At 48.1% G+C, this 120972-nt stretch overlaps 11 protein-coding genes across 19 annotated transcripts; 9 read left to right on the forward strand and 2 right to left on the reverse strand.

Moving 5' to 3' along the window:
* Positions 1–7112: 7112 nt before the first annotated feature.
* On the forward strand, positions 7113–9316 carry RAMP2 (receptor activity modifying protein 2). Of its 2 annotated transcripts, none has more exons than XM_081161721.1 (4): positions 7113–7754; positions 8202–8267; positions 8631–8748; positions 8882–9316. In XM_081161721.1, the coding sequence occupies exons 1-4, from the start codon at positions 7655–7657 to the stop codon at positions 9141–9143; spliced, it is 546 nt and encodes a 181-aa protein (XP_081017847.1). In that variant the 5' UTR covers positions 7113–7654; the 3' UTR covers positions 9144–9316. The 2 variants fall into 2 exon arrangements, with proteins under 2 accessions (XP_081017847.1, XP_081017848.1); XM_081161722.1 differs by having other exon boundaries at positions 7550–7754; positions 8640–8748.
* A 5164-nt stretch (positions 9317–14480) lies between these two features.
* Positions 14481–19140, forward strand: VPS25 (vacuolar protein sorting 25 homolog). The gene is made up of 6 exons (XM_081162859.1): positions 14481–14587; positions 14802–14947; positions 15597–15650; positions 16011–16099; positions 16868–16943; positions 18500–19140. The coding sequence occupies exons 1-6, from the start codon at positions 14535–14537 to the stop codon at positions 18610–18612; spliced, it is 531 nt and encodes a 176-aa protein (XP_081018985.1). The 5' UTR covers positions 14481–14534; the 3' UTR covers positions 18613–19140.
* A 1044-nt stretch (positions 19141–20184) lies between these two features.
* WNK4 (WNK lysine deficient protein kinase 4) lies at positions 20185–35466 on the forward strand. 7 transcript variants are annotated; one of them, XM_081115761.1, is made up of 19 exons: positions 20185–20885; positions 22223–22395; positions 23368–23588; positions 23876–24033; positions 24520–24608; positions 24694–24910; positions 26683–26947; positions 27162–27283; positions 27511–27569; positions 27671–27788; positions 28064–28180; positions 32355–32492; positions 33027–33081; positions 33184–33788; positions 33868–33928; positions 34030–34438; positions 34518–34717; positions 34882–34979; positions 35088–35466. In XM_081115761.1, exons 1-19 carry the CDS (start codon positions 20271–20273, stop codon positions 35088–35090), a joined length of 3723 nt encoding a protein of 1240 aa, XP_080971887.1. In that variant the 5' UTR covers positions 20185–20270; the 3' UTR covers positions 35091–35466. The 7 variants fall into 7 exon arrangements, with proteins under 7 accessions (XP_080971887.1, XP_080971888.1, XP_080971889.1 ...); XM_081115762.1 differs by having other exon boundaries at positions 33187–33788; XM_081115763.1 differs by having other exon boundaries at positions 33187–33788; positions 34882–34937.
* A 701-nt stretch (positions 35467–36167) lies between these two features.
* COA3 (cytochrome c oxidase assembly factor 3) lies at positions 36168–37102 on the reverse strand. Its single transcript, XM_081115767.1, has 2 exons — positions 36864–37102; positions 36168–36538 (listed from the first exon to the last, which is right to left on the reverse strand). The coding sequence occupies exons 1-2, from the start codon at positions 37075–37077 to the stop codon at positions 36432–36434; spliced, it is 321 nt and encodes a 106-aa protein (XP_080971893.1). The 5' UTR covers positions 37078–37102; the 3' UTR covers positions 36168–36431.
* A 349-nt stretch (positions 37103–37451) lies between these two features.
* CNTD1 (cyclin N-terminal domain containing 1) lies at positions 37452–44693 on the forward strand (the record flags this gene model as incomplete). The annotated part of the gene is made up of 7 exons (XM_081161596.1): positions 37452–37632; positions 40796–40871; positions 41127–41295; positions 42274–42436; positions 43121–43265; positions 43892–43988; positions 44523–44693. Exons 1-7 carry the CDS (start codon positions 37464–37466, stop codon positions 44691–44693), a joined length of 990 nt encoding a protein of 329 aa, XP_081017722.1. The 5' UTR covers positions 37452–37463.
* Positions 44694–45292: 599 nt separating this feature from the next.
* BECN1 (beclin 1) lies at positions 45293–55370 on the reverse strand. Its single transcript, XM_081161595.1, has 12 exons — positions 55212–55370; positions 54818–54946; positions 53402–53469; positions 52445–52503; positions 51687–51777; positions 51443–51579; positions 51092–51286; positions 49814–49960; positions 48426–48575; positions 47871–47931; positions 46814–46956; positions 45293–46079 (listed from the first exon to the last, which is right to left on the reverse strand). Exons 2-12 carry the CDS (start codon positions 54942–54944, stop codon positions 45911–45913), a joined length of 1347 nt encoding a protein of 448 aa, XP_081017721.1. The 5' UTR covers positions 54945–54946; positions 55212–55370; the 3' UTR covers positions 45293–45910.
* An 8224-nt stretch (positions 55371–63594) lies between these two features.
* PSME3 (proteasome activator subunit 3) lies at positions 63595–70307 on the forward strand. Its single transcript, XM_081161598.1, has 11 exons — positions 63595–63894; positions 64541–64573; positions 64689–64751; positions 64943–65047; positions 66190–66238; positions 66770–66882; positions 67118–67186; positions 67324–67391; positions 67490–67544; positions 67672–67758; positions 68620–70307. Exons 1-11 carry the CDS (start codon positions 63853–63855, stop codon positions 68698–68700), a joined length of 765 nt encoding a protein of 254 aa, XP_081017724.1. The 5' UTR covers positions 63595–63852; the 3' UTR covers positions 68701–70307.
* A 1038-nt stretch (positions 70308–71345) lies between these two features.
* Positions 71346–77337, forward strand: AOC2 (amine oxidase copper containing 2). 2 transcript variants are annotated; one of them, XM_081162521.1, is made up of 4 exons: positions 71346–73460; positions 75705–75990; positions 76228–76357; positions 76702–77337. In XM_081162521.1, exons 1-4 carry the CDS (start codon positions 71873–71875, stop codon positions 76966–76968), a joined length of 2271 nt encoding a protein of 756 aa, XP_081018647.1. In that variant the 5' UTR covers positions 71346–71872; the 3' UTR covers positions 76969–77337. The 2 variants fall into 2 exon arrangements, with proteins under 2 accessions (XP_081018647.1, XP_081018648.1); XM_081162522.1 differs by lacking the exons at positions 76228–76357; positions 76702–77337 and adding an exon at positions 76110–76196.
* A 471-nt stretch (positions 77338–77808) lies between these two features.
* On the forward strand, positions 77809–84528 carry AOC3 (amine oxidase copper containing 3). The gene is made up of 4 exons (XM_081161357.1): positions 77809–79590; positions 81067–81352; positions 81749–81878; positions 82615–84528. The coding sequence occupies exons 1-4, from the start codon at positions 77991–77993 to the stop codon at positions 82888–82890; spliced, it is 2292 nt and encodes a 763-aa protein (XP_081017483.1). The 5' UTR covers positions 77809–77990; the 3' UTR covers positions 82891–84528.
* A 5007-nt stretch (positions 84529–89535) lies between these two features.
* On the forward strand, positions 89536–100388 carry LOC308568549 (amine oxidase [copper-containing] 3-like). Its single transcript, XM_081161597.1, has 4 exons — positions 89536–91365; positions 97445–97730; positions 98735–98864; positions 99072–100388. The coding sequence occupies exons 1-4, from the start codon at positions 89769–89771 to the stop codon at positions 99345–99347; spliced, it is 2289 nt and encodes a 762-aa protein (XP_081017723.1). The 5' UTR covers positions 89536–89768; the 3' UTR covers positions 99348–100388.
* An 11603-nt stretch (positions 100389–111991) lies between these two features.
* G6PC1 (glucose-6-phosphatase catalytic subunit 1) lies at positions 111992–120119 on the forward strand. Its single transcript, XM_081115768.1, has 5 exons — positions 111992–112946; positions 115040–115149; positions 117075–117180; positions 117727–117842; positions 119217–120119. The coding sequence occupies exons 1-5, from the start codon at positions 112729–112731 to the stop codon at positions 119726–119728; spliced, it is 1062 nt and encodes a 353-aa protein (XP_080971894.1). The 5' UTR covers positions 111992–112728; the 3' UTR covers positions 119729–120119.
* Positions 120120–120972: the final 853 nt, after the last annotated feature.

Genomic DNA, 120972 nt, shown 5'->3' on the forward strand with positions numbered 1-120972 from the left:
CAGCATTAGGGTCAGTTTGAGCCTGTAGAGCCATTTGCACTAAATAAAGTTTCCTCCTTCCCTGCATCCCAATTGGAGAGTCCTGCTGGTGTAGAATTGGTGCCAGCCACCTGGTTGATAACAGTTAACTGCCATGTATCACATGCTTACTAGTGCCAGGCATTGGACCAAACACTTTACACACATTATTGCCACTGCGCAGTGAGATGCACACTAGTAGCCCCATTTTTGCAGATAAGAAAACAAGCTCAGAGGAGTTAAGTAATTGCACAAGGTCACATATTGATAAATCAGTGATGGTGCTGGGATTCAAACTCAAGTCGGCTTGACTCCAAAATGTATGCTTTTAACCACTAAGGCAAAAGAAATAATACTGTATACCTTGATTATGGGCTTATATACTTATGATTACTCTAAGTGCTTTGAATATTATCATTTATAGATATTATTACCCTCATTTTAGAGATGAGGAAAATATTGCCTTTTATAATACTTTTTAAGCTCACACTGCAAACACTACACGTTAAAACACTCATACACTATTAGAATCATATTTGCTTAACATATATTGGATCTTTGTTGTGATCCAGAAAAATGATTTATTTCATAACGTCAAGAGCTTTTTTTATTGTCCATCTAATGCAGTGATTTTCAACCTTTTTCATCCCATGGCACACATAAACTAATCACTAAAATTCTGTGGTACACCAAAAAATATATTTTTTGCCAATCTGACAAAGGTATAATTTTGATTGATTTACCAAAAAAAAGAAAAAGAAAAAAAGAAAAAGTAATTACCTACCCTTTTTGCTCCAAAGTGATTTTTTTTTAAAAAGTCTGGTTCCCATACTTTTTTTTTTAAATCCTCACCCAAGGATATTTTTCCATTGCCTTTTTTTTTTTTTTTTTGCCTGAAAGAGTGGGAGAGAGAGAGAGAGGGAGGGAGGGAGAGAGAAACATTAATTGGTTGCATTCCACACATGCCCCAACCAGGGCAGGGGATTGAGCTTGCAAGGTACATGCCTTCAGCCAGAATCAAACCTGGGACCCTTCAGTCCATGAGCCAATGCTCTAACCACTGAGCAAAAACAGCTAGGGCAAGCTTCTGCATTTAAAAAAAATTCTTATGGCACATTGGTTGAAAATTGCTGATCTAATACCTTAAGGTCTGGGGGGAAGGATGTGAAAAACTGCTATTTGTAGGTGAAGCAAGTATAGTTAGGAGTGGAATTGTACTGAGTGGAGAAAGCCCTCTGTGCCATGAGGAGCCCTGTCTGGCTGCCCTTCTGGCCACTGTTCCTCATCCCTGCCTATTTGGCTCTGTCTAGCAAGTTGGCTAGCAGGTAAACTTCCATCAGGTATTGTGGAGCAGAGGTAAAGTGCCAGGCTTCAGCATCAAGAAGACCTGTGTATCAATATTAGTTGCATCGCCTTAGACAAGTAGCTTAACTTTTCTGAGCCTCAGTTTCCTCATCTGTAAAGTGGGTTGCTATTTAACGGAGTTGTGAGTTTAAATGAAACATTTTGCATGAAGCATTGAGCATACTGCCTGGCATCCTCGGAGCACCCCCATGTTATACAACAGCCAGCCTCCTGGAGTGCTGGTAAACCGGACACAGTGGGTCCAGGCTGCCTGTCTCTACTTCAGCCAATTAAGCAGAGATAAGTTTGAATTATATTTTAGCTTTTATTCCATTACTGCCAACAAAATGGGAGAGCAGTGGGATTTGTCCACATAAAATCTGCCCTGCCTTTTCCTTATTACCTGGCTGGTTATATAGGGCTGCATGCAAGGGGTGAGGGGTGGTGGTGGAAGGATGGCTGCAGGGCCTGTGGTCATGTGTTTCCTTCCAGGATCTTGAAATCCATAACAAAGTAGTTAATTTTCAATGGTGTTAAAACCCAGTTCCTCCAGCCGTTCCTTGGACCTGAGAATGGTCAGCATTCCTGAGGCAAACTCCTGGAGGGCAGTCAGGCTCCAGGGACAACACCCAAATCAAAGCGCATACTGTCCTTAGTCTGTTCTCAAAATGCATTTTCTTTTCTAAGCAATGGACTCATCCAGGCCCCAAGGTGTCTCATCTTTTTACAGCTCTGTTTTTCTTTTTGCAGCACATCCTCCAGCTTCCTAAGGTCTGTAGGAAAACTTCTTATCTATAGTCAGTAAGACAAAAAATCATTAAACAACTATGGTCCTATTCCTATTAGGTGCTCTCCCTCCTTTTACAATCATGGTCAACAGAGCATGATCACCATCTCTGCCCCCAACACTGAGAAGATATAGAAACATTCCTGGGGATGGTTTCATTGGACAGTCTAGGAATGGAGAAAGGGCAAAAGCAATCTTGGCATCTGACATTTGGTCCTGACAACAACCATGAGTCAGCCTGAAGTGCTGAGGGACCAGCAGTGTTCTCAGCACTGCTGGGCGTGTGCTGTGGTCACTTGGCCATGGTCCTCTTCAGTCACACTGTCTGAATGTTGTTCTTGTAAATCTGGCTTGGGTTCTTTTCAGAAAACAACCTCCACAATGTGATGTCATTGTCCAGCCTAGATCAGGGAAAGAGAGGGAGTAAGTTGTGTGCAGGATCTTATTTCTAGAGGGGTCAATCTGGTCTCAGAAGAAACTCTATCCTTCCCCCCTCCTTTTAAGACCCAATAAGGAATTAATACTATGATTTTGAATGAGACGGAAGTAATAAATCATAATTAAGACATGAAGTTTGCATCAAGCAGTTCTGGTTTCAATAAATGGTAGCCACTGTTAAGTCCTCAGCAGTTGATAACTTGACCATTTTCTATGCTTTTTACAAATCCAAGAACCAAAGTTTTTTCCCATAACCATTCTTCCCCCTGAGAGGTGGTCACACTTCTTATACTGAGTGTGCCATCATCCGGGAGATGAAGAAGCTGGGGAGAGATGGAGTAACTGTGTTCCAATTCCCTTGTTTTCCCCTCCTCAGCCAGCTGGCTCCCTGGCTGCAGCCCTCCTGGCTCTCCTTGACCCCTCCTTGACCTCTGAAGATGCCTAGCTCCTCTCTCCAGCTTGGAAAGATCAGCACCACCCAGCCAAAACTTCTGGCTTCCTTGATCCTGACTCTTTGTCACATCCTCTCCTGTTCTCTTTATTTTGCAGACTGCTGGGGAAAAGGCCAGCGAATGTCTCTACACCATAGAGACGCTAATTCCAGGATGCTCCGCATAATTTCATTGTGCAGAAGGCCCCCAGTACTTTTTCCTTCCCATGATGTGGTTCTGGATGTGTGTGTGTGTGTGTGCGTGCGTGCGTGCGTGCGTGTGTGTGTGTGTGTGTAGGGGGAAGGCTGAGAATTAGAAATGGCACTTCTTCTAAGGACTGAGTCATCTCTCCCCCCGTTCCAGGCAGGATGGTCTGCAGCCTGTAACAAGAAGGGAAACACACATGACAGTAGGATTCCTACCCAGGAGAAATCAATCTAGGTTGGGGCCAGAAATCTCAGGTCAATGTTCACTTGGACCAGAGCCACATTCCTCTCTTCCCAAGCACTAGGGGTAGAAATGGGGTAGGGACAGAGGAATACGGGAGTGTATAGGGACCTTAAAGACCTGGCTCCGCTGGATATAAGAAAAAAAGAAAAAGACTGAAAACGATACTATGCAACAGTTAAAAGGAGAGGAGAGTGGCACATCTATATATGGCATCATGGAAAGATATCCAAGACATGTTATTAAGTAAAAAAAGAAATCATTGAACAACATGGATACTAAATCCTATTTATGCTTTTTCTTAAGGGCAAAATATGTGGGGAGGTGAGTGAAAAAGGAATGGGGGCTTGGCCGGGCGTGGCTCAGTGGTTGAGCATCAACCTAGGATCCAGGCGATCAGGGTTCGATTCCGGGTCAGGGCACATGCCCGGGTTGCGGGCTGCAGCCGATCAATGACTCATCATTGATGTTTCTATCTCTCTCTCTCCCTCCCTCTCCTTTCTTCTCTCTGAAATCAATAAAGATATATTTTTAAAAAAAAAAGGAATGGGATTATGAAGTTTTCTGTGTTTAAATATTTTGCAACAAAGATTAAGCTGCTGATAGAATAGGAAATGCTGACTTCAGTGTGGTCTTGTTTTTCCAGTATTACCTGAACAACAGGGAGACTGGGTCTATACCCTGAAGGAAGTGTGACCCTAAAGGGCAACAGACCTGCTCAGCCCATCCTGCTCCGTTCTCCCCAGAGGACAAATACTCTCGACACTGAATCACACTGAGTCACGTCAAAAATAACACTAAATCACGTCAAGAAACATTTTAAGGTGTTGATGGCTCAGAAACCCTGTCCTGTCCTTGGAGGGTCCCTTAAATTTCATATCTCTCCTGTCTCCTGCTGCCCCTCTGAGACTTTCCAAAACCAAGCTCTTCAAAATGTGAGCCTCGAAGCCTTCTTAACCACCCATGCTCTTTGGAATCTGGTGTCATCATTGCCTTTGATTATGCTTGTGCAAGGCAATTATGGCAGCATTCCCCTTAAAGGGAGCAAGTTTGAATCTTCTTTTCATATTTTGACTCACTGCCAGGCTATTGAAATAATTTGAAAGGAAAAATACATTTTGCAACAGGTATATACTTATGTATTACTTGCAACTAAAAAGTATATTTTTATAGCAAAAATTATACATTTTAAGGCAGAAATGTGCTTAGAAAAGAAAGGTAAGGGCTCCTAAGGGTGGAAAATAGGACTTCCCATGAAAGAACCTGTCCCTAATGAAACCCTTCTCTGTCCTTTTGCTGCAGAACATGGGACCATCTCCTATGGTAACTTGGAAGAGGGTGAGGTCTCCAGTCTCTGTTCAGCCCCAAAGGACCCTTATAGCGACCCCAAGTTACCAGGATGCTCCCAGGGGTCAATGAAAACATCCAACCATCTAACTTGTAAGAAAAAGTGGGAAGAGGAAATTCAGGAGGAGAGAAAATTCCCAGACTCTGCAACGGAAGTGTTTGGACTTCCACATTCAGGAATGGCTACAACAAGCTCTCCTTTGGAGGTCTTCAATCCTGATGCAAGCTTAATCCCAACTCTAGGCTAAAAATCACACTTTCTACCAAGTCACTTGTGCATTCCTTTTTGACTCTAAGGTCATTTTGTATATGAAAATGTCGAGCCCCAAAGACATGAAATGGCCTGCCCAAGGTTACACAGCAAGACAGAGGCAGAACCTGCCTTCAGAATCCTAATCAAAGTCTGTTTTTATCCACTATACCGTGCTGCCCTATTTAAAACCCAACATTTACTTTTGTCAACTTTAATCTTTTTTAAAAAATACATCTCTATTGATTCAGAGAGAGGAAGGGAGAGTGAGCGAGAGAGAAACATCAATGATGAGAGAGTCATTGATCGGCTGCCTCCTGCACTCTCCTGACTGGGGATCGAGCCCACAACCTGGGCATGTGCCCTAACCAGGAATCGAACCACGATCTCCTGGACCCTAGGCTGATGCTCAACCGCTGAGCCACACCCAGCTGGGCTGTCAACTTTAATCTTGACCCCAACCCCAGTTCTAACCACAGTGGGCTCAGGTGCTTCTGACCCCAGTGCAGTGGAAAGGGCTGGTTTTGCTTTCTTCCCCCTCTTTGCTCCCTCCTTCCATCTTATCACCCAGAATTTCCCTCTTGATCATGTTTTATTTTTTTAAAAAGGGCAAGCACGGGTGACAGGGAAAGAATGGATTTTGTCCCTGGCCTGAAGTGGGTCTGAGGTGCCTGGCTCTTTTCTGTACATTGCAGAAGATGACTCTCTGCAGGAGGGCTTTGGGTTTTATGACAAGTAGGCCACCTCCCTTCTCCCTCTGAATGTCTTTCTAAAGCAACTCTTGACCCCAACTATGGAGGAGGGCCACAGGTTATCAGTGGCCATGACTCAAGAGTCTAAGACGCTGAGATGAAGATTTTTGAAGAGAGGTCATGAAAGATAATTCGTGGTAGGCAGGGATCAGTAAACTTGGACAACAGCAGCAGCTGAGTCCAAGGGTCAGTGTCTGGTAGTAATTTAGGAAAGTTGGGTGCTGACAGCTGTGTCTGGAGTTGCACGTCATGGCCGAGCCAGCTCCTGGGCTCCTCCACTGCTTCAGGCAAATGAAGCTCTGGCTCAGGACACAGAGACAGATGCAGTGTGGAAGAAATCAGGGCCCCTGGGAGCCCCAAGATCACTATGCTGCTTGCCAGCAGTGTGACCTTAGACAAGTCCTTAGGAAAGGAGGAAAGGAAACTAGTATCTACTGAGTACACGCAATGCCTTTTCACATATGTCATCCTCACTGCAGTTTAGCGAAGAGGGCAATGTCCTTATTTTACGTGGGATGACACTAAGAGTTTGTGAAGGTAACTGACGTCATTCCAGGGGAGTGGAAAGATGGAATCAGGACTCAGGGCTTCTGAACTCCAAGTTCTGGGCTCTTGCCCCTCAGCTTTAGCTTATTTCACTGTAAAACAGGGATAGCCCTAGCCGGTTGCTCAGTGGTTAGAACGTCGGCTTTCAAACTGAAGTGTCCCGGGTTTGATTCCGGCCAGGGACATGTGCCTCCGTTGCAGGCTCCCTTCCCGCCCCAGTCTGGGAGCGTGTGGGAGGCAACCAATGGATGTGACATATGGATGTTTCTCTCTCTCTCCCCCTTCTACTCTCTCTGAAAAGCAATGGAAAAAATATCCTCTGGTGAGGATTACACACACACACACACACACACACACACCCCAGGGACAATAATGTACCCATCTCATGAATGAAATCACACATGGTAGGTTCTAAACCCCTCCGTTCTCACAACCTTGGTCCTGAAGAGCTGTGGCCACCTTCTATCTGGGGATACAGTCATCTTACTTTTGCCCGTCTCCCCAATCCTATTTGTGGGTCTAGGCCCCAGGACATACCTCGAAGGGAGGGTATTGGGACTTTGGTTTTCCCTCTACCCCTATTCCCAGGCCCTCTACCCACTCTGGAGGGCTGGCTTTCTTCTCCTGCCAGGTTTTGGCAGGCGGGCTGACATCGGCGGGTATTCCCAGGGAAACTGGGAACTCCCCCGCAGGCCGGGACAGCGCACGCGCGCGCGCACACACCACACACACACACACACACACACGCACACACACACGCACACGCACACACACACGCACACGCACACACCCCTAGATGCTGCGGCGGCGTCGAGAGGCCCTGGGAGCTCCCAGACGCCTCCCTCTTCTCCAAGTCCGGGAGGGCAGCTCGCTCCCCACCCCGCCCGTCCCCCGGCTCGGCCCCCGCCCCGCCAAGAGCTGGGACCACTGGAGTCCGGGCAGCGGATGATGGAAGACCCTGGCAAGTCCCGGGCGCCACGCAGCCGAGACCAGGAAATGGATCCCGGGTCTGGGGCTCCGAGGGGAGCTGTCCAGCCCCGCGGGGTGAGCTGGAAGAAAGGATGGGCCATCGCCAGCGAGGCGGAGGGAGCGGCGGACGCCAGCGCCGGCTGGAGCTGCGACTTCCCCTCCAGCCCGCCGGCCCCCGGCGTCGCCCCCGCCCCCCACGTGGCCGCCGCTGTCCCAGCCCCTGCGAGGAAGCGGCGCGGCTTCCTGCGCCAGGGGCCGGGGATATAGGCGCCCTCGCCCGGGCCCGGCGCAGCGCCGCCGCCCCTCCTCGCCTGCCGGCCACGCGATGGCTCCGCTCCGGGCAGAGAGTGCGGCCGGCGGCCCGCGGATCCCGGCGACTCGCGCGGGGCGACCCGCAGCGCTCCGCCTCCTCCTCCTGCTGGGCGGTGAGCGCGGCTTCCCAGGGCCCGGGTGGGAAGCGCCGGAGGCCCTGGAGGGGCGGGGTGGGGGGCTGGACGGCCGAGGCCAGAACGGGCCCCGGGCTGTGGGTGCGGACAGCGCAGTCCTTCGCACCGTCCGTGGCCCCACCTCGGTAAGGGCGTCGCTCCAGCTGCTTCCCACTTGGGGAAAACTGGGGCGGGGGCCCGGCGGAGAGATCTTGGGAGGTCTGGGGTGGCGAGAAGGGAGAGGGTTTGGGATCTGAACGCGAGCTGGAAGGAGCTGGTACTAGCCCCTCTCATCTGGGCACTGAGGCACCCCGTGGATGGATTATTCCTCCCCTTCTGAGAGTAGCTCTGACTTCCGAGGGTCTTAGCCTCCAACTCACACCCACCCTCCAGGCTCCACTGCCCAGATCCCCGCTATCCCACCTCCTCTCCCATATCTGCCCACAGCTATCCTGAAGCCCCAGGAGTCCGTGGCTCAGCTTCTCACCACCGAAGGCAGCTTGAAGTCAGAAGGTGAGTAGTCAGCAGCTGTAGGAAGGTGTCCTGGGGCAAGAGGAGAGGCAAGTCAGTGGGGAGGGTCCCTTCCCCACAAGGCAGGCCTCTAAACTGGCTCACCTTATAGGTGGGTTAGAAGACCCCAGAAAAGGTGTATGTGGAAACTCTTGCCAGTCTGGGAATGGCTGTGCACATGGAAGGCATTAACATTTTCCTGAGCTGGGACTTTCTCCTTAGCCAGAAATGTCTTGTTTGGGAAACTTTCTGAGGCTCTCCTGGCAGTTCGTATGTTTAAAGACGGGGACAGTGACTCTTGGATGGAAATACCTGGACCAGAGGGCTTGGAGGGAGGGGGGTGGTGTGGTCAATGTGCAGTATTAGTGCCCACAGGGAAAACGGAGGAGGAGTACTATCAGAACCTTTTACATTGCTGGGACGACTATAAGGGTCATATGGACTCTATCAAAGACGACTGGTGCAACTGGGCGGTGATTAGCAGGTAGGGGCAGTGCTGGAGGGTGGTTTGGGCCAGGGGTGGGGCCTGCTCCTTGTGGGTGGGCCTTGAGTAAATGTGGGGCACTCCTCTCTGTAAGCCCAATCCCTCACTCACTCTAGTCCTCTCCTGCCCCCAGTCCTTATAGCAAACTCCAGAATTGCTTGGAAGATAATGCAGAACAGTTTGGCCTGGGCTTTCCCAATCCCTTGGCGGAAGAAGTCATCTTTGAGACTCACCTGATCCACTTTGCCAACTGCTCCCTGCAGCCCACCTTCTCAGACCCCCCAGAGGATGTGCTCCTGGCCATGATCATAGCCCCCATCTGCCTCATCCCGTTCCTGGTCACCCTTGTGGTGTGGAAGAGTAAAGACAGCGAAGCCCAGACTAAGGCGGCATGAGTTTCTCAGCTACCTTACTCCTTTCCCCTGCTACCACCAGGTCTCTCTCTCTGTCTCTCTACCTTCTTCTCTCACTTTCACCCCACACAGAGCCTCAGATTGGTGGAGATGGAGCTGGATGGGCTCATGGCACAAGTTCTGTAATTTTCAAAATAAAAGTTTTTTCTTTTGTACACTGTCATTCTCCCCATCCCAGTGGGGCCTGTGTCCTTCTCAGAGTCTGTCATTTCCTCAGACCCTCAGCTCTGGGAAGCAAAGCTGGAAAAATCTGGATTGCCCCACTGTTTTGTTCACTTACCTGCTCACCACAGTCTTCTGCTAGCACTCCCCCCACCCCCACCTGAAGGCCACACTCCTACATTTCTTCCTCCCAAGGCGGGGCCTTTCCTGCCCCTATCCAAACCCCGCTCCGGGAAACGTGCAGGAAGAGACTCCCTTCCTGTCTGGACAGCTGTTGGGGAGGTGGGGGGGGGAGGGGCGAGGGAGGACTCTGGGCTGTGACCCCTGCAAGAAGCAAGGGAGGCCACCCAGGAGCCCTGAGTTGTCCCCTTTCATGTCTCAGGTCACCCCTAGAGGCTGGGAATGGAAACCCTGATCTGACCAACTGGAGTCCACTACTGAGGGCAAAGGCAGTGGAGGTTCCCTCTGCTAGGCTCACCAAAGGGCTCCCCCCTCCAGGTCCCTGGCCCTCGTCCTACATTGTCCTGGACCCCGGGGGTGTGGCCTACAGACTGGCTGCATACTGCCCCCTGGTGTCCACTAAACCACAAAGCAGAAGATGGATGTGTGGTGGAAGCAGCTCAAAACAGGAGATGGGACCCTGAGGTCAGAGACCTGTCATCTCCATAGCAAACACTAGTTCTCAACGGGACCCTTCTATCAGCTTCCTGAGTCAGACTACGCTCCCTTAAGACACTTTCCCGCTGTCCACATAAGAACTGTCCAAACCTGCAGAGAATTTTTAAAAGCGTTTATTTGAGGGGGGTGGGCCCGGGTGGAGGTGTGCAAAAGGGAGAAAATGGGGGACATCTGTAATAGTGTCAATAATATAAAGTTTAAAAAAAGTTTATTTGAGCCAAAACTGATGGGATATGCCAGCAGCAAGCTCTCAAATGCTCTGAAGAATGACAGTTTTGCAGTTTCTCTTACACATTTGAAATTAGGGAGCTTAAGGAAGATTATGTGAAGGTGGCAGAAAGCAAGGTGAGGGTGTTATGTCTTAGAAGGAGGGGTTTGGAAAGAGGCATTTTCAAAGGTGTGCCAACCTGGATACACAGAAACAATGGACCTGGCTTGCTCAAGGCTAGAAATTCATACACCTGGCCTGTGACTACCCACCATGACCTGCCCAGGTAGGAATTTAGGACTTATTACAGCACCCCTTTTTCATCCACACCACTTTCTGGGGACATACCTAGTCTCTGACTCACCATTTGTGGCATATGTACTCTCCTGTAGGCCCCCTGGACAGTGAGGCTCAGTTCCCAGCAGGGAACCTTCACCTCCAATTCTCCTTGGGACAATCCTGCCAGGTCATCAAAAATACCTAGAGAATAACTTTGTTCTCCATAAAGACACTTGTTTATTCCCTGTGGCACCTAACGCCCCTTCAGGAACTTTCCTAGTTGAAATATCTGCCTCCCTGGGTATATGCATGTCCATTTCCTAGACATGCCTGTCTATTCCATAGATATATACTTGTATGTTTCCTAGAATGTATCTATTCATTCCTTGAGACACACTCTTCCTCTCAGGACTTACTTGTCTCTCCAGAGACACTTGTTCCCTGGGACATTTTGAGTTTCACCTGAGGTAAGTCTTCGCTGTGTCCATGAATGCGTATGTCTTCTTCAAGGATATAGCTATGTTTTTCTTGGCCCATATTTGCCTTCATGCATTTTACTAACGTACATCAAAGTCATGCTGGTTATAAAACACTGTCTATGGTATATTGTTTTGGAAAAAGAAGTTAGATGAGACTTGGTTTCTGCCCTCAATGGCTTTTATCTAGTAAGGGAGCTGACATGTCCAAATTAGCAAAAACAATGGAGTGTGTGATGAGAATCATGCAAGGAATACAAACCACATGTTTGCATGAGTGCAAAGGAAGGAAGGGTCACATCTAGCAGACGTGTGATCACAGGAGGTCAGATCACAGAAGGGTGTTTGTGGAGCTGCTACATAAATTGACCTTAGATGGAGTCCATTCCCCTGGGGAGAGAGTAGAAAGGGAGATGAATTAGGAAGCTACTGTAACAATCCAGGCTTGAGAAAAGGAGGACATGGGCTGAAAGTGTGGTGAATGGGGAAATGAAAAATAATTTTAAAATAGTAGAGTTTTAAAATATATATATATCTTTATTGATTTCAGAGAGAGAAAAGGAGAGGGAGAGAAAGATAGAAACAACATCAATGATGAGAGAGTCATCATTGATCAGCTGCCTCCTGCAGGCCCCTGACTGGGGATCGAGCCCGCAGCACAGGCATGTGCCCTGACTGGGAATTGAAAACTCGACCTCCTGGATCCTAGGTTGATGCTCAACCTCTGAGCCACGCCCGGCTGGGCAGTAGCAGAGATTATTAAAAACAGGGGAAGGAGTCAACAGAATTTGGATGTGAAACAGGTAACAGAGGAGAGACTAGAGCTGACTCAGGCTTTGAACCTGAGTTACTTGGACAATGATGGAAGTAATTATAGAAAAGGGCCATTAACAGGACGAGGTAGCCTGAAGAAAAGAATATGCAATATGAGGTAATGGAATAAGCTGTTACATCTCTCAGTGAGTCAGAAATGGGAGTGGCAGCTGTGGTGGAAAGAGGGTGGAGCTGGAAACATAAGTTTAGGAGTATTCTGCACAGAAATGCCATGTAAAGCCATGATGCGAGGTCTAAGAGAGAAGGTGTATTGGAAAGAGGAAGACAGGTTAGGTTCTTAGGAAACACCCACATATGAAAAATGAGGGGGGGGGGAATGAGGCAAAGGGAAAGATCAGAGAGACAGCAGAACAAGAATAAAGCAGTGCCAGGGAAGCCAAGGAGATGATGTCCTTTGAAAGAACATTATCGATGGAATGGTTGGTTCGTTCATTCATTCAACAAGTATTTGTTGGGCACTTCTGTGAATCAGGAACTGCACAGTGAAGGATGAATTTTGGTGGGGAAGATGTTAGAGATCAGACGGGAAATTGAGAGGGTGTCAAAGTCAAGGACACTACATATTTTTCAATTGAACTTATTGGGGTGACATTGGTTCACCAAACCATGCAAGTTTCAAGTGTACATCTCAATAAAATATCATCTGCACACTGCATCGTGCACCCATTGCCCCAAGCAAAATTTCATTCCGTCCCCCTTTCCCCTCTTTGCCCACCTCCACCTACCTCCTATCCCTTCCCTCCAGCTATCACCACAGTGTTGTCTGTGTCTATGCGTTATGCAGATAGATATTTTTGTTAATCACTGCTCCTTTTTTCATCCAGTCCCCCCTTCTCCCTCCCCTCTGAGAGCTATCAGTCTGTGCCATGTATCCACACCTCTGTTTCTATTTTGTTGTTCAGTTTATTTTGTTCATTAGATTCCATATATAAGTGAGATCATATAGCATTTTCCTTTCTCCAGCTGGCTTATTTCACTTAACGTAATAATCTCTAGGTCCATCCATGCTGTTGCAAAAGGCAAGATTTCCTTTTTTTTTTTTTTTTAATGGCAGAGTAGTATTCCGTTGCGTAAATGTACCACAGCTTTTTTTAATCCACTCATCTACTATGGGCACTAGGGCTGTTTCCAGATCTTGGCTATTGTAAGTAACACTGCAGTGAACATAGGGATGCATATATTCTTTTGGATTAGAAGGACACTACATATTTTCAAATAGGGATGACCTCAGCATATTTGTAGACTAGGGGAGAGGAGGCAGGGGGAAGGGAATGAGGGGAGATGATGCAGAGAAGTACTGGAGGAAGTTGGAAAGGAGAGGCAAGAAAGAAGATATGCCAAAGGGTTGGTCTTGTAAAGGAAGAGTGACACTTATTCCTTTGATTCCAAAAGGAAGGAGTAAAAATGGAGAGGAATTGAGAGGTGAATCAAGTGTGATGAAAGATGGAGAGGGAAAGATTAATAGGTTCACATGTGTGGCTTCAATCTCATAAAATAGAAGGCAAGAGCATTATGCAGAGAGGGGGGGAAGGGGGACAGATGAAATAGCTTGAACAGTGTGGAAAGGTTTGAAGAGTTACCTTGAGGGATGTGAAAGGGAGTCAACAAAAGACAAAGGGTTGGGAGCATTTGAGATCTTGCTTCCCAATATATGTTGTCAGTTCGATTCAAATAAACTCTTATTTTAAACACACACACACACACACACACACACACACACACAAACAGCCTTGGCCAGTATGGCTCAGTTGGTTGGAGTGTCAGCCCATACATGGAAAGGTGGTGGGTTGGATTCTTGGTCAGGGCACATACCCAGGTTGCATGCACAAAGCAACTGAAGGAGGTTTCTCTCTCACATCGATGTTTCTTGTTCTCCCTCTTCCTTCCTCTCTTTAAAATCAATAAAAAAAAAAAAAGACAAAGGGTTACTGGACTGCACTCAGAGCCCAGCAGCAGGGTTAGTCAAGGAATCTGGGTCTCAGCATGCTCTGGTGATTTTTTTTCTAGTAATATTCCCCTACCAAGGAATGACAAAAAAAGAGGGATGTGGGTGAGCAGGGAGCAACAATCCTGGTTTGAAAACTGACCAGCAGGTAGGTAGCGCAGGGGACAGAATTGAGTAGTCTAGTCTGGGTAAGGAATCAGATAGACCAAAAGGGGTCTGAGACTTGAGACTAGGAAGTGAGGACGTGAGACAGGTAAGAGATAGATGGCTGTGGTCAAAGATGACAGCTCTGAATCGTGGAAGCAGAGCTGTTTCCAGCTATAAAAGCTACAAATGTGTTCCCACGGGTGCTGCAGGAGACTGAGGAATGGAGTCAAAGGACATAGGAATTGAGGAGATTGGTGAATTGCGAGGCGTTTAATTTAAATGTCAATTGAAACAAATGTTAACATTGAAAGAAGCCTGGCATGGTGGACATAAGCCTAGGCTGGGGTCTGGAGAACTGGGGTTCTACTTGCAGTTCTATGAATAAACTATGCTGCGGTGAGAAAGGCACTGCCCTTTTCTGGGGTTGAATCAGACTTCTCTGGGACCTTTCTGCTCTAAATGGTAAGAATTTTTAGGGTAATGGCAAGAGACTGGCTGAAGGTGAATGAATATCTCTTCCTTTAGACTGCCCCCGTCTCCCAAGGAGGGTCCGGAACCTTTCTGCTGTGCTTTCTGCCCGGACGTGCAGAAGCGGAGACCGGAAGTCCTTTGCCGGGAGGTTCCGGGTTTCCAGGACTACTACGATGGCGATGAGTTTCGAGTGGCCGTGGCAGTATCGCTTCCCGCCCTTCTTTACGTGAGGCTCAGACCCCGAGAAGCCCCGCTGTGCCTCCCTTCCCTCCCCCGGCCCCCGGGCTCAGCTCTGATCCTTCACTTGGGGAGGGGGAGAAAGGACACGGTCGCCACCACTCTCAGCTCCTCACTTTCTCCTCGAAACGCGCCTCCGGCAAGTGCTGCCTCTCTCCTTCTCACTCCCTGTAATTCTGCAACCCATCCCCTTCGCCCGGCAGGTTACAGCCGAACGTGGACACTCGGCAGAAGCAGCTGGCCGCCTGGTGCTCGCTGGTCCTGTCCTTCTGCCGCCTGCACAAACAGTCCAGCATGACGGTGATGGAAGCTCAGGAGAGCCCGCTCTTCAACAACGTGAAGCTACAGCGTATCCTCCCTCAGACTCGTCCACAGCCCACACACATGCACTTCCACACTTTGCCACATGCCCAGACCACACACACACACTTCACCCACAGTAGTCAGGTTCCCATCCAAACTGGCCTTGAGGAAGAGCAAGTATATGGAGCTGGCATCCATTTTATCCCCAAACCCAAATGCAGCACCAAACCCTCTAGTCCTAGGCAGTGATGGGTACCCAGGTGCCATTCAGGTCTTTCAACTTGAGCCCTTTTGGCTCTGAATTTCCTGTCCTGGTCATTGTGAGGCTCAAACTCATGTACTAACTTTAGTAATGTGTTCCACCTACTCTCCTCCTCCCAGGAAGTAAGGGTCATTTGTTTTTGCTGCCTGATTCATGCCTAAAATATCTGTGCAGGAGGGAGAGCAGACAGAGGATAAGAAAATATAGTACTTTTCATTTTGTAAAGCTCTTCCTTTTAATTGGAATAGTTTGTTTTTATCTTCTTTCCCCCAATATCCAAGAAGTGCCAGTTTATATCCCGTTGGGGAATTGCACATATATGTATGTGGGAGGGAGAGGTAGGGGGCAGGTGGTTCTCAGCATGAGGCTGGCTCTGCCAATTTTTATCTCACTCAGTTATTCCATTAATGCCATTTCTTTAACCTTAAACCAGGGAAGCTCCCTGTGGAATCAATCCAGGTTGTATTAGAGGAACTGAGGAAGAAAGGTGGGTTCAATTCCCCAGATTTCTTATTTTTCCTCCTAGTTGGGTTTTCCTGAGGGTAGATTAACACGTCTTTTAATAACTTTTTTCTCTCTTCTTGCTTGAAGCTCAGAGTTCTCTGTACAGTAGACAGCCCAATTCCCCAGGTCCTTTCCCCCGTTGGTACACAAAGTTAAATCTTTTCATCTGTGCCCTAATACCTGAAGAGATGAGGAAGGAGAATGAGCGCCTTGTAGACAGCAATAGTAAAACAAATTTTGAATTTCTCTTTCTGAAAGCTGAGTCTCTTCTCTTTTCCACCTTGGTTTTTACCTCTTTGTCCCTTCTTAGAGCATGATGCTTTCATAAGTATCTGATTTGCAGGGAACCTCGAGTGGCTGGATAAGAACAAATCTAGCTTCCTGATCATGTGGCGGAGGCCAGAAGAATGGGGGAAACTCATCTATCAGTGGGTGAGACTGTTCTGCTGCAATGACAAATACATGGCAAAGGAGAATTGTATCTGTGCTCAGCAGATACCTGGTGTTCCCAGAGCCAGACTGAGCAAAGTGGGAAGGGGCAGAATGAGGAAGTGTAGGTGTTCCAGGGAAGATTCTTTCAGTGACTCAATTTCCAAGGCTTCACAGAAGTTCCCTTTCATTGCCTGTTGGAGGCTAGAGGCTATGTGAGGCCATGTTTGGAGAATGCAGTACTGGGAACCACGAGTACTATTGTTGGCTGGAGCCTCTGGCCACAGGAGATAAATGGGGAAAGGAAGGGGGAAAAAAAATCCATGGGGCCCCTCCCCCACTGCACCCTTACGGGGCTGTCCACAATATGAAGGCGACATTCTGAACCAATGTGGGTGTGGGGACACACTCTGTCTCCCACATTCCTAGCCACCGTTAGCTCTAAACGTTCCCAGGAGAGAAAGGAGGGGAGGAAACATCAACAACCCAAATATAACAAATACATACCACCCATTCCTGAACAGGAAAACAACCAGAATGAGAGGTCACAACTCAGACACGTGAAGGCCTGTGGTTTAGTGGTTCCAAATGTGTGTGTACACATATAAATATAGCACCTGTGTGGTTTGTGGGTTTTAGCCATTTCTCTGCAGAAGTGACAACCCTGGTTTGAGACTGGGTACCATTCCTGGGTCAAGAGGTGGAGCTGGCCAGTTTACCTTCTCCCAGGAGATTCCTGGTCCTTATTCAATCCCGGTTTTCTGTGTCCAGGTTTCCAGAAGTGGCCAGAACAACTCCGTGTTCACCCTGTATGAACTGACCAATGGGGAAGACACAGAGGATGAGGGTAATGCCTTTCTCTTCCCCCAGTTTTGTCATCTGAATCCTCCAGTCCTTGTTTAAGTGACATTCAGACTTCCCATTTCTCTGCCTCTGAATTCCAAATACTACATAATACAAGGGTTCTTAACCCATATCCATTATTTTCATAAACTACCTGAATTCATATACAAAAAGCCCTAAGTTTTGTTTGTAGGGGTATATGTGTTTTATCTAGGGATAGAGTCAGTATTATCAGATTTTCAAGGGCATCTGTGAACCATGAAGTTAAGAATTAGGGGTGTAGACGCCAAATGAGGAGCCAGGGCAGGAGATTAAGCTTGAAACCTCATTCCTTGCTGACTCAGGCTTTCTTTCACCCTTTATTCTTATAGAGGGCTCAAGTTTTGTGGACAATAGCTAAAGGGATTGGGCCAACACCCTCAGCCCTGTTAAGTACTTTGTTTTCTGGCCAGGCAATGATTTGCATAGTGATTGATTTTTACATAGCTCTTTTATTTCTGCCTTCAGATTCTGATCCCCAGGATCACCAAAAGTTTATATCTTAGCTGGGGAAAAGGGGGTGCCTCCCCTTTCTGCCAGGTCCTGACTGCCCTAACAGATTTTATAGCTCTTGGCTCTTTCCCCCTGATCTGCAGGCCTCTGCTTGCTACTCCCACCATCACCTATGACTTCAGTGCTGCAGCCTTGCCCAGCCCACTACTCAGGCTGGGCAAAGCTGGAGGCTTCCTCAGAAAGCAAATTTTCTGACTCAAGTGCTGAGCCCCCGCAGGGGATGAGGTGAGCAAGCTTGTTAGGGCTTGCCTCCTGCCTCTCACATCTCCCTAAAGTATAATGCCATATCTCCTGGCCCTCAGACACTCAGCTGGCCCTTGGTTCCCAGCTTGTTTCTTTTAACTAGGAAAGGGCATATATCTGTGCTGGACCTTAACAGTCTCCTGGCCAGATTATACTTCTTTGTGTTAGGACAGGTCCTCATGATGGGTACAAATGTGCAGATAGAGTCAGTCCCCATGACAAGGGCCTTGACCTCCCTAGGGTTGATTGCCAAGGCTCCCTCTGGCTCACAAGCAAATGGTGTCACTCTTGTGCATCAGGCACTGTTTGGGGTGCACATAGGAGTTGAGTCTGACAGAAGAATCAAGAAGGGAAAAATAAGTATGAATACTCATTTTATGCTGACTAAAGCTTTCTTCCTTCCCTTTAAAATTTTTTTTTTTTAATTTATTGATTTTAGAGGAAGGGGGAGTGAGAGAGAAACATTGATTTATTGTTCTACTTATTTATACATTCATTGGTTGCTTTTTGTATGTATCCTTACCGGAGATCGAACCCACAACTTGGTGTATCAGGATGATGCTCTAACTGAGCTACTGGGCCAGGGCATTCCACTCCTTACTGTTAAGGTATACCCAGGAAGGGTGGGTGGCAGCTGCAGCAGTGTAGATGGCACATATATATCCTGGCCTTGTAAGCTCTCAGCTTCCAGCTAGACTGCTCTCCCCAAAGGCCTTGAGCCCCAAGGAGCTGAGTGTCCCTGACTACCTCTCTCTCCCTGTCCAGAGTTCCATGGGTTGGATGAGGCAACCCTACTGCGCGCTCTGCAGGCCCTCCAGCAGGAGCACAAAGCGGAGATCATCACCATCAGCGATGGCCGAGGCGTCAAGTTCTTCTAGCAAGACCCGTCTCCCTTTACGCCTTACCTCCCACCCTTCCAGGGCTTTCAAAAGGAGACAGACCCAGTGTCCCCACAGACTGGATCTGTGACTCCACCAGACTCAAAAGGGCTTCAGTCCAGGGATGGGTTTCCACTAACCCCATGTGTTTGTCCCTGGGATAGGGCAAGGCTGAGGTGCCATAGAGAAGAGATGTTCCTCTCCTTGCCCCTTCTCCTCTTCTGTCCTAGATTGTCCCTGAGCCCAGGGTCTGTAAACCCAGCACTTTACATGTGTTCACATATGTAACTACACACACACACACACACATACACACACACACCTCTACAAGCTTCTCTCCCCCCTCCCACCCCTGTAGCTGCTGTTGCCTCCCCTCTCAGGCTGGTGCTGGATCCTTCCTATGGGATAGTGGAAGCCCTGGCTGCAGGCAGCCTTCCAGGCAATATGAAGAAAGGAGGCCCAAGAAGGGGCCTGCCAGTGAGAGGAGGGGCTGGACAGTGATCTGTGATATTAAAAAGCTCAACCCCACTGCCTGCCTCTGGTATTACTACTGAATGGACATGGGGAGGGCTGTGAAGTGTTACCCCCTGAGAAAATCCCAGCTTAGAAGAGGGAAGAGAAAGCCTATGGCCTTTGTAAATGACAAGGTCCTCCAGTTATGGCGGGCTCCCTGGTGAGCCTGTGGTTTTACATCTGCTGGGTGGGCTGTGTGGGGGAGTGCTGATGGAACACAGCTTGGAGACACTGCTTTCTGTGTCTGAACTGGATGGAGTAACTTAATGGCTTCCCCTTCCTTCACCTCCCCCATGAAAGTCCTGAACTACACTGAAGCCCCTCCCTCCATCCATCTGGTCTGGGTGAGGTAGTTGAGGCCAAGGAGAGTTGAGGGGGAGTAAACCGGACATGGACTTTGGTTTATTGGAAACTTTGGCAAACAGAAGGGGGAGGAAGGAGAGCCCACATAGCAAAAACAGCCACTCTTAATCAGGGCCAAGCTGCGGTCAAGGTAGGGAGGTGGAAGGGATGGGTGACCGGGGCCTTGGTTTGGGGGTGGGGCTTGTCCTGGGGTGCACACACCCATCCCTGTGCAGCCCGGAGGGATGGCGGCGTGTCGGAGAAAACCAGACCTTCCCATTGACCTCTGTATTGTCAGCCTGGTGCTACTCTGGACAGCTAGGAGGGGTGGTGCTACCTTATCTGGGGCGTGCAGGCGTGTGGTAGCCTCCCCTAGCCACCCCCCTTTTCTAGGGCCTGGGAGCCGAGGTCACGTTTCCTCTCCCTGTCCAGCGTCATGCCCCCCACCAAACAGGTTTGCGCACTCTTAGTGCGAGAGGACACCCCGTGGCCTCGCACCCGGCACTTAGGAATGAGACTGAAGGCGGGGAAGCGGGGAGGCGGGGGAGGAGAGGGGTATTGGCCGGGGGCGGGGCGAGGGGTGAGGTGAAGGGCTGTGCACCAGAATCCGCACCGCTGGCTGCTTGGAGGGGGCGGCCCTGGGGGGTGGGGGCGGGGCTGGGGGCGGGGCTCTGGTGCGGGCGAGCCGGGGGCTAGGGCCCCAGTAGCTCTGCCTGAGTGCTGCGCACCCGACCAGTCCGCCTGTCCGGCTGCCTCCTCTCCAGTCGCCCGGCTTACCGCCCTGCGGAGCCCGGCCCTTCTTCATGCTGGCACCCCCAGCCCCAGACACCGCGGGCCCCATGTCCCAGGCGGAGGCCGACCTGGCCTTGCGGCCTGCGCCCCCTCTCGCTGCCACGGGGCCGCCCCGCCTCGGGCCCCTTCCTCGCCGGGCGCGCCGCTTCTCCGGGAAAGCTGAGCCCCGGCCGCGTTCTTCCCGTCTCAGCCGCCGAAGCTCAGTCGACTTGGGGCTGCTGAGCTCTTGGTGCCAGGCAACCTCACCGGTTCCGGAGCCCCCCAATCCTCCGGACTGTGCTGGTCCCGACGCCGCAAGGAGCCCACTGCCTAGCTCCGAAGAGCCCGCCGAGGGCACGTGGACTGGGGGGGCCCAGGTGAAGGCTGCGGACTCTGCGCGTCCGGAGCTCGCGTGCTCCGCAGGAAGCCTGGGATCCCGGGAACCGCCAAGGGTCCCCGAAGCTGCGGCCCAGGAGCGGCGGCGGGAGCAGGAGGAAAAGGAGGACTCGGAGACCCAGGCTGTGGCAACGTCCCCGGACGGCCGCTACCTCAAGTTTGACATTGAGATTGGACGTGGCTCGTTCAAGACGGTGTATCGAGGGCTAGACACCGACACCACGGTGGAGGTGGCCTGGTGTGAGCTGCAGGTGCGGCTGGGTGGCACCTCGGGATGGGACCTTCTGGAGGTCTTGGGATGGGAGACCCAGGGGACAGCAACAAAGGAGGGATGTATTTTTCCAGTCAAACGTCCAGACACTCCTGCCGCCACTTGTTCTGATGACCCATGGATCTGGCTGATCCTGGGCTGCAGAGAGAGAAACTGAGGCAGGTGGTATAGGGTTTGGACATTGTCCGCTTTAAAGTCCCCGTACTCAACCCGGAGAGGTGGAAAGTGGGATGGTAAACTGGATAATGGGCCATTTCAGGTTTGAGAAGGTGGCTGGCTGGCTATCCTGCAATGGTCCGCCCCTTCCCCTAAGTCTCCAGACGCAGCGAGACCCTGGTCTTCCTGTTCCCTAAACCTAGATCTTCACTGGAGGTTGGGATGATGGAGGCCAGGGGGTGGGGCAGGGTCCTCTCCACTTCCAGAAGATTTCAGCTCTTGTGGCAGGATGGGGCCCTCGCAGGCCCCTTCTGGAGCAGTCAGACTTCTGGACTTCTCCACAGTTGGGGGAGGGAGAGACAAGGAGTTCTGGCGCTGGCCCAAATCCAGCCCTACTCATCCCACTGCCTGCCTGGGCTCTCCCTTCCCAGACCCAAAGGTGCTGAGCCCCGTGGGCTTTAAGTTTTTGCCAGCAGCCGCAGATTCAGACTGGGGGACAGAGCCTGAGGGAAGGGTCCTTTCCGGAGCCCTGGCACTGGGCTTGCCCCTTGCTCTGCCACTGCCGCGCCCCAGGCTCCAGGCCAGGCTGTAGAGGCGGCCAAACTGGGGTGGGGTGGGGTGGGGTGGGGTGGGGGTGAGGGAGGGAGATGAGACCGGAGCGGGACAGCCAGGGGGTGGTCTCCTGGAACCTGGTCCTTGATCCTTGCTTTTGCTGCACTCCTTCTGTCTGGTTTTAGCAGTTCTCCATTTCTGGAGCTAACCCCCTTGGCGGCCCCAGGTTTCTACCCGCCGTCTGCCCGCCCGCTGCCGTCCCCCGGGCGCCCCCTCCCGCCCCACGGCCTGCCCGGGCGGCCACAAAGGCGCTATTGAGCTCAGGGCTCCTGGACCCGACTGCATAAAGTCGCTGTGTCCAGCAGGGGGTCCAGGGGGCGGTCCCAGGCCCAGGATGGGCGTGTCCTTGGAGCAGCTTGAGGGGGCGGACCTGGAATTAGGGGTCTATAGCCGGTTAGGCCAACGATCCTACCGACCGACCCAGCCCCATCCCACGGCTTCAACCTTCACCTTTCGCCCCCCAGCCCCGCCCCCTGTGCCCCACCTTAACCCCTCACCATGGGGGTCCTGGGACAGATTTGACCTTGACCCCCATCCCCCACCCCACAGACTCGGAAACTGTCTCGAGCAGAGCGGCAGCGATTCTCCGAGGAAGTGGAGATGCTCAAGGGGCTGCAGCACCCCAACATCGTCCGCTTCTATGACTCGTGGAAGTCAGTGCTGAGGGGCCAGGTTTGCATCGTGCTGGTCACTGAACTCATGACCTCGGGCACACTCAAGACGTGAGCTCCTTCGCCTGGTGGTGGTGGTGGTGGTTGGTGGGAGGTCCCGTTGCTTCTGGAACTTCTCCCAGGCTCCTCAGACTCTACATCCAGGTCCAGCACCAGGCTCACTCTCTCTCACCCACCCCTCCTATGTCCCTGCCTTGGTGAATTGCAAGGTCCACCCAGCACTACAGCCAAAACTTCAGTGTCTCCCCAGATGCCTCCTCTCCGTCTACTCTGTGCATCTCCTTCCCCCTTCAGTCTGTCTTCAGGTCCTTCCTCCTATCTCCCCACTTGGTTTTCACTGCCCCATCTACACCCCCACCTCACTGCCACCTACCTTACTGGTCTGGAGACCGGCAGTCCTCTCTAAGGGCCTTCCCCCACTCTGTCCCTCTCCTGTCCAAGCTATCCTTTCTTCCTGCATTCTGGGGTTATGTCTCCGTTGCAAGTTTGACCTTCTCACTCCCATTCTTAAAAACCCTTCAAGGTCTCCCATGCCCTCAGGATAAAGTCCACACTTCCTAAACAGCTTGCAGTCCTTGGGATCCAGCCTCATCTTCACCCTAAATTTCAGATAAACCAAATTCCCAGCACCTCTTCCCACCCTGCTTGGTGGCTTGCTGTCTCTGTGCCTTTGAGCACAATGTCCCCTCTGCCTGGAAAGTCTCCATCCCTTCCCCGTTTCACCCTTGAACGCCTACTCATCCTTCAGGATGCAGCACAGTTATTTCCTCTGTGAGGCCTCCCCGGCGCCAGGGCAGTCAGGCATCCCTTCCGGTGCTTCCACGCACCTTGGCCTACTTCCTATAATCTCACGTCTGCCTCCCACACCTCCTGACTCAGTTTCTCCCTGGATCCCCTCGCAGACCTAGGCTAAGAGAATGCTGGTAGAAGATGCATAGGTGGTGGTGTAGATAGGGCTTAGGGGGAGCTTCCCAGTGAGGGCTTCGTCCCTCGACCACAACCCTGGCTGTGCGCTCTCCCCAGATACCTGAGGCGGTTCCGTGAGATGAAGCCCCGAGTCCTTCAGCGTTGGAGCCGTCAGATCCTTCGGGGGCTTCATTTCCTACACTCCCGAGTACCCCCTATCCTGCACCGAGATCTCAAGTGCGACAACGTCTTTATCACCGGCCCTACGGGCTCCGTCAAGATCGGGGACCTGGGCCTGGCCACGCTCAAGCGCGCCTCCTTTGCCAAGAGTGTCATTGGTGAGTCCCTCCAGGAGGGTCCTTGCCATTTTTATTTTACCTTTGCCGTATCAGAAGAGAGCCTGGGGTCCCCCTTCCCCCCAGCAGAGTCCTTTTGAGTTCTACAGAGTTAGAAAACCATGGGGAAAACGGAGAGACCTGTGGCATCTCCTCCCCACCACCGTGGTGGAGAAGGGTTGGCTGCTTGCACTCCGGAACTGGAGGGCTGCCTGGCCTACTACACCCAAGGGGAGGGGTGAGGCCAGAAAGGAGGCTCTGCAACCTGACGCTTGCTGTGAATCCTCCAGGGACCCCGGAGTTCATGGCTCCAGAAATGTACGAGGAAAAGTACGATGAGGCCGTGGACGTGTACGCGTTTGGCATGTGCATGCTGGAGATGGCTACCTCCGAGTACCCTTACTCCGAGTGCCAGAATGCCGCGCAAATCTACCGCAAGGTCACCTCGGTGAGGGGGGGGGGAGGTTGGGAATTCCAGGTTCCCTCCCATTTTCCTGTTTCAGCCAGCCCGTGGTCAGTGCCCTTTCCCTTAATGAAAACAGGCTAGACACAGACACCCTGGTTCCCACTGCAGTAGCGTGGATGCACACACGCCCCCAGGCAGTACGAGCTGTTTAGAATAATGATGTGTGTGTATCGCTCCTTAGAGTTTACAAACGATTCCACTTTCAGCCTCTCATCGGATCCTTCCAGCTGCCCCACGGGGTGAGCAGGGCAAATATTCTGCCCACTGTTTTCCAAATGAAAAAAAACTGGCTTAAGGCAGACTTGTTTAAGGTCACATTATCGATACACGGAGGGACTGGGATTCAAAATCAGATCCCCCGGTAGCAGTCACGGTGCTTTCGCGACTGCGAGCGTTGCGCCTCAGGCGCGTGTCTAGCCTAGAACCGGGGGCGCAGAGAGCCCGAGGCTAAAGAAACCCCGTCCCCAGGGCACGAAACCGAACAGCTTCTACAAGGTGAAGATGCCCGAGGTGAAGGAGATCATCGAAGGCTGCATCCGCACGGATAAGAACGAGAGGTGGGTGGAGGGGGCCGGGCCGGGGCGGGCCGCGAGGGCGGGCGGCCGCGGGGACGCGGCTCAGGGCTGCCGCGCCGCCCCCCAGGTTCACCATCCAGGACCTTCTGGCCCACGCCTTCTTCCGCGAGGAGCGCGGCGTGCACGTGGAGCTGGCGGAGGAGGACGACGGCGAGAAGCCCGACCTCAAGCTCTGGCTGCGCATGGAGGACGCGCGGCGCGGAGGGCGCCCCCGGGACAACCAGGCCATCGAGTTCCTGTTCCAGCTGGGCCGGGATGCCGCCGAGGAGGTGGCGCAGGAGATGGTGAGCCGAGGGCCCACTGCCCTGCAGTTGGGCCTGCGAGGGACGCCGGGTGGTGGCAAAGGGGCACAACCCACTCTTCTTCGCATCTCCTGCACCTTCCTTTTTTTAAAATCTTTATTGAGTTCAGAGAGACGAAGGGAGAGGGAGTTGAAACAGCGATGATGAGAGTCATTGATCGGTTGCCTCCTGCACGCCCCCCACTGGGGATCGAGCCCACCCCCCATCCCCCCCCATCCCCCCCCATCCCCCCCCCGCCATCCCTCCCCCCACCCCACCCTGCAAGTGCCCTGACCGGGAAATGAACCTCAAGCTCCTGGATCCTAGGCTGATGCTCAATCTCTGAGCCACGCCCGCCGGGGGGCGTGCACCTTCCTTCTGAACACACCCGCACGAACATCTTGTGTTCAATAAGTTGGAGATTTTCGTTTCCAGAACAGACCCTGGGTCCTCCAGCCTCTCTGCTTTACTTCCTGCTGACCCGATATTTCTGGAATGCCTTTCTCTCCAATTTGTCTACCTATTTATTTCTTATTTTTTTGTCATTCCCCCCTCTCCCCCAATCTCTTGGTTTTGTTTTTTTTCTTGTCTTTCTTCCTCCGTGCACAGAACCGTCAATTTCAGGAAGCCTATGTCTCTATAGAGTCAAAATTAAATGCTGGTTCTCATTTCAGCAGCTCCTCAGTTACAGGACCCACCACCGTCCATCCGTCTTGTTTTCCACCAGGATACATTTCTGTCTTTCTCCTCTACTAGACTATAAACTCCTTGAGGGCAGAGATTGTGTTTTATTGATTTTTCTATCCCAGACAGTGCTTGACACGTGGTAGGAGCTCATTAATAGCCCACATGTGTATATGTCTTAGAGCATTTTCACGTGCATTTGATCAGTTACCACCTCGACATAGAATGATTTTATCCTGATTTATTGATGAGGAAATGAAAACTCAGAGACATTGAATTTCTTGTCCAACGTGCCAAGCAAGTAAGTGGCAGAGCCGGATCTAAACTTAGGTTGTTCAGCCTTTAAGTCAGATCACCCTGCCCTACCTCCTTTACATGCCCAGCAAAGCCCGTTGCTGAAATGAATAAAGGAAACTGAAGGACTAGGAGAGGTATACATGGGAGGTAGAAGATGTAGGGGAAGATGATTGGGGAGCTGGTTTAGGAAGGCCTGAGGGGGAGGAGAGAGTATATGATTCTCAAGAGAAAAATGGAAGTTGAAAGGATGAGGGTTGTCCATATGGGTGGGTCTGGGCCAAGAACCTGAGAAAGTGTTTTGAAATGTGGCATAAGAACAGGTCTCCCTAGCACTGACTGAGAGCAAATCCTGACCCATTACTTACAGGAGTTCTTGACCTTGACATTACTGGCTTTGTTTTGGGGACTGTCCTGTGCATTGTAGGATGTTGCGATTCCCTGGCTTCTACTTACTAGATGCCAGTAGCATCTACTCCGCACCCCCCCACCCTTATGACAACTAAAAAGTTTCCAAACATTGCCAAATGTTTCATCTTCCCCCTGCAAAATGAGAGGAACTGACTCATTGTATAACCATGAACTGGTCACTTATTTCTAAAATGGGGTTGATGAGATGACCTCAGGAGGTTATTGGGCAGACTTAACGGCAATCATGTAAGCAGTTTCCAGTTAATAGGTATAGTAGATAACCAATAAATGCTGGCTCCCTTCCATATCCTGGAGGTCCCAAGAAAGTGTTCTGATGGGTCTTTGAGGGGGATCCCGAGCTGTGTTCCTCACCCTCCCTACTCCAGGTGGCCCTGGGCTTAGTCTGCGAAGCTGATTACCAGCCTGTGGCCCGTGCAGTACGTGAACGGGTGGCCGCTATCCAACGAAAGCGGGAGAAGCTGCGCAAAGCTAGGGAGTTGGAGGCCCTCCCCCCTGAGCCAGAACCACCACCAGCAACTGTCCCCATGACTCCTGGTCTCCCCAGTTCCTTCCCCCCTGAGCCTGAGGAGCCAGAGGCAGACCAACACCAGCCGTTCCTCTTCCGCCATGCCAGCTACTCATCTACCACCTGTAAGTCACCTCTGATCTTAGGACCCAGGTCCCAGAACCCTTGGCCTCAGCCCCCCACCCAGAAGTTCAACCCAGCAGCACTGTCGCTTACCCTGCCTTCCACATCTAGCCATGAAGCTCCTGGACAACTCCAGGCCCCTCCTTGCTCAGGCATGCCCCCTCCTCTGCCACCACTCTCCTTTATTTCCCCTTTTTTGATCCCCTCCCCCACCAGCGGATTGCGAGACTGATGGCTACCTCAGCTCCTCCGGCTTCCTGGATGCCTCAGACCCTGCCCTTCAGCCCCCTAGTGGGGTGCCATCCAGCCCCGCTGAGTCCCATCTCTGCCTGCCCTCGGTGAGAGGGGGTCACTTGGGGGGCTCCCAGCCATTCCAAGCCTATGACCTATTTCCCTCCTTGTGAAATCCAACCCCATGACCTGGCCCCATGTCCCTGGAAATCTACCACTCTTGTCCTCATCTCCCTTAATTCCATCTCCCTAGTACCTCAGCATCCTTGAAACCATCTCCCTGGATCCCAACAATGATCTTGCTCTGATCTTAAGAACCCATATCCTGTTTCAGGCCTTTGCCTTATCTATTCCCCGTTCTGGCCCTGGCAGTGACTTTTCCCCTGGAGACAGGTAAGTTCTGGTACGAGTTGGGGTGCTAGAGTGAGACATTTTGAGCTCTGGGGTCCCAGGGTCCACTCTGACACTCCTTGTATCTCTTTTCCCTTTTGTAGCTACGCCTCAGATGCAGCATCAGGCCTTAGCGACGTGGGTGAAGGGATGGGACGGATGAGGAGACCCCTAGGGAGAAATCTCCGGCGCAGACCCAGATCCCGGCTTCGAGTCACTAGTGTAAGGAAGGCACAGGACGTGGGGAACAACCTTCAGGGCCAGGAGGGAACTGTCAGAAGGATGGGGGAGGTCAGCCAGAAAAAGTGTGTGTGACTGGTAGCAGCGGTGTGTGACTGGCACTCAAGTGGCAGCCGGTTTCTAATACCAGACTTTGGGAGCAGGGTCTGCTTCTCTTCGGTTCTAATCTGGCCACATCACATGGTTGGAGTGGGGTGGGGACATGTGATGAGGACAGAAGGCTTGACCTCCTCCCTCTGCTGAATTTAAATCTGAAGGTCTCAGACCAGAATGACAGAGTGGTTGAGTGCCAGCTACAGACGCACAACAGCAAGATGGTGACCTTCCGATTTGATCTGGATGGGGACAGCCCAGAAGAGATTGCAGCTGCCATGGTGAGGAGGGAGGAGCAAGATGACTGAGTCTTTGGGTCTGGGACAACGGTCTCCCTCCTGATGTTCCCTGGTGCTGAATTCCCCCCCCCCCCATCCAACAGCAAGGGTTTTTAAAGCACTCAGCGCAGTGTCACTGAAGATATCTCTGCCCTTGTTTTGGGGGAGATTTTTTTATCCAGTGAGATTTGGATCCTCAGCTGGAGTAATTTGAGACTAACAGTATATACAAGAGCTACAGTGAAGTACATGCTAGACATGTGATACTCTGGCTATAAGTAAGGGATGGGCTGGGGGCAGGAGGGGGGAGAAGTAGGACTTATGCAAGTTCTGACAGATGGGTAAGAATGGCAGTGGAGGGTGGGAGGGCATGTCTAGTGGGGGTGGGGGTACAACATAAGCAAAGGCATAGAAGTAGATAGTGACTTGGAATATGGCATTGGGAGGGCTTCATGAGGAGACCACTAGAATTAAGGGTTCCAGGAGGAGCCCTTCTGGAAGTGAGGTTGGGCATGTAGAGTGGGCCTGGATTATAGATGGTCTTAAGAGTTAGGGAGAGTGTCACATGGTGAGAATAGGTTTTTAAGAAGACCAGTCTGCCATGGGATGTGGGAGCCGGTTGGGGGTAGGGAATCCAGTTGGCAGGTGGGTACAGGAGCCAGGTGTGGATGGGAAAGAATAGATTATATGGGAGGGAGGAGAGGGTTTCGGGAAAATACTCTGTAATACAGTAATTTATTGACATAGTACAATACACACAGTAGATGCTCAATAAATATTTGCTGAGTTAATATGATAGGGCGTTAGGGAGAGAGGATATTCAAGGGTGACTTGTAGCTTGGAAATATTGGGAGTAGACCATCAAAGGAGAGGGGAAGCTGGAAATGAAAGTGGGCTTTTTTTTAGGGATCATGAGCTTGAATGATGGACAGGCAAGATAAGATTCTCCCTAGAAGCAGGATATGGGTCAGGTAGGGCTAGAGAGAGAGGTGGGTTTAGGAGTCATCAACATAGAATTGAGAGTGAAGGGAGATGGACCTGCAAACCCAGAGGCATAGAAGGCCTGAGTGTGTGTCTCTGTGGATACTGCCAGTTCTAGAATGGGAGGGGGGATAGGTTATCAAAGGACACAGAGATGGAGCCTGAGAGGTAAGAGAAGCCCCGAAAGATGTTAGTAAAAACTGAGCGAGGAGAGAGTTTCAAGTAGGTAGCATGGGGGAAGCCGAAGGCAAGATCACACTGGTATTTGTCAGGAGAAGGGCTTTGTGGGAGACCAGTTTCAGTGGAGTGAGGGCGGTGGATGTCAGCCTCTGGGGCGAAGGAGGAAAGGGAATGGGAGAAACATCAGGCTTGAGGCACTCTCTCCTGAAAAGCTTCTCTTCTATCATATCATTCACCTTGTGTCCAGGACAAAGACAAAATATCACTTGGCATGCAAGCTTATCACCTTCCATCAAGCTACTTGACTCTTCCAGAATCTTTCCTTCAGTCACCTGGTTTCTAAATGGTCCTCTGAAGAGGCTGGGTGCTTTCCTGCTTCTGCTTCCATCTGCTCAGGGGGTCTCTCATCTCCTGCCTGAGAAACTTCTCTACTGGACTTTCAAGCCCACTCAGATCCCACACTGCCAGAGACCCCGCTCCCTGAACCCAGGATCCGTTGCCCTCTTTTCTCTCCTTACCAGTCCACCCTTTACTTCTCTGCAGCAGAATTCTCCTGACACTTAAACCTGATCTTGTTGCTTTTGCTCCAAAATCTTTAGTGGCTATTTGTGGTTACAGAGTAAGGTCCAAATTCTGGAACATGGTCTTTAAAATTCACAAAACTTTCAGCTCTCCTTAAGTCTCCACTATTTTGTGAATGTGTCATACCTTTTCATGCCTCAGAGCTATTACTCATGATGTTTTCTCTGCCTACACTGCCCCCTCTCCCTGATGAACCGCGTGGAACAAAGGAAAGGGTAGGCTTTTACATAAGACCTGAGTTCAAATTTCAGCTCTGTTATTTATTAATTCAGTAAACTTGGGCAAGTTTCTTAACCTCTGTGAACCTCAGTTGCTCATCAATAAGATGTAGGTGATAGTACCTATTTTGCAAAGATGTTCTGATATAATTTATGAGATGTGATATAATAGATATGAGAAGGGAAATCACATGATACAATGTATGAGAAGTGTCCGCACATGGTAGGTTCTCAGTAAAGGGTTGTTTTTCTTTTTTCTCTCTTTTCTTTTCTCTTTTCTCTTTTCTCTTTTCTTTTCTTTTCTTTTCTTTTTTTTCTTTTCTTCTTTTCTTTTCTTTTCTTTTTTCTTTTCTTTTTTCTTTCCTTTTCTTTTCTTCTTTTCTTTCTTTCCTTTTCCTTTTCCTTTTCCTTTTCCTTTTCCTTTTCCTTTTCTTTTCTTACTTTTCTGTCCTCTTCTCTTCTTTTCTCTTTTCCTTTTCTTCTTTCTTTTTTTCTTTCTTTTAAATATGTCTTTATTGATTTCAGAGAGAGGAAGGGAAAGGGAGAGAGAGAGAGAGAGAAACATCAATGATGAGAGAGTCATTGATCAGTTGCCTCTTGCAAATCCCCTACTGGGGATCCAGCCTGCAACCCGGGCATGTGGCCTGGCCAGAAATCAAACTGGGATCTCCTGGATCATAGGTTGATGCTCAACTGCTGAGCTACACCGGCCAGGCAAGGGTTGTTTTTCTTACTCATCCTTCAAGGTTCAGCTCTGATACCATCCCACTTCCCCCATCTCCCCTACCTCCCACCCCCAAGGTAGTATGACCTGCTATCTCTTTGGAATAGCATTTTTTAAAACTACCGTTTAAAAATTATGGTTAAGCCTGGCCATGCGTGGCTCAGCGGTTGAGCACTGACCTAGGATCCAGGAGATCGGGGTTCGATTGCCGGTCAGGGCACATGCCCGGGTTGCGGGCTAGGCAGCCGATCAATGACTCTCTCATCATTGACGTTTCTCCCTCTCTCTCTCCCCCTCCTTTCCTCTCTCTGAAATCAATAAAGATATGTTTTAAAAAATATATAAATAAAAATAAAAATTATGGTTAAAAAACACACATAACAGCCTGACAGGTGTGGCTCAGTGGCTGATTGTCGACCCAGGCACTGAGAGGTCACTGGTTCGACTCCTGGTCAGGACACATGCACAGGTTGCAGGCTCGATCCCCGCAGGGGGTGTGCAGGAGGCAGCCAATTGATATTTCTCTCTCATGATGTTTCTATCTCTCTCTCCTTCCTTCCTCTCGCTCTCAAATCAATAAAAAATACATTAAAAAAATAACCCCCCCATAACATAAAATTTGCCCTTTTAACCCTTTTTAATTATACAATTCATGATCGTTGAGTATATTCACAGTTGGGAAACAGATCTCCAGAACTTTATCATTTTGCAGATCTGAAACTCTATACCCATTAAACAACAACTCTCTTTCCCCCCGCCTGGAATAGCATTTTTATCTATCCCTCGATCATAAATGCCTTACCTACAATGGGCTGACTCTGTATATGTGTCTCTTCCACTAGATTTTGGGCTTCCTCAGGACCAGGACTTTGTTTTATGCTCCCCTGTATTCCTGACAGTACCTAGCACATAGTATGTACTCAATAAGTGTTTGTGGAATTGAATGTCATGTTTACCATTTGTTGCCTTATTTTTATTTGTGTGTGTGTGTGTGTGTGTGTGTGTGTGTGTGTGTACCCGCATGCACACCTCTGTGGTATATTTCATAAGCCCTATGAGAGTAGGAATTGTGTCCAAAAGCATGTGAAGCAACAGTGAAAAGAACTCAGGCTTTGGCTTTAGACAGATCTGGGTGCAAATCCTGTGATCTTGAGCATACTGAACTTAATCTCTTTGAGCATTTGTTATCTTAACTCCGTAATGGGGGTGTTAACAAAGACCCCAGAAAGCTGCTGTTAGTGTTAAATGTGATATGTGAAGCCTCTGGTATATATATGCATCCTATGAATGTCAGCTACTTTCCTCTTAAGCTGTAGAGGAAAGTAGCTAACACCACACAGTGCTTGACACAGTAGATGTTTATTAAAGACTTGTTTTAGGTTGGTGGTTGGCAGAAGCGGTAGGGTGAAAGACTGGCTTTTAAAGATCAGAGTAGGGGGAGCGAGATGAGTGAGATAACAACGCTCCCTCCCTTGCTGCTGACCTTTGCCAGGTGTATAATGAGTTCATCCTGCCTTCGGAGCGAGCTGGATTCCTGAGCCGGATTCGGGAGATTATCCAGCGAGTGGAAACCCTGCTGAAGAGAGATACTGGCCCTGGGGAGGCTGCTGAAGACCCCCTGGGCCCTCAGGTCAGACCCTTTGGCCACCTCCAGGGGGAAACGGACTCCGCTCCAGGCTACGCTACCCTCTGCCTCACTAGTCGCCTTTGATCTAACTCCTCTTCATCTCTGGAAACCTAAAACAGTGGCTCTGAGCCTCTGGTGAAAGCCATGGACCCTTGTCCTAGAAAACTGTGTTCAATACATACTTTTCTTTTAACTCATTATTTTGAAGTAATTTCAGACTTACCGAAAGGAGTTGCAAGAATTGTAGAAAGAATTCCTAGATACTCTTAGCCTAGGTTTGCCAATTGTTTTGCCACACTAGCTTTCTCTTTTCCCCTCTCTATATGTGTGTGCACATATTTTTTTCTGAAACACTTAAGTTGCAGACATCATGCCCTTTACCTCTAAATATTTCAGCAAATACATTTTTGAATTCCCAAAGTTCATCTGTGGACTCCAAGAGGTCCACGAGTCCTAGCTTGAGAGCCTCAGTCTGAACCCTTCCTTCTAAGACTAGGTTCTTTCCCACTGTGACGGTGGCCCCCTTCTCTCCCTCAGGAGGAGCCAGCACCATTGCCTGTCCCCCCAGGCTCCCTCCCCAACCCATCCAGTGGTATGTACTGAGTTCTGTCCCCACTCTCTGCAACCCTTGGGTTGCCCCAGGGAAAGGTGCAGGGAGCAGAGGATTGGAATCTCAACACACCCTCCTCCCCAGCAGAGCTCCAGAGCAGTACCTCCTTGGAGCATAGCAGCTGGGCAGCCTTCTCCACCTCCCCATCTTCTTCTGGAACCCCCTTGTCTCCCGGAAACCCATTTTCTCCTGGAAGCCCTGTTTTCCCAATTCCTGTCTTCCCCATCACTTCTCCCCCATATCATCCCAGCCCCTCTCCATTTTCTCCAATTTCTTCCCAGGTCTCAAATCTCTCTCCACACCCTCCGAGCTCTCCACTTCCATTCTCCCCCAATGCTTCCCAGTTTCCATTCCCACCCTCTCAGTTTCCACAGAGTTCTCTCCTCTCCAGTTCTCCACCTACCTTCTCTCCCAGTTGTTCCCAGGTCCCTCTTATGCCTCATTCCTTTCCTCCATGCTCCTCTTCTCCCGTCCCCTCCACCACAGCAGCCCCTCTCCTCTCTCTGGCTAGTGCCTTCTCACTGGCTGTGATGACTGTGGCCCAGTCCCTGCTGTCTCCCTCACCTGGGCTCCTTTCCCAGTCTCCTCCAGCCCCTCCTGGTCCCTTACCAAGCCTGCCCCCTCCCTCTCCCCTTGCTCCTTGTGGCCAGGAAAAGCCTTCACCTTTGACAGCTGAGTTGGAGAGTGAGGTGAGTAGGAAACCCAGAGAGATAATTAAGGGGGCTGCATTCTGGATAATTTCTCTCCTCATGGACCCACACTTTGTAGGCCTCCCCAAATCCTGCTCGGCCACTCCTGGGGGAAGCCAGACTGGCGCCCATCTCTGAAGGTGAGGCCTCTGACCATTGACTTTCCCATTATCCTCAATCCACTTTATATGCCACTGATTTCTCTCCCTCCTTCCATGACTCCCTCCTTGTCTCTCTGCAGAGGGAAAGCCCCAGCTTGTTGGGCGTTTCCAAGTGACTTCATCCAAGGAACCAGCTGAGCCTCTTTCCCTGCAACCAACATCCCCAACTCTCTCTGGTTCCCTGAAGCCTCCAACCCCTCAGCTGACCTCAGAAAGCTCAGACACAGAGGACAGTGCTGGAGGCGGGCCAGAGGCCAGGGAGGCTCTGGCTGAGAGTGACCGTGCAGCCGAGGGCTTGGGGGCTGGAGTTGAGGAGGAAAGGGACAGTGGGAAGGAACCCCAAGTGGAGGACAGCTCCCCACCCCTGAGCCATCCCAGCCCAGTGTGGATGAACTACACCTATAGCAGCCTGTGTCTGAGCAGTGAGGAGTCAGAGAGCAGTGGGGAGGATGAGGAATTCTGGGCTGAGCTGCAGAGTCTTCGCCAGAAGTGAGTCTGGGGAAGATGGAGGGCAAGAAGTAGACTGAAGAGTGTGTGGCTAGCCCTCATGCTCCTGCTGCATCCTCAGGCACTTGTCAGAGGTGGAGGCACTGCAAACACTGCAGAAAAAGGAAATTGAGGACTTGTACAGCAGGCTTGGGAAGCAGCCCCCACCGGGTATCGTGGCCCCCGCTGCCATGCTGTCCAGCCGCCAACGCCGCCTCTCCAAGGGTAGCTTCCCTACCTCCCGACGCAACAGCCTGCAGCGCTCTGAGCCCCCAGGCCCTGGTGAGACTGCAGTTGCCAGGCTCCCATCTTTCCAGTCCCCTTCCCTAGTGATGCAGCTTTCTTCCAGGCCCTGGGAGTCTGCCCTTGGTGTGGGGGGGACTAGCTCCTCTCTCCCCGTGGCCCCTTCCCTCACTTAGCGCTCTCCCTCCCCATCCTGCACCCAGGCATCATACGAAGGAACTCCCTGAGTGGCAGCAGCACCGGCTCCCAGGAGCAGCGGGCAAGCAAGGGGGTGACATTCGCCGGGGATGTTGGCAGGATGGTGAGGGCGGGCCCAAGGGAGGGAGAGCCCACGGAATGGTAACTGGCAGCAGCTTCACTCTCCTCCCCCACCCTGAGGTTTCTTCAGTGCTTTTTCTTTTCCCTCCAGTGAATTCAGAACCGAAGCCATGTGTCTCTCCCACACCAGGACCCCCCATGGAGCTTGTGCTCTCAGAATCTACTAGTCAGCACAGCTCTGCAAGGAAGACCTCAGCATTGACCGAGTAGAAGGACAAGGGGCATGGAGTGCTGTTCCATTCTAGGGAGGAGCCAAGCATGTGCAAACTATTTGCTGTATGTAGAAGGTATAAATTCTGCAGCCTACCATCTTCATCCCTGCTACCTCCCCAGCCAAGAGTCAACCACTAAGCAATCCCACCCAAGCGCAGATGCTTCCACAGGACACACTCCCAGCTGGGCAAGTGGACAGGGTGTTCTCACATCAGAATTAGCAGCAGCCAATAAAAATGCTAGAAACTCGGACTCTGAATTTGTATGTCAGGCCTTAAGAACTGGGGGCAAAGGGTTGTGAGGTAAGGGGGGGGAAGGACTTAGAAGGGACTCTCCTCGCACAGTAGGAGGCAGGGGTAGAAGTTGCCCAGTGTTCTGATCCTGCCAGCAGTTCATAAGGAAACTGCAAGGTCAATAATCCACCTCACCATCTAGATCCCACCTTAGGCCTACACAGGCAGGCCCCAATGGAGGTTTAAAAAAATGAAAGCTACTTCTCCCTCATCATTCATCTACCTTTCTCTCTAGGGGTGGGAAAAGGCAGTAAAGTTGGAGTATGTTGTTTTTGAGGGTAGAGGACAGAGAGTGACCTTTCTTCCCCCAAGATGAGGTTCAGTCTCAAACAGCCCAGTGACCCACCATGAGCTCTCCCTTAAATCAGGTGGAAAGATCTCACGGAAAAAGTAATTCTAGTTAAACATTTACAGCTCCCTGGGGCAATGCCATTGTGCTACAGCTACTGCCTGTGGAGCTTTCCAGCATGAAGTGTCAGCCCCAACACACTCACCTGACTCCAAGAGAGATGACTCAGTTTATTATTCTCAACCTGACCCCATCCTTTCTATAGGCTCTAACACTGCACAGAGTTGCCACACCCACTCCCATAACAGCCCACCTCTTGTCCCCCTTCCTCCCAGCCCCTGGGAAGTGAAGGGAATAAACCACAAAGTCCAAAAGCTTGGGAAAACCCAAGATTGTATACCTTTAAAAAAAACAACAAACTACAAGAAGGGGTCAGCTGCTGCACACAGTGGGTGTGAGGTGGGCAATGTTCCTTGATGGCCAAATGCATAAATCTCTGGCTGCCTGGGCTCCATCATCGCCCAAGGTTAGTTAGGTGGCCAGCAATGCTGTGAGCAGGCTTAAACTTCTACAGTCACGGGGCATCATCCTCATGCGAAGGGGCTCCAGCAGGTTAGAGGTCATGCAATGCCCATCTGGATCAGTGTCCTGATGCCCTTGCCGCAGCTCGGGCTCGAGCAGCTTTGGCCTCATCTTCCAGCTCATCTAGGAAACGCTCCTGGGACACCGAGTAGAAAGTGTAACCGTCTGGGGATGTGGGTTAGGGAAACCACTTGGAATATGCACATTCCCTTTCCCTGGACTTGTTTCCACCACACTTGTTAATCTCTCATCCTCCCAAATCAGTGATTTGATCTCCTGCCCTCGTTCTTCCGAGCCCTGACCCCAACTCCGTTATTATTAATTATATTAAAAGAGCAACTCAATGATAGAGTAAGGTACATTAAACGCTTAGCTCAGCTTTACTTTCACCGCTCAGGCTTTCTACCCCCACACTGCCCTCCTACACGTCTCTACTCCCTTTCTCATGCCCCATATGCTGTCTCCCTCAGTCTACAGTCCAGATGGATACAGATAGCTAACACCACAGCCCCGATGCCCAGGCCGGTCACGATGTTCCGGGTCCGCCGCTGTGGCAGCGTCTTCTGCCACTGGGCGAGCTGCACCTGCTGCATGAATTGCAGCTGCGCAGGAGTCAGTTTCTCCCGAGTCGGGTCGATGCGCTGCGCGAGAGGGGCCTTTCCACTCTTAGCATCAAGAGGGTCACCAGCTCCCGGCGCCGCCATATTGCCGCTCCACCCTACTCCGTCCGCGGGCGCGGAGTTTGCTGGGAATAGCAGTCCTTGGCCGCCGCAGGGGACGCTGGGAGCTGTAGTTCCGCGTTCTCTTGGACCGTCTGAGTGTGGCTGTTGGCCTTAGGGGAAGTGCGGGGGAGATGGGAAACGGCCGTGGTTTCTGATTGGCTGAGGGGTCCGCGACCGTTGTGGCGGGAAAAGGCTGTGGAGGGCTGGAGGTTGTGGTGGGGATTGAGTTTTCCTCAGACTTGAAGCGAGGGCTAGCACACAGGAGGGAAGAAGGAATCCAGAGTGTGGCAGAAGTCCCTGGAGAGAAGCTAAGGGGATCGCTTTATGGATTCAGTGAGCCGTCCGGGTGTCCAAAAAGGCTTCTGAAAATGAACAGACCCGCGAGGCCGAGATTGGCCTCTTTCAGCGAATTTCAGTTTGGAGCTGTTGCCACAGAGACGATCGAAGACGCTCTGCTCCACTTGGCCCAGCAGAATGAGCGAGCAGTGCAGGAGTCTGCCGGCTGGATGGGCAGCTTCCGGGAGACCCGGATCGTGGGTGCGGACGCGGGGCCGGGGAGCCGGGGGTAGGGGAGACCCGAGCGTCTGTCTCTGAGGCACCGATGTTGAGACTGTTTATTAATTCAAAAAAGTTACTGTATTTCAGGGGCTGGGGAAATAGTGATGAACAAGACACAGCAGCACCTTGCCCTTGATTTCCGCATCTATAGAGTATTTATTATCGGGCTGCCTGGGATAGAAAGATGAAATAGAGACCTAGTCCCGGCTTTCCAGCCATGTATATAACCCTTGGAAAATATTAGGGCAAATCTGCAAATGCTTAGGTACAAGTACGGTTAGATAAGTGATATACTAGATAAAACCAGCTTTTATGGGGATTGAAAGGAGTGACGGGGTGAGGTGGGGGTAGGAAGAATTAAAGAAAGGAGTCCTCCAGGCATCGTGGCATTTGAAGTAGGCCTTGAAGGAAAGACGACATTGCGGTTGGTAAAGATGGTAAAGGAGGTCAGTGTTTTTAACTGAGTAAAGCTATGGAAATAGGAACGCGTAGGGTAAGTGTGAGGACAGTGTAGTCCAGGTTGGCCAGAGCATGTGAAAAAGTAGTTGAAATCGAAATCAGAATGGTAGTTTGGAGACATTCCATGTGGAACTTTGAATGCCAAGCAGAGGAGTTTATACTTGGCTTAGGAGGAAAACAAGAAGGCATTGAAGGTTTTTCAATATGGGTGTGACATGACTGTAACCTTTGCCTTAAAAAAAATATTTTGGCTGTGATGTAAAAGATGGAGTAGAGTCTGTGCTGGTAGTTTAGGTATTAGGGCCAAGGGAATGTCAAGGGAGGGTGGATTAAAAACATTTCAGAGATAAAATACAGGGTTTCTCAATAAATGAACTTAAGAAGCGAAGAAGGCAAAGGTGACGGTGCCAAAGAGTTGAGCCAAGAAGACTGGGTATAGTGGTGCCATTAAGGGAAACACACACATACATTAAAAAAACAAACAAAAAAAAAAACAGGAGGAAGTGTGATTTTTTTTTTTTTTTTTTTTTAATCCTCACCCAAGGATATTTTTTCCATTGCTTTTCAGAGAGAGTGGGAGGGAGAGAGAGAGAAACATGGATGTGAGAGAGATGCCTTGATTGGTTGCCCCCCCCCCGCCCCCCGCAACCAGGGCCAGGGATTGAGCCTGCAACCGAGGTGCATGCCCTTGCCCAAAACTGAACCCAGTACCCTTCAGTCTGCAGGCTGATGCTCTAACCACTGAACCAAACTGACTAGGGTGGAAGTGTGATTTTTGTTTGGGAAAGATAATCACTTTGTTTTTGAATCTACTGAGTTTCAGGTGCTTGTAAAACACTTAGAGGAAGGTTTCTAGCAGGCTGTTTAAAAAGCCAGAAGAGAGGTCAAAACTAGAGATAAAGGTTTGGGAATTATCTCTATAATGATACCGCAGAGGCAGAGGATGAGCTACTAGAGAGAAAAGAGAAGGTCAAGGACAGTTCCTCGGGAAACATTTTGTGTTCAAGAGATTGGAGTAGGAAGAAAAGTCATGAAGAAAATAAGAGGAGTGGTTTGGGAGATACCAACAGAACCAAGAGATCTTTGGAAGCAAGAGGAGAGTTTCAAGAAGGATGACAGTCAGTTTCAGATGCTTCAGGGATATGAACAACAGGAATGAAGATGGCAAACAGGCCATGACATTTAACAATTTGGACATATTTGCTGGCCTTTGAGACAATCATTTCAGCAAGTTAGGAAAAGTAGAAGCCAAAGTGTGTAACATTTAGAAAGTGAATGATGAAGTGGAAGCAGCAGATGCAAACGAGGCTTTCAAGAAATTAGATAAAGCCCTAGCTTAAGAGGATAGAAGGGGAGGGTCTTTTAATTAATAGGTCTGAGTGTGTTTCTAAGTGCAGGAGGTGGAGCCAACAGCAAAGGAGAGGTGTAACCCTCATCCATTCCACCTAACCCAAGCTCAGTTTTCTTGGCAAATTAAAATGGAAAATAGAAACAATTGCCCAGATCATTCAGACCAAAACCCAAACAAAACCAAGCAACTATACACACACACAAAAGAAAACAAAGCCTAAACTCCATCAAATAAAAGGACCAGCTAATAACACACAATTATTCTAGGGTATTTTGCTTAATTGCTTAAACATTCTCTTCATTGGACACTGCTAGCAGAGCTTTGGTCTCTGTAATGATAAGGTTTTGTACATATAACTATGTGTAACGTGTCGAGCAGACTGTTAAATTATTTTGTGCTACCTTTTATCATTTTTATTCTAAGAAAGTCAGATATTCTCTGAAGACATATGATAATTTGATTGTAATTCTTGCTGATCAGTGCTAAAAGTTCCCAGTTCTGGAGCTTTCTTTATTGAGAACTAACATTTATCCTTGCTTCCGCCCTCTAATGATATTGCAAACTAAATAAAATTCTATCTGGGGCGGTTCTTTCAAAGAGAAACAGGCAGCCTCAGATCTTGCCAAGGTATCTTGCCCTTCCCACCTTCCCAGTGACTCCCTCACCCCCCCAAATTGGGCTGTGTTCCCTGATTTGGATGATGTTTCTTTCAAACAAGTCACTCCACCGTAACAAACTTGCTCCTGGGGAGAGGCTCAGCCACCACAGATTTACCCAACAAACTGGTGGTGGAGAGATGGTGTCCAGCTGTAAGGTGAATCGTGTTTGTAAAGCAATGGGGTTCTTCAGAGGGTGGTTACTAAACAAACAGTATTATAAAGAATATTGAAGCCCCAGGAGGGACCTTTCTGTTCCTGTCAACATTCCACTGCAAACAGAATATAGGGGTTAGGGTTTTTATCCATCCAAGAATCACCCTTGAAGCTGGGGGTTCCCAGCATGGTGTAGAGGCCAAGTAGACCAGCTGGTATGTTTGTGTGTAGCTGGCTAAGCCTTTTATCAGCTGAGACCCACAGGAAGGCTCCAGGGTCACTGAGGGGGCTTGGTAAGCCTTGACTTTGGCACTCAGTCAGTCAGCCTCCTTTTCATGCCTCTGATCTTCCTATTGGCAGCAAAGGGAACTAAACTGAGCTTGGGTTGTTTCAGTCTCATCTTTCTCACCTCCTGACCCTCTTCCCTTGGCCCCATCATGGCTTTTACACAACGCCAAGAGTTCACAGAGTGGTTTTGGTTGCACCTTGTGAATTAGGCTCTTCTTTCCTGTTTTGGCAGAGTTTGTTTTTCTCCTGTCTGAACAATGGTGTCTGGAGAAATCCGTGAGCTACCAGGCTGTAGAAATCCTAGAAAGGTAAAGCCCTGAGCATAAGGCCTTTGTAGTGGTATCTCTCAGAATGGCTAATGTACCCAAATCTTAAAAAACAACAAAAAACAGTACTAGTTGCCCCTTACCATGAGACCTGGTTTTGTGCCCTCTATTGCAAATGTAAATTTCTTAGCCAGCGATAGCTATTGGAGAGGATAAGATGTAGCATAATTTGAAGCAGAAACTCCCTTTAGTTTGAGTGAGGGTGGATTGTTTACTCTCCCCTTCCTTCCTTTATAGGTTTATGGTTAAGCAGGCAGAGAATATCTGCAGGCAAGCCACAATCCAGCTACGGGATAAGACAGTGCCTCAGAATTGGAGGGCTCTGAAAGAGCAGCTTTTCAACAAGTTTATCCTGCGTCTTGTGTCATGTGTTCAGCTGGCAAGCAAACTTTCTTTCCACTACAAAGTAAGGAGCTGGGGTTGCTCATGGACACCTGAGTGTTAGAATGAAACCAGCTCATCCAAAGGTGACTGTGAGAAACCTACTCCTAGGCTAGGCGATACTACTCAAGTGGAAATTCCAGAGTGCAATTATGCTTCCTAAGCATACCTCCCAGGTGTGCTCGTGTGCGTGCGTGCACACACACACACACACACACACACACACACACACACACACACAGAGGCAATTGCTAAATAGCCTTAAGTTCTGTTCTCAAAGTATAATTGCTGGACAGATGCCATAATTTGTACAGGTCACCTTTTCTCCCCTTGGGCTCAAGGACAGTTTACATAAAATGTCTGAATTGCCAACATAACTATCAGTATTAAAAGCAAACTATTACATTTATAAAGGACAACATTTTTTTCCATGTCACTACCTAATGCCTATGTAACAAAGTATCATTCATTCAACAAATATTGGTTGTCTTCTATGGCCAGATGCTACACTAGGTGCCATGGCTGCAACAGTAAAAAGACTGTCTGTGCTGTCAAGGAACTTATCCAATGAGAGAAGACACACATGCAAATAATGTGGGAAAATGTTCTGATTAGTGTAAATACAGAGGGCTATGAATGTACCTTATCAGCCTTGGAGAGTCAAGGAAGTGTATTTAGAGAAAATGACTTCTTGAAGGAGGAGAGGGTGTGGAAGATGGGTGGGTCCTAAGGGAAGAGGGAGAAGAGTTAAGAAAAGCAGGGAGAAGGGGGAGGAAGGGGAGATGCAGACACAGGAAACAACAGCTTGTGTGGAGGCTTGGGGAGCTTGGTGGGTTTGGGAACTGCAAGCTCTATATGACAAGCATGGAGGGTAAGGGGGCATTACCAAGGGAGAAGATGGCAGGGGCTGGATTGTGATGGGCTTTGTACACTGTGCCAAGATGTATGACCTTTACTCTGACACCCTTTTCTCCCCCTCACTATTTTGTTTTTCCTTGCTCAGATAATCAGCAACATTACAGTCCTGAATTTCCTCCAGGCTCTAGGATATCTACACACTAAAGAAGAACTGCTGGAGTCAGAGCTTGATGTTTTGAAGTCCCTGAACTTCCAAATCAATCTGCCTACTCCCCTGGCATATGTGGAGATGCTCCTTGAGGTTCTAGGTACTTTATTAAGTGTGCTAGAGACTGTGGGTTGGAGTCTTCCGTAGAAGGCAGTAAGAATGTACCTAGAGTCCGGCTGGTGTGGCTCAGTTGGTTGAGCATCATCCATGCACCAAGAGGTGTCAGGTTTGATTCCGTCAGGGTGTATGCCCAGGATGCGGGCTCAGTCCCCAGTACGGGGTGTGTAGGAGACAGCCGATGGATGTTTCTATCTGTCTCTCCCTCTCCCTTCCTTTCTCTCTAAGTAAATAAACAGAAATCAACAAAAACATTTTTTAAAAAAGAATGTACCCTGGGGTAGTGGGCAGAACCCACCAATGAGGAACAGCAGGAAGCCTGGGCTGAGGAAAGTGCCCTCTCTGGTACTTGTCAGGGAAAGAAACAGATCTCAGCACCTGGCTTCTGTTTGAACTCACAGGGCACTCTCTTACTGCAGGATCAAAGAGTTGATTTTATAGAGAGGCATGAGATAAGAGGGGAACAGACAAATATACTCTAATTGTATATGGAGATTACCTTTCCCTTTGTCCTTTAAAATTGACCTCCAGCTGAAGAGGTTTCTTAGAGTAAAGCCAAGCAACCAGGAAGCACATTAGCAGCTCAACAGTTTTGTTACATAACCACCGTGATTATGATCAGAAAAGACCTGCATAATGCTCTTTACCATGCCCATACTCCATCTAGGATACAATGGCTGTTTGGTCCCAGCCACTCAGCTGCACGCAACCTGCCTAACCCTCCTCGATCTAGTCTATCTTCTGCACGAACCTGTATATGAGAGCCTGCTGAGGGCTTCAATTGAGAACTCCACACCCAGTCAGCTGCAAGGGTAAGGCAACTCCTTTAGCGTAGGCTCCTTCCAGAAAAAGAGTCCAGAATGTAGCATGAGAACTTGGGGAATGGAATTTACCTAGCAAGGCATCCAGTCCACAGATAACCTGCATAGGTTATCTGGTTCAAATTAACGTCTGGTATGCTGCCTGGATGCAGATGACTGAGCCCAATCAGCAAAACCCTAAATGTTTTCACTTTTAAATTTAAATGACTTCAAGTAATTATTTCCTAGTTCTTTCTTTATAGCTGTTTATAATTTGAGATTACTGGACTGCTTTTATAGTCACTTGGGGAAAAAAGCCAGTCACAAGGTTGCAACTTGGACAAAAGTGTTTGATTACTGTAAAGTCAGAATGGTAAAAAGCCTCAGTTACATTTGTTAGGGAGACAGATGGAACAACAAAAGGCTTATAAACCATTCAGACAGGAGGCTCATGTTTTAATCCCAGTTGACTTGGGGGAGGCTGGGAGAGGGGTCAATTAACTATTACTTGACCATTTCCTTCCATGTCTAAAAAATCCAAGATGATCAATATAAACAATTGAAGTTCCATGACCCTAGGATTTAGAAGATCAAATTTTATTCTAGCTCCAAAATTAATAATGGTTTTAATTACTCAGGGAAAAGTTTGTTTCAGTGAAGGAAGACTTCATGCTGTTGGCAGTAGGAATCATTGCAGCAAGTGCTTTCATCCAAAACCATGCATGTTGGAGCCAGGTACGCACCACTGAACAGGACCAGCATGGTCAGAATTCATTTAATAGAAAGCATTCTTCCATTAGTTAAAGGAAAACAGAGACTATAAAAGATTAAGTGCCAAGACCCAGGATTAAAATGAATGAGCAGGATTTGGGAGAGGAAAAAGTAGGTTAGGACTGAAAAGTGTTCTCCAGTTTCCCTCTTATGAAGTTAGAAATGGAGGTCCAAGTTCATTTCACTTTATGATGATCAATAAACATATCCCAAATAGAGAAAATGTCAAGGCCCAAACATCCCTCTCACATTTCACAAAACTTATCTCCAGCCTAGTGAAATGTCTAGCAGAAACTTTCCACACAAACACCATCAGGGCAAAGGTATCCTCATGTAATCTAGCTATTGGCAAACACTGGGATCTGGATTTTATCTTCTCTGTAAATTCAGGGAAACAAAAAAAATTGTATTTGGCTTGAAAGAACAGCCCAAGCAATTAGTCTGTGCACTAAAACATGTTATGCTTTAGTAATAAAAAATTTGTCTCTATTTCTGAAGGTTGTGGGGCATTTGCAGAGCATCACTGGCATTGCCTTGGAGAGCATCGCTGCATTCTCTTATGCAATCCTGATGCACAGCGTGGGAGCCAACACTCCAGGGCGACAGCAGCCCATTCCTCCCCACCTGGTGGCCAGAGCTCTGAGGGCTGCTGCTTCCTCCAACACATGAGGCAGACAGAATCTGCCAAGTAGAAACAACCTTCTGTCACTGCACTCATCCCTCCCTTTGTTTACTTTAATACTCAGGGTACAAAAGTTTCAAGTACCTTTTGAACCGTTTTATATTCCTACTTTATGCTTATTTTTCTGCATCAGTGGAAGAGTTAAGGTGGACAAGCATGTCCTTTTTGTCGTATCAGAATGAAAATGTAAAAAGTTGGGAGAGATAGAATATTAGTGAAGTTGGTTCATTTTTGTTTAACAAGATATTTATGGCTTTTCTTTAACTGTTCATATCATTAAGAGTATCAGACATGGAGATCAGTATTAACCAAGGGTTCAAAAACTGAGACCATCTGGGTCATCTTGACTGAGCAAGAAGGCAGTCTGTATTTCCCCTTAAAGTTAGTTTAACATCTCTGTTCTGTTATTGAAATCTACACAAATAGGGCTTTCTCTACAGCCGACTATTTTCACTAGTCTTTTTCGAAGGTAACACTAAGCCATCTCTAAACATGTTTCAACAGAATTTCCACATACCTGCACTTGAACTCAACTCTCCCAGAATACAAAGTACTCTACTTTAGTTAAAGAAAAACCCATGGGCAGTTATCAGACTGCAGCAAATCTTTTATTACAAATAATTCTCTCCATAATGTCTCAAACAGTATCAAACACTATTTCATATCTCTAACACAGAGCAGAGCAGGCATTCAGTACTCAAACCGAGTGCGAAGTGTTAGATTTCAAGCTTCTGATCACATCACATGGTGACCAAAGCTTATATGTCATTTTCTCAAGTTATCCAACTGTGCGTCTCATACATCTCATCGTCTCAGTGGAGACAAAAGTTTCTATTTAATATTGTTAAGTGCAGGAAGTTGAGAGAGATAAAATCCAGTGAAAACACATCGATCTCAATTCAACTCAGTTAAAAAAAACAAAAAACAGAAGCAAACTTAAATTAGTTGTTTTAAGGGGAGAAGGTAAAGGAAGGCATGGGTTAAGAGTCAAAACTATAACAAAGGCTGGTAGCTATACATGGCATGTGTAGCTCTGGGAACTATTTGCCATATGATATTTTAAAATAAAGTGGCTTTTGTAGATTTTTTTCTTTTTTGGTATTGTAAACATGTGCTGTTTAATAGTACCCGAACTTAATTTAAAACTTTTTTTTGAAACAAAACAAATTTAAAGCCTTTAAGGCAGACATCCCCCTAAGGAAAGTCATTTATTATAAAACTGTGAGGACACCCAAGCAAGACCCCACTTGAGATTCGTCAGCATGAACTTGAGAGCTTTTGTCCACTGTTCCTCAGAATTAAACTGGGTTTTGATGGAATAGGAGCCGCCGCTGCCTCCTGTGTCTTCAATTTTGCCTTTTTCCACATCCATCCTGCAGATGGACACAGCAGAGCTCATTAGTAACTGAGATCCAAGTTAAGTCAGTTCAGGCAAATGGGCAGGGACTTAATCATGGGACTATTCACGTCATTTTATCTATTAAAGAACTTGGCGAGAAATGGTAGTGTATTTTGGATTTACTTGAAAGCCAAAAATCAAGAAGGCTGTCACAAGAGCCTCATTGTCATTGTGGAGTACAGGGACAGGACACACACCCAAACAGATGACAAGCCTGGAGCAGAGGATAAGTGAGGGTTACAGTACTCCTCACTGTTTTCCTAGGCATCCCTGAACTCATGGGGAGAGAAGGGAGGCAGAAGAAAAGAAACGCTTTGTTTTGGGGTGATAGAAGCAGCTCAGCCGTACTCTCTTGAATTAAGGTATCTATCCATCACCGGGCTCCTGCACAATTTGGCAAAGGAAGCATTCCTGTATATTTCCAGGGGCTTAAGGAACCACCTTCCTGAAATTGGAGAGCGTGCATGAGCTCTGTGCCAAGAAAACCCCCCAGACCATCTAAGACAACATCCTTTCCCTCCGGGAGCCAGCTGGTCATATTCCGGCCCAGTTGCAGTGTTAGATCAGCTCTGCCCACCAGCATCATGATTTTGTGCCATTTTCTGCCTTCCCACCACTTATACTACGCTTCGCCGCTATTCCTACTGCCCCTTCAGTTCTGCTCTATTGGTCCTCCTCTAGGTTCACTCAGCCCTGGGGGATACTGACCTGTAAGGAAGACAAAATCGTGTCTCGCCTTTCTCAACCTCTTCTTTGAACTGCTGCACACAGTCCAGGAAAGCCACCATTGCATGATCAAACTTGTTGTCCCAGAAAAACCGCAACCCCCCCGAGCAGTATAACGGCAGCTCCTGCCCAAGGAAAGAGAACTGGCTATGGATGTGGCACCAACACGGTTATCAGAGATTGTTCCCAATCCTATCAATCTCTAAAGTCATGTTCTTTCTGTATTGCACTGAAAACAGTAACCCTGGGAAAATAACAATGCACCTAGAACCATTTTACTATCATTGGAAATGCATTAAACATCCACCTCCCAGGGATTCCTTCCCCCATCCTAGAGCACACACACTCTTCTGATCTTCCCATATCTCTGCTCAACAGACTGTAAAAAAAACAATTTTCTCCACAGGTCTCAAAGAGCTAATCCTGAACTAGACAAGACATTGGGTCTTCATGAGATATTTCAGTAAGAAGGAACTGAGTAATGCCATTATCAAAAGTAAATTGTTTTGCCCGGCTGGCGCAGCAGCTGAGCATCGACCTATGATCCAGGAGAGCGAGAGAGCGAGGTCAGGGCACATGCCCAGGTTGTAGGCTCGATCCCCAGTAGGGGGCGTGCAGGAAGCAGCCGATCAATGACTCTCATCATTGATGTTTCTATCTCTCCCTCTCCCTTCCTCTCTCTGAAATCAGTAAAAAAAAAAAAAAAAAAAAAAAGGAAACAGTTTTGTCCTGGCCAGTGTTGCTCAATGGTTTGGCCAACCCTTGGGCCAAAGGGTCACAGATTTGATTCCCGGTCAAGGGAATGTCATACCTGGGTTGCAGTTCAATCTCCACCCTTGTTGGGGTGCATGTGGGAGGCAACCAACTGATGTGTCTCTATCAGATGTTTCTCTCTCTCCCCCTCCCTCCCTCCCTTCCACTCTCTCTGTAAAAATCAAGGTTAAAAATATCCTTGGGTGAGGATTAACAAAAAAGTAAACTGTTTCGTTAGGAGGTACAAGATTGTGTATTCCAGTGAAAATGGAATTTCCCAGAGTACCTTAGATTTGTCTGTGAGAGACTCCAGGTATGAATGGTTTCCATAGGGAACAAGTCGATACCTAAAAAGAAAATGCATACAGAGATGGACCCAGTCTCCTCCGAAAGTGATTATGGGATGTTAAAATCCAATGATTTTCAGACTTCATCCTACCTCTTTTATTATTCCCATCCCTCTCTCACCTCCCCATAGGCTCCATGTTTAAGATTTTGCTTATCAAAGTACATAGATAATTGTCTGGGGACCTTTGTGGATGAATGTATGTTTTTGTTTAGATTTAAAAACTAAAACTGAAAATAGCTTGAGGAACACTAAGGTTCTGGAGATAGATGGTGGGTTGGGGACCACTACTATGGTCACACAGCTTGAGGACTGCTTAATCAACAGAAAGAGCCCTATGGTGAGGGGAAAACCAGAAGCAGACAGTCTCCACAGACAGAAAACTCCCAGACTGTTGGGAGCAAGGGTTCCCGTCATAGTGGACAGCAGTACCAGAATGGAGATACAATTATATCAAAGACATCCCACGCCCCAAGAAAGGGCTACATATCTTACCTCTGAAATTTCAGACCCATTTTATTGGCCAGGGCATGGAGCAGCAACACTGTCTGGCCCCAAGCAGCATTAATCTCATTCCATTCCACAGGAACACTGGGCAAACGACCCAGTCTGAAGTTATTGATTGTGCCAAATTGTCCACTATGCCTATAGAAGAAGGCAAAAGGGCAGGGAAAAATACAGGGAGAACTTAAAACTTAGCAACTTCTGAGACTTCCTGCTCTCACCTAAAACCCAGCATAAATCTCCCTCCTTATCTCCAGATTCATATATTCAGGCTCTTGGTACTTTAAATACAGGTCTAAACTGTGAGTCATCATCTTTCCACCTGCTGCTCAGATGCCAAAGAAGAAACCTGGGCATCATCCCTGAATGCTCTCTCAGCTCCATCCCTGAAAAAGAGCACTCAACTCTGTTGATTCTACCTCCTAAATCTCTTCGATCTGTCCACTTCTCCTCAAACTCAATGCCACCACTCTCTCTTCCTATTTAAATTCCTACTAACAAGTCACCTTACCAAAAATACTGCCTTCTTCCCTCACGTCATTTCTCAGATTGCAGGTAAAGTTATCACAAATGCAAACATAATTATATCACTTCCTGCCTCAAATGCTTCAGTGGCTCCCGCTGCCTTTTGGATAAAGTCCAAATCCCTTCATGACACCTACAGGATACTTTAGGAACTGGGAACTCTCCAGTTTCACATCCCGTCACTCTCCCCTTGACACTCTAGTCACAATAAGCTCCTTTCAGTTCTCTGAACTCACCACTCCCACTTTCCTCTGTTTCTTTGCACATGATGTTCTCTCTGACAGGAACAAACCCCCTCTTCTGCAGACTTCTACTTCACATCTCAGTTTAAACATGAGCCTCCTCTGAGGGAAACTTCCCGTGTGGCCTCCCCACATTGGGTAAAGTGCCCTTAGCGTTCCCAAAGCACCCTAGGTTAAGCATTATCATACTGTATTACAACTGCCTGTTATTTAACCATCTCTTCCACCAGATTACAAGGTAGAATGCATACTGTCTGCTGTTGCCATCCTAGTGCTTAGACTATTGTCTACAACACCAGAGATGCTCAACAGATATTAGTTAAATGGACAAAACATCAAATAAGTTAAAACATGAATAACCCTAGGGATAAGAAATCAGCTCCAGGCAGGAGCAGAATTTCACGTGTCTGGAGGGCTCAGATCTTTCCCTTTCCTTGGAAGAGTGAATGGCACCAAGCTCTAGAATTCCATCCCGATTGTGCCTAGCCCATCACAAGGAATGAAAAAAACCCAGATGGGCTGGAAATGATATACAGTCCTATCTTGTGGTCAACAGGTAAGGTCCAGCTATGCAGTACTTCCCAGGTGCTCCTCGCCCTCCAGCCTCATTACCAAATGTGAAAGGTCGCATTAAAGACGTTGGTCTTCTTCAGCTTGTCTAGCTGCATCTGGGCATAACGCATCTGGTTTTCCACGCTCTTCAGCTCATCATCCAGTTCCAGCTGCTGTCGCTTGAACTCACTGTATTCCCTCTGATACCTGCGAGCAGCCAAGGTGGCCATCGAAGACTATTAGTTCGGGGGCTAAAATTTCTCTATTACCACCCCTCTTAACAATTTATTAGTAATTATGGTTACATCTAGTTACAGCACTTTTTAAATCTGTCACAGACCCCATTCAAAGGAACAACTTGCCCCAGGTGTTTTGCCCGGGAGAGACAGGAATGTCTGATTCCAGCTGCCATATGCAAAAGGGTGGGGAAGAAAGGCCTCTCCTGAACCAGGACCAAACGCCTCTTGGATGTCTGATCTTTCCCAGAATCAAGGTGAGTCAGGAGTGACTTTTCCAGTTCTGGCTGGTGTGGCTCAGTGGTTAGAGTGTAGGCCTGTTCACTGAAGGGTTGTGGGTTCTATTCCCAGCCCCAGTCCAGGGCATGTGGGGGAGGCAACCAGTTGATGTGTCTCTCTCACACCAATGTTTCTCTCTCCCCCCTCCCTCCCCCCGCCCTCCCTCCCACTCTCCCCTCCCCTCTAAAAATCGATGGAAAAAATATCTTCAGGTGAGGATTAACAACAAAAAAGTGGCTTCTCCATGGACTGGCCTCAACTGAACTTCTATAGCTTCACCTCTATATACTTACTGTCCTTTAAATAGTAAACACCATTTCCAGTGGAATTTATTACACTGCTCTGTGAAAAATTAACTTTGTACTGTCCTTCACTTCCCCTATTTCAGTTTATGTGGACTCTGTGTCTCCTCCAATAGACAGAGGGTTCTCTCAGGGTGAGAGCACCAATGAAATTTTTGAGCTGAGAAAGAACAAATGTAGACCAATATGCTCATCTTTCCAGAACAGGATGCCGGGTGCAGCGGCTGACTTACCCAAATGAGCCCAGTTCCCTACAGCACAGAGCTGTGACTACAGCCCTGGCTCTCCACGCTCTATTTAATTAACATGCTTTTTTACTTAGTCATGCTGACCCTTCATACATAACCCCTCAAACAAACCTCTAGAAACAGGGCCTGGGAACAGTATGCAGGATCCAGAGCAGACATGCTACAGAATGACAGCTGACTGCAGCTTACAAACTAATCAGACACATTCAGCTGAAAGCCATTTCCCCTCCTGGAGCTCAGAGGGCAGGAAAATAGAACAGGGTGACCACTCACTGAGCCTCCTCCTGATCCAGTCTCTCAGCCTCAGCCTGGACCTTCTCGAGATTTTCTGCCACTATCTTACGATTCTTTTCCACATCTTCCAGCTCCTGAATCAGCCTCTCCTCTTCTAATGCCAGCTCCTTTAGTTCCATCTGTAGCTGTTCACTGTCATCCTCATTCATTTGCTCTAAGATCTCCAAACAGCGTCTGCCAAGGACACAGAGTATGCTTACCAAAAGGAACCTGTTATTCTGTTTACCTGAGTGGAACACAGCTCCTGGGTAAGGATCAGGCAGTCTCAGAGCAGTGACAGTTCTAAAACACAGATGCCAGTTTCTGGGCCCTGGGTCTGGAGGCACTCACTTGTAGTTTTGACACTCATTTTCAGTGACGTTGAGCTGAGTGTCCAGCTGGTCTAAAAGAGTATCTGTGCATTCCTCACACAGTGGGTGATCCACATCTGTCTGGCCTGACATGATGTCAAAAAGGTCCCCAGTGACCTGGAAGTGTGGGAGAGTCAGGGTAGGGCCTGCCCCATGCTATCTGTCCAGACACCCCCGTCTACCAACCATGCCCTCTACTTGATGCTGGAATGAGGCCGACTTGCCTTCAGTCTTCGGCTGAGGTTCTCCATGGTTCCACCATCGGATGCCTCCCCGATCAGAGTGAAGCTGTTGGCACTTTCTGTAGACATCATCCTGCAGACAGCCCCCCGCCCATGGGCCACATGAGGGAGCAGAGAGGCCTCCTCCACCTACTGTGGTGCCAGTGGCAGAGACTCTCAAGCACCAGCTGAGGGGCCTCAAGGTGCATACCCACTCCTAGCCCGACTGACCTCCCAAGGGTACCTCTCTCCCAAGGGAAGGCCATGCTGGTCTTCCACAGGGGCACTCAGCACGAAGGTTGGCTTGGATGTACTAAGAAGGGAGAAGGGGCATCAAAAACTGATATGTGTGTCTATAATAGAAAAGGGAGGAGAATCTGGAAAGGCCATTTTTGAATATTACACCCCTCACCAGCCACCTTCACATGCATCAATAGCTAAGAATGAGAACATTTAACATTTGCTACTCTTAAACTTTTCAAGAGCCCATCTCTTTTATTAGTCAATCGCTCCTTGACTTTTCTCAATTCTTTATCATGAGAGCTATTACTGTCTCTTCCCATGTGTGAATGGCTACAGGAAAAACTCAATTAGTACTGGAAGGTGATGGGCCAGGTATAAGGGAATGCATCTTTTCTGGAGGAGCCAAAAGGGCAGGTGATGATTCATCTCCTATCACCTGACTCTGGTCTCAATTCTGGGTTCGATTAAAATTCTACTAGTCTTTGGCAAGGAGCAGGGGGCTGAGGAGTAGTAGGCACCTGGCTGGGGGGATGAATCTGCGAGAGACACCATCCTGGCGGGTTTCAATAAATGGCTCCTGGGAAGGAAATAAGAGGGCATTAGAATTCTGGCAGTTTAGAGGTGGAGTCTACTTCCCAAACAGCCTCAGAACTATTTGGCTTTACCCTTGATTGATAACCACAAGACTTGATAAACCAGAGACTTAAATGGGTATTACCTAGCCAATCCTTAGATACTAAGAAAGGACCCCTGGTGCAGACACACCCCAAATCCCATTTGTTGTTTTTTATTTTGTGGGGAACAGCATTCCCTAACTATGTTATACTCAATTATAATTAAATGTGCATCTTCTCAACACTAACTAGTTAGGGGTAAGGGTGAGATGCCCGAAATATCATGGCACAAGGAAAAAGCCAGATCAGACTACAATTAAGTTTGCCATGGCATAGTAAAAAGCAGGTAATTTATATGTTTTCAATACTTTGATATAATTTATATGTGATCAAAAACTTATGACATCTGTCTTTGGCAATGAAAATGATCAACGAAGTTACCACAGCTTAAAAATGACATGTTCTCTAACAATGACAATCTCTTCTGGCTAGGGTAATCATATAATTTGTTGCCTAAACCAAGACACTTTTGAGAATGGAGAAGACTGGATATTAATAATTAGCTAGGACAACAGATGTAAACCAGGAATGCCCTGAGATGACCTGGATACATAGGTCATCCCATCTGTCACCTATAATGGCTTATAATTTTGCCTCAAATGAAGAAGACCTCTCTCCACATTTTTGAATGGATGACTCTTTCAGTAACTCTGTGACCTCAGGTGCACTTTTATACTTCCAATGATCCACAGTGGCCTGATCAGGCAGAACCTCTTGTTAACCAAAGATGCCAAAAGTTTGTGGGCTCTAGAAGCACCAAGTACCCTGCAGGAATCCAATTTTCATTCCAGTGTTTCCTACCTCTCCTGAGTTAGCCTCTTCCTCTTGGGTCTCTCCTGATTTCACCTGGGCTGTGGCAAGTAATGGAGCTAAGGGAAAGGAAAATATTGAGTCAGAAAGAATCTTATCAAAGCAGGAGTGGGTATGAAAGTATGGAAAAAGAATTGGAAATATCCTCATCACTACCCCTACCTTCACTTTTTTCTTAAAGTACCATTTACACAAAGAAGAATCTCTTGTATTCTTCCCCTTACTCCCATTAAATGAGATTAAGGAATTGTTAAATTTTTCCAGTATAATGAGATCATGGTTATGTTTTTAAAGACACCTATCTTTCAAAAATAGTTACCAAAATATTTATGGTATTTATGTTTGGGATTCACTTCAAAATAATTTGGGGTGGGAGGGGAACAGATGGGGCTATAAATGAAACATTATTAAATATGCATTAATAATTGTTGAAGCTAGGTGATGGGTACATGAGGTTCATTATATACTTTGAAGTTTTCTATAACAAAAGTGAAAAAACAAAATAATTGAGTGGGGATGGGAGGTAAGTAAAGGTATAGAGAACACAAGAATGAGAGAGTGTAGCTAGTTGTTGAAGCTAGGTGATGGATATGAGAGAGTTCACTGTGCTATCCTCTTGGCTGTATGTTTGAAATTTTCCATAATAAAAAGTTTAAAATATATTAGGGTTAATTCTCCTCAAAAAAAGAAATCAGGTGGTAACAACAGCTAACATTTACTGAGTATTATTTGTCCAGCATATTCCTAAATTGTTCTTTGTCATATTTGATTCTTAAAACTACCTTAAGGTCATTTTATGTTTACAGATAAAGAAACCAGGACCTAGAGGTGGTGTAACTTGCAAAAAATCATTAAGCTAGTAAATGATAGCCAGGATTTAAATCCAAGCAGGCTGACTCCAGATTCTTGAGCTTATTTTAACTGCCTATTCAGTTTTCTTTTTTACATCTCACTTTTTGGGATTATGAGACTCTTTTCCTCCATTTACTAGCTGTTGACCACTGCATAAGTCCCTTAAGCTTTCTGAGCCTCAATTCCTCACTTGTAAAATGATCCCTGGGGGTTGTTGCAGGGACTAAACAGAGTAATGCATGTTAATGCATTTGGTATGGTAAGTCCTTAAAATATGCCCTTTATTATTATAGATACATATTCCTTTACTCTGAAACAGCAGGAGTAAAAAAACTAAGGACCTGTTCTTGCTATTGAAAACTCTCTTCGGACAGTGTGTCAGAACTCTTTTATGTTTCGGATGAGAAAACAGGGAGCCAGAGAGATTAAGTGACTTTCCTAGGTTTACACGGGAGTCTGTGGCAGACTACACGGAGAGGCACCTTAAGATCTACATCTCCAAAGCTGCCCATTTCCAACGATTTTGACCACCCTCTTTGCAAGGGTCTCGCTGACCTGTGAGCTCCTGGATGGTGACACGGTCCAGGATCTTGAAGCTCGTGTCCAGTTTTAGGGGCTGGCTGCAGCGCTGGCACACGAAGCTCACCTGCATGGTGCTGCTGGATGTCTTAGATCCCTCCATCCCTGCAGCGATGGAGAGGCGATATTAGGAAGAAAGGCGCCCTTGAACCCCCGGTCTGGGGCTACCACCAGCTTTGCTGGTGTGGTGAAGGGGGAAAATCGCGCCCGCGCCGGTCCCCCTGGGAACCGTAAGATACCAAGTGGACCTGCTTCCGGGGCAGCCCCGGCAAAGGCAGTTTACAGCCCAGTAAGGGAGCGGCGGCAATAGGGGCCGAGGGGTCCCCAGGCTCCTTTCTAAGGTCGCTGTTTAGCCCTCGACGCTCTTTACCTCGGGGCCGGGAGCCCGCCACCCTGGTCCGGTCTACCGCGGGGGAACTACGGTGTCGGGTCTGCCAGAGAGCGAGGCCCCCAGAACTGCCATCGCCCAGCCTTCAGCTACTTCCCGGTGGGCCAGGGGAGGACTTCCGCCCTGACCGGACGTGACGCCACGACGGCCGCAGCTGTGGGAGCAGCCGGCAGGCCGGCCGGGTCCGCTCGCTCTGGGGCGGGCTGCGACCCCTAGAGGCTGAGCTGGGGAATGCGGCCGGCGGCCGCGGGTGGGCGAAGGCTGCCCGGGGAAGGGGAAGGGGAGGGGAGGCTCCGCCATTCCCAGATGCAGTGACTGTTCTGAAGGTTTGTCACTTAGGAGAGGAGCCACTTTAGTTCTTTCTGCAGTATGTTTTATTTTTACTTTTTATTTATTTTTAATAAGTTTTAAAAGTTTCTCCTTGAGAGAGCTGGGCTTTCTTTCAAACGCCCCTGAGAGGGTGGTAGACACACTTGGAGGGGAGGTAAACTTTATTTTATAGTATAAAATTTCAATTATTAATTAGGGAAAATTGAGCACTTCAGATACTGAAATGTATAAAGATATTATAAAGTATAAAGCTAAAACATTTTTGTCTTGGTGCCGGAATGGAGAGATGAAAGAAACAGAAAAGAGTCAAAAAATAAACCAAGTATACGGGGAGATCTGGTATGTAATAAAGCTGGTATTTCAAATCAGTGGGGAAATGATCTACTTAATAAGTGATGAGTGGGGCCAAAGAGCCATGTAGATAGGCAGTGGTGAGCCGAATCTTCTACTTGGTTGCTTACACCAGAAAAAGTTCCAAGTTATTCAAAAATTAAAGCACCAAAATACAATGATTAAAAGTACTAGATGACAGCATAAGTGAGTATCTTTAATAAATCTTGGAATGGAGAAGGTATGTCTAAGTATGACATGAAAATCAGAAGCCAAAAAGGGGAATATTGAATTTTACTTCTTAGAAATGAAAACTTTTGGAATTATCAAAGACATTGTAAAAAAAAAAAAAAATTACAAAAGAAAAATGTGGAAAATAGTTGCAGCTCATAAAATAGAAGGCAAATTTCCTTAATATACATAACTCTATTCAATCAGTAAAAATACCAATAGGCCAGTATGAAAAGGGCAAAGAATATGAAAAAGCAGATTACAGAAAAAAAAAATGGTTAATTGAAAAAATAAAAAGATGTTTCATTTCTCTTGTGACCGGGTCAATGGAAATTAAACTTCAGTGAGGCATTCCTCATTTATGAGATTGGTAAAGTCTGAACCAGTGGATAATATTCACTGCTGATGAGCATTTGAGGAACTCTAGAATACTGTTGGCTGGGAGTGTAAATTAGTACAATCTTTTTGGAAGTCAGTTTGGGAATGTCTATCAAAAATTTAAGTGTTCATATTCTTTGGCTCATAAAATCTCTTTCTGGGACTTTTCCTAATAGACATGCAAGTGACCAAATATATATGTACAAGAATTTTCATTGCTAAATGTCCTCCATAGTAAGGGATTGCTTAAAGAAATTATGGTATTAGTCATTTAGCAGAATACTATGCAACCATTAAAAAGAATGAGGTAAACTTGCTTTTACTTGGTTCAGTGGACTACTTTCAAAGTAGTCTGAAGAAGGGCAAGGGTGGAAGCAGGAAGACCAGTTAAGAGGTTTTTGCATGAACTGAGGCAACTGAGATTGAGATGATTGTCAATTGAAATAAGAAAAGTTATAGGCAGTATACATGGTATGATTCCCTTTATATAAAAAATAACATACTGTATATGGCGTATGATATAACATTATGTCATATGAAGTGATGTGCAGCAAGCAGTGTCTTTCACTGGACAATGGGACAGAGACTTTACTTCACAATTTGTATTGTAATTTTTTTTTTACAATAAGCATACAGTTCATTTACAACAAAATTAAACTTTTACAGAAAGACAATATTAACAATACAGGAAGTTAGGGGAATAGTGTCATGAAATTACTCATAATCTCACCACACTATAATTTTTGTTTGCCGTTAAAATGTTTTCCCTATGTATTTTAACATGGTTGTATTTGTATTTATAATTTATATGCAATTTTTGTGTCCTGCTTTTAAAATTTAACAGTACCTAATGAATATTTTTCCATGTTGCTACAGTTTTCGTAATTGTCACCATGGCATCACATCACATCAAGTGCACTAACTTAATGTATTTCTTTGTTGCTGGAAATTTTCATTGCTTCCAGTTTTGGTAATTACAATGAAGAACTGACTGCTTCCTTATGATAAAGCCTCACTATTGGGATCGCTAATGAAAAGGGTATGGCTATTTCATGTCTCCTTAGTAATATTAGCAATTTTTTTCCAGAGCAGTTGCACATAATCATATTCTGCTCCAGCAGTGTATGAGATAGCCTGTTTCACAATGCCCTGGCCAATATTAGGTATCATATATTTGAGGAACAAGGGGGGGATGCACTTCCATGTTATTTTGTCATTGTCTAGATTGGGTTGTTGTTCCTCTTTTGTGAATTTTCTGTTTGAGTCCTTTGTTCATTTATCTATTAGGTAACATTTTGCTTAATATTTGTCATCAATTTGCATAACTGGTCTATTAAGGTATTTTCCAGACGTACAAAAGTTTTAAATTCTTATGAGGTCAAATCTGCCTTTTTGTTCTTGATGACTTCTATTGCTTAGAAAGTCGTCCTCACTTCCAGAAGTGACTTTCCTATTATTTTTAATGTAGGTGAACCTCCTATAATTAGCATTAGATGTAATATATGGAACTACATTGATTTTCTCCTGGTATTGCTAATTAATTAGAGTCTTTACAATGCTTCTTCCTCTTGGATCTTTCAGCATGAGACTCCCTCTAGAGGGAGTGAGAGCAATCATTCCCAAAGAATTCTCACCTAGGCCTGGTGTGGCGGGTTCATAGCCCTACGTTTCTTCCTGCTTGACTGCCACTAATACAGCCTCAGAAAGGCATAGAGATGTAATGAGCTTCTAGAGAGGTAGGGTATATAGAGATTACAACTGAGGGTTTGAAAGTCTAGACTGCTTGGGTTCAAACCCTGACCTTGAGCAAGCTATTCAATTACTCTGTGCCTTGTTTTCTTGTTCCTGCAGTGAGCATAATCCTGAATGTCACATAGGGCGGTGTGATGATTACATGACCTAATAATATGAAGTACAAAGAGCAAAGCCCAGCACACAGTAAACTCTCTGTGTGCCCTGCTGCTTGGAGAATACATGAGTCAGTATGTACAGTGCTTGAGGGATTGTGAATACTCAACAACATATCCCAAGTCATCAATTCAGCAAATGTTTATTGAGGACCTACCGTGTGCCAATCATTCTTCTAGGTCTGGGAGGATACATTGGTGAATGGCTCTCATAGCTTATATTCTAGAGGAGAGAATTTGACAAACATGAAACGAATGAACAAGGTGATTTCAGATAATGATAGGTTAGCTATGGGTTGAATTATGTCTCCCCCAAAAGATGTTGAAGTCCTATTCTCAGTACCTGTGAATGAGACTTTACTTGGAAATAGGGTCTTTGCAGATGATCAAGTTAATGAAGTCGTTAGGGGGGCCCTAACCTGATATGACTGATGTTCTTATAAAAAGGGGCAATTTGGACACAAAGACAGTCATGAACAGAGGGACGACATGTAAAAAGACACAGGGAGAAGACAGTTTCCAAGCCAAGGAGCACCTAAGGTAATCAGGAGCTAGGAGAGAGGCCTGGAAAAGGTTCTTCCTTAGTACCTTCAGAGGGAGCACAGCCCAGCTACTTTGAGTTCAGACTTCTAGCCTCCAGAACAAGACAATATATTTATCTGGTTCTAAGCCACCCAGTTTGTGGTTTCTTGTTAAAGCAACAAACCAATATAGTAGGTGTGGTGAGGAAAAGAATAGAGGATGATGTATGTGATAGAAAGTAAGTGGGGACAGGGGTGGGGGCTACTTCAATGAGGGGTTCAGGAGGGCTGTTAGCTGGGAAGCCATTGAGGGTGATAAGCAGGGAAGGGATATGATCTGGCTGACTTTCAAAGAAACTTTACTGAAGTATAAAATACACAGAGGAAAGGACATAGACCATAATTTTACAGCTCAATAGATTTTCACAAATGGACATACCCATGTAACCAGCACTCAACTCTCTGCCCCACGCCCCCTTCCAGTTGCTACTCACCACAAGGGTAAACAATATCCTTGATTCTAACACCATATATTAAGATTCAACCGTGTTTTGTTTTTGTTTTTGAATGTATCTTTATTGATTTCAGAGAGAGGAAGGCAGAGGGAGAGAGATGGAAACATCAGTGATGAGAGTCATTGATTGGCTGCCTCCTGCACGCCCCCCACTGGGGATGGAGCCTGTGACCTGGGCCTGTGCCCTGACTAGGAATCAAACCTCGACCTCCTGGATCCTAGGTCGATGCTCAACTGCTGAGCCACACTAGCCAGGCAAATTTGACTGTTTTTGAACATCTTATAAATGGAATCATACAGTATGTCTTTTTTGTTTGTTTCTTTTACTCAGTATTATGTTTGTGAGATTCCTCTATCTTGTGTGTGTTTTAGTTCATCCATTCTCAATACTACGCAGTATTCCATTATGTGAATATATTAAAATTCAGTTATCTGTTCTACTCTTGAGACATTTGAGTAGTTTCCAGCTGAGGCTGTTGTGAGTAGTGTTGCTATGAACATTCTTTTTTCATGATCTTGGCAAATATATTTATGCAATGCTGTTGGGTGTTGCTAGAGTTGGGATTTCTGGGTGATAGGTGATAGATTTGTTCAGCTTGAATAGGTACTGCCATAACCGTGGTTGACATATGAAAAGATAATTTGGGTGTGAGTAGAGAATAGAATGCGGTAGTGTGTGTGTGTGTGGTGGGGGTGGCAAGAGTGACAATGGAGAGCAGATAGTCTTGTAATAGTCTTGGCAAAGGATGACAGGACTTTGACTAGGGTAACAAGTGAGGAGATGGGAAAACATACTCATACAGGATTATACAGGTAAAGCTGACAGGGTCTGATGCTGGTTGGATGTGGGGAGATGAGGAAAGAGGAATCAAGGTGCATAGTTAGGTGTTTGGTTTCAACCACTAGGTAGACAGTTGTGTCAGTTACTGAGACGGAAATGAGCAGGAAAGGAACAGGTGTGCGGGAGAATCAAGAATTCTGGCTTGGCCACATTAAGTTTGAGATGCCTATTAGCTACCCAAGCAGAGAAGTCAAGCAGACAATTGGAGCTCGGTTAGATGTCAGGACTGGAGAAATAAATGTAGGGCCATCAGCATACAGGTGTTGAGTACCACTGAGAGGTTCAAGTAAGATGGAGAGGTGACCACAGGTGCTGTCAACATGGAAGTCATTGGTAACCTAATAAGAACTATCTCAGTGAGAACGGGGAGTGGGAAAGCCTGATTGGAGTGGACAGGAGTAAAAGGAGATGAGGAAGTAGAGTATGAGACAATAATATTGCTCAAGGAGTCTTGCCATGAAGAAGAGCACAGAAACAGAGACAAAGTGTGAGAGAGGAGTCTGGGTTCCAGGGGGGCGGTTCTCAAGATGGGAGATATTTATCATGTTTGGAAGTGACCCAGTAGAGAGAGATAAGTGTAATCTAGGAAAAAGAATGGATAATCACCGAAGCACAGACCCTGAGAAAGTGAGAGGGGATGGGTTCCAATGTACGAAAGGAAACAGTTGGTTTTCGATGGGAACAGGGATGTTTCTTTCGATGAAAGAGGAGGGAAAACAGAAAGTACTTACAGGTTGGCAGATTTGGTGGCGAGATGAAGTTCTCATTTGTATGTTTTCTCAGTGAAGAATAAGTGAAGACTATAAATTGGAGGTGGGAGGGGAGGGATATTGAAAGTTTGGGGAGATGAGGCCGTATAACAGGCATTTGGAGTGTGGAGGAGTAAACTTGGCAGGAGCATGTAGTAGGATCTCAGCAGTGCTGTGCACCCATTTGAGATTTGTAAACACGAATTTAAAGTGAGACCGGTCATCAGTGATCACATTTGATTCATAAGCACATGGGAATGAATAGAGTTTAGTAAAATATAGTGGTGCTCTCAGCAACTGTTCACTGAACAAACGAATGAGTGGAGTACTATATAAAACATTTGGATAAAGGAGGAGGGATGGAATAAAGAAGGAAAGTGTATTTGCCTTCTTACAACTTACTTAAAGACAAAACACAATTTGAGAACAAAGCTGTATTTCAACAAGCACAAACATTACGTTTTCAAGTTTCAGTTATACATTCTGAAAGAAATGCATTCCTAAAGTTAAGTTTCAGATCCGAGTTCAAATTTACTAGGTACAAGTGTTAACAGAAAACAGTGCCCTAGCCAGTGTGGCTCAGTTGGCTGGAGCACTGTCCCATGCACCAAAAGGTTGCTGGTTTGATTTCTGGCGAGGGTACATACCTAGGTTGTAGGTTCTATCCTTGGTGGGAGTGCGTACAGGAGGCAACTGATTGATGTTTCTCTCATACATAGATGTTTCTCTTTCTCTCTCCCTTCCCCTCTCTCTAAAATCAGTAAAACATATCCTCAGGTGAGGATTAAAAAAAAGAGGAAAAGGGGGTGGAAAACATGTTAATTAGCAAGATGGATAGTTTGGGCTATGTTATATGTAGTCTTGAATAGGTGGAAAAGGATTTTTTGAATCTGAAAGCAGAGATGATAATTACATGGTTGAAAGAGAAACCTCTTCATGCTAAACACTAACAGGTAGCTTATCTGACAATGGCTACAATGTATCTACTACCTGCCTTGTGGCTAGTTCTTTTAAATATATATGATTTCTAATACAACATACCTACAGAATCACGTATTATTTATTAATAGTGATTAAAATTCTACTTGACAGATGAGGGAATTGAGATTCAGCATTTCAGTAATTTTACCAAGATATCAGAGTTAGTAAAGAGCTGAGGTGGGATTTGAAGCCAGGTCTCCCTGATTCCCAAGGCCATAGTCAGTCACACTTCATTTAACTGGGTATTACCATTTCCCTTGCACTTAGCACAGAGGCCTGACCAGGATAAATGTTTAGCAGTAATAGTGACCCCAAAATATAAATCAGATGGCCTGCCTTTGCGCTTAATCTAACAACTTGTTTCCTAACAACACTCCCCACCCCACTCCTACTCTCACCCCCAATTCACTAGTTTTTTCAATTTCTGCAACAGGACCCCTGCTATTCTCTATATCTGTCATTGTTTCCTAACATTTTTCAAATTTTGTCATTACATTGTTGGTTTACTTCCTGGTGTCTTTCCCCAGTATTAAGCCCCATGAAACCAGAGAACTTGAGTCTTGTTTACGTTTGATATCCCAGAGCCGTACTGCTTATTACAGCAGCCACTAGTCACTTGTGGCTACTCAGGACTGCAAATGTGGCACGTCTGAATTGAGTTGGGCAGTAAGTGTAAAATTATACCGGATCTTGAAGACTTGGCATGAAAAAAGAATGTATATGATCTCATTAATATTTTTAACACTGGTTACTCGTTGAAATATTTGGACAAACGAGGTTAACTATGTGATTAAAATGAATTTCACACGTTTTGCTTTTTACTGTGGCTACTAGAAGATTTTGTCACATAAGTGATGTACATTATATTTCTAGGCTCTGAGGCAACGTTGTCCCAGAGCCTAGCACAGTCCTGGCCCATTTTATTTAGCAGAATAAACCAATGTTAACAGACAAACAGAAAAAAAAAATGGGTGAGGGGAGATCCGGTCTTTGCTTTCCGTTAGCAAAACGGATACAGCGTTGTCCTAGAAGTCAGGAGACTGGGTTCTGTTCCAGGATTTACCAGCATCACTGTGTAGCCTACCCAACCCTGGGCGTCAGCTTGCCCATCACATGGTTGATCTCCGAGGTCTGAAAGAGTGTGAGGAAATAAATGGTGCAGAAAGGTGGGGAAGCCTGGTACAACAGAACTTGTCTTCTGGTTGGCTCTAGCATAGCACTATAGCACCGGCGGAGGCAGCAGGAACCGCAGACCAGGTCCCTGAACCCAGCGCGGGGACCAGCAGCTTCCTCGGTCTGACGTCACTGGGGCGCGACGCCACCGTGGGTCCCGTCCTCCGAGCCTCATGGCTCATAAGGTCCCTTTGGTGAAAGCTAATGACAAGCTAAGAGAGCGTCAAACAGCTCCCGAGTCTCTCCGGGCCTCAGTTCTCAGTCAACCAGCCTCCGCCACCCTCCCTCTTACTTCCCCCTTACCGGGCACAGGAATCCGGGAGATATGAATCCGGCCGGACCGCCCAGAACCAAACCTCAGTGCGGCTGCGCAGAGCACTTGCACATCCTCGCAGGAGTCCCGGCGATTGGCTGTGACGTAACTTCCGGCGTGAGCGGCGAAAGCCGGGAGGGCAAGCGAGAGTGCAAGCAGGCATCCAGCAGCAGGCAGCAGGCGGGCGGGCGGGCAGACGGCTCAGAGGGAGCGAGCGAGCTAGTGAGCGGTTCGTGAGCCAGCGAGGTCAGCCGCGTCCCGAGAGCAGCCGAGATTCCTCCAGTCCCTCTGACCCCCTCCCCGGAGCCCACAGCGCCTCCGGTCTCCAGCGGAGCGGACACGGCCCTGCCCGGCCATGGCCTCGTTGCTGAAGGTGGATCAGGAAGTGAAGCTCAAGGTAGCGACACGGGTCCGGACCTCCTTACCCGTGGCTTCGATCCCCGAGCAGTCTGACCGGCTCCCCACTCCCCGTGGTGCCTTTGTCTCCCCGGGGATACCAGCTCTGAGCTTCCGCTCTGCTCAGCCCAGCCCCCCCACTCCCGGAGAAGGCATCGAGGGAGAGGATAATATAGGGTGGCCTTCTGTACCTTGTCTGCTGATGAAGAGCCCCGGGGAGACTTCCGCGGACACGTGGTGGATTCAGTGCTTTAGGCTAGTGACAGCTGGAAGTTTCCCAGCCCCGCCTCCAGACACTGCCGCTGCCCTTGGAGTCAGGCCTGCCTCATATCTTAGGCCAGATCTGGAAGGGAGTTGGCACGTTTGTGAGCTCACACCTCCCCTATCTACCTGTCTTTCGTCTGCTCACAAATTCAGACAGCCTCAGACACAGGGAGGGAGGGAAGACAGGTGGGTGCTGCCCTCAAGCCCTGTTTCCCTCTCCTGAGATGGAGAAATGGGTCCTCAAAAAAATAAAGTACTTGCAGTCTGGGGGCCTCTCAGCTTCTCATTACGATTACAAGGTGAGGGAAAGACAACTAGATTTGGGTTTCCTTACCTTGCCCTTACCTCTTGCCAGATACTGACTTGCTCTTTGTTAATTTTAGGTTGATTCTTTCAGGGAGCGGATCACAAGTGAGGTGAGTGAAGTAAATAGAAAAATGAGTGTTGGTTAGTAATTGGAGTTTCCCAAAGAGGAGATAACTGCTGAGAGATACCATCCCACAATTTTAATGTATTTTTCCTCATTTTTAGGCAGAGGACTTGGTGGCAAATTTTTTCCCAAAGAAGTTGTTAGAACTTGATAGTTTTTTGAAGGTGAGAGACCCTTTTCCTCAGATTTCCCAATTTTGGGGTGGCCCTGGTCTTCCTGTCAAGTGGGACAAATCATGTGTTGGTTCTATTTTGTTTTGTACCGTAAAGCACTCGCATTGCTTGCCCTTCACGTGAAATACTTCTTTGTTCATCTTGAAAAGACTAATGTTTGGGGGTGGGCGTCTCTCTTTCAGGAACCAATCCTAAATATTCATGACCTAACTCAGATCCACTCAGACATGAATCTCCCTGTCCCTGACCCCATCCTTCTCACCAACAGCCACGATGGACTGGATGGTGTAAGTGTCCTATATTTATTTTTGTCTTCTGTAGCAGTAGGTTCTCTGTCCTTTACTTCCTGGTCAGTTTGAACATATACAGGGGAAACAGTGGGATTTGGGTCTGGGAATGAGGGCTCCTACAGACAGGATGACTCTAGTACATCCCCTTTAGACCCTGATTTTCATTTATAGCATGAGGTGAATTTACTAATACTACTCTGTGTTAGAGTGAGTTTTAAGTAGGACTAATAGCTACGGGCTCCCTCAGGTTATCTGGTCTGTTCCCATGGCTCTCTAAGCAAGACTTTTCTTACCTGTTTCAATGTCTTGAGTCTTGTTATTGGGTGAGTAGTTCTTGACATATAACTGCAGTCCCTGTCTTTGCTGTGCATATTTATTACCTGGTCCTCATCAATTAAATGTCCACATTCTATAACACTGATGATACTCTTGTTCTTTGTCTGCATTACTGTCTCGTTGTTAGAACTTAGAGTTCTGGAAAGCAGAAACTGTCTTAATCATCTTTGTATTCCCAGCACCTAGCGTTGTTCCTGGTATATAACAGGTGCTAAATGTGTGTTTGTTGATTGAATATTGTGTTTTTTTGTGGAACCAGCAGATGCCTACATAATTATTTTTACCTTGCATTGAATGGTTCTTTTTTCCTATTGTTTATAGCAGCAAGTTTCAACTGGTATGCTGTAAGAACCTTTAAAACATGTAATACCTGACTATTATGTCAGGGGCACTGACCTCCTTCCCCTTAGATTGTCATATAAAAGAATGACAACGGCCAACACAACAATAGCCACCCAGAATGATTCAAAATTATGCTGTTTTTTTTTTTTTTTTTTGTCAAATCGGCAAAAATATATATTTTGGTGTGCTGCAGAATTTTACTAATTAGTTTATGTGTGCCATGAGATAAAAAAGGTTGAAAATTGCTGGCTATCCCTGTCCTGTAGTTGCTTAATGTGTTATATTTCTCAAAAGGTTGGTCTTACCAACTAGAACGTAAGTTGCTTTATAGTAAGAACCTTTTCTTAAAGCCTTGTATGTACTTAGTAAATTGCATAAATTAATAAGATAACTTTTGGGGTCAAAGAAGGTATTAAACTTGCTTGAAGTATAACTTGTAATACGGATTTCTGTTTCCTTAGCCCACTTACAAAAAGCGAAGGTTGGATGAGTGTGAAGAGGCCTTTCAAGGTAAGAGCCGCCCCACCCCATTTACCCCCTGGCTTACAGCCTTGAGAAGCAGATGGGTCTGGTGTTCTCCTGGCCTGGAAGCAGAATCTGATTTTATTTCCCAGAGTTAGCATTCCCAAGTCTTCCAAATATGGTCATTATTTAGCACTCTAAACCTAACTTTCCAATAAAAAGGGAGGGTTGAACTTAGTTTGAACTAGCCAAAGGAGAGGGGTTAGGGGTAACTACACACTGCAAATTTTTCACAGAAGTCCCAGTTCCGTGTTATTTTTTCTCTTTAATAATAGTTGGCACGTTAAATCTTTAGAGCATATTTTAATTTCCTTATTCTTCAGACTTTGGACATACTTTAAACACTCATTTGTTAATCTCTACATTCTCTTTGCTTCTGTTGGTGGTGTCAGTGTTTGTTGTGACAGATAAAAGGCAGAGGTCATAGCATCTCATGGGTCTGGGGAGGAAGGGAAAGGTGGAGGATGCTATGTCCTGTCCCCCACCCCAATCATTTGGCCTTCTTCATGTCCCTGCCAGGAACCAAGGTGTTTGTGATGCCCAATGGGATGCTAAAAAGCAACCAGCAGCTGGTGGACATTATTGAGAAAGTGAAACCTGAGATCCGGCTGCTGATTGAGAAATGCAACACGGTGAGGCAGGGGCTAGTGACCTATGGGCTGACTTCAAACAGCCTGGTTTGAACTATGAAAAATGATGGATGGTGGGGCTGGAGGCATGAAGGTGATATGGGTGTTGGCAGACTAAGTATCTTGGCTCCTGTGCTCCTGGCATCTGGCCCCAGCAGCATGAATTGTATACTTCATGGCATCAGCAGAAAAGGCCATGGTCCTCATAAATATATTTTTTGGTCTTCTCACCCTCCAGGTCAAAATGTGGGTACAGCTCCTGATTCCTAGGATAGAAGATGGAAACAACTTTGGGGTCTCCATTCAGGTAATGTGCTTTCATTACACACTAGAAAGGAAGGTTTGGGAGATACTCTTACCTTCCCTACTTAGTCTGTTTTTCCTTTCTCCTTGGTCTACTGTGGAGTGATGTGGAAGTAACTTTTGACTCACTGTTTTTTTCAGGAGGAGACAGTTGCAGAACTAAGGACTGTTGAGAGTGAAGCTGCATCTTATCTGGACCAGATTTCTAGGTAGGGCTGCTTGGGGCTTGGCCCAGGAATTGGGGGCTGGTGAGGTGGTAAGTGCTGTCCAGGGTCTCCTGCAGCTTCCTCTTTTTCTTTCCTTCCAGATATTATATTACAAGAGCCAAATTGGTTTCTAAAATAGCTAAATATCCCCATGTGGTAAGTAAGGGTTTTGTGCCCTGAGGGTGGAAGTGGTAGGATAGGGAGGAGTGACTGTTACTGGGAAAGAGATGTCCGTGAATAGTTCAGCCTTGGGAATGAACCTTTTCTCTGCCCCTTCTCTCAGGAGGACTATCGCCGAACTGTGACAGAGATTGATGAGAAAGAATATATCAGCCTTCGTCTCATCATATCAGAACTAAGGAATCAATATGTAAGTAACCTGGACCACTGCCCACGGTTGCCCTGGCTTTTCTTAATTCTGACAATAAATTTCTTGCCACTCTCTGGGGGTCAAGATGGGAGATGGAGGTAAAATTAAAAGAACAAGTTCTGCTTATCAACCAAGTGTCAAGAACTATGAAGTTGAGGGTATATAACTGGGTATCTCCCTTCTTTCTACCTGAATGGAAGGGAGTGCTATATAGTATAGGGGACAGACTTAGGTTTGGAATCAACTTTACCTGTAATGTGTGGCCTTGGGCAAGTTGTTTAACCTTAGACTTCAGTTTCTTCATCTCTAAAATGGAACTTAGATTAACATGAGTATCTACTGCACAAAGATGATTTGTTTGTTTTTTTAAAATATGTTTTTATTGATTTTAGAGAGAGAGGAAGGGAGAGTAATACAGGGAAACATCAATGAGAGACATTGATCAGCGGCCTCCTGAATGCCCCCTACTGGGGATCAAGCCCACAACCTGGGCATGTGCCCTGACTGGGATTCAAACTGGGGACCACTTGGTTCATGGGTCCATGCTCAATCATTGAGCCACACTGGCAGGGCACAAAGATGGTTTTTTTAAAAGTGAGATAATACATTAAAGGAGCCAGTGTAATTCTTGGTATGTTAATTGCTCAACAAATGTTAGTTATTAGACATTCGGGACTTTGGGAAAACCGAGGTATACCTAGTTTGGGGATATAAGAGAGGGGCAGCCATCTTGATTTCAGGTTCAGATGAGTGAGAATAGGATTATGTGAATGATTGCTTGGGGAATTGGTTGGGAGGGATCTTTTCTTTTTGAGATAGGAGTAGAACAGATGTGTGATTCTCTGATCTCTTTTCTCCCAGGTCACCCTACATGACATGATCCTGAAAAATATTGAGAAGATCAAACGGCCCCGGAGCAGCAATGCAGAGACACTGTACTGAGGCCAGGGCCAGGGCCAGGGGACTCTGTGAGTCTGGCTCAAGACCGACATTGCCTTGGTTTGTTACATGACTATCGTGATGGGGAAACTGGCTGGAAGTAGTAATCACCTCTCTCTGTTTTTAGTTAGAGTCTAATGAAACTCTCATGTAGTTCTGTGACGTGTTTACCTCTTTTTTCAGGCCTCAGGAACTCTTCTATTTCCTTCCCTAATACCCCACGCCTGACCTGTCCTAATTTCTAGAGAACTCCAGGTTTGTGTGCACAGGATTTTGGCACCGGAATACTTGTGTTTTCTTTCCCCACCCTCCTCCTGTGTCTTGGGCTCTGTGTTTTTTTTCATTTTGATGATTAGTTTAACAGGAGCTGAGGGAACTAGAAGGAAAATGCTAGGGTTTTGTTTGTTTTTTTTAGGATCTGGGGTCAGGGAGACCAGCTCCTCTCTTCTCATGTAAGGTTAGTATCTCTTGCCAGTGTGGGATATTGGATCCTCCCTGCCGCAGTTGTCCTGGTGATGACTTTGGGTTTTCCATCTGCATACATGGCAAGAAATACCATAGACCTCAGCTAAGACCCTAGTTTCTTCAGATGTTTTTATAACTAGAATTTTCACATATACATTGTGCATGACAGACACATATACAGACATGCACACATCTGCCTTCCTACTCTGCTCTGTTACCTGACTCCATCCCCCCAAACCCTGTTACACACACACACACACACACACACAGACACGTGCACACACACACTGTTTAGGAGGCGATACTTGTCTTAGTTGTCATCCACTAAGGCCCATCGTCTCCTGATATTATAACCTCTTGGTACCCAGAGGCTGGTGAGTTGGAGGAGAGCCAAGAGGCAAGAAGCTCCTCTTGGGGGAAGGCTCCTTTCTCTGTGACCCGGGTCCTTTTGGGCATTATTGCAAAGGCCAGTCCTCTGACTCCTGATTGCCTTTTTTCCAGACCAGTCGTAAATTGAGGGAGGGGAGGGCTGTCTACAGCTGTGAGGGCCAGATGCTGCTACTCCTGCTGGGCTTTTCCTTTGGGAAAAATATTTCTCTTATTTATAGTATTGTACTTCCAGGGAAAGCAGTCACTTATGTGTGTATGTGTGTGCATGCACACACAGGCATGTGCACATTGTGTGTATGTGGAAATCTGCTGGGCATGTCAAAACCATAGAAGAGTTGCCTCCTATCTCGAATCTTCCAGAGATATTCCCCACTTTTTTCTACCACTACTAGAGAGTCAGCATCTGCAGCCAGCCAGCCAGTGGCTCTCAGTGTCTGTTTCTGACTTACTCTTCCCGTCTGTCTTCCAAGCCCTAATCGTATTTCCACCCGGATGCATTGTTTTTACTCCCAATATGCTATAGAGAGAAGGAGTCAGGATGCTGTCTTCCCATGAATAGTACTCAGTAACAAACCAATTGCATTTTAGTTGGGCAATGCCCCTACCCACTCTCCAGATCCCTTCCACCATGCATTTGTTTCCCTTTTTGTTGAATTGTTCTGCTGCCCTTCCTCACCCTACCACCCTTGGATCGTAATGTAAAATTCTTTTACCATGTCAAGAAATTATTAAAAATACAGGTACTTTGACCTCTTTCTAAAGCTGCAGACCCTGGTGCGATGCTCTGGTGGCTAGGGACATACCCATACTCACATGTGTGCGCATTAGGATACCCACCTCCACATACACCACCAGCCATCCTATTGGGTGTCTTTATACTAATTGAGCTTCCTCTTTTCTCTGGAATAATGGAAAGATTGAGGTTTCTGCCTACCAAGAGGCAAGGGTGGGTCCTTCATTTGTGTACAGTCTGAATTATGTGAAAAATAGCTCTTCCCAAATCTAAGCTGCCTTCTGTCCCAACCCTCAACAAGATCCCAGTCCCTCCCTCCCCCCTCCCTCCCCCCCTCCCCCCTCCCTCCCCCCCTCCCTCCCTCCCTCCCTCCCTCCCTCCCTCCCTCCCTCCCTCCCTCCCTCCCTCCCTTCCTTCCTTCCTTCCTTCCTTCCTTCCTTCCTTCCTTCCTTCCTTCCTTCCCCAGTGATACCCATGAACTGCCAGTAGAGGCTGCTCTAGTTCCGCGTGGGAAATCACAGAATTGCCTGGTTCAAGGCGGGCTCTACCGTGTCATTTTCTTTACCATCTACTAACTCTCCCCTCTGAATAATGTCTGAAGTTTCTTGAGGAGATGCCAGGGGACTCTTGGTTTTGGTTTTCAAATGACTTATAGGGCTGTCTAGGACCTTACCTCCCTCTCAAATAAAGTTTCCTCAACTTCCACCTTGTAAAGTAGCCTTCTGGTATCCAGTGATCCCCTCACTGTCTCTGCAAAAAGAGATTTAAGGCCTTTAACCATGGAGGAACATCTGCTCTGTTCTGTTTTAGAGATAACCACTAGGTAACAATTTTTGAATGCCTGCCCTGTGTTAGGCTTTGCTAAGCACTTTATATGCATGATCACATTTAATCTTCATGAATCTATAGGGTAGTTTTATCCCTTTATAGGTGAGGACACAGACTCACAATAAGTACCTCCCCTGAGGTCACACAGCTTAGGGACCTGGAATTGGTGTACAAATCTGACTACTAAGCTCAGGACTTCACCACTCCTTTCTCACTGACTAGATAGAAGAGGCCTGAGACTACAGATCAGGGGCTTGACCTTAGGTAACTGGCAGAACACAGTGCTTGTTGCTGAACTGGGCAGTAGGTCCTAGAAATATTGGGGGGTAGTGCCTACCAGGAGGGTGAAAAACGGACCATTTTAGTGCCTGTATTCAGGCACACAGGACTTGATTGGGCATCTGAGATATGCATTCTTCCTCAGACCTATTTTGGGTGAAAGGTGCAGTTCAGCGCTACTTCAAATGCCCTCTAATCTGGTGTAAAGGATGGAAATCAGTAGTGCGTACTGATGGTGCTGCCAATAGGAGTTCAGGGGCAGGGGAGATGTCATGCACATGGAAGTAGTGCCTTGGGCCAAACCACAGAACAGAAAATTGGAACAGAATTATATAAATCAAGGTCAGAAATTTCCTGTTCAACCCACAGGGTGGAGTTTTCTCCATTCCTATCCATCCTACTGAATATAAACCCTGATTTGATGTCAGTAACTGGAAGGAGCAGCTGGTAGGACTCTCACTTCAACTCTCAGCATTCACCATGAATGTCAAGGTAGTCCTCGTGTTCCTGGCACTGTCCCTCATTACCATCTTTGCCCTGGCCTATGTCTTGGTGTCCAGCCAAGGGGGCTCGAGCCAGCCTCCCCGCTGCCCCTCTGTATCCCACAGTGCCCAGCACTGGACACACCCTGGCCAGAGCCAGCTGTTTGCAGACCTGAGCCCAGAGGAGCTGACGGCTGTGATGAGCTTTCTGACCCAGCAGCTGGGGCCAGGCCTGGTGGATGCAGCCCAGGCCCGCCCCTCAGACAACTGCGTCTTCTCGGTGGAGCTGCAGCTGCCCCCGAAGGCTGCAGCCTTGGCCCACCTGGACAGGGGGAGCCCCCCGCCTGCCCGGGAGGCACTGGCCATCGTCTTCTTTGGCAGACAACCCCAGCCCAACGTGAGCGAGCTGGTGGTGGGACCACTGCCCCACCCCTCCTACATGCGGGATGTGACTGTGGAGCGTCACGGGGGCCCCCTGCCCTATCACCGACGTCCCATGCTGGGAACTGAGTTTGCCCAGATCTGGAAGCATCTGAAAGAGGTGGAGCTACCCAAGGCACCAGTCTTCCTTGCTTCAGTCTTCAACTACAATGGCTCCACTTTGGCACCTCTGCAGGCCAGTCCTCATGGCTTGCGCTCGGGAGACCGTACTACCTGGATAGCCCTCCACCATAACATCTCAGGTGTTGGGTTTTTCCTTCACCCAGTGGGGCTGGAGCTACTGCTGGACCACAGGGCCCTGGACCCTGCCCACTGGGCTGTTCAGCAGGTCTTCTACCTTGGGCACTACTATGCAGACCTGGGCCAATTGGAATGGGAGTTTAAGGCTGGCCAGCTGGAAGTGGTTAGAGTTCCTCTGCCCCTGCCAAATGGGGCTTCATCCCTGAGGTCCCGGGTCTCCCCAGGTCCTCTTCCACCTCTTCAGTTCTCACCCCAGGGTTCCCAATATAGTGTACAAGGGAACCTGGTCATGTCTTCCCTCTGGACATTTACCTTTGGTCATGGGGTGTTCAGTGGCATGAGGATTTTTGATATTCGGTTCAAGGGCGAGCGAGTGGCCTATGAAGTCAGTGTCCAGGAGTGTGTATCTATCTATGGTGCTGATTCACCCAAGACAATGATGACCCGATACTTGGATAGCAGCTTTGGACTTGGCAGCCACAGCCGGGGCTTGGTGCGGGGTGTGGACTGCCCCTATCAATCTACAATGGTGGACATCCACATACTAGCGGGCAAAGGGACAGTCCAGCTGCTTCCAGGGGCTGTGTGTGTATTTGAGGAGGCCCAAGGATTACCCCTTCGAAGGCACTACAATCACCTTCAGAGTCATTTCTACGGTGGTTTGGCCAGCTCAGCTCTTGTAGTCAGGTCTGTGTCCACTGTAGGCAACTATGACTACATTTGGGACTTTGTATTTTACCCAAATGGGGCACTGGAAGGGCGGGTCCATGCCACAGGCTTTGTCAACACAGCTTTCCTGAGTGGGGGAGAGGAAAGCCTCCTGTTTGGGAACCGTGTGGGGGAACGAGTGCTGGGGACAGTGCACACACATGCCTTCCACTTCAAGCTGGACCTGGATGTAGCAGGTGAGTGCTCAGGGAATTAGGATTGATAGTTGGGGTGTGGCAGAGGGAAGGGAGACCCCCCCCCCAACCCCTATCAAGCCAGAAGAGGCTAGAGGGTTGCGTTCTAGCTCCACAATTCATTGTGGCATCAGAGCATGGACTGATTTAAGTGTATTCAACTGCAGTCAGCCTGAAATATTGGGCTTACTGGGTCTCTGGCAGAAGGTAGAGAGGGTTCCCCTGCCAAACTCTAATCATCCAGCCCCTCTGACTTGCTGCCACTGTGAAATTAATGTAAAGGCTGTGCCTGTCTACCTGAGCCTTGAGTGACAATGTGGGTGGTGAATTTGCCCTAAGGCTGGATGGTGCTAGAGTTGAGGCTCTGAGTTCTTCCTAATTCTGAAGGTCAGTGGCGGAGGGGAAAGCAGGGGGGCCTGAGCAGAGGTAGGAAGCAGTCTGTCTCAAGGGGTTTTCAGAATAGAGGTGGTCCAGGGCATGAGAAGGGGAGCACTAGCTGGGAGTTGCTCCACAGGATTTCAGACACCTGGGGATACAGGATCGTGACCCCCATCCCTTTCCTGTCAGCACATGTCATCACAATGGGCTCTCCAGTGACATGGCAGGCATGTAGTAGGCTTGGTGCAAGTGTAGAAAGAATTCCCAAGTAAGGCTCAGAGCAGAGAGAGGACTTGCTGCTCCTGACATGTTTTGTCAGGGAAAGAAAATAACCAACTTATCAAATCAGACAATTAGACCCAGAAAGAAAATTAGAAACCCACCAAACCCCTCCGTTTCACAGGGAAATTGAGGGTGGGGGGAGATGGGACTGGAAGTGACTGCCCAAATATAACATTGCTATAACTAAGGATATTTCATGTGAAACATTCTTACTGTCCTGGGTATAAAGACGTGTGCGTGTGTGTGTGTGGGGGGGTGGGTGGAGCGGAGGAAGAACTAAGAAAATAGCATGATGGAAATGGGATATTAATGATTCTTTGACATATTTGGAATATGATTATTTTCTGATTTGAAGTTACTCTTCAGCATTTTTGTTATTAAAGAGCCTTGCCTTAGGAATTAAAATCAAGTCACATTTATTGGGTCCCTAGTGGGTACAGCACAGGCTGGTGCTGTGGGCCAGAGCCTGTGTCAGCCCCCTGTGCACAAGACCACCAGCAGAGGCACTGGCTTTAGTAGAGGCCCCCCTCCCCGTGCCAGCTGCCTTCATATATATAGGTCACATTTAAAGGAACTGACAGTCCTGGCCAGTGGCTAGGTGGTTAGAGTGTCAGCCCACACACTGAAGAGTTGTGGATTTGATTTCTGGTCAAGGGTACGTACCTGGGTTGCAGGTTTGATCCCCAGTCGGGGTGCATGCAGGGGCCAATTGATGTGTCTCTCACATTGATGTTTCTCTCTTTCTCTCTCCCCCTTCCCTCCTTCCCTCCTTCCACTCTCTCTAAAAATCAATGGAAAAAATGTCCTTGGGTGAGGGTTAAAAAAAAAAATTAAGAGACTGACAGTCTGAACCTGCTAAGTACGTGATCAAGTGCCAAGTGGGTGGGTGATGAGTGCAGGTTACAGTGCAATAGATTTCCAAGGAGTTCTCAGACAATTTAAAGATATAAATCTACTCACTTTTGAAAAAGACTGAAAGTGGTCCCCATCTTGTTGAGAGAAAGAAAGCAAATTCTCAGAGCTAAGGGGTATGCAGGGCACCATGGAAAGGGACTGGGTTTTTCCAGCCAGCTTCTCCAAGACAAGTGTCCCTTTCATAGTTACAAGAATGTAACTAGCCACCTGCATGTGTTTTTCCATTTACAGAGCTCAGCCATAGACCAGCTTTTATTCTGTCCCGTGTAGAGACTCAGAAAATGAGAGTCAAAGAAGCAATCTGTCCAAGGGTAGACCAGTGCTACTGGAACTTTCTGCAGTAATGGAAATGTTCTATATCTACATTGTCCAATACATTAGCCACTAGCCACATGTGGCTATTGAGCACTTGAAATGTGGCTAGTGTGACTGAGGAGCTGAATTTTTAATTTAAATGCAAACAGCTACTTGTGACTGACAGTAACTATTGGACAGGGCAGGGTTGAAGAAGATGGGCTAGTTCCCAAATCTAGACCTCCTGGCTCCCAGCATGGAGTGCTCTCTGATGAGTTCTGCTGCCTGTTGTCAGGCCAGTGCAGTGGACCTCATGGGGGAGATGAGGATCCTGTCTCAGCTGGTATGGGACTCCTCTCCCTCCCCTCACCCTGGCAGGGCTGAAAAACTGGGTGGTAGCTGAAGACGTGGTGTTTAAACCTGTGGCAGCCCCTTGGAGTCCAGAGCACCAACTTCAGCGACCACAGCTGACTCGGCAGGTCCTGGGAAGGGAGGACCTGACAGCTTTTTCCTTGGGAAGTCCCCTTCCTCGCTACCTTTACCTAGCTGGCAACCAGACTAATGCCTGGGGTCACCAACGCGGGTATCGAATCCAGATCCAGAGCCCCCTCGGCATACACATGCCCCTGGAGAGCGACATGGAGAAGGCCCTCAGCTGGGGGAGGTGAGGAGGGCCCTGGGGGCTGGGTGGTAGGGAAGGACTGGTCCCCTTCCCCATCCTAGCTCTCGGAGACCCCAACTCACTATCCTTGACTTACCATCTGCCCCTGTACCTCCTCTCAGATCCAAGTAGATACGGGATGGAACATGGTCTCACACAGAATCTGATCCAAAAGGCTTCTGGGACAGTAAAGGTTTTTGACATTTTCTGACTCCACCTTCTTATGATATTCCTGGCCAGATACCAGCTTGTGGTGACCCGGAGGAAAGAGGAGGAGTCACAGAGCAGCAGCATCTATTACCAGAGTGACATCTGGACACCCACTGTTGTCTTTGCTGACTTCATCAATAATGAGACTCTCTTAGGAGAGGTTGGTAGCTCTAGAGACAGAGGAGAGAGTCTCTTCTGTGTCTGGTGTGTTGGCTGCCTAACCCCCTGGCCCTACGTTGGAGGGAATGGCATGTTTCCAGTTCTCAGATTCAGGAGCCAAGGAGTTCTCTGATGACCAACATGGGTCATTCATCCCTCCTGGGGTGACATTAGCCTTGGGACACTGACCACCCTATAATTTTGCACATGGATCACCACATTTTATGGGCCTGGGGCTGGGAGGAGGTGGAAGCAGGGCTGAGGCTGAAGGTTGGGAATTGTGGCTGAAGGGTGGTTCTCTGGGTCTCACCTTCAAAGTCCTCCAGCTCCTCCCTCTTCCTGCAGGACCTGGTGGCCTGGGTTACAGCCAGTTTCCTGCACATCCCCCATGCTGAGGATGTCCCCAACACAGTTACTGTGGGGAACAGAGTTGGCTTCTTGCTCCGACCCTATAACTTCTTTGATGAGGACCCCTCCATCTTCTCCCCTGGCAGCGTCTACTTTGAGAAGGGCCAGGATGCTGGGCTCTGCAATGTCAACCCTGTGGCCTGCATCCCCCACCTGGCAGCCTGTGTCCCAGACCTGCCCCCTTTCTCTTACCAAGACTTGTAAACCCAAGGGTGTGGTAGGACACGGGTGGTGGGGGGGGGCGTACCATCCTCTCTATTCCCAATTCCTCCTTCCCTGACTCCTGCCCTATTAATGTTTCTCAGGAAACAGCCTCTTCCCACACTAAACCTTCATATATCCTTTTGGTTAATTCATATTTCCAGTGTATTTTTTTTAAATGATGAATTTATAAAATGATATTATTATTAAAATATCCAAGTGAAAACACCACAAATCCTACCATTCAGAAATAGCTAGTGCTCACATTTGGTGACCGTTATACCAGATATTTCTTCATCTGGTGCATTGAAATTGAATAGATAGAATTTTGTAAAATAGATGGCATGTGCAATTTATAATAAAAACTATTACAAGATTTCTACTTGAATTTTTTCTATGTGACTTTTGAAGTATCTAGAATCCCCCAGAGAATATTAAGGATTCTGGCCAAGGAAACTAGCAATGGAGGAGAGAGAACAAGGGGGACAGTGCTGGCCAAAGAATACTGCTTGGGAAGCTAAAGGACTGGGGGTGGGGGGTTCCTTGGAAGAAGAACAATAGTTTCAAGTTACAGGAAAGGGAACATCTGGCCCTGGGAAGGTGGGGGCTGGGGGAACAAGCAGGGCTGAGGAGGGGCCACAGACCCTGCTCTTTCATGGTGGTATATTTTTGTACCCAGGCTGGTCAGCTACGTTATTTTGAAATCCCTCCCCTTTCCCCTACACTAGCTCTCCCCAGTTCCAACCCTGAGTCCGATTTGGAGCCTGGAAGACAAAGCCATGTAAGGTCTGTGGATATCACTGCTATCCCGCATCAGGCCCGCCCCCAAGCCCTGGCCTGCCCCGCCCCCATCCCCAGACTTCCCAGTCCTTCCCACCCTCAGTCTCCTGTGCCTCGGAATACTGGGAACCTAAACCAGAGTCCAGGAGCCCCCAATATAGGAACCAAGAGAGACCCTCTTCTGCTGACCTGAGAATACCCGCCTCCACTCTGGTTCAATCCTCTGTTCCTCTGTTCATGAGACAATGAACCAGAAGACCACCCTGGTGCTCCTCATTCTGGCGGTCATCACCATCTTCGCTTTGGTGTGTGTCTTGCTGGCTGGCAGGGGAGGAGGTGGGGGTGAACCCAGCCTGCCTTCCCACTGCCCCTCCATATCTCCCAGTGCCCAGCACTGGGCACCCCCCGGCCAGAGCCAGCTGTTTGCAGACCTGAGCCCAGAGGAGCTGACGGCTGTGATGAGCTTTCTGACCCAGCAGCTGGGGCCAGGCCTGGTGGATGCAGCCCAGGCCCGCCCCTCAGACAACTGCGTCTTCTCGGTGGAGCTGCAGCTGCCCCCCAAGGCTGCAGCCTTGGCCCACCTGGACAGGGGGAGCCCCCCGCCTGCCCGGGAGGCACTGGCCATCGTCTTCTTTGGCAGACAACCCCAGCCCAACGTGAGCGAGCTGGTGGTGGGACCACTGCCCCACCCCTCCTACATGCGGGATGTGACTGTGGAGCGTCACGGGGGCCCCCTGCCCTATCACCGCCGCCCCGTGCTGCTCCGAGAGTACCTGGACATAGACCAGATGATCTTCGACAGAGAGCTGCCCCAGGCAGCTGGTCTCCTCCACCACTGCTGCTTCTACAAACACCAAGGAAGGAACCTAGTGACGATGACCACAGCTCCCCGGGGTTTGCAATCAGGAGACAGAGCCACTTGGTTTGGCCTGTACTACAACATCTCCGGGGCTGGGTTTTACCTGCACCCTGTGGGGTTGGAGCTGCTTGTAGACCACAAGGCTCTGGACCCTGCCCGCTGGACCATCCAGAAGGTGTTCTTCCAAGGCCGCTACTATGAGAGTCTGGCTCAGCTGGAAGAGCAGTTTGAGGCTGGCCTGGTGAATGTGGTGCTGATCCCAGACAATGGCACAGGTGGGTCCTGGTCCCTGAAATCCCAGGTGCCCCCAGGTCCGGCTCCCCCTCTGCAGTTCCATCCCCAGGGCCCCCGCTTCAGTGTCCAGGGGAGTCGAGTGGCTTCCTCATTGTGGACTTTCTCTTTTGGCCTCGGAGCTTTCAGTGGCCTGAGGATCTTTGACATCTGCTTTCAGGGAGAACGGCTAGCGTATGAGATCAGCCTCCAAGAGGCCTTGACCATCTATGGTGGGAACTCCCCCGCAGCAATGCTGACCCACTATATTGATGGCAGCTTCGGCATGGGCAAGTACTCCACGCCCCTGACCCGTGGGGTGGACTGTCCCTACCTGGCCACCTACGTAGACTGGCATTTCCTTTTGGAGTCCCAAGCCCCCAAGACACTACGAGATGCCTTTTGTGTGTTTGAACAGAACCAGGACCTCCCTCTGAGGCGACACTACTCAGATATACACTCCCATTATTTTGGGGGCCTTACAGAGACAGTGCTGGTCATCAGATCTGTGTCCACCTTGCTCAATTACGACTATTTGTGGGATATGGTCTTCCACCCCAATGGAGCCATAGAAGTCAAATTCCATGCCACTGGCTACATCAGCTCAGCATTCCTCTTTGGTGCTGCCCGAAATTACGGGAACCAGGTTGGAGAGCACACGCTGGGCACCGTCCACACCCACAGCGCCCACTTCAAGGTGGATCTGGATGTAGGAGGTAAGATATCCTGGACGGGAAAAGGATTCCAGAAGAAGGGACTGAAGAGTTGTTTCTATTTGTTTCGGGCTTATGGCAGTTATGCAGGAAAGAAAGATCCGAGAGTGAGTATGTGGTTTTGGAGTTCATGCTTCCTCTTTGGCTGGATATGAGAGAGTTGGATGCTAAATTTTATTTAGCTCATTTGGTTGGGTGCACAGCTGCCACCCTTCCTCCATATGACCTCATCAGAAAATCTTGGGAAATAGCAAATCTCAGGGAGGAGGCAGGATCTGGGCCAACAGGGTCCCCTTTGCCCTCTTTCCTCCTTTGTATTTATATGGGACCCATTTCAGGGAGGCAGCGTTTGTTTTTCAGTTCATTTTGATGTGTCTGGCCTGTGGTGCTGGTGTTCTCTTTTGGAGGATCTGTTTGCATTCTGTCAAGTCCCTGGCACATGCAGGCCAGTCATGGAACACCCCAGGTTGGACATTTCCTAGGGAGACGGGCCCTCCTCCTCCCTGATTTTCCATCTCTCTCTGGACTTATGCGTGAGGGATAGAATGGATACTGTGGAGCATTCCAGATAGTTCCTGGTGGTCACAGAGAGTGCCAAGGAAACATGATGTCTTGGAGTCTATTCTTTTACTTTCCTCCCCCACGTTGAGCTGATCACTAGATTTTTTTCTGTTCTGCCTCTGAAATATCTTAAACTTCTAACTGGGCCCCACAGTCACATCCCTGTTGGCACCAGATCTCTTTCTGCTGCTTCCACTCTTCTCCCTCCCAGATATAGTGTTCACTCTGTGCCTAGAGGGACCTACCAGCCCATGCCAGCCCTGCTCCCTCATGCAGGTCTCGCTTTCCCCATCACCTGGAGTATCCCATTCACAGAAGAGCCTACCAGGCCCTTCCCTTCAGAATGCAGCTGCATCCGGCCTTTCAGATTCTTCCCTGTCCACTGCTTTAGCCACCCTGTCCCTGGACACACACAGCACGAGATAGTCAAGCTTCTTTGCTTTTGCTCATGTTTTGTTCCTGCTATGTCATCTCTGCTGGTAACATCCTGTAAGGTCAGGCTGAAAAGTTGCCCAGGAAGGTCCCTGTTTCCTGCCTACACCTCTATTCCTGTAACCTTGAATCTTGAATGTGTTCCTCTCACGTTGCAGGCCAGTCAGGACATTGCCCTTTGCATCCTCTGTGAGAAAAGGGTAAGGATGATGTTTTGTTCATCTGTGTGTCCCCAGGGCCGATCTTGGGCCTGCCACTAATCAGATAAGTGAATGAATAAATGAAATCATAAATAAATGAAATCCTTGACAAAATATTTTATAGGTCAACAGCTTTGGCTAAAAGATTGGGGATATTTGGAGGAAAGGGAAAGGAAGTAGGGGGCACACTCAGTTCTGGGCTTCTCTTTGGCCTCCAATCTGAAGCCAGGTGGGTGATCAGCCCCTTCTCCCTCTTCCTTCCCTCTTCCTTCCCTCACCCTGGCAGGACTGGAGAACTGGGTCTGGGCTGAGGACATGGTTTTTGTCCCCATGGCGGTCCCCTGGAGCCCTGAACACCAGATGCAGAGGCTGCAGGTGACTCGGAAGCTGCTAGAGACGGAGGAGCAGGCTGCCTTCCCCCTGGGAAGTGCCTCCCCTCGCCACCTGTACCTGGCCAGCAACCACAGCAACAGGTGGGGTCACCCACGGGGCTACCGCATCCAGACGCTCAGTTTTGCTGGAGAGCCGCTGCCCCAGAGCAGCTCCATGGAGAGAGCCTTCAGCTGGGGGAGGTGAGTGGCACCCGGGTGTCAGAGAGGCTGGGGGAGATGAGAGTGAGAAGGGAGCACTGGAGGGGCAACTGGAAACTCAGTTCCAACTGTATGCAAAGTGAGCTCCAGAAAGGTTTCCTGGTTCTCAAAAGGCACAGGGGTGGGCACTGGGTACATCCTGCCTTGGCGGACTAAAGCTCAGGGCCGAGAACTTTTGTCTCTTTCGTATGGGGGAGGGGCCGTGCTGTGACATGGCAGGGGGGTGAAAGGAGGCCCTGGAAAAGCGTTGGATGACTCACCAGGGCGGCCAGTGAATGAGATGGGAAAGCTGAAGTCCACATGCTCAGCTCCCTTCCATCATAATCAGGCAACAGGAGAGGGTTAGTGACCTTAGAGGCCTGACCAGTGCCCCCCTAGGTACCAGCTGGCCGTGACCCAGCGGAAGGAGGAGGAGCCCAGCAGCACCAGCATCTTCAATCAGAACGACCCTTGGGCCCCCACCGTGGACTTCACTGACTTCATCAACAACGAGACCCTTGTTGGAGAGGTCAGCTGATTGAGAGGACCAGCGAGAGGGCTGGGGGCACAAAGATGAGCCCCACCTTCTTTTGGGGAATCCCTGAAAACCACGTGGTCTCCTCAGGGGCAGAGCTGACTCCTGCCTTCTGTGCTTGCGTGGATCTGATCATTACCTCTTGAGGGATTCTTCCCCAACTGGGAGTTCATTTGCAGATGCGGGCTGATCCTCAAGACCCTGCAGCCCTCTAAGTCTCAGCTTTGTGGACTGAGTCCTTTTCAGGCCCCAGGACTCAAGAAGGGCTGGAGGTCACCAGGGAAGACCACATCTCTTGTATCTAGAACCCATTCCTGGTGTGACCACTAAAGGATTAATTTCTGAATGTCAGCCTCTTCTGCCTCCCAAACCCTGATCTTCCCTCCTCCATCCCCCTCCCATCAGTTCTCGTTTGGGAACTCTAGGAGTGAAGGGGAAAGGAGCTGATGTAGCCTGTGGCATCGTCATTCCTCTGGGAGTGGAGAGGCTGATGGAGATGTGACAGAAAATGTCAGAGGCTGGGCCAGGGAGGCAGGTGTTGCTCCCAATATGAATATGAAATTGACTATGCTTTGATTTCTGTACCAATAGTGGAAACGTTTAAAGATTTAAGATCCTTTGAGGATAGGGGGCCTGGCATGGCAAATCCTTACATATGAGGCTACTGTGGGAGGCAGGTGTGTCTTTAGCAAAGCCAGGCCTCATGATCCTCTTCTTTCTCCCCTGCCAGGACTTGGTGGCCTGGGTGACAGCTGGTTTCCTGCACATCCCACATGCAGAGGACATTCCCAACACAGTGACTGTGGGGAATGGTGTGGGCTTCTTCCTCCAACCCTACAACTTCTTTGACCAGGACCCCTCCTCCGATTCTGCTGACTCCATCTATTTCCGGGGGGACCAGGATGCTGGGGCCTGTGAGGTCAACCCCCTGGCTTGCCTCCCCAAGGCTGCTGACTGTGCCCCCGACCTCCCTGCCTTCTCTCATGGGGGCTTCTCTCACAACTAGGTGGTCCCTGAGCTGGGGGATGTGTCCAGGGGCCCCAGGACCAGGGTGTGTGGGGAGGGGGAGCAGTGGGCACTGGGTTGGCAGGCGGGGGCCCTCTTCTCCTTCTTCACATCCTTGAGGTTCCTTCCCCCTCCTTCCCCAAGGTCACCTCCTGACATCTTCCTTTGCTTTCCCTCTTCACTGGGAGCATCCTGAGCCTGTGATGCTGGCGGTGGGGGGACACAGGGGAGACCCAGCTTTGTTGCCACCAGACCTGCTGGGTTTCTAGGAGCTTGCAGTGATAGTTAAGCTTTTTACCAGAAGACTCCCCCCTTTTTTTTCCGGGCTTTTCCAAATATTTTTAGACTGCCTCCAGGTCCCTCCTGGCCTCCCCAGTGCCTGCCTGGGGAGCTGAAGATAGGTCTCTGCAGTGGAGATGGTCCCCTAGAGGCCCCAGGGCAGGGTTTCTGCCAGGCGAGTTCAGGCGTGGACGAGCTGGAAGGCGCTTGTTGGCCCCCGTTCCCTCTCATCCAAGCCCTTTTCTTTCTTCCCCTCTTCCTCTTGCCTACCACCTCCACTTGTTCCTACTTTTTCCTATATTCTGGGATTTCCCTCCCAGCCCTCATTTCTCACCTTCAGCCTCCTCTCCTGGCCCTAGGCCTGTGGAAGTCTCAAAATGCAAGGGACATCTAGTTTGGGAGGACAATCCTTGTCTTTCTCTGTCACATACAGGGGGGTAGGAGTTGTCCCCACCCCAGTCCTGGGCAGGGTGGGTCTCTCTGCCCATTTGTATACCCCTGCCTTGCATTCTCAGCAGAGGATGGTCATGGAGACAGCTGCTGCTCAGGTTAGCATTTTAGGTGATTTTGTGGGTGCAGTGGTAATGAGGAGTGGTCGTTTTGTGCCAGGGCTGTGTGTGACCAGTGACATCTGTCTTCTGCAGCAGCCAACTCCCATGGGAGACTCTGCAGTCTCCCATGGGAGACTGGGTAGGAACCGAGGGTGAGAAGCAGAAATACCCAGGAGCTCCAACGACCAAGTGGGCCAGGGCTATCCAATCACATGCTGGCATCCAAGTGAGCTGGAGCTTAGTGCCTCAGGGAGTCTGGGTTGGGGCGAATATACTAGAAGGGAGGGTCTGGAAAGGACAGGACTGGTTCAATTCCTACAGCCCTACAGTGCAATACTGCACAGCTATAAATGCAATTATATCTCATTGTATACTAATAGTGTGTATGGTGTACTTCCCATTTGTGGTTTAGAAGGGAGGAAAATATAAATATAGATTTGCTTATAAGTGCATATTCAGAAGAAATGGTTGCTTCTGGAACGGGAACCGGGAGGCTGGGGACAGGGGAGGGAGGGGACTTAGCACTGTATACCCTTTTGTACATTTTGAATTTTGAACCATGTGACTATGTTACCCATTCAAATTAAATAATAAATGGACCTAAACAGGATCTGACTTTTGTTTTTTTGTTTTTTAACTGATAAGTCTTTTAGGACAGGTCACGGGTAGCGGAGGGTAAAGGGAGTTAAGGGATGGGCCTCCGGACTTAACTTTTTTAAGTTTTTGAGACCGAGAGAAATGGGCATGGCCTATGGTAACTCCTTTGCCTCCTTTTGCTTGTATATCTTTGAATAAAGTGTTAAACTTCAGTGAGTCTCTCTCGTTCTTTCTCCCACTTTCGCTCTCTGTCTCTCCTAGAAGAGGGCCATGAGAAGCAATGGGGAAGGGTGACTTCTGCCTGCTGGAAGCGCAGGCCAGGCCAGGAGGTCAAGGGCAAGAAAGGGATTTTGGATGCTGCTCAGCTTATGACCAGAGGGAGATCTATCCAGGGAGCTCAGACATCAGCTTCTGCTACCTTCTCTCCTGCCCAAGCCCAAGCCCAAGTTCACCTCAGAGTCAATGGAACAGTGGATGGGGAGGAGTCAGTAGAAACTAGTTCCAAAGGACAGGGGGAAAGATTTCAGTAAGGAGCAGAGAGCCAGGGATGGCTGGATTAATTTACCGCGTGGCCTGGGGTGGAAGCAAGAGTGACAGAGGACAGAAAGACTGAGGACAAGGGAGGCTGAAGACGGAGATGGGAGAGAAAAAGAGATGTCCTGGGCAGATGAGGCTCTGATACTGATTTTATGCTTACTCTTCCTCTGACCTGAATAACTTAAGTTCTTTAAAATGCATATCCTTTTTCTCAGCTGGAGTGGCTCAGTTGGTTGAGCATCATCCTGTGTACGGAAAGGTTGCTGGTTCGATTCCCAGTCAGGGCACATGCCTGGGCTGATATTTCTCTCTCTCTCTCTTTCCCTTCCTCTCTAAGCATGTCCTCAGGTGAAGATTAAAAATAATAATAATAAAATATATATCCTTTTCTTTCTACCTCCTAACTCTCCTTCTTATGGTCAGTTTCCCAATGGTCGGTGCTGGGGGAAATGAATTATAGGAATGCTCCCTCACCCCGGATCTTACTAACTTCAAGCTCATTACCTTGAAACCCATCTCTAGACCAAAGAATGTGAGTGTTCGCCTGAGGTGAGAGTGTGTGTAAATAAGTGCTCACAAGCTTTTATCTGAAAATGTGACTGTAGTTGTGTCTCTCTACATCTCCACCACAGGGATGACACCACCTGTTCCAGGCCTCAATGGACATGTAGATCGCGAGAGTGTCAGCCCAGCTGGGGTCAGGAGGGCTACAGGATCAGCTCTCCCTCCTTCCCTTCCCTGCACACCACCTTCCACCCTGGCAGGACCAGAAAACTGGGTCTGGGCTGAGGACATGGCCTTTGTCCTCATGTATTACCCTGGAGCCCCAATCTAATCTCTTCCTCAGACCACTGAGGCCCACTAGAGTGTTGGCCTCAGACCTTTGGTCAAGTGAATAGTGACTGAGGGTGTCAGGCTCTGAAAGAATAGTGTCCCTAAGGCTGAGAACTTTAGCACTTGGGCCCTAAGAGGAGGTGGACAAGAGGACCCCGGGAGCTTAGATTGGAGGGCATAACTGGGACTTCCCCAGGAATGTAGACACCAGAACCCCCTGTGAGGAGCCTAAGATGTGCTCGCCTGCCTCGCCTGAAGCCCCTGGGAAGGGCTCCAGCTCCCAGTGCAAGAGAAGGATTCCTCTGTGCACCCTGTAAAGATGCATAAAGTGCCCCCTAAGTGCCGGGCACCATGCGAGGCACTAGGATGTATTAGTGAATGAAAGATACAATTTCTGCCCGCAGGAGAAGAGAGGCAAGCCATGGGGCAATTACAGATGAGGACTGTTGGAGGGAAGGTGGGAGCGGGCCAGCGGCAGGCTTCCTGAGGGACCTGATGTCTCAGCTGATCTTGGCAGAGGAGTAGAAGTTGGCGGGGGAGAGGAGGAAGAGCACAAAGAACATCCCAGGCACAGGGAGGAGCATGTCCTTGACCCTCCCCTCTTCTCTCTACGGAGGTCCTCCCTGGGGACTTCAGCCTCCAATACTTTAAGTGCTAGTATTTTTTGTTTTACCCAAATCTATTTTTTCTAGCCTAGAATCTCTCTCCTGTACTCTAGATCCAGAGAGTGAACTTCCCTTTTTCTAGTCATCTATAGTGGGGCTTCCCATGAGAACCTGAAACTCAAACTTAGTTTCTGCCTTGAACTTGCTGCTCTTTGTGTATGTCCTTCTGCTGAAAGGCCCCACCACTCAGCCAGTCACCCAACGGGAAACCTTTGTGTCATCTAAGATGCTGTGCTCTCTCTGCCCACCCGCACCCAATCAGGCACCGAGTCCTGTAAACTCTACCCTTAAACACCTCTCTGTCCTCCATACCACCGGCCTTATCCTGGCCCTTTGCCTCCTGCCTGGTCTCCTCACCTCTGGTTTATTCCACACCCAAGCCAGAGCCATCTCCCTAGAAGGCAGATTGGTACAGAGTGTAACCTGGGTGTACAAGGCGGCCGAGTTGACCACACAGGGCCTTTGAGGCAGCAGTTCCTCTCAGGCGCAGTGTTCCGGGCCCAGTCCTCAGCCTGGGGGCTAGAGGTGGGTTCCAGCTCCCAGGGAGAAACTCATCTTCATTATATTCCCAGAGGCCGGGGCCAAGTTTATTCAAAGAGAAGATCTAGTGGAGGGAGCAGGATGTATAGTTCTGTCTCCTGAATAATTCTGTAAGAGGGACACCTTTCCAACAAGTGTTTAGGGTATTTAACGTGATTCCTGTGAAGACTAGGATGAAACAAAATCTCAGAGGAAACAACTCGACAACTAGACACTTAGGGGAGGTGGTCAGGGTGATGCCTTTTTATACACCAGTTCCCCCACCAGCCAAGGCAAAGGGCTCCCCCCCCCATCATTACCCACCTCCCCACATGAGAGCTTGGTGATACCCCACCAGAGTGAATATTTTGACCTCTACTTGGTAACACTGTTCAGGACAAAAACATTAGCGATCTTAACAGTGACTTTCATGACTTATGAAAGACCCAGACTCAGTTGCCTTGTGGCCAGGGATAGGTAAGCCTTGACATAGGATTCTGCTCTCCCTTATTCTCAAGGTCACAAGGCCCATTGCCAATGTCCTCTCCTTGCCTTAGTTACAGCAGTTCTATTGTTTGTCTTGACTGCAAGAAGCTCTCCAGTTCCTCATTTCCAAACTGCTGCTCAGTCAATGGGAATATTGGGTGTGAATTTCTCCCCCCAACAGTCAGGGGTAGGTATGAAATGTAACGTTTCTCTATCTTTCTATAACAGATAACCAGCTCTGTGCCCTCACTCATCTGGTTGGCAGGAAATTCAATTACAGACATGTTTTGTGGGGGTGTGGGGGTGCTCATTTTTAGGAATAGGGAAGACTGTCATCTGGGACTTTGGGGAATGGTTGGATTAGTCTTCTGCTGACCGCGGCCAATACTACTATGCTCACTTTCCACTGCCCTGAGGCCAGACTTGCCAAGGCAAAATGGGGAGGAGAGGCTGAACCACACCTACTTTCTCCTAGAGCAAAAAGCCTCATTTTCTCCTGTATATTCACCAAAATTTTTTTAAAACATTTTTTAAATTAAAACTATTTAAAATACTGTTTTCGATGAATAGCTTCTGCAGAGTATGCAAACCAGATCAGCAAAAGCAAAACCAGTTCCCATTTTCTTTTTTTTCTTTTTTAAATATATCTTTATTGATTTCAGAGAGAGGAAAGGAGAGGGAGACAGACAGAAATGTCAATGATGAGAGTCATTGATCCGCTACAGCCCGCAACCCGGGCATGTGCCCTGCCGGGAATCGAACCCTGATCGCCTGGATCCTAGGTTGACGCTCAACCGCTGAGCCACGCCCGGCCGGGCCCAGTTCCCATTTTCATTGAGGACAAGTAGGGCTGATCTCCCTGGAGAGGGGGGTTATTTTGTTTAAATTCTGTCCCTGGGGGAAGTGGGGCCCTCCCTTTCTCATGAACCCCATTGGACCTTCTACAGGTTTAAAGAACAAAGAAGAGGAAAACCAGTCGAGTTTCCATATCCAAATAGAGCTGGTTGCATAAATAGTTCTGCATGCTCTGACCTTTCTGAGATTGGCTGACCTAGTTGAAATGCCTGGGTTCTGAGATGTTCGCTGTCTCCCTTGGATGACTGGCTTACTTAAAACACGCACCACGCAAGGCTTCCTGACCTTAGCTCTCCCGCCTGCCCTCCTTCCCATGCCCACTTCACAGCAAACACTCTGACCTCTTGGCCACTCCGGCCTGTGCCAGGCTGTCTCAAGCTTCTGCACCTCTGTACCTCCTCCTGCCTTCGGCTGGAATGTCCTTCCCATTCTCTGCCAGGAGAATGCATTCTGCCTGCGAGCTCAGTCGAGTGTCATTCCTGAGAAGTCTTCCCGGACATGTCCACCTTGGCAAGGATTCTTTCCTAGGCTCAGGAGGGAAGCATGTTCCTCCTCTGGAACTTTCAGTCTCTTCTAGTTCCCCTCAGGACCTGGCTGCCCAGATCCTGGTGGCCTCCTGCGCAGCACCTGGCAGACAATGGAGGTGGCATTGCTCTCTGCGTCTGCGACATTTTAGAGAAAGGTTTCCTGCAGTTAAGGGTTGTTGCTAGGTTATTCCACAGCCAGTTTTCCAGCCCCCTGACCCATCAGTTCTGCTCAAGGTGTGTGTGTGGGGGGGAGGGTCTCTGTTACACTCTGCAGGTCCTGCACCCTCTCCAACTTCCGACTGGCCCCGCACCCTACACACTCCAGTAACTTAGGGTGCTCACAGAGCCTCCACGGTGTTGACCTGTCTCACTCAACCTTCCCGCCTTCAACTCCTCGTGTTCTCAACAGTGCTCTGAAGCATCCCTGGGGCTGCCAGTAGGGTTCTCGTTGGTGCAGGGAGCAGGAGAGTGACTAGGAGCAGAGCCTGGAGGGCGCCACGAACTAATGGAAGGAGTGAGGGAGCCTGGGTGGGGAGGTGTGGGAGGATGAGCTTCACTTACAGCTTTGTAGCAAGGAGAAAGGTTCCATCTGGAGGGTGGACGAAGAGCCCGAAAAACAGTTCCTTTCTGCCCCTGTCACTTCCTCTTTCCTCCCTCCAGGTGTTATCTCTAAAACCAACTCCTCCCCTTTTCCCCCAACCCTGACCCTGAGTGTTTGATTTGGAACAGAGGACAGAGGCTTATGTGGGTCACTTAGAGTCCAGGTTCCTACCATAGTCCCACCTCCCAAGCCTGGCCTGACCCCTGGCTCCCTCTAGCTTTAGCTCCACCTCCACCCAACCCTCTGCCCTTGGCTGATCATCTTCCATGTACCCATCAGGCCTCTTGCCCAGCAGCACCAGCCAGAGACCAGGAACCTCCAGAGACTAAAAGAGGCACCCTGCACCCAGGTCCTTTTTATGATTATCTTTCTATTTCCCATTCTGCATTCCAATTCAAGAGCCTGAAGACAGGGCAGGGGCTTTAGCTATGACTTTCTTCATTATTTTGTCCTTTTGTAGTGTTTTGGTGATAAGTATGGGTGAAGGTGGAGCTGGGACTGAGGAAGGATTTGAGAGGGAATGTAAACCTGGACTGCTTCCCCACTGCCCCTCCATATCTCCCAGTGCCCAGCACTGGGCACCCCCCGGCCAGAGCCAGCTGTTTGCAGACCTGAGCGCAGAGGAGCTGACGGCTGTGATGAGCTTTCTGACCCAGCAGCTGGGGCCAGGCCTGGTGGATGCAGCCCAGGCCCGCCCCTCAGACAACTGCGTCTTCTCGGTGGAGCTGCAGCTGCCCCCCAAGGCTGCAGCCTTGGCCCACCTGGACAGGGGGAGCCCCCCGCCTGCCCGGGAGGCACTGGCCATCGTCTTCTTTGGCAGACAACCCCAGCCCAACGTGAGCGAGCTGGTGGTGGGACCACTGCCCCACCCCTCCTACATGCGGGATGTGACTGTGGAGCGTCACGGGGGCCCCCTGCCCTATCACCGCCGCCCCGTGCTGCTCCGAGAGTACCTGGACATAGACCAGATGATCTTCGACAGAGAGCTGCCCCAGGCAGCTGGTCTCCTCCACCACTGCTGCTTCTACAAACACCAAGGAAGGAACCTAGTGACGATGAACACAGCTCCCCGGGGTTTGCAATCAGGAAACAGAGCCACTTGGTTTGGCCTGTACTACAACATCTCCGGGGCTGGGTTTTACCTGCACCCTGTGGGGTTGGAGCTGCTTGTAGACCACAAGGCTCTGGACCCTGCCCGCTGGACCATCCAGAAGGTGTTCTTCCAAGGCCGCTACTATGAGAGTCTGGCTCAGCTGGAAGAGCAGTTTGAGGCTGGCCTGGTGAATGTGGTGCTGATCCCAGACAATGGCACAGGTGGGTCCTGGTCCCTGAAATCCCAGGTGCCCCCAGGTCCGGCTCCCCCTCTGCAGTTCCATCCCCAGGGCCCCCGCTTCAGTGTCCAGGGGAGTCGAGTGGCCTCCTCATTGTGGACTTTCTCTTTTGGCCTCGGAGCTTTCAGTGGCCCGAGGATCTTTGACATCCGCTTCCAAGGAGAGAGAGTGGCCTATGAAATCAGCGTCCAGGAGGCCCTGACCATCTATGGTGGCAATTCTCCTTCTGCTCTGCGAAGCCGGTACACAGATGGTGGCTTTGGCTTGGGCCACTTCTCTTCACCCCTGACCCGTGGGGTGGACTGTCCCTACCTGGCCACCTACGTAGACTGGCATTTCCTTTTGGAGTCCCAAGCCCCCAAGACACTACGAGATGCCTTTTGTGTGTTTGAACAGAACCAGGGTCTTCCCCTCAGGAGACACCACTCAGACATACACTCCCACTATTTTGGGGGCATTGCAGAGACAGTTCTGGTCATCAGATCTGTGTCTACCATGCTCAACTATGACTATGTGTGGGATATGGTCTTCCACCCCAATGGAGCCATAGAAGTCAAATTGCATGCCACGGGCTACATCAGCTCAACATTTCTCTTTGGTGCTGCCCGAAGTTATGGGAACCAGGTTGGAGAGCACACGCTGGGCACCGTCCACACCCACAGCGCCCACTTCAAGGTGGATCTGGATGTAGGAGGTAAGGCATCCTGGAGGAGGAAAGGATTCCGGAAGAGGGGGCTAACATTTCCGTGCCTAACTTTAAAAATTGTCATTGAAACATTAAAAATGTAATATGAAGTAAATGTGCAAACCACCAGGTCCTTGAGATTTTCACCTTTAGCACGTCAGTTATTATTCCACACTTAAAAAGAATTCTTCCATATTTTAAAACATCTCATCTGCAGTTATAGAATTTATTGTATTGTAAACTATGTATAAATAGGATATATGATAGACTTTAATTTTTTCACATAACATATCATTCACGCAAGCAACATTTACTGAATACATATTTGTGCCAAGCACTAAGCTAACGCAATTTAACAAAAGAAACAACGTCCCTGCTCTCAAGAGGCTTACATTCTAACAGAGAAGAAAACACAGAAAAGACGTTATGTCATTCTCAGTGCATCTTATCTGAGGGTACATGATGTTGATGTTGTCTTATTATCAGCGATGTTGACCTCAAGCACTTAGTTAGGTGATGTCTTCTGGCTTTTTCAATGGTAAATGTTAATGTTTTTTATTTGTATTTAATAAGTATCTTGGGGAAATTATGTTATGCAAATGCCCCATTTCTTTTCAAACTCTTGCCCACTAATTTTAGCATCTATTGGTGGATTTTTTTTTCTGTATCAATTATTACTGTGGTATTTCCCTACTGGTCATTATAAATTTTTCCTGACTCTTTATACATTTATTAATTGAAATTCTCCTTTAGGAAAAGTTATCCTTCCTTTCTCACTCACTTACATATATAATTATTTATTCATACCTGTAAGGATTCATGGATATTTCTTTTGTTCCAGGGCTTGAAACCCAGTCTCCCAGTACTATCATTTATTTTGTTTCTTAAATTGTTCCAGTTTTGGGTATTGGGAGATCTTTGAAGTTGATAACTGTGTCCTTTGGACATGTCTCCATCCTTTTTCCCCCCTTTTTAAAAAAATCATTTTTTAATTTTTTAATTACAGTTGACATACAATATTATATTAGTTTCAGGTATACACCCCAGTGATTAGACATTATATAACATACTTAATGATTATCCCAATAAATCTTGTACCCATCTGACACCATACATAGATAACAGAATATTATTGACTATATTCCCTATGCTGTACTTTACGTCCTTGTGACTATCCTGTAACTATCGATTTGTACTTCTTAATCCCTTCACTTTTCACCCAACCTGCCAACCCCCCTCCCATCTGGCAACGGTCAAAATGTGCTCTGTACGAGTCTGTTTCTGTTCTGCTTGTTCATTTACTTTGTTTTTTAGATTCAATTATTATAGATATGCATTTATTGCCATTTTATTGTTCATATTTTTAATCTTTGTTTTTTCTTCTTCTTCTTAAAGAAGACCCTTTAACATTTCATGTAATACTGGTTTGGTGGTAATGAACTTCTTTAGCTATTTCTTGTCTGGGAAGCTCTTTTTTTAAAAATATATCTTTATTGATTTCAAGGAGAGAGAGAAAGAAACATCAATGATGAGAGAGTCGCCATTGATCTGCTGCCTCTCGCCTGCCCCCCCCCCCGGGGATCAAGCCAGCAACCCGGGCATGTGCCCTGACCCGGAATCGAACCCCGATCTCCTTGATTTTAGGTCGATGCTCAGTGGCTGAGCCACGCCCGCTAGCTAGGAAGCTCGTTATGTGTCCTTCTATTCTAACTGATAGCTTTGCTGGGTAGAGTAATCTTGGTTGTAGGTCCTTACTTTACATCACTTTGAATATTTATTGCCAATCCCTTCTGGCCTTCAAAGTTTCTCTTGAGAAATCAGCTGACAGTCTTATGGGAGCTCCCTTGTAAGTAACTAATTGCTTTTCTCTTGCTGATTTTAAGATTTCCTCTTTGTCTTTAACCTTTGGCATTTTAATTATGATGTGTTTCGATGTGGGACTCTGGGTTTATCTTGTTTGAGACTCTGCACTTCCTGGGCTTGTATGTCTATTTTTTTCACTAGGTTAGGCAAGTTTTCTGTCATTTTTAAAATTCTGTTTGTTTGTTTGTTTGTTTGTTTTTTAATCCTCACCCTAGGATATTTTTCCCAATGCTTTTCAGAGAGAGTGGAGGAGAGAGAGAGAGAAAGAGAGAGAGAGAGAGAGAGAGAAACATCAATGTGAGAGAGACACATCAATTGGTTGCCTTCTGCATGCACCCCTACCAGGGCTGGGGGTTGAGCCTGCAACCCAGGTATGTGCCCTTGGCCAGAACTGAACCCAGGACCCTTCAGTCCGCAGGCCAACACTCTAACCACTGAGTCAAACCATCTAGGGCTGTCATTATTTTTTTTTAATAGGTTTTCAATTTCTTGCTCTCTCTCTTCTTCCAGATCCCCCATGATACGAATGTTGGTTCACTTGAAGTTGTCTTAGAGGCTCCTTACACTATCTTCATTTTGGGGGATTCTTTTTTATTTTACTGTTCTGATTGGGTGTTTTTTACTTCCTTATATTCCAAATTGCTATTTTTCTTCTCAGCTTCATCTACTGTACTTTTGATTCTCTGTAAATTTTTCTTCATTTCAGTTAATATATCCTTCATTTCTGACTGGTTCTTTTTTGTGTTTCCATGTCCCTTTTTATGCTGTTGATATTCTCTCTAAGTTCACCTACTGTTCCCCTAAGTTCATTAAGCATCCTTATAACCTGTGTTTTGAGTTCTACATCTAGTAGATTGCTTGTCTCCATTTTGTTTAGTTGTTTTTCTGGAGTTTTGTTGGATTCTTTAATCTGGAATATGTTTCTTTGTCTCCTCATTTTGGAAACCTCCCTGTGTTTGTTTCTATGTATTACGTCTTCCGGGCTTGGTAGAGTGGCCTAATGTAGTAGGTGTACTGTAGGGTCCAGTGGCACAGCTTCCACGTTCAACAAGCTGAGCACTGTGTGTTGGCTGTGTACACCCTCCTGCTGTAGTTGAGCTTTGATTGCTATTGGCACATCAAAGGAAGGGATTTACCCCCAGGCTGATCAGCTGCAAGGATTGGTTGCAACCACCATGGAGGATTAGATGCAGGGGCCAACCCCAAGAAGCAGTACTTATTTCAGTGGGGCTCTGGTGCCTGCTGAGTCCAACCCTTGAGTCTGTCTCTTGTGGAGGTGGTTGGATAGTGCTACAATGTTGTCTGAAGTTACCCACCAGGTGCACTGGCTCTGGGGACTCCCAGGAAATGCAGGCCAAGGTCAGCCTCTGCCTGTGTTCTGCCCATGGCCACAGGGCATGAGATACAAAACCATCTGCATGTGGCTGTTACTTGTGCTGGGATTGGAGGTACCCAGGAGAGGCCAAGCTATGAACCAGTGCTGGCTGCTGCTAGTGCTGGGGCTGTGGACATTTACTGAGAGGTAAGGGGCATGCCAAGGCCAGATGCTGCTTGCTTGAGAGATTTTAGGAAAGTTTGAGGCATGAACCAAGATAGCCCATTCCTATGAAAAAGCCACTGGAACAGCTTGGGTGGGACTGCAAGTGGTGGGGCAGGGCCTCAGGAAATCACCAGGGCTAGGCGAACACTGATAGTCAGGTTGATGGAGATTCAGATATAGCACCTGCCTGACAGTTCTGTGGGGAAAGGGCTCAGAAAAAGAGTAATGGCTTCTACCAGAATTTGTGTCTGGGAGAAAGTTGCCCCTCCAGTTCTCACCCTGATGCCAGACACGTCAGTTCCTCCCTATATGTCTCTGATGCCTTTCAAGCTGCTACCCCAGTGCTGGAACTCAGAGGGAGTAAGTCCAAGTGAGTCCATGCATGGGCCCTTTAAGAGGAACTGCCTGGGACTCCAGCAGCCTCTGTCTGTCTCAGCTACAATCCCTGCTTGTTTTTACAGCCAGAAGTTATGGGTACTTCTCTTCCTGGCACTGGAATTCTGGAATGGAGGGCCTGTTGTGGGGCTGGGACCCCTCGCTCCTCAAGCGGGACCTCCATAGCCAATTTTTATCCACCACACATGGGTGTGGGACCAGCCTCACACCACACATGGGTGTGGGACCAGCCCAGTCCCTATCTCTGCCCCTCCTACCAGTCTCAATGCTGCTCCTTCTTTATATCCTTAGTTGTAGGACTTCTGTTCAGCTAGATTTCAGGTGGTTCTGAATGATAGTTGCTGTGTAGTTTAGTTGTATTTTTGATGAGGTTGTGGGAGGATTTGAGTATCATGTTTACCTAAGCTGCCATCTTAACTGGAAACCTCCATCCCTTCTTGAGCATTTATTTATTTCCTGGCAGCACAAGATGTTCCAATTTCATCTTGTTTTTTCCTGCTCCACCCCTGGAATCAATCAACCATTTCTCCAAGGAGTTCTGGTTCCTTCTGTTGAAGAGCAGTATTTAGAAACCATGATCTGGGTCCCAAGTGTGCTCACTATAACTGGAATCTCATTGCTTTTAGGCTCTCTCATTAGACTTAGCCAGAAAATATATGTGTATTCTAACTGACACACACACATCTCTTTTTATCTCTGCATTTAAGCAACAACAACTCTTTTTTTATTTAAAAGTTTTTATTTTTTAATTACATTTTACATGCACTATTACTTTGTAATAGTTTGAGGTCTGTAGTATATTGGTTCAAATCCTTTACAAAGTGATCCCCCTGATATTTCCAGTGCCAACCTGGCACTGTGCTTAGTTATTACAATATTATTGACTGTATTCCCTATGCTATACTTTACATCCTTGTGACTATTTTGTATCTGCCAATTTGTACTTTTAAAAAATATATATATCATTGATTTCAGAAAGAAGAAGGGAGCGGGAGAGAGAGAGATAGAAACATCAGTGATGAGAGAGTCATTGATTGGCTGCTTCCTGCACACCCCCAACTGGAGATTGAGCCCACAACCCTGCATGTGCCCTCACTGGGAATCAAACCTCGATCTCCTGGATCCTTGGTTGATGCTCAACCACTGAACCATGCCTGGCTGGGCCAATTTGTACTCTGTAATCCCTTCATCTTTTTTATCCAGTCCCCTAACCCCCAACCCCTCTGAAGTATTAGCTATTGTTGTTATTATTATTATCAGCATGAGCCTGCTTATGTGAATGTACCAGAAATAACTCTTGGTCTTTAATTGTCACCTATGGGTATGGACTAGAAGCAGTGAATCCACAAGAGGAAACTGAAGATTTGCTTAATCAGTCTCTATTCTCTTCTGGTCTTGGAAGATATGAAGGAAGCTTCTGGCATGTTTTGGTTGCCTGCTCTTGGGTCTCAGATCATTTAAGTTGACTCCTAATATGGGATCTAGTTTGACTAATAGATCATTCAAAATTCCAAAATTCAGACTGCCTTTGGCCCTACTCTTAATTTCTTGCCAAATCTCAAACTATGGGAAACACCTCTAAGCTCCAGCAGCATTAGGCTCACGTGTCTGTTGCCCATGTGTGGTGGAGCCACTCTGTGTTGGTTTCCTCCATGTGCTGATGTGTAGACAGTGGAGCCAAACTAAGACCTGGGTGCCCAGCACTGCCACAGTATTAACCATGTGCCTTTGGTGACAAGCCAGGACATGCTATTTAAATTCTCTAAGCCTCAGTTGTCCTATCTATAAAATGGGGACAATTGTAGTTCCTCCTTCACCAGGCTGTTTTACAAGTAAGTCATCAATACAGGTAAAGCACTCAGTGAGCTGCGTGTGCACAGTGCCTTCAGGCTCAATAAGTGTGAGCTACAGCTGTTATTATTGTCATGATAAGGCAGTTCTGATGATGCCATAAGGCTTCAGATATGAGGCGCAAATCCCTTCCTCAGGTCAGAAAGATCTGCACATTGCCTGCTCGGCTGCTCCAACCTCAGGTAAACCACCTTTCCTTGCAGCCTCTCAGAGGAAGGTCAGGGGAGGCCCAGTCACAAGGCATCTGGGATTGTGACCAGAGATGACATCAGGGAGAAAGACTTCCAGATCTCTAGATCAGGGATATCTTGGGGAGAAGGAAGGGAAGTAGAGGGTGCACTCAGCTCTGGGCTTCTCTTTGGCCCCCAGTCTGAAGCCAGGTGAGTAATCAGGTCTCCCTCCCATCCGTCCTCCCTCCTCCTTCCCTCACCCTGGCAGGACTGGAGAACTGGGTCTGGGCTGAGGACATGGTCTTTGTCCCCATGGCGGTCCCCTGGAGCCCTGAACACCAGATGCAGAGGCTGCAGGTGACTCGGAAGCTGCTAGAGACGGAGGAGCAGGCTGCCTTCCCCCTGGGAAGTGCCTCCCCTCGCCACCTGTACCTGGCCAGCAACCACAGCAACAGGTGGGGTCACCCACGGGGCTACCGCATCCAGACGCTCAGTTTGGCTGGAGAGCCGCTGCCCCAGAGCAGCTCCATGGAGAGAGCCTTCAGCTGGGGGAGGTGAGTGATGGGTGTCAGAGAGGCTGGGGGGATGGGCTGTAAGAAGGGCCCCAGGTTGCTGGGAACCCAGGTTCTCTCACCTCCTGCGGGTGTGCATGCACACTCATACACACACACACAGTCCTGTGGGCACAATCTTCATCTGTTTAAAAGAAGGCCTGCTGAATGGATGTATGAACGGAGAGATACATGTGGAATCAAATACAATAAAATGTTAAAGGTAGAATCTGGGTTGTGGGTATATGCGTGTTCACTACACTATTCTTTCAACTTTAAAAGTTCACAATAAGGGTTGGAGGAAAAAACAGATTAAGAGAGGAACACAGAGCCCTGGCTGGTTTGGCTCAGTGGTTAGAGCGTTGGCCCGCAGACTGAAGGGTCCCAGGTTTGATTCCTGCCAAGGGCGTGTCTCTTGGTTGCAGGCTCCATTCCCGGCCCCAGTAAAGACATGTGCAAGAGGCAACCAACCGGTGTCTCTCTCTCATATTGTTTCTCTCTCTTTCTTTCTCTCTCTCCCTTCCATGCTCTGAAAAGCAATGGGGGGAAAAAAAAAATATATATATATATATATATATATATATATATATATATATATATATATATATATCTCCTTGGGTGAGAATTTTAGAAAGAGAGAGAGAGAGAGGAACACAGATCCGAGGGAGTGTTCCCTAAAATCCAGGCATTTGAGATACTGAAACTGGCCTAAAATGGAATCAGTCCTTGTCCATGCATCCAGGGCCCAGGCACTGATCTAGGTGGATGTAGGAATGACATTAGGATCTGAAGTCTGAACAATGGGCTGGTTGATGTTTGAGATACAGGATGCTGAACAAATGTGGGAATTCTATGGGAGAGGCGGAGGGGAGAATGGGAAGTGAACAGAGAAAAATGAAGAGGCTCTCTGCCCGAGACCTTCGTGCCTATTTTTCCTCTCTGTTCCCTCTTCAGTGCAGCTTCAAATAGTAGGATGGCCTTGTAGGACTAACCCAGATCTCCTGCAGGTACCAGCTGGTCGTGACCCAGAGGAAGGAGGAGGAGCCGAGCAGCACCAGCATCTACAACCTGAACGACCCTTGGACACCCACCGTGGACTTCACCGACTTCATCAACAACGAGACACTTGCCGGGCAGGTTAGTTTGGGGAGGCGGAGGGACAGGGATGAGCCACTTCACTCTCTTCACTCCAGGGTCTTTAGAACCCACTAAGAAATAAAGCATCACGATTTCACATTTTTCCTGGGTTAGTAAGCTGAAGCCTTACATCCCAGCCTACTGTGGGAGGCAGGTGTGTCTTTAGCAAAGCCAGGCCTCACGATGCTCTTCTTTCTCCCCTGCCAGGACTTGGTGGCCTGGGTGACAGCTGGTTTCCTGCACATCCCACATGCAGAGGACATTCCCAACACAGTGACTGTGGGGAATGGTGTGGGCTTCTTCCTCCGACCCTACAACTTCTTTGACCAGGACCCTTCCTCCGATTCTGCTGACTCCATCTATTTCCGGGGGGACCAGGATGCTGGGGCCTGTGAGGTCAACCCCCTGGCTTGCCTCCCCAAGGCTGCTGACTGTGCCCCCGACCTCCCTGCCTTCTCTCATGGGGGCTTCTCTCACAATTAGGCAGTCCCCAGGCTGGGGGATGTGTCCAGGGGCCCCAGGACCAGGGTGTGTGGGGAGGGGGAGCAGTGGGCACTGGGCTAGGAAGCCTGCTGTCACACTAAGATCCTCTCCTCCCCTGCCCCCAAGATCCTCTCTCCCATCACCCTTCTTTGCATCCCTCTCCTTACTGGAAGCATCCTGAGCCTGTGATGCCTAACAGAGCAGGGACTCAGCTTTGTTGACCCTAGACCTGCCAGGTTTCTGTCCCAGAGAGGAGAGGAATGGCCAGCTGGAGCTGAACTGATGGCCAAGCTTTTCCCCAGAAGACTTTTGTTTTTTTCTAATCTTATTTTTTGCAATGAGATATCATTCACACACCATACAATTTACCCTTTTAACATGTCTAATTTAGTGGGTTTTAGTATATTCATAAAGTTGTACAACCATCGCCACTAACTCCAGAACATTTTTCATCGCCCCAGAAAGAAACCCCATACCTGTTAGCAGTCACTTCCTATTTCCCTTTAACCCCTTCCCAGCTCTAGGCAACCACCAAGCTTTCTGTCACTATAGATTTGCCTATATTCTGGACATTTTATAGAAATAGATCTGTATGACATGTGATCTTTTGTGATTGGCTTTTTTCAGCATAATATTTTTGAGGTGCATCCATTTTGTAGCATGAAACGGGACTTCATTCCTTTAGGGCCAAAGACTATTCCATTGTATGAATGTCTCCACATTTTGTTTACCCGTTCATCAGCTGAAGGACGTTTGGATTGTTTCCACGTTTTGGTTATTATGGATAATGCTGCTGTGAACATTCATGTACAAGTTTTCATGTGGATGCATGTTTTCACTTCTCTTGGGTGTAAACCTGGGAGTGGAATTGCTGGGTCATTTTCCAAAGTGACTGCACCATTTTTTCTTTTTATTGTGGTAAAACATACATGACATAAAATTGACCAGTGGGCCATTTTTAAATGTACAGGTCAATGGCATTAAGTACATTCAGAGGCTTTCTTGGACCTGCTCAGCATGAAGATGAGGCCTCTAAAGACCAACTGTTTTCTCAAGCCCCAGGGTCGGGCCCCTTCCTAGCCTGTGTCGCAGCTCTTGGGAAGGTGCTTCTCCGTCTTGGTTCCCTGTCATCCTAGCACATTCTTCCTCTGCTGTTTCTCTCTCCTCTTCCTCTTGCTCCCTCAGCCTCTACTCCCTCTTCTTCCCTCTGCGATCCTGGGGGGATGTCCCTGCTGCTTCAGGTCCTGAAATTTCCCCCATCCCTCAATTCCAGCTTCCTCCTCTGTCCCTGGGCTGGGGAAGCCTTGGACATGCAGGGGGCTGTCTTGTGGGAGAGAAAGGCAATTCCTGTTGTCTCTTTGTGGGAGACATTTGTCTCTGGACAGCTCTCTTCATGTCTTTCTGTCTCGCTGTCTGAACAAAAATGTTCCTCCTATCACCTCACTGTCTGTCTATACCGCCAAATAATCTTCCGAGTTCCTGCCATTGACATAGACTATGTGGAATATGCTTTTGAGAAGGGGTGGGATGGTCAAGTGAAAAGAGCAGTTTAGGGAGTTTTGTAGGTGAAATATTAAGGATCACCTGTTCCCAGGGCCATGAGTGACAGTGGCCTCCATTACTGTGTAGCAGTCAGCATAGATGACCAGAATATCACTGAGTGTAGGAACCAAAAAGTCTTGGGAACTCAGGCAACCAGGCCAGAGCTGCCTGATCGGGGTGGGCATGCATATGAGCCAGGAGCATCCCTGTAAGTATCAGCCTAACCTGGTCAGGTAACAGGCTCCAGGACCTCACATCCCTGCTGCTCCTCCTGGGGTGTGGACTTTGGATGGAAATAAATAAGAACTGGGATATTTTCCAGAAATATCCCAGGAGTAAGGTAGGGAGGAGGTAGGGCTCAAAGAGCAAGCTTTCCCCGGTGCCTCCAGAGGCCAGAGAAACCCATACGTTATGCAGTGTCCACAGCTGTTTCTACAGCTTGTCCACTTCCCTCGGTGTCTTTTCTAGAAGAGGAGGCCATGAGGTCAGGAAGAGAGGGGGCTCCTTCCCCAGTTGGAAACCCAGGCCACTGACCCAGCTGCAGGGGAGGGCGCTCACTGGGCAGACCCTGGCAAGAAGTTCAGGGCACAGAGATGTGGGTCCAACCAGCTTGTGACCAGAGGGCAATGGCAAATTGGGAGCTCAGATGCCAAGGAAGTCCTGTGGGTCCCTCAAGAGCTTCCTGGACCCCAGGCTCCACTAGGTGAGCTGGAAAGGAACTGAGTTCTGGCAAAGGGGCCTTCATACAAAGATAAATACTGTGGGGACCACAGTCATGATTCAAGAATCACAGCAGGATATGGTGAAAGGGTTCTGGTGGGAAAGGGTTAAGGCAGGGCTGGTTTGCTATTGCTGGCTCTTCTTTCCATTTTGCTTTTCAGTTCCGTGATTTAGTGTCTCTTTACCGCCTCAGCCCAAATAAATATCAATATTTTGACTCTCTTGTGTTTTCTTATTTAAAGAAATTTGGACCATGATGGATGAAAATGCTCTCATTTTGCCCCCAAAACAAGCACTGTGGAGGAGCCAAGGGTGTGTCTCTTGGCCGCTCGACCTCTGCTTCTCCAGGTGCAGGAACGGGGAGGGAGGACCTGTGACTCTGCTGCTGTCCCCACCTGCTGACCCACAAGGGTGCGATGGGGCTCCCCACTGGGGCCAGAGAGCACAGCTCGAGCCACCTCAAGGGAGTGTGTGCACAGAGAACCCCATTGAAGGGTTCTGGGATCATAGCCTTCCAGCCACAAGAAAGGAGCAACCAGACCCTGAGGAATGCAGCCCAGAGAAATCCAAAGGGTCAGAACAGCATAAGTTCTAGAATGAACCTAGCAAGTGACAGGGAACCTTAGGAATGCAGGCCCTCCGGGAAACCTTGGCCCTACACATCCCACTGAAGGGACCTCAAACCCTCCCCCCAGCACACACAGTGTCGGTGTGAGCTCCCTGGCCTGGTCTCTTAGTGTGCCGGCCTGTGGCTGATGGGTGGCTGTGCTTGCTCCACTCAGGCTCGGGTGGGTGTCTGCATCTTCCATAGCATTCCTCCTCACCACATCTGGATCCTACGAAGGGAAACAGATTATAGCATTCTCAGTGTGGCTTGAGTCTCAGACACCTTCCCACTGCATGTTTCCCTTACTCCTTGACCTATGCCCATGGGCCAGAATATGATGGGGGCTCCCCCTTTCTTGAGGACCCTCAAGGAACATGATGTCTCAGTCTCCCCACTTCTTCCATTGAAATGGAGCCAGTATGGTGGAGGCTCTGCTGGGCTAGCTGATTTTCATCCATTGCTTCATTTATTTCTCACAACCTTAAGAAGCAGATAATATTTTTCCCATTTCACAGATGAGGAAACTAATATTCACAGGGATTAGGTAACTTCCCCAAGTCACCTGACTGTTAAGTGGCGGAGCTGGGATTACACCAGGTCTTTGTGGAATTATGCCTGACTGCCTTCCCCGTACCACTGCTCTTCACTGACTAGCAGTCCTGGTTAAAGAATTAACAGTGTAATCCTTGAGAAGCACTTGGCACCTGATCCGTGGTAAGTGACCCTTGTGAGCAAAATCAACACTCAATGGACCAGAACAAATGTATGCACAACTGCCTTAAAGCAAAAGCTCTCAACCTGGACTGTACCTGAAATCACGGGGGAGCTTGTAAAACTCCATGTACCCAGGCTGCACCTCAAACCAATAAAATCAGAATCTCTGAGGGTGAGGCTCAGGCATTAGCAGCATAAAATTTCCCCAGGTGATTCTAACACGAGAAAACCCTGGGAAAGCAGTTTAGTTTCAAATTGGCCAGAGGAGCCTAACCAGAGAGTATAAGATACATAAAGAATGTGTCTGTCAGAAGGCACAGAAAAGGAGCAGTACAGAGCCTGCCCTGGCAGTGACAACCCGGCCATGTCTGGAGCAGAGGACCTGGCCCAAAGCCAGCACATAACTAGCCCTGGGGGCACATTGGCCTTGCAGATGGAGGCACCGGGCCCTATCAAACCTATCTCATGACCAACTGCTGATTCTGATTCACAGCTCCATGGTCATGGGGAAAAAATGAGCCAATCAGTTACATCTCTTGTGTAAATGTACTAGCTGGTATTCTGATAATAATTGCTTTTGCTTGACAGTTACTGTAAATGAGGATTGACCTTCAGTTGCTACTTTGGTAAATTTAGATCTTCCCTGAAAGACAATCTCCCCTGGCGAGCTGCTGAATCCGGTTTCTGACTTGGGCCTCTCCCTTGGACTGTGGTGAATGCGCCAAGAAACCTTCGTGGGGTGTCCTATAGACAGTCAGGCTCTCCTGACACAACCCACACCAGCCCCCCCGTGGACTTCACATCTACCTTCGAGAGCAGACTCATCGTGAGCGAATTCCCACCTCCATTCCCTCCCCCCCATAGTTTTTCCTTGGCCAGCTGCCCCTTATAAATCTTTAGAGCTTCCCACTCTGCAGGGCACATTAGGTTGTTTACACCAGGTGTGCACGCCCTGCCATCCTGATCCCTGAGCTCCAGTCTGTCATGACCCTGTGCCCTCCCTCAAACAGGCTGTCCCCATCCACTCATGCCTCCGCCCATGTGCTTCCCTCCTTCTTTCCTCTGGTTCCTTCCTCTTTCCCCTTCCCCCCTCTTCCTCGGGTGATGCCTCATTCATCTTCTAAAACCCAACTCAGATGTCACCCCGCCCCCACTTTCTCTGCTCATAGCTTTGCTCTCCCTGCTCCCTTAGTACTTTAGTACATGTGCTGCTGAAGTGCACACTCCCTGAGTACTTTTTTTTTTTTTTAAATATATCTTTATTGGTTTCAGAGAGAGGAAAGGAAAGGGAGATAGAAACATCAATGATGAGAGTCATTGATCGGCTGCATCCTGCACGCCCCCGACTGGGGATTGAACCCAAAACCCTGGCATGTGCCCTGACCGGGAATCGAACCCCGATCGCCTGGATCCTAGGTCGATGCTCAACCGCTGAGCCACGCCCGGCCAGGCCCTGAGTACTTTAAACAAAACTCTGCTGCGGAGGCTCCCACACTGAACTCTAGTCCATCATCTACACCTCAGTTCATTCCCCATCACAGAACCCGAGCTCCCTGGGACAAGAACTGTTGGCCTTGGCCTTAGAGGCCTGGTGCCCAGCATGGTGTCATGCCCGTTATGGGTGCTGAAATACATCTCTGTGGAAATCTGAAAAAAACAGTAACAGTTATTATAGTCAAGTAAGTCTTAGCCTTGTAAAAACCATTTCATATACAGTCTCCCCTTTGACTACCTCAAAAAAGAAGATCGGCCCAGCTGGGCGTGGCTCAGCGGTTGAGCGTCGACCTAGGGTCCAGGCGATCAGGGTTCGATTCCCGGTGAGGGCACATGCCCGGGTTGCGGGCTGCAGCCGATTCATGACTCTCTCATCATTGATGTTTCTCTCTCTCTCTCTCCCTCTCCCTTCCTCTCTCTGAAATCAATAAAGATATGTTTAAAAAAAAAAAAAATCGAAGAAAGTCCAAAGATCCTGAGTGAAAAATCACCCTGGCTGCACGGGGTAAGCCAGGACGCGGGGCCAAAGGGCAACACTGACAAGCTGAGCCCAGGCAGTTCCTCTCCAATGAAACCCGCGCGGCTGGAACCACTACCAGCCAAGGCTGTAGGATGAGGATGAGACAGACGGGTAATCAGGTCTGTAAATCAGTCCCCACGCTTGGCTTTCCCTGAGACAGGCAGGAGAGGCCCAGAGCCTGGGCAGACCTGAGAGGACAGGGTGTGGGAGGGCTACAAGCTCAGGCTGGGCATGGGACCCCAAAATGCTATAGAATTTGTCTTGTATATGGGGAAGGGTGTTTCAGAGGCAGAAAATCACTGAGTCAATGTTTTCCTCATTCTGCAACGTGGTACAGTGGTTTATAGTGTGGCTTCTGGAGCCAGATTCTGGGGTTTGGACCTGACAAGTGTGACTTTGGGCAACTTAATTTAACTTTTCTGGGTCTCACTTTCATCACCTATAAAATGGCGACAGTAATAAAAATCTATATCAGAATTTTTATGAGGATTAGGTGAGTTAATCTGTGTAATTTTCCAAGGTTAGTTCTTGGAGTATAGTAGGTACTCAATGAATGCTAGGCTAGCTATTATTTAATATTCTGTTAACCAGCATCTACTGGGTGTTTCAATTACTACATAACAACCCCCCTGAAAACAGTGGCTTAAAACATCAAACCATTTTATTTGCTCATTTTTCTGTAGCTGGCCTCAGTTGGGCAGATCTTCTCCTGGAGCTGCCTAGAATCACTCTCTTGGCTGCAGATATCTGGCAGAGAGACGAGGGCTGGATGGTCTACGATGGACTCACTTGTCTGGCAGCTGGGGCTGGCTGTCAGACAGGCGACAGGCCACGTGCTACAGCAATGTGTCTGCAGCAGGCCGGCCTGGACCTCTCCTCTTTGTGGTCCAGGACCCCAGCGGTAGCCCAAAGAGGACAAGGCCTGCTGGACGAATGCTTTTCAAGCCTCTGCTTGTATCACGCCTGCTAATGTCCCATTTGCCAAGGCACAAGATCAGGCCCAGATTCAAAGGATGGAGATATAAGTTTCTCTTCTTGATGGGAAGAGAGGCAAAGTCACATTGCAAAGGGACCCTTGTCAGCAACGGGAGGAACCATCACAGCGTCCTAAACAATCGACCACACTGGCACAGAGCTCAGTTCTGGAAGCTGGAAGGGGTACTTTCTTGGCTCTCAGGGCTCAGGATAACACAACAAGGACTAAGTCAGATGCACGACAGCTGTACTGCGAGGTTTGAACTTGCTAAGTGCCCTAAGATAAGGATGATTAAGCGCTAGGGGAGCACAGAACAGAGTGATCCTTTTTTTTTCCTTTTTTTAAAAATATATCTTTATTGATTTCAGAGAGAGGAAAGGAGAGGGAGAGAGAGAGATAGAAACATCAATGATGAGAGAGTCATTGATTGGCTGCAGCCCACAACCCGGGCATGTGCCCTGACCAGGAATCGAACCCTGATCGCCTGGATCCTAGGTCGACGCTCAACCGCTGAGCCACGCCCGGCCGGGCCAGAGTGATCCTTTATAGCTCACAGTGGGTAAGCCAGAGGTTGGGAAATCTTGATTAGCTTGGCTTTGTAGTATGTTTACAATCTGGACATGTGGAGATGGGGAAAATGACATTCCAGGTGGAAGAAAGAGCAAAGTTAGGCAAACCAAGACATGTTTGGGAAACCCACGCCCATTAGTATATCTGGAATGAGGGGCCCAGGAAGGGGAGGTGCAAGACATAAGGCTGGAATGATAACCTGGGGTTTGGCTGTGGGTAAGTTTGAGTTTGAACTTTATTCTGTACGCAATATCCACTGGATATTATTCAGGTGATACGTGAAAAAAACCTGTATTGTAAGCGGCTCCTTTGCCAATAGTCTGTAGGATGGCTTGTGTTGGGGAGTGAGAAGGGGAGTAGGAGATCATTAGGTAATGAAGGGACTAGCAGGTCAAGGCGTAGGGATTGACAAAGGGCAGTAAGAGCAGAAAATCAAACAAGAGTCCGAATCTGAGGAGGAGGCATCAAGGATGGCTCAGTGCCTGTGGGATGGCAGGGAAGGAGATGTGTTTACAAAGCAGAAGTCTGGAGGAAGTACAGGTCTGGAAGGAACTTGCAAACTTGGGCACTGTATGGACGCCTAGGTGGTATTCAAGTGCCATCTAACATCATGCTGACTGTGGGAGGGTGAAGAGAAGATGGAGAGTAGAGCTTGCTGGAGCAGAGCTGAACACAGAGAGCGCAAGTGTTTCAAGGCCGTTATCTGATAAATGTTGCAGATATGGCCAAAAGGTTAAGGAAAAAGAGGGATGAGAAAAGGTCAATCAGAAGTTTCGACAGTGAGACGGTCACAGTGACCTCCCAGGAGAGCAGAGGAGGCTGATGTTGCAGAGGGCTGAGGAGAGCAACAGGCGTCCTTCTCTCTGGAATTCAAGGTTGGAGAGATCCCCTGGACTTACCTGATTCCAGGCTGCCCTCTTCAAACCTACTAAAGGGAAGAAAATCTTTGAAATCTTAAGAATAAAGCAAACACTGACTCTCCTTTCTACCCCAAAGGAGGGAGGCATGCTAGACTCTCCTTGCCTGTCTCCCCTTCTCTCCTACTGGCTGGCTGGAGGTCAGGCACTGTCAGGACTCTCATCCTGGGAGACAAGCGTTGGCGGACAGACTGCTGTTTACTTCCTAGCAGAGCTCTGCTGTGTTTTCATAGCTCAGAATAGTTCCTTGGCCCTCTCCAGGCCTGCAGGGGGTGGGGGTGGGGTGGAGAAACCTCTGTTTGTTTTCATGACAATTCTGGGCCTCACCTCTTCCTCTTTCTCTGCATCATGGTCCTCATTTGGGAACTCTCAGAAGGGGTAAGTTGTGGGTTAAGAGGGTCCAAGGCTACTAATTTCCTAATTATGTCCCCCAACTGGGCTCCAGAAGAGGGAAGGACAATAACTGACTGTACAACATGGACATTTTGGTTGGGATAAAAATTCCACAGCTATTAAAGAAAGAGTTGATTAAAGGACTGCAGGGCAGGGCTTGGGGAGGGAAAAGGGGGGGAAGAGAGGGTGGAAAGGATGACCCTCTCCTCAGTCTGGATCTCAGCTGGATGCGAGGCTCTACATAGGGAGCTGACTTCTGACTGGGAATTGTGGGGGGCTACTCTGACTCTGGGTACACCTCAGGTCTCAGCTGGGTTCTGGCAGCACCAGTGTTTGGAAGGTGCCCAGAGGTGGGAGGAAGAACTAACTTCGCTGAATGGTCTTTTGAACCTTTTGAACTTTTTAAAACCATGTGAATACATTGCTTTTGAAAATATTTTAATTAAAAAAATATGAACACTGCCCGGCCAGGCGTGGCTCAGCGGTTGAGCATTGACCTGGGATCCAGGAGATCGCGGTTCGATTCCCGGTCAGGGCACGTGCCTGGGTTGCGGGCTCCATCCCCAGTCAGGGGTGTGCAGGAGGCAGCCGATCAATGACTCTCTCATCATTGATGTTTCTCTCTCTCTGAAATCAATAAAGATATATTTTTAAAATGTACATATATATATATATATATATATATATATATATATATATATATATATATGTGAACATATCTTTTCCTTCTGGCAATAATGAATCATTTACTTCTGTTAGGTCACTAACAGTCAGGCACCACCTCATTGGAGCTACTTTCAGAGGAACACCCCAGAGTCAGAAAATGTTAGAACTGAAAGGAGGGTGAGAGTCACCAAGTCTCATTCTATGGTTGACAAAAGTAAAATCCAAAGAACTCTAGTGACTTGGCCAAGATCACACAGCTCTTTATCTTCCTATTTATTCTTTCTCTTTTTACCTTAAAATTTCTAGTGATGGCAGTGGGGGAGAAGTCTCATGGGCTGCCTGATGGAAGCTTGAGGATGTTTTCTGAGGGTCTTCTAAGGAAAAACATGCCCAGCTTTTACCCCCTCTCCCTCACCTCCAGTCCGCTCCTCGTTCCACACCCAACCAGGCTGATCTATGACTGAGCGATTGATGACATATTCCCACCCTTTTTTCTTTAGTTGGTCCCAATTCTTTCAAAGAATCTGTGAGATGAAGCAAGGGGGGACAGTGGGTTGGGGCTAGATTCTTAGCTCACACTTCCCATCCTTCCTCAGACAGCCCCTCTTTGTTTCTGGGGTACAGATCAAGGAGAAGCGGGAAGTCAGCTTTTTCCAAATAGTCTCAACCATCATTTCAGAGGCTGCTTCCTTTGACTTTGCCTCTGTTGTGCACCATCAACAAAGCTGAACTCCTGGCAGGAAGGGCTGAACTTGATGCAAGAAGGTTGCCTAGGTGCTGGGGTGGTTTGGCACCACCAAAGGATTGATTGCGAGTTGGAGAATTGTCACCATCTGGTCATGAGGGTACTGGTTGGCCATTTGGGGAAACAGGATATTCCTTGTGTTGGGGGGGCACAACAGCTTCTTTGTGGGGGGTGGAGGTGGCATTAAAGAAGATGGGGGAGAGGAAGAGGGTCAGTCTGTGTGTCCCATAAAGGTTCCAATGATTCACTTAGTTTTGGTAGAAGGCAGACACTGGGATGGCAGGAGAAAGTGAGCAGGGAGTTCTTAACTGTTTACAATGAAACAAATGTCCTCTGGTGTTTTTCTGTGGACAAAATGTGCAGCCCATCCTGAGACAGACAACATGCTCCCCCCACGTGGTCAGTAAGTGCACAGATCAAGGTTCTGAAGCTGAACTTTCTCACCACGCAAGAGATAAGTCAGCCATTTTCACTGCTGACAATGATTAACCCGTCTCTCCCTTCACCTGCTTTCCCCAACATGGTTTTGTAAAAAATGAACAGGGTCACTCACTCACTTAAAAAAGGTGACAGCAGTTGATCTAGCCAATTTCTCTTGTCTACCCCTAAATACCTGCCCCACTGATCAAATGTTGGGGGGGAGACACCAAAAAAGAAATAAATAAAATAAAAAACTGTACATCTTGCAGTTTGGGCTGTAACCCTTCGAAGAAATCTCCCCCACTGCTCAGATGAAGCCTTGGCTTGAAGCTGGGTTTTGCATCCTTGATGCAATGTGCAGACAAAACCCATTCTAATGATCGTAGCTGAGCAAAAAGGCAGCTCCTCTCTCAGTAGAACCCAGAGCCCCAGCCAGAATAGAGGATTTGGCTGCAGGGGAAGTCAGAATTTCTTTTTGGCAATAAAAGCAATTTTTGGATGAGGTGTGTTGTAAATTATGACTCCTTCCCCTCTTTGCTCCCCTGTTAGCAAATAAACTTGTCTGAGTGAATGAGTCAGCCTTGCTCTAGGAGGAGACGGTGCCAGGGCACAGGAACCAGCTGCACTTATTTAGCAGCAGACCAGACTGTACTTTCTGGCACCTTCCTTCATGTTCTTCCCAAACCAAGATCCCAAGCCTCTGGGTTTCTGTTTGTGGAGAAAATGCAGGAGGAGTGCCCAACTAGTGATTCTGTGGAGCCCATCTAACTTTCCATCTTCATTGCTTCCCAGACTCTGCTGGTCGTTTTCCCAGAGGCCGTCAGTAAGCCCTGAGTCATCTCAGCCTGGTACAAAATAATAGGGAGCTCACTGATATTTGTACATATGGGTTCAGTTTCCATCGAAGGATCCCCCGATTGACATAGTGACTTGTGTGAATATCTAACCTCCCTGCCCCACTTGAGTGTCAAGGTCCCAGAGGACAACCAACATTTAACTTTGAATTCCTCGTAGAGCCAGGCATGGGGCTTAGCTCAGGAAATGTTTGTTGAATTTAACTGGAGAACTTCTTGAAAGGGAAGATGACAGGAGTTAGAAGGAGATGATGGAATCCCTTCTCATCGACACCTCCAGCAATTCAAGTGCTTCACCCACATTATATCGAACATCCGCAAGTGCTTTGAGCATCTGAGGGCTCCACAGTTTCTCTCTTCAGTCAGCTTTCTAGGAGGCTCAGGTCTTTTGGGGCCCCCTTTCTTTCTGCACATGATAAAAATTGGCTGGAGACAGCAGGAAGGGGCTAGGAGGTAGAAAGGTAGAGACTAGCAAATAGTCTCATGCTGATATCCAATTGCTCTGTCCAAGAGGGTCCCCCTGTCAGGCAGGCTGCCTGCCAGAGGGACTCCTCTGCCCTGTGCAGATATGAGTTCCACTGACTCCTTATCAACACAAGCATTCTCCCTGAGGTTCCACCACAAGATAGGGCTCTCCGCTGGGCCCCCCATGTGCTGAGGGAACCCTGCCTGACTCAGAGATTCTGGCTCCTAGCAGCTCTGCGAAGAACCAGATAGTGGCCTTTGAATATTTTGTCAGAGGATCTGCCCTATTTGCCCTCGACTCACCTCACCTCATAGAAACTTTAGTCCCCGGGGATCACAACAGTAGTTACTCAATACTTTCGAGGAAGGCTTATCTGGGTGGCAGGAAGAAACTATCTCTTCTAGGGGGGCCCACTAGCAATCATGTCAGTTCAGAGCACCCTTTCTCACAACACTGCCAATCCCTGCTTTATTTGCAGCCCACCCACAGCCACCACCATTACCTCCCCGGGCGAGGCCTGGAGGGGTTGGGCTGCTTGGACCAGCAGCGACAATGTGGTCAAGGGCAGCTGGAGTCTGCTTGAGCTGGGCGGGAGCTCATGGGGGTGGGGATGAGACGCCAGGCCATATTTCCTGGGTGATGCTTTAATCACTTTGCAGCATGGGATGTTGGGAAATTCAGGTGGATATTTTAAAGTTTTATTCCCACTAGCTCTTACCGTTGAAAAATACATCAGCTCACAGCCTGATTCAGCCTCTGCTTCCTTCAGAGCCCTTTGGTCTCTGCGCTGCCGCAGGTGATTTCTGCCTGTATAGGTGAGGAGGCAGCATTGCTTCTCATGCCTGGGCATTTGTTACTTTTATTTATTCCTTGGCTATATCCATGGCTATAATAAAAATGTATTGACTTCCTGATCAATATAAATATCTCCAAGTACAAATGAAAGACCAAACTTCAGAAGCCCTTTCCAGAGTCCCCAGACACCAATTTGTTGGTATTTTTATTTAGAATTAGATAGTAATCATATTGTTTTTGCATGAACATACATTCATTTTATTGCTTAAACTTGTGCGTTAAACTCTAAAGGTTCTAACTCTAAGGGCATTAAATTAATTAATTACTTAATCAGTGCATTCAAAGATGATTGTTTTCTGGCCCTGAGCTACGGAGCCATATGGGAAGAGGGATTGAGCTCCCAAACCAGAGGCATTTCCCAGACCCTAATGCAGTTAAGAAAGGCCCAGCAAGGTGACAGTACCCAGTACAAGAGAATTTACTATCTTCTAAATTAATAACTTAAAACTTGAATCGCTAGGGCACCAAGACTTTTCTTTGTCCTCAAATACATGCAGTTGCAGACTTAGGAAATCAGGCATCTTTGCAAGAACCGTGGCGATTTAGACTCTGTCCTGTGTCTGGCTGGGTTTCAGAGCCAGGAGGGCAGCCCCTGGCACTATCAAGCGGCATGCCAAAGTTAATAATTGGCCCTGCAGAGTCCATGGCCGATCAGGCTGTTTTTGTGTGCCTGGTTTTCTATTTTACGTAAATCACCCTGAACATGTTTGCATCAACCTACTGATGATGCACCTTTGATCAATAGATTTTAGACAAAAGTGGTTTCTGAGTCCAAAGATCAGGGCTGGGTTGACCTGCAGACTGGTTACAGGGCGTATAAAACAGGCAAGACGCAAGCTGATAGCAGAGCTATCGCCACCAAGTCTGCAAGGGCTCGGCTGACGGCTCCCTGGGGGGCCAGGGAGGGGGCACGGAGGAAAGCATGGATGCCCTCCATGACTTCGGGATCCGGTCAACACGCTACCTCCAGGTGAATTACCAGGACGCCCAGGACTGGTTCCTCCTGGTCTCCGCGATCGCGGACCTCAGGAACGCCTACTATGTCCTGTTCCCCATCTGGTTCCACATTCGAGAAGCCGTGGGCATCCAGCTGCTCTGGGTAGCCGTGATTGGAGACTGGCTCAACCTCATCTTCAAGTGGTGAGTAAGAGCCAGACAGAGAGGAGACTGGCAAGGAAAGAGGCTGGCATTCTTTCTGGAAATGTCTGTCCACTGGAAGTTGCCTTCTCCATGCTCTTCAGGAAGCCACTTGTTACTCCCCTCCTGACTTTCCATCAGCTACATAAAGAGAGAAGATGGAGAAAAACCCGGTCAGTGAGTGGAAGATACAGGAAAGGCTGTTTCGTATGGATGGAAGGCCGGCTGGATTTAGTGAAAATCTGGATGATAGGCTATAAGCCAAGAAACAGTTTTGCTACTTGGCAGCAGAATAGGGAACATAAAGGTAGATGTACGAAAGAAGAAAAATGATGTATGAAAAAAGGAAACATAAATAATTTTAAAACCTGTTGTGTGGGGTAGTGAGAAGGGATCCAGAGGACTGGGCTCCATCCAGGCTTTGTTCAGCCACCTACCAGCTGCATGTCCTGGGCAAGTGATAGCAACTCTCTGAGCTTCTGTTTTATAATCTGTAAACTTAGGTTATCTCTGGGACCTTAATAATAATTCTAGTTAACAGTTATTGAACATTTAGTATGTGCCAGGCCATGTGCTAAGTGTTTTTCTGGAGGCAGTTACTGTATTACAGATGAAGAGACTGCATCTAGACCAGCGTGGGTAGTAAATGTCAGAGGCAGGATTTAAACTCAGGCAGGCTGGCTTCCCCTGTCTGGCTCTGAAGAACCATGTTATACCCAGTGCTGACAAACTGACTCTTGGGTGGGGTAGAGCGAGAACCCTGATTTTAACATTTGCCTATTTCTACTATTTACATATCCCCATTATGGCCACTTTCAAGCTACTGATGGGTTCAACTTGCAAAAATCCTGAATATTTTACAATTGTTAGCCAGTACCAGCTGACTTTAGCACATTACTGGTTTGGCTTCTGTTTCCTTATCTGGAAAATAAAGAGTTGGACCAGCTGCCCTCTAACAACATTATCACCCCTAAAGCTATCTATGACTACTATCAGATGATTCTTACATCTTTTTCAGTTCTAATATCCTCTGACCATAAACAATAAAAGTCCTTTAGAACAGAAAAAAATTCTCGGACTCAGAAGCCCAAGACATATTGATGGGATTCTGAAATTCCTGTTGAAAAATCTATTAAGTTTTGTCTGTAACATCCCCTATTCAACAGCATGACCCTAAAAATGAAAAGATAAATGGTTATTCCAAACATCGGACCTCAATTAAAGAATGATGGCTTTTCTCTGAATTGATCAAGGTGAGAATTAGTGGCTGTCCCTGATTTTGGTGAATGATTAATCACTATTCCACCACCACAGTGAAAAGGAGGCATGCAGCCTGATCTCTGACACCTGTTTCCACAATGAAAGACATATCTAGTCTTTTTAAAAGGGAAGTGGTTTGGCCCTGACTGGTGTAACTCAGGTGGTTGGAGTGTCGTCCTGTGCACCGAAGGATCACCAGTTCGATCCCAGGTTGGGGTGCCTAAGTAAAGGAGGCAACCGATCCATGTTTCTCTCTCTCTCAAATCTTTTTTTTTTTTTAAAGGGAGCATATCCTCAGGTAAGGATTAAGAAAAAATAAACAAAATAAAAGGGAAGTGGTTTGTCCGAGATACCCTATTAAATGGTTTGTCTGAGATATCCTGTTTCACAGCAGAGAGGATACAGAGCAAGCACCTAAAGCTATGTATGTCCTTACGGCAAGTTATTCTGAGGCCTAAAGAAAGAGAAGAGCCACCTGGTAGGATACGCAAGTTCAAGTTGCAAACTGTAGCTCCACATGTATCTTTCCAGGGCAAATTCTTCTTGGGGTTTAAAAAAGTCACATAGCTGGCCATGAATATGGATTTTTGGATCTTGGGTTTATTTACTTATGTTTGAATAAATAATACATTCAAGTAGTTCAAAATGCAAAAATTATATAAAGGATGTACCATAAAAGTCTCCTTCCCCCGCCTCTTCCCAGCCACCCAGTCCCCCTTCTTGGTGGTGGCCAATCTGCTTGGATCTTCTGAAGCTACTCTCTCTTCTGAAAGGTGTGGGCTTCTGGCAAAAGGGTTCCTTCAGTAACTCCAGACCCCGGTCCCGCTTTTCCACAGGATTCTCTTTGGGCAGCGCCCATACTGGTGGGTCCTGGACACCGACTACTACAGCAATACCTCCGCGCCACTGATAAAGCAGTTCCCAGTCACCTGCGAGACTGGACCAGGTAAGAGTCCCACCCTCTGTAGAGACAGAAGCTGGGTGGACTGCTCGCTGTGGACGCCTATTAACATTCGTTGTGGGTGAAGCTGTCTTTGAGGGGACATGAAGAGAGCCATTCCTTCGAGCTCTTTCTCATGGTCTTCAATTTGATACAATTCCGTGTTGACTTCAAGAAGGCCTCCCTGAATCTCATCTTGCTGCTACTTTGGAAATCTGCCCAATGTCTCCAGAACTTTAATTGCTGATCCAGAGAGGCAAGCACCCTCACGGGCAAAGGGCTCATGAGAGTTTGTGTGCTATGGCCCTTTGTCCAGGGAAGGTTAAGCCCTAGAGGCCTGAGGCCCTCACTGTCCCCAGTGGCCTGGCCTGGCAGCTGTGTCCTCCCGAGCTGACCGTCCAAGCCCACACCCTGCCTGTATTTTGCTAGTTACAGCCGTACTGGTATTGTTCAATCAAATGACAGGTTTTGTTTTTCAGTAGGTAATCGGAATATCCAACCCCTTTGCTCACCTTAGGTCTTGCTCACTGTTAGGAAGGGTGCTGGCATCCCTTCCTCAGGGACCCTATCCCTGACCCCCAAACTAGGGCATGGCTCATAGTTATTGGTTCTCACAACCCTTTGTTCACTTCAGACCACATTCATTCATTCAGGTGTTATTTACTGAGCACCTACTGTGTGCCAGACACTGTTCTAGGAACTTGGAATACCTTGGTGAGTAAAACAAAGACCTCTGCTCTCGTGGAGCTGATATTTTAATGGTGTGTGTGTGCGCATGCGCGCACATGCAATATACAAAATCCTAACGCACAAGTAAAATATGTAGAATATTAGAAGATGATCATTTAGAAGAGGAAGGGGGAGGAAGTGAAGGGTAGGAGGAGGAGAATAGACAAGGCTTTGCCTATGGGGTTTCCTGGAAAGCACACTCAGAGGGAGATGAGCATACAGGAGTTCAGCTACTGTCAGGAGCAACATTATGGAAGGAAGACAGAAGCCACCTGGGCAGAAGTGTAGTTGTGACTCAGCCTCAGCCAACTCCACAGGGAGCTCTGCAGCTGGGGATGGCCCTTCAGAGTTGCCTGAATTGGGTCAGGAGGACCAGGTCCTTATACTCCAATATAGACCAGTGATTGGGCACAGGCTACCCCCAGGGAGAGGGTAACCCTGATCAAGGTGGCTCTCTTCAGCCCAAGGCAATGCCCAGAGAAGGCTGAGAGCTAAGGCCCATCTGTGACCACACTCTCAATAGCTGGACAAATAAGTCCTCTATCCAGAAGGGAATCTGGTTGGAGGTTGGCACATCTCAGGACCCTCTACATCTTGGAGTAAAGGGATCAGGAATGGGAACCAGTTGCAGAATTAAGTAGTGTGGTCACAGTAGGACTCAGAGAAGGTGAGATTTGAGCAAAAACTTGAAGGAGGCAAGGGAATTAGCCAATAAATTCTGGAGGAAGAGTTGTCTAACCAGAAAGACTAACAATGCCCAGTCCCTGAGGTGGGAGCATGTTTAAAGGAAAGCAATGAGGCTAACTTGAGTGGAGCAGACGGTGCAAGAAGAGAGTGAAAGAGAGGAAATGGAGAACAAATCAGTTTGTAATTATACATCCAGTGCTCTGATTCTTTGTGTAATCTCTAGACTGTATATAAGAGCTGGGTCTTCTCCGGTTTTGCTCACCACTGCACTCCCAGAGCCTAGCACAGTGCAGGGCATGTAATAGGAGCTCGATAGATACTTGTTAAATAGGTGACTAAATGGATAAGTGAGTGGATGGCAGGATGGGTGGATGAATGGAAGGATGGATGGATGGATGGATGGATGGATGGATGGATGGACTGACAGACAGATGGACAGATGGCACCCACTAGCATTATCCCAGATGGCAACTTCAACCTTTAGGTCATTCATTCATCTCTTCCCTGCCCTTTAGGGAGCCCCTCTGGCCATGCCATGGGTACGGCAGGTGTATACTATGTGATGGTCACATCCGCCCTCTCTATCTTTCGGGGAAAGAAAAAGCCGACCTACAGGTTTCGGTAAGAACTCAGCGCTGGGGCGTGGGTAGTGGAGAGCAGGGGGTGGGTTTCTCTGTAGCTGATACGCCCCTTGCCCCCCTCACATGCCCCGGCCCGTCCTACACTTTGGGTTCGCACTGATAAGCGTTGTGGCGTGTCTGCTGAGGGCGAAGATTAAAGTCACAGACTGTTAGGGCTGGAAGAGACCCACAAGCGCGCACCCTAGTTGTACAGATAGGGAAACAAGCCCTAACATGGTAAAGGGGCTTCTCGGGATCACGTAGTTTGGTAGTGGCAAGATTTATATAAAGACCCATTTCTGTACCAACCGTAGAGTCATCCCATCCAGGTTAAAATACACAGAGAAACATGACATTCCTACTACAGGGAATCCTAGGTATGCAGCTTCTGTGCAAATCAACTTCTCTGGGCATTGCCTTGGGCATTAATTTACAAACATTCCCTGGTGTCACCCAAGTTTGCCAGGCTTCAACCCTGCTGCTGAAGCACTTCTCCCGCTGAAGGACCTGTGTCTGGGCTCTGTTATGGCTGTCCCTTCTGTTGCAGGTGTCTGAACGTCATTTTGTGGCTGGGATTCTGGGCTGTGCAGCTGAACGTCTGTCTGTCACGAATCTACCTTGCTGCCCATTTCCCCCATCAGGTTGTGGCTGGAGTCTTGTCAGGTATCAGCTGTTCTGGCTCCCTCCCTGCCTCCGTCCCCCGTGTGTCCCATTTCTCCCCATTTCTCCCTAATCAGGACACAATCCCGGCATGCCAGCCATGTTCTGTAGTTACCAATGCTGTTAGCATTTTAGTGGGTTGAAAGTCAAGCGTGGACAATTTGAAATGATTAATTTCTATGAGAGTGCCCAGATCTACACAATGAAGTGTGTTCCAGAAAAGTTGCATTACACCAAAGTACTTAACCAATAAATTAGCCTGAAATCTCTCAGCTTTTAACATTCTTTATTTCTTACTGATCTTCAATTGGGAGTGGCTTCTAGTTTAATTTTAAGGGAATCTACCAAATTTAACAAATTAACACAGTGTCCTAAGAAAGCTCTTTATTTGAATTCATTTGCAAACCTTAATAGATACTCACAGTTGGTCTTTTTTATAGGTTCAGAGTTTCGAATATTTGCATTTTCTTAGATCCAGTTAGTAAGGAGCAGAAAAGATTCAGGTTAAGTGTAGAAAGAACTTCTTGACTTTGTGGGAGGCAATAGAATATAAAATCTTAGGGAAATTGTGAATTTTCCTCCTGGAGATCTGTAAGAGCAGAAAACAGTGCTGAAACGAGAGAGAATGATTTCATGGCAGCTACAAAAGTGACACAGCACTCAGTACTGGGTTCCATGCTTGAGAAGGAGATTGGAAGGTATGTTACATGTAAGACTACCTTCAAATGTGTTAAAGAGGCTCTAGATTTACAACTTAACTCCTGCAGGAAGAACTGAGATCAACAGATGGCATTAGAGGGGGACAGACTTCATTTAGCTCAGCAAAAGAAAGGACGTTTTAATAATCTAACCCATTCATGCCCGGCTGGTGTGGCTCTGCAGTTGAGCATCGACTCTTGAACCAAGAGGTCACTGGTTCGATTCCTGGTCAGGGCACATGCCCCGGTTGCAGGCTTTGTCCCCAGTAGGGGGCGTGCAGGAGGCAGCCGATCCATGTTTCTATGTCTATTCTTCTCCATTCCTCTCTTTCTAAAATCAATTAAAAAAAATTTTTTTAAATAATCAAATCCATTCAGAGATGAAATGGGCTGCCCAAGTGGGAGTGAGCTCTCCACCTCTGACGGTATTCAACTAGAGACATGAGGACCCCCGACAGGAAACATGCAGGCGGTAGGAGGATGTATGTGACATGACTCTTGCATCTGAAAGAGTCTATGGCTGAGGAAAGGCTGGAATCACATTCGGAAATAAACCAGGTGGCCCTCTAATCTAGCATCTGTGATTTAATGGGTGACAGATGACATGTCACCCAACCCACCTCTAGCTGAAGGCCTAGAGTCACTCCTGTTTCTCACCATCATTCTTCCTTCCTCCCAGGCATTGCTGTTGCTGAAACTTTCCGCCACATCCAGGGCATCTACCACGCCAGTCTCAAGAAATATTTCTTCATTACTTTCTTCCTGTTCAGCTTTGCCATTGGATTCTACCTGCTGCTGAAGGCGCTAGGTGTAGACCTCTTGTGGACTCTGGAGAAAGCCAAGAGGTGGTGTGAGCGGCCAGAGTGGGTCCACATTGACACCACGCCCTTTGCCAGCCTCCTGAAGAACCTGGGGACCCTCTTCGGCCTGGGGCTGGCTCTCAACTCCAGCATGTACAGGGAGGGCTGCAAGGGTCAGCTGAGCAAGCGGTTCCCGTTCCGCCTCAGCTGCATCGCGGCCTCCCTGGTCCTCCTGCACCTCTTTGACTCTTTGAAACCCCCCTCCCAAATCGAGCTGGTCTTCTACGCCCTGTCCTTCTGCAAGAGCGCCGCAGTGCCCCTGGCATCTGTCAGTCTCATCCCTTACTGCCTCGCCCGGGGCCTGGGCCAGCAAGGCAAGAAGTCTTTGTAAGGAATGGGGAGCCTTCGGGATTTAAAGCCAATGACCGTGCCAAGGACTGAGGGCAACCGGCGTCTTCTGCCAGCCCGCTTTGAGGCCAGAAGTGCCAGAGTCAGCTTGGGTGACCCCTGTCCTCCTCTGCAGTTCCGACTGGATTGGGGGGTGTTTTCTGGAAAGCTAACACGGGTATTGGAGAAAGCCTTGTCTGTTAGAAGGTGGGTAGCTCTGGGCTTTGTCCTGAAGACTTACTTGTTCTATCAGATGTACGAAAGGGAGACTTCGAGGTAGGGAACCCCACCTGAGAATGTTCTCCCCGTGCTCGTTCCTACCCAGAAGAGGAGATAGGGAAGTGGATTTGGCAGGGAAAGGAGGGTGGATTAAAGAGGATTTTTTAGTATCTTGACCATCACGCAAATTATGTCCAACAACACCTAACTGGCTTGGATTGTACTTACACCTTTAGGAAGGAGACTCTCAATAGTGGGGGGCCAGCCTAAGGTGTAATCAGCAGGTGGTTAGTGGGCCGATTCTGCATCTTGTGTTTTTCTATCATATATCCGTGGTCGTTGTATTTACTAGGATTTCTGCATGGCTGCAGCGACCTGGATTTGTACTAAGTCAGAGCATTCAGGCACAGTCAGCTTCTTCTCTGTCACCCTAGATCTCCCTCCCTTATTAGCTCAGCTCTGCTTTCCCCAGAAATTTCCACTGGCTCCACACCCGCCCTGCTGGATGCTCAGACGCTGAAAGGTGACTCTGTGCTGGTGCTTTTGTTATGTTTCAGTTAAGCTCTGGAATCTTGGGCAAAAAGAGGGCAAGGAGAGGCAACGATTCCCCTCTCCAGAAGGTCACTCCAATGTTACTTTTGATTCCTGAGGGTGCACTAGCCAGTTGGGCTCAGTGGTTAGAGCGTTGGTCTTTGAACTGAAGGGTCTTGGGTTCGATTCCGGTCAAGGGTATGTACCTGGATTCCTGAGGGTAACCATGACTCCTTTCTCTATCCCAAGCCAACCAAGAGCACATTCTGGGAGGGAAAGCCTCCTTGCCTGTTCTCCAGTCTCAGCTGATTTGCAGAATATGTTCTAAAAAAAAAACATGCTGAAGCCTATTTATTTGAGAGACCTTGTTTTTGCTACTAATTATGTAGTTCACCATATATTATCATTCACACCAACCTTCCTGGTCATGACATCTTTGAAAAGAAAAGTATATATGTGCAGTATTTTATTAAAACAGCATTTTATTTAAGAATGAAG

The sequence above is a fragment of the Miniopterus schreibersii genome (assembly GCF_964146895.1).
Source record: "Miniopterus schreibersii genome assembly, chromosome: 16".
Lineage (NCBI taxonomy): Eukaryota > Metazoa > Chordata > Mammalia > Chiroptera > Miniopteridae > Miniopterus > Miniopterus schreibersii.

Excerpts from the sequence above, each read along its gene's own strand:
- BECN1 (XM_081161595.1), bottom strand. The coding sequence starts at position 54,944 with ATGGAGGGATCTAAGACATCCAGCAGCACCATGCAGGTGAGCTTCGTG. Across the intron at positions 52,504-53,401 it reads AAGAGGCTAACTCAGGAGAG|GAGCCATTTATTGAAACCCG; the intron begins GTAGGAAACACT and ends TTTCCTTCCCAG. Across the intron at positions 51,580-51,686 it reads ACCTCAGCCGAAGACTGAAG|GTCACTGGGGACCTTTTTGA; the intron begins GCAAGTCGGCCT and ends CCACACTTCCAG.
- COA3 (XM_081115767.1), bottom strand. The coding sequence starts at position 37,077 with ATGGCGGCGCCGGGAGCTGGTGACCCTCTTGATGCTAAGAGTGGAAAG. Across the intron at positions 36,539-36,863 it reads GGCTGTGGTGTTAGCTATCT|ACGGTTACACTTTCTACTCG; the intron begins GTATCCATCTGG and ends CCACATCCCCAG.
- AOC3 (XM_081161357.1), top strand. The coding sequence starts at position 77,991 with ATGAACCAGAAGACCACCCTGGTGCTCCTCATTCTGGCGGTCATCACC. Across the intron at positions 81,353-81,748 it reads AGAGCCTTCAGCTGGGGGAG|GTACCAGCTGGCCGTGACCC; the intron begins GTGAGTGGCACC and ends GTGCCCCCCTAG. Across the intron at positions 81,879-82,614 it reads ACGAGACCCTTGTTGGAGAG|GACTTGGTGGCCTGGGTGAC; the intron begins GTCAGCTGATTG and ends CTCCCCTGCCAG.
- LOC308568549 (XM_081161597.1), top strand. The coding sequence starts at position 89,769 with ATGACTTTCTTCATTATTTTGTCCTTTTGTAGTGTTTTGGTGATAAGT. Across the intron at positions 91,366-97,444 it reads GGTGGATCTGGATGTAGGAG|GACTGGAGAACTGGGTCTGG; the intron begins GTAAGGCATCCT and ends TCACCCTGGCAG. Across the intron at positions 97,731-98,734 it reads AGAGCCTTCAGCTGGGGGAG|GTACCAGCTGGTCGTGACCC; the intron begins GTGAGTGATGGG and ends GATCTCCTGCAG.
- G6PC1 (XM_081115768.1), top strand. The coding sequence starts at position 112,729 with ATGGATGCCCTCCATGACTTCGGGATCCGGTCAACACGCTACCTCCAG. Across the intron at positions 115,150-117,074 it reads CACCTGCGAGACTGGACCAG|GGAGCCCCTCTGGCCATGCC; the intron begins GTAAGAGTCCCA and ends CCTGCCCTTTAG. Across the intron at positions 117,181-117,726 it reads AAGCCGACCTACAGGTTTCG|GTGTCTGAACGTCATTTTGT; the intron begins GTAAGAACTCAG and ends CTTCTGTTGCAG.
- RAMP2 (XM_081161721.1), top strand. The coding sequence starts at position 7,655 with ATGGCTCCGCTCCGGGCAGAGAGTGCGGCCGGCGGCCCGCGGATCCCG. Across the intron at positions 8,268-8,630 it reads AGGCAGCTTGAAGTCAGAAG|TGCCCACAGGGAAAACGGAG; the intron begins GTGAGTAGTCAG and ends GTGCAGTATTAG. Across the intron at positions 8,749-8,881 it reads AACTGGGCGGTGATTAGCAG|TCCTTATAGCAAACTCCAGA; the intron begins GTAGGGGCAGTG and ends TCCTGCCCCCAG.
- WNK4 (XM_081115764.1), top strand. The coding sequence starts at position 20,271 with ATGCTGGCACCCCCAGCCCCAGACACCGCGGGCCCCATGTCCCAGGCG. Across the intron at positions 27,284-27,510 it reads CCCATCTCTGCCTGCCCTCG|GCCTTTGCCTTATCTATTCC; the intron begins GTGAGAGGGGGT and ends ATCCTGTTTCAG. Across the intron at positions 33,789-33,867 it reads CAGCTGAGTTGGAGAGTGAG|GCCTCCCCAAATCCTGCTCG; the intron begins GTGAGTAGGAAA and ends CACACTTTGTAG.
- AOC2 (XM_081162521.1), top strand. The coding sequence starts at position 71,873 with ATGAATGTCAAGGTAGTCCTCGTGTTCCTGGCACTGTCCCTCATTACC. Across the intron at positions 75,991-76,227 it reads AAGGCCCTCAGCTGGGGGAG|ATACCAGCTTGTGGTGACCC; the intron begins GTGAGGAGGGCC and ends ATTCCTGGCCAG. Across the intron at positions 76,358-76,701 it reads ATGAGACTCTCTTAGGAGAG|GACCTGGTGGCCTGGGTTAC; the intron begins GTTGGTAGCTCT and ends CTCTTCCTGCAG.
- PSME3 (XM_081161598.1), top strand. The coding sequence starts at position 63,853 with ATGGCCTCGTTGCTGAAGGTGGATCAGGAAGTGAAGCTCAAG. Across the intron at positions 64,574-64,688 it reads GGGAGCGGATCACAAGTGAG|GCAGAGGACTTGGTGGCAAA; the intron begins GTGAGTGAAGTA and ends CCTCATTTTTAG. Across the intron at positions 67,187-67,323 it reads ACTTTGGGGTCTCCATTCAG|GAGGAGACAGTTGCAGAACT; the intron begins GTAATGTGCTTT and ends TGTTTTTTTCAG.
- VPS25 (XM_081162859.1), top strand. The coding sequence starts at position 14,535 with ATGGCGATGAGTTTCGAGTGGCCGTGGCAGTATCGCTTCCCGCCCTTC. Across the intron at positions 16,100-16,867 it reads GGAAACTCATCTATCAGTGG|GTTTCCAGAAGTGGCCAGAA; the intron begins GTGAGACTGTTC and ends TTCTGTGTCCAG. Across the intron at positions 16,944-18,499 it reads GGAAGACACAGAGGATGAGG|AGTTCCATGGGTTGGATGAG; the intron begins GTAATGCCTTTC and ends CTCCCTGTCCAG.